This window comes from Stenella coeruleoalba, assembly GCF_951394435.1.
Source record: "Stenella coeruleoalba genome assembly, chromosome: 1".
NCBI classification, from domain to species: domain Eukaryota; kingdom Metazoa; phylum Chordata; class Mammalia; order Artiodactyla; family Delphinidae; genus Stenella; species Stenella coeruleoalba.
In genome coordinates, this window is record NC_137169.1 from 161,490,977 (window position 1) to 161,628,466 (window position 137,490).

The 137,490-nt window shown below is 47.6% G+C and overlaps 4 protein-coding genes across 7 annotated transcripts; 3 read left to right on the forward strand and 1 right to left on the reverse strand.

The window, feature by feature from the left end:
* The first annotated feature begins 945 nt into the window (after positions 1-945).
* CDK18 (cyclin dependent kinase 18) lies at positions 946-26,887 on the forward strand. 2 transcript variants are annotated; one of them, XM_079900116.1, is made up of 16 exons: positions 946-1,142; positions 17,612-17,762; positions 17,952-18,091; positions 18,655-18,780; positions 19,613-19,669; positions 20,508-20,622; positions 20,810-20,904; positions 21,130-21,192; positions 21,664-21,787; positions 21,905-22,025; positions 23,004-23,101; positions 23,346-23,451; positions 23,581-23,623; positions 24,276-24,366; positions 24,699-24,776; positions 25,458-26,887. In XM_079900116.1, the coding sequence occupies exons 2-16, from the start codon at positions 17,639-17,641 to the stop codon at positions 25,490-25,492; spliced, it is 1,416 nt and encodes a 471-aa protein (XP_079756242.1). In that variant the 5' UTR covers positions 946-1,142; positions 17,612-17,638; the 3' UTR covers positions 25,493-26,887. The 2 variants fall into 2 exon arrangements, with proteins under 2 accessions (XP_079756242.1, XP_079756243.1); XM_079900117.1 differs by lacking the exons at positions 946-1,142; positions 17,952-18,091 and having other exon boundaries at positions 17,663-17,762.
* A 21,406-nt stretch (positions 26,888-48,293) lies between these two features.
* LOC307193567 (large ribosomal subunit protein eL21-like) lies at positions 48,294-48,776 on the forward strand (the record flags this gene model as incomplete). The annotated part of the gene is made up of 1 exon (XM_079935736.1): positions 48,294-48,776. One exon carries the CDS (start codon positions 48,294-48,296, stop codon positions 48,774-48,776), a length of 483 nt encoding a protein of 160 aa, XP_079791862.1.
* A 14,126-nt stretch (positions 48,777-62,902) lies between these two features.
* MFSD4A (major facilitator superfamily domain containing 4A) lies at positions 62,903-89,023 on the forward strand. 2 transcript variants are annotated; one of them, XM_079924199.1, is made up of 10 exons: positions 62,903-63,150; positions 71,253-71,451; positions 72,116-72,367; positions 75,395-75,557; positions 76,003-76,118; positions 77,189-77,362; positions 80,320-80,467; positions 83,866-83,936; positions 85,247-85,367; positions 86,498-89,023. In XM_079924199.1, the coding sequence occupies exons 1-10, from the start codon at positions 62,921-62,923 to the stop codon at positions 86,551-86,553; spliced, it is 1,530 nt and encodes a 509-aa protein (XP_079780325.1). In that variant the 5' UTR covers positions 62,903-62,920; the 3' UTR covers positions 86,554-89,023. The 2 variants fall into 2 exon arrangements, 1 of the variants encoding a protein (XP_079780325.1); XR_013828695.1 differs by lacking the exon at positions 83,866-83,936.
* A 1,742-nt stretch (positions 89,024-90,765) lies between these two features.
* On the reverse strand, positions 90,766-110,887 carry ELK4 (ETS transcription factor ELK4). 2 transcript variants are annotated; one of them, XR_013830583.1, is made up of 6 exons: positions 110,624-110,756; positions 104,628-104,843; positions 102,605-103,480; positions 101,722-101,838; positions 99,807-99,975; positions 90,766-95,631 (listed from the first exon to the last, which is right to left on the reverse strand). XR_013830583.1 is itself a non-coding variant. In XM_079937789.1 (5 exons), the coding sequence occupies exons 2-5, from the start codon at positions 104,832-104,834 to the stop codon at positions 99,877-99,879; spliced, it is 1,299 nt and encodes a 432-aa protein (XP_079793915.1). In that variant the 5' UTR covers positions 104,835-104,843; positions 110,624-110,887; the 3' UTR covers positions 90,766-99,876. The 2 variants fall into 2 exon arrangements, 1 of the variants encoding a protein (XP_079793915.1); XM_079937789.1 differs by having other exon boundaries at positions 90,766-99,975; positions 110,624-110,887.
* Positions 110,888-137,490: the final 26,603 nt, after the last annotated feature.

Sequence of the window (137,490 nt, forward strand, 5' to 3'; positions counted from 1 at the left end):
AGACTGCGGAGGCCACGTCCACCGGCAGGGCAGAGGCCACAGACGCCCCTGATTTGGTGCCCAACTCTTCTTCAGGAGGAAGCAGGGCTGGGAGGGGCCCAGATGGGGCCGCTTCATTCCATCCCAGTTTCCTTCGATCCCTGAAGTCTGATGGTGGAGGGAGAGGAGGAGAGGCCACTGGCCTGGATCCTAATCATGGCTTGCCACTAACCTTGTGGGGCTTTGGGCCAATCCAATATCCTTTCTGGGTCTCAGTTTCTCCTTCTCTAAAATGAAATCTGGACTAGAACTAGCTATTCTGTAAGGCTTCTTAGATGATTCTCAGTTGGCCTGCGGGGTTTAATTCCAAAAGGACAAGCTGCATTCCTCATCAGGGGAGGAAGTGGGAGTGATGATTACCTTTACTTACCTAAAGGTAAGTGACAAGTTCCACTGGACAGGACAGAGGGACAGCCCTGCCAGGAATACTGTTGTCAAGAACTCTAAGGGCGAAAATGACCAACAGGACCTGGCCATGTACATTAGCTCCTGCGGTGCCAGGTGCTGGGATCCAGGTTCAGACTCAGAAGGTTGGAAGGGCTACACCTAGGGGTGGACACTCAGCAAATCACCCCGTGCCCTGGCCCCAGTCCTGGGTGAGTCCGGAGGGCCTCATCCCCTAGTGTAGGCTCTCAGGGCCAGTCCCACAGGGCTGGTAGAAGCCAGGCCTAGGAACGAAACCGGAAGAGGCACTTGGACCCTGGTTCCCAGAGTGGGAGAAAGGGGTGGGCACCCGGGCAGAGGGAGCCCTGGGGATTGGCAGCGGCAGTGGGCAGGGCGGGAGGGACGGGGGAGGAGTCAACTTGTACGTGTGAAAAACTCTGGCGGGGGCCGGGCTCTTCCCTTCCTCTTCCTCCTCCCCCTCCCTCCTCTTCCCCACCTTCCTCCACCCCTTCCCTTCCCCTCCCCTTCTCCCTCCTCCTCCTCCTCTTCTAGCTCAGGTTGCAGCTTCTCTGGGGAGCCGCTCACCTTTCCGGAGCTGGGGAAGCCGCCCCGAGCCCGGGCAGGGACCCCAGCAGGGCGCAGGGCACGACGCCCAGACCCGCCGCACCCCGGCCGTCGCGGGCTGGAGCTGGCGCGCCGCGGACCCCAGGACACGCGCGGTGAGTCCCGCGGGCGGCGCGCTGTGTCCGGCCGGTTGGGCGGGCGGCGTGCCGGGGGAGGAAGGGGAGGTCGGAGGAGGGGGCACCGCGGCGCCGGGTGAACGAAGCAAAGGTAAGCGGAGCGGCTCTTAAAGGCGCCGTTCTGCTTTTGCCCTGGGGAGAGAGGTTGGAGGGAAATACCGGAGCGACATTGGAGAGGTCCGAGATCACGAGGCGAATGGACAAGACTGTTAGGGGGTGGGCGATGCCCTGCAAAGGCCAGTCCCCGGTTCCAGGTGCTTAGGAGGGAGGACTGTTTTGCCTTCTCAGATCCTCCGCCCACCCCACCCCACCCCCCCACTCCCGGGAGTCTCTGCCGGTACTCACTTTGGCCCCCAGGCTCCTAGGAAGCAAAGTTTTCCACCCCATCGGGAACCAGGCGCTTTCTCAGTTCCCTTCCTTGTGGGAAGGGCAAGCGTCAGGAGTCTCCGATAACGGGAGAATCCGCCAGTGTGGGACCACATCCCGCCTTGAAGGCCTTTCTGGGCTCCGGTGAACTTTCCAGAGAGGCAGGCTGTGGCTGGGTGGGAGGCCAGGGCCCTGGGGTGAAGGTGGAAGGACAGGACACGTGAAGCCCTGCAGGTTCCAGCGCTGAGGGGTGTGTGGGGGGCTGAGTGGGGGCCTCTGGGGTTTACTGTGCCTCTTCTCTCCCTGCCCACCCGGGAGCCCAAAGGGGCAGTACCACCTCCCCACCCAGCAGCAGCGGGCAAAGGGTTAACGCAGCGGTGGGAAAGGGTGGGTGGCCTGTTGGGAGATGTGGCTTGAGGATTCTTCTGTCTCAGGGGAGATGATCAGGAATCAGAAATCTGAGGTCCGCCTTGCTGGAGGCCTCTGTTCTCTCCCTGTTAGGGGCAGGGGGTTTCTGGAGCTGTCTGCAGGCCTTGTGGTGGGAGTCCGGTTGTTGAGACAGTAACTGATCTTCTGTGCTTGGGGTGAACACCCTGCTAGGCACCAGTGACCTCTTTCTCATTCTCTCTGAGCCCCTTCCTGACAGCTAGGGTGGGAGAGTTGAGGCTGTGAGGAGTGGGGGTCAGCTTCCCAGAACCTCAGCCCCACCCCCAGCCCAGCCCTCAGCAGTTCCCCAACTGTGTCCTGGGCCCTGTGACTCACTGACACCACCAGCCTGCCCCTCCTGTGTCAGCGCCCGCTGAGATTCGGCATGTTCGTGTGACGTTTTCCACTGGGCATGGGCACACAGCACATTCCCGGACACTGGACTGAGGGAGTAGAATCCTCGAGGACGAGGATGCCTGGAATGTCTGGCTGACAGAAATGTCCTCGGAGATCCCCTACCTTTCCTCTGCCTTGGCCAGGGCGCTGGGACCACCTCGCTTAGGGTTGGGGGAAGGCGAAGATGGTCCCAGGCAACACTGGCTCCTGGGTTTGGGTCTGCATCTTGAAGGTGTTCTGGAGAGAGGGTCACCTTGCTACAGCAGAGCTACTGTCTCGGGTTACCCTGCCCCAGTCAACCTCCTGTGCAGCTGATGAGCCTGTGAGGCTGACCTCCCCCCAGCCCTGCAACCCCATTGCCCACTGGGACTCTCCCCGCTGGCTGCCCACGCCCCACCAGGAGCCTTCATTCTTCCCAAACTTACTGGGGTTTCCGGAGCCAGAGTAGACTTCAGTAAGTTGCATCCGATTTCTGAATGCCTCAGTGGCTACCAGTTTTTGATTTTAGTTTTGACTGGGCATTTATTATTGATTGGGTGCCAAGTAGTGTGCCACACAGCTTTATGAAGTAGGTATTATCATCTTCATTTTATGGTGAGGAAACAAAGACTCTGAGATACCAACCTTCCCGAAATCCACAAAGGTGGGATCCAGCCCACTTCATCTGACCTCAAGCCCCCTGGCTCTTAGTTCCTGCCCCGTCAAGGGAGATGCCAGCCTACTCTGGAGTTGTCTGATTCTATAGCAGTCCTTGGAGAAGCAAGGATGGGGCTGGTGCTGTGAGTAAGGAGGCTCCCCCTTATCCTGTGCCAGGCAGAACCCAGCTTCTCCATGGATCGCAGGAGAGAGGGTACCTGGTCTGAGGAGCAAGTGGGTTTTTGGTCTAAGATCTCATGGGACTGGTCGAGCTGCCTGCCTTGGAAGCCTTCCCATCGGGCCTTGAGGAGATGAAGCTGCCTTTATGGCTGCATTTGTTTTCTCGACAGACCCAGACTGTCCTCTGCCAAGCTGGCCTTCCTGTGCCCACGCAGACAAGCCCCATACTGTAGGCAGAGCCTCGCTTGGCTTCTCCCAGCTCCTACTCCAGCTGTGCCTCTACTTTCTGGGCTCACCCTGTTTTGAACTTTTGTCCAGCATCTCCATCCATCCCTCCGTGGATTTCTTCTTTCCTTCCCTGAGTTTGAGGCCTAAAGGAGAGGGCCAGCCCAGCTCCTGCAAGTATCAATACCAGCTGTGTGACTTCTCTCTCCCCAGCAAACTCTTGAGCTTCTCCCAGCCTCAGTTTCCTCATCTGTGAAATGGGGATCATAATAAGGAGGTTTGTTGCGTGAATTAAATGAAGTAATGCATTGGCACACGGCAAATGCTAAATAACCGGTAGCTGTATTTGTTATTTGGAAGGGAATTCCTAGTTATCACACTGTGCCTGGCTTTCGGTAGAGACGGAGGCAGGTTTTCTTAATCCCGTCAGGCCGGACCCTTAGAGAGTATCTTTCCTGTTCCTCCAGGTTGGGGAAGAGGGCTCTGTGTAAGAGAATGGCGGGTGGGGTGGGATACCAATTGGATGAGAACCTGCCAGGAGAGGACCAGGAGTCTGTGCTGTGGGACTGTACCTTACCCTCTATCCCAGTTTCTAGGATGAGTGAGGTAGGCACTGGGACCTGGAAACCCAACAGCTCCCTTCTCTGAGGGCCTCTGGCAGGGCCTCCTTTCCCTGGGGTAAGAAGACCCTCCCCCAGTACTTAATTAATTGCAGTCCCTGTTCTGCTCTGTTGTCTAGGAGGGAGTGGCTGGCCTGGATCCAGACTCACCTGATTAGCTTCACCCTGTAGGGTGTGAGTCACATTCCTCTTCCCCCGTCCACCCTGGACCCTTCGCCCTCCTGGCATTAGCTGCTGAGTAGGCATTTTCCCATCTCCAGGGGGTGGGAGCAAACCGAGGTCTTGTCCTGGTCCCCACAGCGCATATGTGCGCACACACGGAACCCAGCTCTGAGGCTGGACTCCTGGCAGCTCAGGCAGAGAGTCTGGGACCCAGGATCATGACAGAGCCAGTGGCTGGGCCTGGCAGGAGCTGGCCAGTGGCGCAGCAGCAGATCAGGAAGAGGGAAAGCTGTAGGCGCATCTCAGCCAGACCTCCTGTCTGAAGGAGAGCGCATCTGTTCCTGAAATCTCCACGGTTCTGTCTGCAGAGGAGGAGCAATGAGGAGGCGGGTGTGAGAATTGCCTTTGAACTGAAAAGGGTCTTGAGGCTTCCTGACAGCATGAATTACCCTGGTGAGACAGGACACCCTGGTCTTGGAGACATTGGCCCAAACTTTTGAAGGGACAGTGGTGAGACCCACTTTCTTGGAACTCTGGATAGTGGTTTTACCCTGTGTTCCCACCCCACCCTTCAAACATTATAAAGTCTTCCCTGGAAATAGAGGGGTCAGTATAGACAGCATGACCCGACAATGGCCAGCTGGTACGTTCATCAAGGTTTTTTTTTTTGTTTTTTTTTTTTTGCGGTACGCAGGCCTCTCACCGCTGTGGCCTCTCCCGTTGCGGAGCACAGGCTCCGGACGCGCAGGCTCAGCGGCCATGGCTCACGGGCCCAGCCGCTCCGCGGCATGTGGGATCTTCCCGGACCGGGGCACGAACCCGTGTCCCCTGCATCGGCAGGCGGACTCTCAACCACTGCGCCACCAGGGCAGCCCCTCATTCATCATTTTTGTGTGTGGAGTGTGTGTCTCCTGCTCACCGTGGGTGGGGGCAGTGTATGGACTCCAGGGTCAGTGCAGATCCTGCCGCTGTCGCTCAGTAAGTGGTTGCCTTAGGTGGAGGAACTTGCTCACCCAAGTTTCAGTTTCCTCATTTAGAAAATGGAGAGAGTAATAGTATTACCTCATATGGTTGTGAGATTCCAATGAGATAATGTCCACAATATTCCTTGAATTTTGCCCTGCCTGGTGTCATTATCCAGGGTGGTGGCAGATGGATTTAGTGGCCACATTTGGCAGTTCTCAGGACCCTGGCCTCTCCTTGATCCCTGTAGAAACCAGGGCTCAGGCCCTCAGTTGGGCAGGAAACTCTGTTCTTAAAGCATTTCTACCCTCCCTTACCCTGAGCGCCCTCTCCATTTTATCATTATTGTGGGAAGCTCTGGCAAAGTTCCAGAATGATTTTTGTCCTCACACCTTGCTCCCCTAAAGGAGCCTCCCCTTTCCTGCCTTTGGGGATCCCCTCAGGAACTGGGGCTCCTTCTCTCCTCTGGCCCTAGCCACCCAGCAAAGGAGATTCTTGCTGGGTGACCAGGCCCAGGAGGGGACATGGCTGTCCTTCCCCACATCCTGGCAGGATCCAGTGCCTGGAAGCAGGTAGATGGTAGGTCTTGCACTGGAGGGCATCACACTCATGACATCAGCGGTGCTGGGTCTCTAGACCCCCTCTGCTAGCAGGGCATAGGCTGAGGCCGGGAAAGGGGGCCCTGAGCCCCTCCCTGTTCCTGGCACGGAGCCCAGCTGGCAGCACCCCTTGCCACGGCTGGGCTGGGTGCCACATTCTGGGCTGACGCCAGACCTGCCTGGCTCCTTCCCTGTGCAAGGCAGCCCTCCAGTGGGCTGCTGATTTCCCTGATAATGGTGCCCGGTGCGGAGAACGCCGTCTCCGGCCAGGTCCTTGCCATCCTTTCCAACCCTGGGGGAGCAGAAGGGGCATGGAACTCAAAGTCACGAGCCCTCAGTTCTAGTCTCGGCTCTGCCCCATCAACCCAGTGGCCTTGGGCAGCTCGCTCCCCTTTCTGAGTCTTCCGTTCTTCACCCGAAAAACAAGGACACAGACTAGGGGATTTCTAGAGCTCCGTCCAGGATGGCTGGTTTGTGGTTCCAGCTTTTGCCAATCCTGCTGGCAAGGTGAGCTGTGCTCGGAGACCCCAGGAGGGACTCTGCCTCTGATCCCCCAAACTCTGCAGCACAGGGCCTTCCCCCAGCTGAGGCCAGGGCAGCTGGTCCTTGCCACAGCTTCAGTGGATGAGAAAGGCCTGGAAGACCTCCTCCTTGTCAGATAAGAGGAAAATAAGTACTTCCCAAAGGAGTGGGCACCGGATTCAAACGCCATCCAGGCACTGATGCCCAAGGGCAAGGCTTGGCGAACCATGCCTCTTGGCCAAATCCAGCCTATATTACTCGACCCGTGAGCTAAGAATGATTTTTATAGTTTTAAGTAGTGGGGAAAAATTCAAAAGTTGAAAGTAATATTTTGTGACACTTGAAAATTACATAAAATGTGAAGTTTCGTGTCCACAGTGAAGGTTTACTGGAACACAGCCACGCATTCATGTACATCTTGTCTGTGGGTCCCTTATGGGGATAGAGCTGTGTAATGGCAGAGACCATATGGCCACAAAGCCTAAAATACTGACAGTCTGGCCTTTTACAGAAAAGTTTGCCGACCCTGCTCAAGAAAACCATAGTTCTTCCAAGGTTTGCACTAAATAGTTCTGGAATCTACCTAAAAATATCTTTTTTCATTTAAAAAGAAGCGTTACTTCTTTTTTTTTTTTTTTTTGTGGTCTGCGGGCCTCTCACTGCTGTGGCCTCTCCCATTGTGGAGCACAGGCTCCGGACGTGCAGGCTCAGCGGCCATGGCTCACGGGCCCAGCAGCTCTGCGGCATGTGGGATCTTCCTCGACCGGGGCATGAACCCGCATCCCCTGCATCGGCAGGCGGACTCCCAACCACTGCGCCACCAGGGAAGCCCCGTTACTTCTTTTAACATTAGCAGTGAATGTTCATTATGGAAATATTAGAAGATGCAAATAAGCAAAAAGAAGGTATTAAAATCACGCATAATTCTGCCGCCCTATTATATAACCACTGTTAGCATTTAACTTAGATCCTTCTGGAATATATATATGTGTGTATGTGGGGGGGGTATATATACACACACACACATATTTCTATCCTTCTGGATTGTATACAGTGTATTTACATATATTTATATAGTGCACATGTATGACACATGTATATCTAGCACACATACAGCTTTTACAAGTTGTACACAAATGCCCTTTTCATTTAAATACACATCTCAGGGCTTCCCTGGTGGCGCAGTGGTTGAGAGTCCACCTGCCGATGCAGGGGACACGGGTTCGTGCCCCGGTCCGGGAAGATCCCACATGCCGCGGAGCGGCTGGGCCCGTGAGCCATGGCTGCTGAGCCTGCGCGTCCGGCGCCTGTGCTCCGCAACGGGAGAGGCCACAACAGTGAGAGGCCCGCGTACCACACACACACACAAAAAAAACAATAAATACACATCTCAAACTATTTGCTGTCTTGGGGACTGTCCTAGGCCCAGTGGGGTAATTCTAGGATCTCAGACCCTAGGGGAAGATCTAGACCGAAATGCCCAGCAGGCAGTTGGGCCTGTGTGTGTGAGGCTCAGGGGCTTGGTGGGGCCAGAGCTGTGGATCTGGGAGTCATCAGCACATGGGTGGTGGTTTCCACCGCAGGAGAGCATGAGGTCACCAGGATGAGTGTAGATGGGGAGGAACAAAGGGCCAAAGAGGGAACTCTCAGGAACACTGACATTCAGGGACAGGTAGAGGAAGTAAGTCCACCAGACAAGGGAGGGAGAAAGAAGCAGGAGAACCAGAAGGCTGGGGGAGGGGAAGACAAGCCAAGAGCCTGGGACAGTGCCTGGTTGAGTGGATACTTGTGAAGTGAGAGAGGGTCTAGGAGAAACCAGCGCCACCCCCGAGCTCTGGGCGGTGGGTGCCGCTGATGGGACGTTTAAAGAACAGGTGAGCAACTGCAGGATGTTCAGAGGCATCCCAGAGGGGGCCTTGGAGACAGAGAGGAGCAGGGAGGTGGTCCAGGCCGAGGTGGCCGCCTGGGCCCAGCCTGGTGAGAGGGCGGCCATGCTGAGTGTGAGGAAGCCCGCTTGTTGGCCAGGAGAATGTTGGCCAGGGTCCTCCAGAATGTGGGCCTGGCGTTGTTGGGCCAAACTGGTGGCGGTGGAGGCCTGGGAGTGCAGTATAAATAGAAATGTGGTCTGGAGGTGCTGGGAAACCCTTCCCTCCTGCCCTCCCTGTCATGTGACTGAGCAGTCCCCCGGGATGCCAGAGCTTGAAGGCCCCTGCCGTTCTGTTGCTAAAGTTGGGCATGGCGAGAAAACGAAGAGATGTTAACAAAGATCCCATGACAGGTTCTTCAGTCTGGACAAGGGAAGGCTGAAGGAGAGGTGACCTGGACGCTCTTTACTTCTCCCCCTACTGATTGTATAGAGGATGGCGGGCATCAGCATCTGTCCTTAAGCAAACAGAGAGGAAACGGTTGTGAGCTGCTTCCATTGGGATTTAGGAAGAAAGACCTAAGAAGAGGTTCCAGACTCTGGAATTTTAAAAACACTGGGTAGTAGGTGAGGGACCTTCCTTGAGGGTCTTTCATGGATGCTGCTAAGAGGAGTGGAAAAGGGTCTTCTCTGTCTGGGAGGTGAGGCAGGCCTGGTCTGGAAGCAGACATGGGAGACAGAGATCTTGCCTGCGCTGGCTCCTTGCTCCAGCCTCTGGTCTGGGATGTTATGCACGGCCAGGACCAGAGCTGACAGAAGGGCACCTTGTCCCATCATATCACTTAGAAATCCAGAGCCTCCACAAAGATTACAGGCCAGCCTTAGCTGGGTCTCCAGAAAAGGCTAAAAAGAAAATACCAGAAGATGATATATGTGGCTTCATTCCTTGAGCCTCAGGAAGCCAAAAAGAACAGAGTATCAGCGGGGCTGATGTGGGGCCCACACCAATGGGGCAGGGGGGTCAGGAGGGGTCATCTGTAGGGGTCGAGGCCAAGGTCTGAGCCTGGGTAGTGCACCTGACCTGTGAGGCCCTGGAAATCTGCCCCTAGGGGATGGGAGCCCATGAGGAGGGCCCCAAGGTCTGCCAAGCCCCTCTCCACAAGCCCTGGAGGCCCCAGCCCGGTGCGTGTTCAGTTGGTACCTCTCTTTAGGATCGTTTCCATCCCCTGTCCATCCCTCACTGTGCTGTGGCACCTGCCAACCCTGAGGCCTCCACAGACCTCACTGGGGGAGTTGCTGCTGGCCAGGAAGCTGCCCCCTCTGCCCCAGCCCACGCTCCCCCCACTACCATGGGGAAGAGTTGGCTGGAGAAGGAGGGCTAGGCTACAGATGAGGCTTGGAGTCCCGTGGGCAACTGACAGTCTCCTGGCAGCCCTCTTACCTCCAAACAGCTCCCAGAACCAGGAATTTTCAGCTTTATAGATTTGCTCACTGATCATTTGAGGGTTTGCTTGGTGCCAGGCCCCATGTCAGGCACATGGGGGTGTAATGATGAGTCAGACCCAATTTTTGCCCTTAACAAGCCCGCAGGCAAACTAGGGAAACAGACAAGCAAGCATTTACAGTACAGGGAGCCAAGGGTGCTACTTGGGGACGTCCAGAATGCCGTGGGAGCACAGATGAGGGGCCCCCACCTGGCTGGGCCAGCAGGGTTTCAGGCTAGAGAGGACATGAGGGGCATCGTAGAAGGCGTCCAGGAAGAGGTCATGCCTGACTGGAGCCTTGAAGATGGGAACACTTTGCTGGCTTTCCCCTTGTCCCTGGCCCACAGGTCCCTGGGTTCCAGTTCCCACTGAGAGCCAGGAGAACCGAGGAGGAAAGATGTCCCAGAGAGTCCAGGGCTGGTTGGCGGACCCCCGGGCTTGCTCTAGTGTGCCCAGAAAGAGGGCAGGACCAGGCCATCCCGGTGGGCTCAAGTCCCACCTGCTGAGAGTGAGGCTGGCCTGACAAGGAGAAGATAAACATAGAAACAGGTCCCTGGCCTGCCTGAGAGTGGAAGGGTCTGCAGACAGACAGACAGAGTGTTCTGGAGGTTCAAGGTGCCAGAAGGTCTTTGTCTTCAATGGCCCTAATGTTTAAATGTGTATAGAGGAAAGAGGCTTGAACGAGTCATTATGGTGCACTGGCTGCCGTCTAATTCAGCCATGTGTTCATTCATTCCACAAACACTGGCTGAGCACCTGGTAGGTTCCTTCCACCGTGAGGCGCTGGGGAAGCAGAGCTGCCTGAGACCATGCTCTTGCCATGAAGACATCACCATCTAGTTACGAATGTGCACAGGCCGCTCTGGAAGCATCTCATCTTACCTCGAGGGAGGAGGGGTGGCCGCGTGCGGCTTCCCAGGGGAAGCAACACTTGAGTTGCGCTTGGCAGTGGTTTTTACCTAGGGAAAAACGAGGAAGGGCATCCCAGGCCGAGTGAAGGTTCATGTGGGCCGTGAGTGTGGTTTACCCTGAAAACGCCAAGTACATTTCATAAAGCTGGACCCCCCAGGGAGGGGTGAGAGCTGAGACAGGAGGAGACAGGGGTCAAAACACAGGAGGCCTAGTCTTCTGGCCACTGGAGTTTGGACTTTTTCCTGAGGGTGGTGTTAATATTGAAGGATTTAAAATAGGGAAGTGACATCATCAGAAAGCAACTGAGAAAGTTAGGTCTCGCAGCCAGTGGCAATTGGATAGGAGGTTAGGCATTATCCCCATTTAGCAGAAAAGGAAACTGAGGCATGGGTGTCTTCCCAGGTCATAGTGCTAGTAGGTGGGAGAGCTGGGACTTCTGCCAGGACTCCACACTGCAGAGGATTTTGGAGAGCAGGGCTGGGCAGCACGTGGCCCTCACTGCGGGACTTTTGCATCAGGTAGGACGCCGTGGAGGCTAGTGGTGCATTTGTCCAGGGCAGGGGCCACCCTGAGCCCCAGACGCTTCGCCTCCTGACCGGCTTCTCGCAGGTTAGTCCTGCCTGCTCCTGGAAGGCCTTCCCCGCCTGCTTCCCGCATTCCAACAGGGGCTGTGAGAATCTTCTCTGAGCTCTGTCCCTGTGTCCAGAGCATCTGTTCGCTGGCAGAGTGACCACAGGCCTGTCTTTCCCCTTGATTCTGACCACTCAGAAGGCCCCAGGCTGACAGCCTCTCTCATCCAGGCAAGAGCTCGCGGAATGAGGTGAGTGATGAGGGCTCCAGGGCTTCTGCTTCTGCTTCTGCCACTGCCTCTCAGCTCCAGCCAGTCATGTGGTGACTGGCTTCTCCTGAGGTTTGTCGCAAACAAGGGAAACTAAAGCCTCAAGCTGTGCAAAGCAGGGTCAGCTAGAAGATGAAGGAAGAGATGGTATCTGCCGGCTCCCTGCAGGCACACTTCTCCTGCAAGGAGGGAGTGGCTCTGAAGTCTCAGCTCATGACGTCTGCAGACTTGGTCAGCCGTGGCCTCTAGTTGTTTTGAAACCTGCCCAAAGGCCCAGAGTGGCTGAGTGGCTGAGGTGGGGGCAGGAAATGGGCAGCAGAGAATGTCATAAGGATCCTAGCTGGTGGTCAGCCTTTGGGACCAAGGGTCAGACCTTCTGGGCTTCAGAAAGTAGGCAGTTGGAAGTTACATCCTTCCTCCCCTGTCCCTGAACTCACAGAGACTGAGCGCTAAAAGAAAAGAAAACACAGCCAAAAGAGGGACTTGGAAAAGTATCTGACATGTGCCTGGAATGCAGTAGGTGCTCTATGCGCTGGTGACACAGCCAGCCAGGCCTGCTGTGTGTGGCCAGCATTAGGCACTGGAATCAAAGCGCCCCCGGTGAGGGAGGCCCATCAGATGGGCTCCCTGCGGTCCTAGGGGCTCTGGGAAGCTTCTGAAGACCCAGGACCTGAACTGCATGCTGTGCTGGGGAGTGGGGAGAGCAGAGCCCGAGAGGAACGGGGGGGCAGGTCTTGAAGGACCTTGGGTTGCAGGCTTGTGAATGGGACTTTATTCAGGAGGAAGGCAAAGGGGCTTCTCATAAGGGTTCCCTGAGGAATCTCAGAGCCTGGCTCCCTGGAGGTTAGGAAGTGAAGCTGCCCTCCTCCCTCTGCACCAGTCTGCAGCCAAACTTCTGTGAGAGGGAGGCTGTGGCCCAGCTTCCCTGGATGCTCTGTCAATCTCCTTTTCTGCCTCCGTGGTCTCCCGGTCTGGGTCGCCCAGGTGTCCCAGCCTAGAGGCAGGTGTCAGTTCTGGGGCCTGGCAGAGGTCGTCCAGGGGGTGGAGAGCGGCAGGCCACCTCTGCACTACCTGGATGATGGGCCCGTGGGCCGGCCTGGCCTGCCCCGTGGATAAGAGCAGTCAGCTAGGAGGCCCAGGTCCCCTGCCCGGCGTGGCCTTGCCGAGTTGCGTCAATAATTGGGGGGACCCCTCCTACCTGGCCTTTCCGTCTCCATCTGGTGGCTCAGGCCTGCTGATTGCCAACCATGTTCCCTGTTCCCTGGTCCTCTTGCATCCCAAGGCTTCAAAGTGCCTTATGGGCTCTAAGAACGTCTGTGAGGGATGTGTTTGGTGAGCTTTATATGGGCCTCTTTTCTGGTACATTTTTACATCTGTGCAGGAAGTCGAGAGAAAAAGAAAAGGAGAAAAGAGAGCTAACATTTTCTGGGTGTCTTCCTTGTGTCAGCTCGCTCAGCATCCCCACTCAGACATCCACTGGACATGAAACACATGCCTAAAACCCAGACCTCCAGTCCTAGCATCCCTCATCCCCACTATGGCCACCCATCCTTCCAGTTGCTCAGGCCAAACCCTTCAGAGTCCTGCTTGACTCCTTGCTCACACACCATATACAATCTGTCCGCAAATCCCTCTGGCTCCACTTTCAAAATATACCCAGAATCCAGCCACTTCTCCCCACCTCCACTGCTCTACGCTTCGCCCAGCCATCACCTCCTGACCGAGCTCCCTGCTGCAGCCAGAGGGAGCCAATTAAAACCTAAATGGGATCAAATCACTCATCCCCGCAAACCCTCCCAAATCCCGAGGGGCCCCAACATGATCAGCTCTCTTCTCCAGCCACACTGCTGTTCCCAGACCGTACCAAACTCACTTCTGCCTCAGGACGTTTGCACCTACCGTTCCCTTGCTGACATGCTTCCCCCAGATTCTGTATGACTAGCTCCCTCCCCGGTGCCTACTCAGAATTTTTCCCAGAAGATGTCACCTTCTCAGGGAAGACTTCCTGAACACCCTATTTAAAACTGCAACATCCCACCTGTCACACCCCATCCCTCTTTCCTGTTTTATTTTTCTCTGTTGCGCTTGTCACCATCTAACATACCATATATTTTATTTACTTATTTTCTTTGTTGCCTCTCCCCACCCCTTTTAGAGGGTCAGGATTAATGAGGGCAGGATTAATGTCTGTTTTGTTCACAAGTGGATTCTCAGGGTCAACAACAGTGCGTGACACATAGTAGATGTTCAATAAATAATTGTTGAATGAAAAGCTACGAGCGATGGTGTCACTGAATCGCCGTCATCAGCCTGCTAGTGGTGGCACGGGATTGGAAGCTGGGGTTGTCTGACTTTAATTCAGGGTGGCGGTGGAGGAGACCTGGAAGGTAGAAAACCGCGCTTACAGCCTAGGTCGCAGGGAGGGGCAGGGTGGGAGAGTTCCAGTTAGGAGAAGAAAGGAGCAATGTGGTCACTTGAGTCTGTGTACTTGGCGACAGTCAGGAAATTGCTGCATGATTTTGAGCAAGTCAGTTCCCCTCTGGGAGCCGCGTTGTCCTCCACAGGCGAGCCAGGGAGGATTAGAATGGTGGCTCTGTGAGTGCCCGTTCCTGCTAACACTCCAGGAGTCCAGCCCTTTCTTGCGGGGCGCACGGTGGCCTCGGGGCAAGTGTCAGTTTCCTCTCGGTCTGGCTCCTCCTTCCTCCTGAGCTACCTGCTTCTCTGGCACCAGCAGGAATTGCTGGGCTGGCTGGTGTGTGCCCAGGAGGAGGTGATGGGAGGTAGGCCGAGAACTCTATGGACTCACCTGGGCAGGAGGGAAGGCCTGGTTGGGGGTCTGCCTGCCCACCCCTGCAGCTCCTGAGGGGGACTTCTCCTTCAGCATCCCCCCATCCCACCCGGCCAGGCCAGCGTCCTTGGGCGCCCGTCTCCCTCTTCCCCTGGCACCAGTTGCACGGGGACAGCCCCAGATGGCTCCCTGGCCCTGGGGACAAAGGCCACACTGTGCCCAGCCCTGGGCTGGCTTCAGGCCGGGTCACACTGAGCCCTTCTGTCCCCAGATGGGGGTGAGGGGCAGACGGCACGAAGGTAACAGGCCTTTTTCCTGTCGCCCTTCCCCCCTGACCCTCAAATCTGAGGAACTGACTCTCCCAAGAAAGAAGTCACAGAGGCATCTTGTGTCCTGAGGTGGGGAACAACAGACCATTCACTGCCCAGCCTGCCCTGTCACACCCGGACCCTGCCGGGTTCAAGGCCCCGATTGTCCCCGTCCGAGAGCAGCGTCCACTCTCTGCGTGGTCACCACCCTTGCCGCCTGCTCCCCTGCCACCATCAGGAAGCCCATCCCTACATCTGACCGCCATCGCTCCTGCTACAGTGACAGCCACTTCCTCTCGGTCTCTTCTCAGGCCGGGTGCAGAGCAGCTGGTTCCCATCGTCCGCGTTGCTTGGTCCCCCATTCCCGCTCAAGTGAGCCATCCCCAGTTTCACCGTCCACATGCTTGCTGGTCCCACTGGTGTCTCCTTGCTGCTAACAAGGAGGGCAGGTGCAGTTCAGGCTGCTTCTCCTTTGTCTTGTAGAGATTGGGGGCCTCCCTCCCAGAAGGCTTTTGATGAGCTCCCCTCTCCCTCCCCTACAGGCAAATGCAAGGGCATGAGATATATGGCCGCTACTGGTGGATTCCTGAGCCGCAAACCCTATGTGCCATCCCATAAATCCCAGATGGCTTTGTGGGGAGGCCTGTGTTTAGAAGAGGGCGTGACTGGCCCCTCTTGGCAGAGCCCAGACCTCAGGGAGCCAAGTGCCCAGTCGCCCCGCCCCCTAGAATGAGCATGACTGAGCTTGGGGCATTGGTTTGTGCAGGGCAGACATTGTCTCCCCTTCTGGTGGGTCTTCTGCTCCACTCAGCATTCCTCCACCTTCCTGTGCCTCCGCAGCTTCGAGGATTCCTCATCTCAGCACACGAGTGCAATCTGGAAACCTGGGCAGACCTAGACCTCAGATGCTTCCCAACCGTGGCTCTAGTGTTCAGATCATTGGGCATGGGTTTTTTTTTTTCATTTGTGTGTTTGGTTTTGGCCACCCCATGCAACTTGTGGGATGGGGGATGATTTTTAAAAGTGCATTTTCCCAGGCACCGTCCTCAGAGCCTCAGTTCCAGAATCTGAGGGCGAAGCCCAGGAATCTGAATGTTTCCCAGTACTCCCTGCTGATTCTCGTGTTCAGCCAACTTGTAAACAGTTCATCTGTACAATGGGGACATCTCCACTCTCCTGTCGTGTGGGAAATATGAGTCAGGCAGGGCGTGTCGAGGTCCTCCTGTCACTGGAGCCTACACGCTGCCACCGTCATGAAGCCCCCCTTATGCCCCCCCCCATCCCCGGCTGGCTGCACACAAGAGTGAGGTGGGTGGCAGCCTCTGGGAGCTTCCTGTCCATGAGAATCCTGCAGACGACAGGCCCGGACATCACACAGAGCCAGGAGGAGTGGCTGAGGTTGGCTGGCAGGAATGAGCTTGGAGATGGAGAAGTAAGAAAGTTCCAGGCTGGTGGGCTTTGCAAGGAAGCTGGAAGAAGAAGACCTTTCAGCTACCTTCTCATCAAAGGAGGCCTCACAGCCCCTGGGTTCCTTGAGAAGAGGGACCAGGCTTGACTCACCACTAACCCAGTGCCTAGTGTAATGCTTGGTACTTCATTTGTTGAGCCGGACGGAGGGAGACTTCACGGCCCACTGACAGAGACAGGCTCGGCTGGCAGTGCAGACCCAACGCCGGTACTCTGAGGGGTGCCGGCCTGAGGAAGGAGTGCCTGGCCATACCCAGTCTCTGGGCTCAGAGGAGCTGGAGGGCCACAACTTAGCGGCATTTGGGGGTAGCCAGGGAAAGGACCCTTTCCAGGCTGGCTGAGTACAGAAGGATGTGATCCTTAAGCAAAGTAAACATGCTACTGACCCATAATCCCTTAAACCAGGATTCAGGAGGGGCCTGGTCGCCTTGGCAACTGGTTACTGGCCGGTGACAGTGCTGAGAGCATCCTCTGGAAATGGGCTATGCTTGGTGCAGGCTGGCCCCCTCCCATCACAGGGCTAGCCCTGATGGCTTCACGGCAGGCGTGGGTGGGGGCCCTTGTGAGGCCTCTTGATCCCAGCCCCACTGTAGCTGAGGGAGAAGGAGGCAGAGTAGAAATGAGGGAGTGGCCACACTGGAAGCTTATGAAACCATGGAGGGGAGGGGAGGGGAAGGGGGGAAAGGGAAGGGAAAGCGTGACAGCCCCACTCTGAGTTTTCAGGGCAGAACAGAGAAGGGAGGGTCTATGGGAAGAAGCAGTTGCACAAGTCTCATTGGGAGGCCAGCGGGTGTCCCCTCACTCGGGGCAAGAGGAGCCGCAGGGAGGGAACCTCTTCTCGCTGGGGAGGGGGCCTGGAGTGAGCAGAGCAGCCCACCCCTCTCCTGCATCATGTTCTCTGCAGTAGGCACCCTGCCTGCTGGGGTTCTGGTGTGGGAGGGGCCAGCAGTGTTCAGCCTCTCCTCCCTGGGGGCCCTGTCTGTTCCCGGTAAATTTCTGTCTTTCCCTCGAGACATTCAACTGCTCCTGACCTCCCGTATTTCAGCAGGAGGGAATGGGGCTGGGCCAGCTCATTTCTACTCTGCCTCCTTCTCCCTCAGCTACAGTGGGGCTGGGATCAAGAGGCCTCAGCTTGTCCCTTTCCTCTCTTTTCCTGTCTCCTGGGGACCCAGGACAAGCCAGAGAGGGACTCCCAGGTGTCAATATTAGGATGAAATGGGGTTGGGACCAGACTGCGTTACAAGGGTGTAGGCTAAGCTATGTTCAGCTTATGGGCATGAGTCAGTAAGGCTTACTGGCTGTTGACATTCAGCCTCTTCCGTGCAAGTTGGTAAAGAGCTGCTGGCCCTAGGGCCACCCGGTTCTGGTGTCTTCCCTGCCACCCCTGGCCTCCTTCCAGAACTCTCTAGACCTCCAGCAGCTGAAAGGTTACCATCTGGCCCTGGGGAGGCCTTCAGGATCCTATTGGCACATCCAGCTGCTGTTATGAGCAGTACTTTGCTGTGCTTCTTATTCCCTGTGAATATCTCCCCAGGGACAGGGAATCCTGGGGGGATGAGATTCCCAAGGAGGAAGAGGGTTAGGAAGCTGCAACCCTGGCCCCTGAGTGCGGGGTGACAGAGCTTGATGGGAAGCTGGTGTCGACCGGACCCATTGCCGTGTTCTCACCTGCTCTTCTCACTTCTGTCCCAGGACCCTGCAGCCTGCTGCCTGCTGATCATGAACAAAATGAAGAACTTTAAGCGCCGCTTCTCCCTGTCAGTGCCCCGCACCGAGACCATCGAGGAGTCCTTGGTCGAGTTCACAGAGCAGTTCAACCAGCTCCACAGCCGGCACAATGAGGGTGAGGGGTCTGGGGCCCTTTCCCCCACCCCTCCCCACCCGGCATCCCCCCCGCCCCTCCCCACCCTCCCTGACACACCGTGACACACAGCACGGCTGGCCTTGGTCGGGGAAGGGCAGAGTGAAGTCTCCTCCCCACCCCCATGCCGGGGCAGAGGCAGGGAGGGTGGCTGATGTCTCTCCCTCTCAGGCCTGCAGCTCCATCCTCTGGGTAGAGACCCCCAGCCAGAGTCCAGCACCTTCTCCCCCGCAGACAGAGGGGAGGACCCCGGGCAGCTGTCCCCTGGCATGCAGTACCGGCGGCAGAACCAGCGCCGCTTCTCCATGGAGGTGAGGGGCTCCAGGCTCTACGACACATCCACAGATGTATGCCCGGGAAGGTGGTTGCCTTGGAGCCAGACTTCATGGGTTCAGATCCCGGCTCTGCCATTGATTAGCTCTGTGACCTTGAGCAGGCTACGCAACCTCTGTGTACCACAGTCTCCTTGTGTTAAAATGGTCATCGAGAAGATTAAATGAGAATATATGCCACGTGCTCTGAACATTCCTCGTACATAGCAAGGGCGAGACAATTTGACTGTTGGTCTTATGACCCACATACATGTGCCCAAGTGTATGAAAAATGTGCTTACAGAATCGCAGTGTCTGCAGGAATCTCATTCTACAGATGGTGACTCTGGTCCAGAGAGGGGACGCCACCTCCTAAGGTCACACAGCAACCCCTGGATGTTCATATATGTCTCAGCACATCTTTGAAGCCTCACAGCCCATGGTTCAGTCCTGCTGGGGTTGTTCACAGGGAAAGCCAGGCCCAGGGCCAGAGGCGAGGGTCCCACAGCCCTGGCTACCCTGGAGCAAACACTGGCGCCCCTGTCTCATCCTGGCCACTGCAGGACATCAGTAAGAGGCTCTCTCTGCCCATGGACATCCGTCTGCCCCAGGAATTCCTCCAGAAGCTGCAGCTGGAGAGCCCAGACCTGCCCAAACCGCTCACCCGAATGTCCCGCCGTGCCTCCCTGGTGAGTCCCAAGAGGGTCAGAGGTCGCCTGGGTGGAACACCCTCTCCCCTGCAAGACTTCAGTCCTGGTTTTGCCTGTCCCGGCTGAGGCCTGCAGCAGTTTCCAGGGAGGTTTCTGGGCCTCTGGCGCCACCTTCTGGCCGAGAGGATTCCCACAGCTGGTCCTCTTGGTCAACCTCCATTCCCTAGTTGAGTCCCACCCGTGCTGGAGCTGAGCTCCAAGCCCCCCCTGGGTTCCAGAGTCTTCACTGGCGTGAGGTCAATAAACCAGCTGGCCCGTGTTTCCAAGTCTTGGCTGCCTATCAGGTTTCCCTGGGAGTATCCTACAAAACACAGATTCTGGTCCCCAGTCCAGATACCTACAGAATCAAACTCTGGGTGGTGGGGCCCAGGAGTCCGTATTGTTAAGGGTTGGGTACTACTGAGCTGGAGCAAGTGTGCTGACGAGAGAGGCTGTAGCGAGGTGGGTTCTGAACTGGACCCCCAAGGTACAGTGGAGAAAAAGGCACAGTTCCTGCCCTTGAGGGGCTTCTGAGCAGGATGGAGACAGACAGGTGATAAAGGCCTGTGGTGATCCCAGGACTACAACCCTGGGCTCTGCACCCACCACTGCCACGGGAGAAAGAAACTCACACTTCCAAGGCCTCCCTCCTTTATCACAGGGACAGAGAGAAGTGGAGAGGGAGGATTTGGGGCTCCCCTCACCCTGCTAGCCTCAGACCCCCTGGGGGTCTCATTCCCTTTCCACCTGGAGGCTGGGGGTGAGGAGGTGTACTCTATGTGGGACTGCTGGGACCTTCAAGCTCACAGGACCCTATGTCTCTCCCTCTCAGTCAGATATCGGCTTTGGGAAACTGGAAACTTATGTGAAACTGGACAAACTGGGGGAGGTAAGAGGCTGGGTTGGGTTTTCTCCAGGCCCCCGGGCGGGATGGCTAGGAGGAGGGACAGGGGCTTCCCCAGCCTTCCCCAGTCTGCGGTCACACTACCCCCGTCCCACAGATCTTGCCATGCAGTCTGGCCCAGCCTTTGGCAGGTGTTAAGTTGGGCCCAGGTCCTGGAGGAGGGCATGGGGATGGGGTGGCTGATGGGCTCTGGGGCAGAATCCAGTCTTTTTTTTTCCTGCTAATATTTCTTGTCTGGGATCAAATCCCAACTCCTCCATTTACCAGCTCTGTGGCCTGGTGTGAGCTATGTGACCTCCCTCTGTGCCCTTGGTTTCTTCCTCTGTCAGATGGAGATCCTAATTGTTCTACCTCGTAGGGTGTTGTGAGGCCCGAGTAGGTCACTGTAAGCTTTTGCGCCGTGTAATTATTAGCTATTTCCGTAAACACTGTGCTGGGCTTTGTGTTCCAGGCGGGGGTGGGGGTGGGCCGTGGTTTACAGAGAGGAGGAGGATGTGGCCCTTTCCTTCCAGGAACCCAGAGGAGACCTACACGTAAACATCAACAGAACATAAGGAAGAACAAAACTGGTGTTATAATAGAGGGACACCTTGCCTACTGGGGGCTTACAGGAAAGACAGTTCCTTCTGACCAGGAAGGAGTTAGGGACAGCTTCACAGAGAAGTGGGCTTTGGAAGAAACAGAATTTCAGTGAAGGGGTGGGGGGGTAGGGAAGGGCGGTCCTGCCAAAGTCACGGCCCAAGCAGAGGCACAAAGAGGAGGACGTTGGACAGAGGAGAGCGGGGCCTGAATGTGGCTGGGCTGCTGGGGTTCTTGTTCCCAGGGAACCTATGCCACAGTCTTCAAAGGGCGCAGCAAACTGACAGAGAACCTCGTGGCCCTGAAGGAGATCCGGCTGGAACATGAAGAAGGCGCGCCCTGCACTGCCATCCGAGAGGGTACAGCATCCTAGGGTCCTGTAGTCTTGGGGCTCCTGAGAGGAGGGGTTCCTGGCCTGAGCCCTGGTGGCAGCCTGGGGGCCAAGAGCCATTGCTGGAATGGGGACTCCTGAGGCTGGTCCCAGGAGGAGAGGGTATGAGGGGCACATGGGGCCTAAGGGACACAGGCAGGCCTGTCTCCCCATAGTGTCTTTACTGAGGAACCTGAAACATGCCAATATTGTGACCCTGCATGACCTCATCCACACGGAGCGCTCCCTCACTCTGGTGTTTGAGTACCTGGTGAGTTGGGGTAGGGGTGTGGGGGGGAGAGGGTGGGGGTGGCCCAGGCCTTGTTCTGGAATCAGGTTCTCAGATGCTCCCATTCAGGAATGGCCCAAGGGCCCAGGCGTAGGGGCAGCTCAGAGCCAGGGACCCGTCCCACTCCTCGGCTTGGGCCCTGCCCAGGGAAGGGCGCCTGGCCAGGCGTCAGGTCAGGGTGAGGGCTGAGCCAGGCCTGTGTTCCAGGACAGTGACCTGAAGCAGTATCTGGACCACTGTGGAAACCTCATGAGCATGCACAACGTCAAGGTGAGAGCCTCTGTGTGGACCTCCCCGCTCTCACGCTGAGCGTCAGGTTCCCGCTCTGTCAGACGGGAGCGTGAGTTACCTGCCAGGATGAAGAGAGGCTTCGGGGGAATTCAGAGGGATGAATGAGCTCTTCTGTGTGCGTAGGACCCCACACAGGCAGGCTTCCTGGCCCAGTGTGGGGTCTCCCAGCTCCCCGGCTGGGGTACTCTCTCCTCCCCCACCCTCCTGCCTCCTCTGTACACCTGGTGCCCTGCCCTCTGGATGGCATTCCCTGGGGTGGTTGGGGCCCAGGATGTGGCTTCCACGCGGGCAGGAGAACCAGGTAGCTCTCCAAGTACCTCACCTCCACCCGGTCTTGTCCCCATCCCCGTCCCAGCCACGGGGAAGAGGCGCAGGGTTCCTCCCTTCCCCCCTCCCCTCCATGGGACGTGCTCCCACCTTGCACTGCTTCCTTTCTTTTCCCTCCCCCAGATTTTCATGTTCCAGCTGCTCCGGGGCCTTGCCTACTGCCACCGCCGCAAGATCCTGCACCGGGATCTGAAACCCCAGAACCTGCTCATCAACGAGAGAGGGGAGCTGAAGCTGGCTGACTTCGGTGAGGGCCAGAGCCCACAGGGCTGGGGCGGGGTAGTGGAGGAAGCTGACACAGTCTCCTCAGGATGTGGGCACTGTCGAGGGTGGGGGGGTGGTTCAGTGACGGGTCTGTCCCTAGGACTGGCCCGGGCCAAGTCAGTGCCCACGAAGACCTACTCCAATGAGGTGGTGACCCTGTGGTACAGGCCCCCCGACGTGCTGCTGGGGTCCACGGAGTACTCCACCCCCATCGATATGTGGTAAGCAAGCGCTGTGGGACTGGGCGTGGGGTTGGGGGCGTGGGGCAGGGGCTTCCGCACCTGCGACTCGCTTTTGCTGCCCCAAAGGCCTCTGCGAAGGACTGTCTAATCTCTTTTGAATAAAAGCCATGTGGCATCCTGCTGAACTGGATGTTAAAGAATTGAGGGCTTCCCTGGTGGTCCAGTGGTTAAGACTGTGCTTCCAATGCAGGGGATGCGGGTTCGATCCCTGGTGGGCAGACTAAGACCCCACATGCTACATTGTGTGGCCAAAAAATAAAGAGAAGCAAGTTTAGGGGGAAAATAAATAAAAGATGCATTTAAACAAAAAATAAAGTTAAGTCAGAGCTACATTGGGGTTTCCCTGGCTCTAAATAGACCCTCCTAGGCTGTGCTTCTGAAATATTCGCCCAGGGGTACATAGGGGGTTACCAGAGGGCACAGGAGGGCGCCCACAGTAAATATGATGAATCTTACCCAAGCATCAGTTCTACTGAAAAATTTAGAAGGGATACTTTTTTCCTTAAAATTAACACACATATGATTCAGTGTAGAAGGAAAAGATTGCCGAACTTTAAAGGTAAAACACAGTTTTCTGATGCATGACTGCTGCGCCCTACACCAGGGGTTTCCTTGGAGAGTGGATTTGTGGACTTCTGTCTTCCAGAGGGGCACATGATGGGAAGTTGGAGACAACACTGCTTGAAGAGCTGCCTCATGGGTGCTGGCTATGCAGACCCAAATCCTACAGAGTGAAAGGGGAGAGATCAAAGCGTCCTAGAGCCCTGAGAAGCCCCCAGAGGGAGGCTGTAGTGGGTGGCTGTGCTGTGCTAGGAGCCTCTGCAGCTCTGGGCCACCCACCCCGGTGCCATGACCCATTTGAGTCACCGTGGCAGGGCATCGTGGTGGAGCAGCGCTAGGAAGCGCGGGTGCAAGGAGGTCCAGCCTAACGCCGCCCCTGCCCATTGCTCCCTGCAGGGGCGTGGGCTGCATCCATTACGAGATGGCCACAGGGAGGCCCCTCTTCCCCGGCTCCACGGTCAAGGAGGAGCTGCACCTCATCTTCCGACTCCTCGGTCAGTGTCCTGCCGCTCCTCCCTCTCACCACTAGGGGGCGCCGGAACTCTGTCCAGCCCGGGCGCATATCCGGACTGGGAAGAGCAGCTCCCACCGGATCTCTACAGGGCGGGGGGGCCCGGGGGGGCCCCGGGGCCCCCGGTGGACTCAGTCATTCTATGACCCCACCTCCTACCTTGCACCCCTCCAAGTCGCCCTCGGTCCTGGCCTCTCACCCCTCGCCACCCCTTCTCATCTCCCCAGGGACCCCCACGGAAGAGACGTGGCCTGGTGTGATGGCCCTGTCCGAGTTCCGAGCGTACAACTTCCCCCAGTACCTGCCCCAGCCGCTCATCAGTCATGCTCCCAGGTAGCCCTTCCTCCCCACTCCTCCTCTCTGCCTGTGGGCCTGGCTGTCCCTCCCGGAGGTGGCTGTGAGCCCCACCCGTCCCACCCCGCCCCCATAGACCAGACTTGTGCCAGCTCCTTCCTCCCGCAGGTTGGACACTGATGGCATCAACCTCCTGACCGGCCTCCTCCTGGTGAGTGTGCTCCCACGCCGACGAGGGCCAGGCAGTCAGCGAGCTGAAGCCCCAAGATCCCTGCCCAGCCCTCCGTCCCACCTGCGTGCTGGCGTTCCCCATGTACCCTCCACCCACTGGGCCCGAGGGGAGTGCTGGCTTCCACAGACTTAAGAGTGGGTGCACTCCCGACTCAAACCCCAATTCAGACCCTAGCTGTGTAGCTGTGGGCAAGTTACAGAGCTTTTCTGTGCCTCAGTTTCCTCAACTGCAAAGTAGAATGAGTCATTCCCATTTTGTAAGATGGTCTTGAGGATAAATTGAGGTTGTGGAATACACTTAGAAGGGTGCCTGTCTTGAATAAGCACACGATAAAGGGTAGTTGTTAGCACTACATGTTAATATTACTATTAAAGTTGTGATCTTAGATGCTTCAGCATCTGTATTTCCATCCCAAGAGGAGATCATTCTCTGAAAGCCCCCCTTCTGGTTTTCTCCTGGTGGCTGGAGATCTGAGACCCTGAGTTCTGAGACTGCCTTGGCTTGAGTGGGCAGCTGACCCCAGGGGCTTCTCAGGTTAGACTCTGACCCTTCCCTTCCTCGTCATATAACTTAGCATGGGAATAGCATTGCCCAGAGGGGTCCCTGCAGTCCCCCACCCTCTGCTTTTCAGTACGAATCCAAGAGTCGCGTGTCAGCAGAGGCGGCCCTGAGGCACCCCTACTTCCGGTCTCTGGGGGAGCGTGTGCACCAGCTCGAAGACAGTGAGTGTGTAGGGGAGGTTGGGGGAAGGGGGCAGGGCCACCCCAGAACCAGAGAAAGGGAGCAGCTGGTGTGAGTGGAGGAGCCGGAACGAAGAGGCCAGAGGCCCTGGGTCTAGCTGAGCAACCTGGCTGCCCCTCCTTGGGTTTTCGTTTGCAACGAGGGGAGGAAACCCTGTGGATCCAAGGTGCTGCCCGAAAGGCCCAGTTAGGTGCTCCTGGGCCAGTCCTAACTAAGGGGGTGCTCGATGGGTGTGGGGGCCTTAGGCTGCAGGAGCAGGACCAGGACCAGCTCCACTCAGCTCTCTCCTGGCCTTTTCTCTCTCTCACCCCAGCTGCTTCCATCTTCTCCCTGAAGGAGATCCAGCTCCAGAAGGACCCAGGCTACCGGGGCCTGGCCTTTCAGCAGCCAGGTAGGGGCTCATGCCTCCCCCACCTCCTCCTCTTATTAGAGGAGGCCAGGACAGGCGGCTCCACCCTCTTGAGGAACAGAGATAGGGCCCAGCAGCCCCTCCTGCCGTGGGAATCAGCGTGGCCTCCCTGACATTGGCCTGTCTTCCGGGGGCCCGTGGGGAGCAGGGAAGGGACTGGTTTCCCTATCTCCTTGCCAGGCTTCCTCCTCCTGCGTTTCCCTCCTCAACCCCCACCCTAGACAGAACGCTGTCTCTGACAGTAGCCCTGAGGAAGGTGCACGTTTTTCCTGGTTCATTCTCTCTGCAAATTCTGAGCTCTCTGGCCTCCATCCTGGGAGAACTATACTTCGTTTCTAGACTAGCTGATGGCCTCAGACATTATAAGTGCTTTCTATGCAGTATCTCATTTAATCCTAAAATACCCCTTGAAATTGGTACTATTAGTTAATGCTCCCCATTTCACAGGCAGTGAGACTGAGGCTCTGGGAGGCTAAGGTGCAATTTCACATAGCTGATAAGTAGCAGGGATGGGATTTTAACCCAGGGCTGACCAGCTCCCAAGCACGTGCTCTTGATGGTTCTATCAGAGTAGCTCTGGAGGACGCCCGTCCCTCCTGATCTCAGGTGACCTTCGGCCCAGACTTCTCCCTGCAGTCCCACATCTTTCCTTCCATTCTCCAGGGCGAGGGAAGAGCCGGCGGCAGAGCATCTTCTGAGCTATGCCCACCCTGCTGTGGCCCAAGGGACGAGAGGTCACACTGAGCACAATTGCGGCAGGATGGGGCCCGTGTGGCCTCGGAGGACTGAGGAGTGAGGGCTAACGGCCGGTCCAGAAGACCTCTCGGCAGCCCTGCTGGCCACGGCTGTTTCCTCTCCCTTCTTCCCACATGCCTCCCCAGTGGCCTTGGCCTGGACACCAACCCCTCCATCACCTTCCCTGGGGCTGGGCATGAGCTGCTTCCCTGGGAGGAGGTGAGGGGACAGGGAGCGATCTCAGACACTTTCCCACCCTAAAGTGCTCAGACACCAGCATGGAGCCCACATGGACAGAAGAATCTAGAGGCCGGGCAGAGCGCTATGCCTTGAACATGGGCACCACCATGCCTCCCCACCCGGGGTACCTGCCTGCCTCACCAGTTTGGTCGAGTCCCTTTCAGGCCCCTTGGAGCCCACACGTCTTTACCCTTTTTCCCCCCCTGAGAGCAGGAAGCAACATGGCACCTTGTCTGGGACTCTGGAATCCTGGGTGCCAACATGTGTGCCAAAGCCCACCCCCACCTGAGGGGCGGGTGTCCCCAGAGCAACAGAGAGTTGTAGCCCCACCCCCTCTTCTCATCATCCCCCACTTGTTCCCATTCCCCACTCCTCGCCAGAGGCCCCGTATGCTGCTGGACACCCAGTTGAGTCCAGTGGTGGCCTGGTCCTGCCAGCTGCACTCCTGCCAGCTCAGCCGGGCCTGCCCGCCTCCCCAGTCCGAATGGGATTGCCTTAAATTGGCAGGTGGTAGAGCACGCACTGCCCTTGGAGCTCTGACCCAAGCTGCTACCTCCCCGCCCTTTCCCGAGAGTGGTTCCCGCTTATCATTCCTGAGCGCTGGTAAGCCAGCCCTGGGCCAGGGTCCCGAGGACAGTCCCCAGATATGCAGGGTCACCCTGACGCTGCCGCCAGCTCCCTGGGGCTGGCACAGCCTCCCTCATCCCCTCCTTCCCGGTCCCCGTGGCTCTGTCCTTGCTCCACCCTATCTGGGCACCAGCCTCCCCATGCCCCTGGCCTCCCCAGAGGGCGGTCACCAGAGAAAGGATCAGCACCGCAGCCTGAGGTACAGGAAGGTGGGACAGGACGGGATAGACTTTGATCCCGAGCCCTGAGCCCCAGGCCCCAGGGGACTGGGAGTGTTAGGGCCGTGGCCCCGAGAGAAGGCCCCGCCCCCACCCCTGTGGAGCACACCTGTCCTATTCCCAAAGTCTCCTCAGCACTTGGCTGAATCTCGGATGGCGAGGCCAAGGGGAGGCCAGGTCCCCTGCGCACCCCCCTCAGCCTGAGGAGCAGCCCTGGAGGGTCTTGGCTTCCCCACAAGTCCCTCCCCTCCTCCCCCACTGTACTGTGAATGTCCTGTGACTCAGCGCAAAGACAGATAATATATTTAATTCATGTTGTACAGAAAGGAGTGAGCAGTCTCATGCTGAAAAGCTGGTTTTGACAGATTGATGCCGAAGATGGAGGACAGAAGGCCCCCTCGGGGCCTCTTGAGTGCAAGTGGGACTTGCTTGTATGTGTACGTGAAGTGGAGAGAGAGTTCGGTTTGTGTGTGTCCCTGAACCCACCCTGGGCTACGGGCATGGTGCCCTGCACCCTCCCTGCTGTATTCCGGATGCTGCTGCATTCACAGCTGGATGTCAGCTCTGGGTGACCTGGGGTGGGAGCAGAAGAGGCCTGGGACTCTGCTTGGGGTCCCAGCCGTGGCCCAAGCTGGTGCCTGAGGGGTGGGGCCAGCCAGGAGTCCTGGGGAAGGGTCTGGGGTTCTGGCTACTGTCGCTGACCCTTGTGCTCCCCCAACCAAGTGGCTCTCTGACTTAGGGGGGCAAGGAGGAAAGTTCAAGAGAGGGTTGACATGGGGGATGGTCAAGGCCAGGGCAGCAGAACTAGGATACAAACCTCCCTATAACTCTGGCCCAGCAGTAACTGCACAGACCTGACTCTCCTTCCCGCTCCCCAGATGGCCTCTTACCTTGGGTCTGACCATACCTCTTTTCACACACATCTCCCAGAGTTCTCAGCATCCTGCTGCATTTTCCATTTCAGTGTCCAGGTTTGTTCTCCCCAAGACCACCCTGAGAACGTCAGGCCCCAAACCTCCTGGCCTTACCTGACCAGTGGCCTTATGTCTGGCCGTAAGAACCTTCCAGTTTGCCGGCACACTTGAGGAGGCTCGTGCTGAGAGGTTGGGTGATGTCCCCCAAGATCATGGAAGTAAAGAGTGATTCTCAGCATGGATTCTGCCAGCCGAGACCTCCTCACCTCTTAAAGGCAGCCAGTCGCTAAACTGGAGGACAGTAAGGGCAGGGGCCAGGAGACACATTGGTGGGCATCTGAGTCCGGCCTTTTAGCTGAATGTGGGAGGAGGCTAGCCAAGACCTAAGGTTTGCTAAGCTCCCTACTGTGTGCCAGGCACTATGCCTCTCATTGAATCCTCACAACAAGCCCCTTTCTCCCCACTTTGCAGGTGAGGACAGTAAGTTTCTCAGGGGTTAGAGGACTTGCCTGGGGTCATGTAGCAAATTAGAATCCCAGGTCTGTCTGCCACTCCAGCCCGTGGTCTTCAAAGAGGAGAAGGAGTGAGGAGGGGAGATGCAGACCAGGCAGAGCCCCAGGAGCCAGAGAAACACACAGCAGGGAAGGCCCCAGAGCAGACGCTGCTTTGCTGGAGTGCCTCTTGACACCAGAGACCACCGTTGTATCATAGCAGCACCCACCAGTTTACAGAGGCTTCTGCCCCTTTAAGAGCCCATCCCCCAGGGAGGCTCACCTGGGTGGGGGGACTTTGGAGGTCTCTGTGGAGACATTAAGGCACTCTGAGCTTCTGCCCTAGAAAGCTTGGGGGTGTTCAGCTGGACAGGCTCCTACCAGCCCTTGTATGTAGTTAGTGTTCAAGGAAAAATGATGTTTCTGGAGAAGGAAGCTGGAGGGGCGGAGTAACTAGTTATGAGCTGCTGGGGCAGAAGGGCTTCGAGGGTTGCCGTCGGGCTCTCCGGTGGCCAGACTGCCGCCACACAGGGCACGTGTCCTGGAACCCTCTGTTTCCTGGGCACCCCCAGCTTCCTTATGGCTGGCTCTCCCAGACAGCAGGCTGCCCCCTATGCTGGAGTCCCTGGGCAACCCCCCAGCCAGTCATTTCCCCCTCTGGCCTCACTTTTGCCGTGGGCTCCTGGGATGGGTCAGGAGTGCCTGGGGCCCCCGACTGGGCCCACTCGGCGGGGGTCGTTTGTGCTTTGCAGCAGCCCTGCAGCTACCGGACAAAAGGTCCTATTTGAGGGCGACAGCAGCTCTCATGCTGGGCTCTGCCCCAGTCCTCTTCCACCCTGGTGGGACCTGGGGCTGGCTCTCCCCTGCCCCACCCTTCCTGTGGGCTCTCAGTCACCCTGTCCCTCTGGTCTGGGCCCAGTGGTCAGGGCTGATGCCCCACAGGCCACCGCTCTCTTTGCCCTGCTAGGCTACGTGGGCCAGCCCGGTGTGGGACACTTGCCAGACCACCTTTCCTTCCTCCTCAAAGCAGCTCAGCTCCTTTTGGGCCACTTTCCACCTTCATCTTTGCTTAGACCCCTGCTTCCAGTCTTGACACTCCACAGCACCCCTCGAGCCCCTGTCTCCAGAGTAAATCATCAGCCCCGTGAATTGGTCCCAGCCTGGCCCTGTGCTGGGTGCCAGGACACCGGGGTGCAAGACTCCCCACCCTTGCTCTCCGGCAGTGGGAGCTCAGACCTCCTGGCGTTGACGGCCTTTCTCTCAGCAGATTTTTATCAAGCACCCACTGTGTGCCAGGCACTGTGCTGGGCACTGAGGATGAGGTAAGATCGCCACGTCCCTGCTCTCACAGAGCTTGCGTTCTAGTGAAGGAGGAAGCGTCACGCACATAAATGTGACACGTCAGGGGTCAAATGTGATGACGCAGAAGCAAGCAGAGTCAGAGGAGATGTGAGGGCACAGGGTGGGGGCCTGGCACACGGTATGGTCAGGGGCCTCACTGATAAGATTGGGGAGCAGTGACTTGTAAGGGGGGAGCCATGTGGACCCCCAAGGACAGAGTATTCCAGCAGAGGTCCTGAAAGGAGGGTGTTTGAGGATGAACAAGGAGGCAGCCAGGTTGGAGCACAGCACCTGGGCGGGGTGACAGGAAGGCTGGCTCACGTGGAGTGGAGCAGTGGTCCTGCGCGTTAGATCCACCAGGGAGCCTTTGAGAAGTACGGACGCCCGGCTCCAGCTCCAGTGATTCACACGGATTTTCCAGCGGTGAGGCTAGGCATCAGTAGTTTCTTAAAAGCTCCGCAGGTGACCCCAACGCGTAGCCAGGGTTGAGAAGCACTCACGTGAGGTGCTGTGGGGCATGGAAGGAACTCTGAATCTTGTTCTGAATGGCGAAGCCACTGACCTCTGTTTTTAAAGGCTCAGAGAGACGAATAGGAGAAGGCAGCCCCCAAGAGGAGGGTGCTATGGGCGGAGGAGGGAAGGACCCCCCCGCACACACACACACATACAGGCAGTAGGAGGAGGCTGCAGCTGAGGGGCGCAGGAGGGGAGGAGGAGCCTCTTCTCGGGGACGGTTCCCTGAGGTGGGGACTGTCCCCGCACTCACCGTGAGGCACCTGAAACTCTGGGCAAGGTAGCTTGCTGGGCCACACAGAGCAAGGGAGAGTGTCAGAGTTCAAACCCAAGTCTGCCTACCTGAGCAGTGCAGTGCTTGCACGATACCGTCTGCCTCCCAGGTGGCTGTGGGCGGGCACAGGAGTCGCCACCTTACTGTCTGCTGGGTTCCCGGGAACTGGGAACAGCAGCCTCCGCTCACCTACAGGCATGGCTGAGAGGTGACCAGTAGGTCCCAGTGAGTTAGCTGAAAGTCACTGTGCCCACCCCACCACATGTGCCCTGCCATCACCCAGCCCCTCCTCGGGACCCTCCGGACCTCCCCACCACTTCAAAAGGCAGTGTTGAGCACCAGGGGCCCCAGTTCCTGTGCCAGAGCTGTGACCGGCATCCTTTCTGATGGTCGGTGCCCAGCTCCGGAGAGCCAGCGCCAGCTCTCCTCAACGGGATGGACAGGGTGGGTGGGCGGCTCCAGAGGGACCGCAGATGCCACTTAGCCACTTCTCTCTCCTGTCCCCGCTTTCCCTCTGCTACCCCCTCTTTCTGCCCCTCACCTGTCCCTTTCTCTTGCTCGGGTTGCCCTGAGTAACACAAATGCAGAGATCGATCATCTGGCCGGGCCTCTTCCCGAGGGAAGCCTCTCCTAGCTGTGCACCCCAGCCCCAAATCCCTGAGAAGCTCTCTCGATGCCAAGCGGCATCTCTGTCCTCCTGCACGCTTGTCCGTCTCATCCTGGTGATGTCAACACGAGGCATGGCGGTGCTCTGGCCGCAGCTGTGTGAGCAAGCGGATGCAGCCAGAGTGGCGGATACAGGGCTCGGCCCTCTGGGACGCAGTCAGCGCTCCTCCCTGCTCCAAGCTTCTAGCCCAGCCCCTCATCTTCCCGTCTCCTTCTGAGTTCCTCCCTCCCACATTCATTCATTATTCACCTGAGACTTCCTGACTACATGCCAGGCTCTGTTTCCAGTATCTGGGATACAAACTTGACCCTTAGACCCCACTTGCAGGAGCTCAGAGCCTCAACGTCGGATAGGATGCGATCTTTGCTTCCCTCTCATGAGGTCTCAGTTTCTTGGGGGAAGGGGAGTTGTCCATTAGTCATTTTTTTCAAATTTACCAAGGATTTTTGTCTTTTACTTTTTTTTTTTTTTCAGACACAACAAAGACTTTTTATACCATCCATGTTTTCCCTGGAGGAGAGATCAGCTGGGTCCTGGGTCCCTGGGGAGGCATCTTGCACATCCAAGCCTCCAAAATCCATGAATCTGGATTCAAATCCTAGCTTTGCTGTTTGCAAGCTGTGTCACCTTGGGCATGTTTCTTAACCTCTCTGTGCCTCAGTTTCCTTCTCTGTAAAATGGAGTTGGTGACAACACCTTTTCCATGGGATTGTAAGGATTCATGAGAGAATTCCCGTGAGGGGCCTGACACGAGTGCTCAGTGAGCGGTAGCATGAATATCACTCTGCACATGCCCAGCCCCTTCTCCACCAGCAGAAATTCCATCGCCCTCCTTCCCCCAGGGATCCTAGTCCTGGCATTTAAATTAGATCATATTTTTTCTTGTCTTGCATTCTTCACCCTTGATAAGATCTCAATTAGCAAGAATGTATTAAGCATATTCTACCTAAAAGATTTTGCAAGACTTTAAGATTACCTCATCCCAGAGCTTTGTTTCCACAGAGTTTAAAATGTAGCTGGGGAAGTAAACATGGAAAGAGAGTTTAGGATAAAAGGCACTGGGTCACAGGTATCACTCAGTGGATCAGCTGCCTTCTGAAGCAGTGAGCTCTCTGTCCCTAGAAGCATCCAAGCAGAGGCTGGGAGACCACTTGTTGGGAATTCCAGGGGCATGCACTGTTTCTGGCAAGTCCTACCAGGTTGCAGAGGAAGGAGCCGTCTTGGGATAGGTCAGATCTGCCCCTGGTCTGACCATGTTCCTTGGGTCTCTACTTTGCCAAGCAGGGCGGCAAGATACAGCCCACAGGTAAGAGGCATTCCTCAGAGATGCCGAGAGGACTGTGGCCAACAGTGGTTGCAGGCTTGCAAACACCCTTCCACCTGGGTTGCAGGATGCCTGGAGCATCCGACTGGGCCATTTGCTTTGAGGCCAGACTGCCTTGGCCTTTCAAGACCTGGGGCTGACTCTCGGGTGTGGGAATTCCTAAAGCTGGAGCTGATGAGGACAGGAGGGAGGGCTGCCTTGGAGCAGGGGGATGGGCCCAGTACCATTTCATGCCTTGAGGTGATGACTTGAAGTTTACCCTCAACCACCTGTGATTCTACACCTCTGGCTGTAATGGAATTGACTGCCCAGCTTTAGGGTACCAGAGGAGGGGGAAAGGTTGGAATTTCCAAGCAATAGCGGCAGTGCCGTGTGGAGGTCAAGAGCAGAGCTCTAGTGCCTTGGCTCGAATCCTGGCTCCATCACTTCCTAATTGTGGGATCACATAAAATGGCTTCTCCGTGCCTCAGTTTCCGCATAGGTAGAATGGGATGATCATAGGATTAGTGTGAAGATTAGATGAGTTAATACGTGGAAAGCGCTCAGAATTTATTGGCCACGTAGAAAAGCACCGCCTAAGTGTTGGCTGTTGTTTTGTTGCCTGTCCTCTAGGGTGGAAGCAGGCATTGCTCTCTCAACGGGGGAAGGGTTGTAGGGGACACAACAGTGAACAAAACCCCTCTGTCCAGGGGAACCCACCCATCCTCCCAAACTGTCACCAAAGTTTCAGAATTCTGATGTCCCTTATCCTAACAGATGTATGTTAGCCAAGGTACTGTGAACTTAACAAACATTATTTAAATTTAAAAAAATTTTTTTTTAATTTAACAGACTTTTTTGTTTTAATGAACACATCATTTTACTCCAAATTACTTTAAAGAAATAGTAAGAGGTTTACAACAGTTGGGGACAGAGATTGTCACAGTGGCGCTGTTATACACAGTAAAAAGATGGAAGCAACATAAATATCTCACAAGAGAAGTATAAATACATGTTTTTCCACCCATTACATAGCTAGTATGGAAAATTTGTATCTCACTTTCTTCTCAAAGCCTATTTCAACTCATGGGAAACTGCTTATGACATTCTTATGAAAATTATGTACAACATAATTATGTTATGACATAGGTGAAATACACTGGCTGTAAAAATACACAGTATGTAAAATATATAGTCCTAATTTTGTATTTATACAAGTATTCATGACAAAACAACTAGAAGTATGTATACAGATCAGTGATTATCACCTTCTCCATCATGAATTTCTCCATTATCTCAATTTTTCACAATGAACGTGGGTTATCTTTATGGTCAATGAAAAGGACAACAAAAGCCATTATTATGATTATATTGTCTCTATCAGTTGGGTTTCCATGGCTCTAGAGTTTTTACTCCCATTTCCCCTGATGTACATGTCTGGAGAGATGCTCACAGAGAGGATGGCTCTGTGTTCCCATGACCAGGGCTGGTCCCTCCTGGTCACTGCCCACTGCGAGGAGGATCCATGGGGACCACATTGGCTCTGGGCTTGGAGGGGCCCCTAACAGACGTTTATTAAAAATCTCCTTGGTCCAAATCACTCTGTGAAGCACTAAAGATTCAGAATTAAGTAAACAGTTCTCTTTCCTCAAGGAACTCACCGGCTGGTCTGGGAGAGAGAAGCCGATTGCAGAAATGTTGACAGTAATGGGCTGTTATCTGCATCTGCGAGATGCAGCTAATCCCAGAGGGTGTGAGCGGCCTGCCCAGGGGGCTTGTCACTTGCCTGCCTCCCTGCCCCTTCCTCAACCTCTGCCTACCTATCAGTCTTGCAAGCCTCAGAAAGTGAGTTGGACCTCTAGGCTTCATAGTTCATATCAGTGAATGAAAATGAATTAACATAGAAATGAAACCTCTGATACGTTAGGAACCTGCTGGAACCCACCTCTGCAAGTCCTTCCCTTCCTTGCCTGCACCAGTGAGCACCCCCAGGTGACGCTCTACTTTTTAGACCTCTCTAGACACAGTGCCATTTAGTCACGTGGTAAAGCCGGTCTTGTTTCTAGGTGTTTCCATACTCCTCCAACCCCCATTCCGACCCCCCAAATATTCAAAACAATGTGGCCCTGGGCTGCAGAGGAGCTCCTAGAGGCCTCAAGACACCCTGTTGACTGTCCCACTGTCATCTCTCAGGGGCTGTGCCCATCTCCAGCAAGTGCCCCAGCCCTCTGTGTCCCAGCCCTGACCCTCCTCTCTCTCTGGTCCCGTACCTGATCACCCACTGCACACTCCTCGCTCCTGCTAGCAGACCCAGGACCACCTTTCCCCGAAGGTGCCTCTTCCTTCAAGCCTTCGTACCTCTGCCCGGACATCCCCTCCCACCTCCTGCAGCAGCTCAGTCAGACTCTGGGCCTCGGGCAGGTGGTGGGACTCAGTGCTCCTGTCCCTACAGTGATGGGGTTGGGGGGTGCAGATGCCCTCAGAGTGTCCTCCCTGCTCCTGATTTTACATCAACCTGTCTGTTCTCACTTTAGGCTTTTGTGGGAGCCATTTTCTTCTCTTCTCCTTTCAAGCATGTCTCAAACCCTCCTCCAGGAAGCCTTCCCTGATCAACTCCTTGAGCACTATGTGCTCAGTTCTGCTGGCACCAAATAGGCTGATGCAAGGCTTCATGGGGGCCTTAGCCCCTCATAACCTCCATTTCCCAAGAGGCTACCCAAATATACACAACCTAAGGAAAAACAGAGAGCCTGGTATGGAAGTGTGACCTCCAGGTAAGTTTTCCAATAACCGCCCCCCCACCGGCCGCACTTCACCCCATCCTAGCCACCACCACCACCCCCAGCCCGACTGCCTAGAAATTCTCACAGCCTGTGGTCTGCGCTCATGTATCCCGGTTTCCAACGTGTTAGGTCTCTTCTCTGGGTTCAGGTTGCAAGCTGCCTGGGTTGAAGAGGGCCGTGTCCTCTTGAGTGTGCCTCCCCTAGGCATGCCATCCCACTCCCCAATTGCTTTGTTAGGATAATGACACCAGTTGGTGACCAAGTAATGTATTTATAGTTATTGAGGTGCTTTCATGCATGGTAGCCCATTTTGCTCTGAAAACACCCTGTGTGGTAGACAGGGCATGTGGGATGACCCCATTCAATGGATGTGGAAACTGAGGCCCTGGGAGGTTTAACACCTTGCACATAGTTAATTAAGTGACAAAGCAAGGCCTCCCACCAGGTATGCCTGCCTGCCTCACTGCCCTGTGAACTGCTTTGCTTGCCAGCTCAGGTTTTAATCCGTTCCAGCGTCAGGGCTGTTGCGCAGGGACCCCCAGGGCCGACGGGGGAGCCAGAAGAAGCAGATTTGACTTCTAATCTGACTCACCCAGCTGGTTCAGAATGCAGCCAAAATGGGGGCATTTGGTCCTGCTTCCACTCCCCTTCCCCTCTTCCACAGCTGCTTTGGCATCCTCTTGCCGCCCTCTGCACCCCTCCCTCCCCACCCCCAACTTTGGGAGCCGTGGGGTGGGGTCCCAGGAGGATGTGAGCCTATGGACAGGCGGGATGTTTTTCCTACTCTGTATTGTTCTGCCCATGCCCATTGTGTGGGCTGAGAGCAGGACGTCACCAAGTCGCCTGGCAAACTTTCAGCAGAGCTGGGGAACATTTCCGGAGGGAACTGACCCATTATGAATGGCTGAAGCTTTTTACAAGCTTTGGTATTTCTTTGGATTGGCCGGACTGGGGGAGCCAGGGAAAGGAAAGACTTGAAGACTTCCGGTTCCTGGCAGCCAACTGCAAGGCTGAAGGTCCCAGGGACCTTGGCAAACCTGAGGTTTGCCAACACCTAACCCCAACTTGGCATGGCTCACACCTGAGGGTAGGAATGGACCCAGTCACCTTGAAAAGCTTCCCTGTGCTCACCCAAGGGGAAATGCAAGGTCAGAATTGTTTTAAAGCTGTTCGGTGTTTGCTGTGGGGTGAGTAATGCTCAGTGTTTTCAACTCACAGCTCTTCCTTCCCAGGGGAGGCATTTATTTATGCATCTCTCTTTACCACTAGACTGGCTGTGCCTTCAGAGCGGTTCCTGGATGCCAGGTGCTTTGCATCAGTGTTCTCATGGTTTGATTGAATCCTGGCAGCAAGAGGATTATAGGCAGGTGTAGTAGGCCGTTTCTTACAGATGCGGAAACTGAGTCTCACAAAGGTTAGGAATTAGTTCCAGCCCACACAGCTACTTCATGGCAGAGCTGGGATTTGAACTCAGGTCTGTGACAGTCCACGATCTGCAGCAGGATTTCTCAAACATTCACTTGCATAAGAGTTGACTGGAGTGCTAGCTAAGAATGCAGATTTTGGGGCCCTGCATTCTCCCCAGTTCTAATTCAATAAATCAGGGTGGGGCAGGAAATCTGCATTTTTGCCAAATAACAGGGGATTCTGAAGCACTTGAGCCACAGGTTGAGAAACACTGCCTTGGGGGTTGGTCTCCGTTTTATGATTTTAGCCAAGAGAGCAGCATCCTGGACTAAAAACAGAGGTGCAGCCTCAGGCCCTGCTGAGACCTCAGGAGGTGGCCCTGTCCCCTCACTTGTCCCTGCCTATGTGTGAAACCCAGGAGAAGCAGCCTGGAGCCTCAGAAGACAAAGGGAACCCGTCTGCAGCATAGAAAATTCTCCCATCACCCTTTATAATATTTGAAACACACAAGATAGGAAACTGAGCAACAAAGTCAGAATAAAGGGGTCCTCGTTCACCCCTCAGACTTTTATGGACCCCTGCTATGGGAAAGGGCTTGGGACAGATTCCTCTGAAGTTCTGAGGTGGCGAGTACAGCTGATGCATCAGGAACCTCCTGCTTCAGAGTTACCTGGGGGTTTGCTAAGATGCAGAGTCCTGGGGCCCATCCCAGACTTCCATAGCCAGAATCCCTGGGGGGTAAACTCTAGGTGAACTCATTTTGCTTTAAATGTGTTTCCCAGACAATTCTGAAGCAAATAGAGGTTTGAGAACTGGTGGCCAGAGGGCCTGGGAAGGAAAGGAATTCCCGAAGCTGAGGACCCCAGGAGGGCCCCAAAGCTACAGCCTGGGTGGGAATCCCTGGGGTGCAGCTGCGGACTAGTGAAAGAGGCGCCACACTTAGTGTGTGGAATTCTGGGTTTGAACCCTGGCTTGGCCACTCTGCACTCCTGGGCAAGTGACAACCTCCCTGAGCTCAACTCCTCACAGGTCAAATGAGGATAATCCGGTTCACCTCTGCGCCTGGCTATGAAGACCCAGTGAGCACACAGTGGGCGCTGAACGGACAGCAGCAGGTGAGCGGTGGAAGAAGCCGATTCTAAGTTTTCAGGCAATGCTGTCAGGGCTCCCAACAGCATCCAGCTGCCACAGACCCACTTCACTCTGTTGGAGAACCAAGGGCTGGGTTGGGCAATGGGGGTTAGAATTCAGAATCATGACTTGTGGACTCTGATGGAGTGGCCTGGGACACCCTCAGAGGGTCAGAAGCCCTGAAGCCCTGAAGCCCTGTGGTCTGAAGGACCCTGAAGCCCAGGTCGTGTCTGGAGGGCTGTTTCCACCACTCCACTCCCCTGTCCATCCACTTCCCAAACCCTCAACTTCACACCAAGAATCACACCATAAGCATGGGCTCCGAGAGGTCAGCCCAGGGGCCCTTCCCCGTATGGCCCTCACTGCTACTCAGTCTTGTTTCCCTGGAGTTCTCTCTGTTGAGCTGGGGGAACTAACTGTTCCTCTCCTCCTTCCCATCACCCTTGGGTGCCTTGAAGGACCCCTATCCCCTCTTCCTTGACCATTATGCCCTCTTTAGAGGCTCCTTTTCCCCCTTTCCCTCTCAGGAAGCCCAGGGGTCATCCTCAGGCCAACTGCTAACTTCCTCCGGGGAAAAGATCTGAGAAACCAGTTCATACCCCGTGGGTACACTAAGCAGGCCAGAGGCCCTCCCTTGGAATAGGTGCACTTTACAAGCAGCTGTAAGAAAGCAGTCCAGGGGGACCTGAAGAGGGCCTCTCCCCTGGCAGTACCGCCTTGAGGTTAAGAGTACAAGCTCCGGAGGCAGAGGGTTCATCCTGGCTAGACCATGCATTAGCTGAGTGACCTTGTGCCACCTGCTTCAGTTTCCTTATGTATCAAACAGAGAAATAGCAAACGTATCCACTTCTTTAATGCAGGCACATATTAAGACTCAACATGTCTGGCACTTATTAAGTACTCAATAAATGTTAGTCATTATTGCTCATTAGTGGAAGGATTTGGGACATTTACTAGTCTGGATTTCATAGATAAATGCCTGTGTCCATCCAGGGCTGTGTGCCCACCAAGCCCAAGCTTAGCCCTAGCTGTCATCTAAAGGGAATGCTGCACATGGGGCCAAGTGTCTGAGTTCTTGAGCTGGGATTCATCCTCTTGGTAAATCTCCTTGGGAATAAGGATAAGGATGAAGGCAACAGCGGCCTGATTAGGGGAGAGTCTCTATTAGTATCTCTTAAGCCAGGGCTTAAGGGAAAGCATAGGTGGATATGAAGGGAATTTGACATCTGCTTCTCTCTTAAGGTTCAGTTGCCTGTGAACTGGGGGTAGGGCTTGGTAAATCACTGGGTTTCTGCACTCTGAGATCCTGGGAAGGAGTGGGATTCTCTGACAGCTTTGTGCTTCTGTAACAGTCTGTGAGTCTGCGAAAAGGCAAGTAACAGGCTCAAATCCTCCAAGAAAGGGGATGGAGGGTGGGGCCTGTTCTTCCTGCTCCTATCATCTCCTTCCCTTCTGCCTAATTTCCCTCTCGATAGGAGCAGGCAAGAAGACTCAGAAGGCTTCTAGAAGAGATTGGAAGTCTTCAGGGCAAATGTCACCTCATCTCCCAGCCCCACTTTTTCCAACAGACATGAGAAAATACCTCCTCTCCCTTGGGCAGACCAGCCACCCTGGGGAGAGCCCTTTCTCCTCAAACTGGACCACTGGGGACTGATCCTTGCCCACCATTGGTTTGGAAGATGCAGTTCTCTGTGAAGAATGCCGCTAGGTAGAGGGCCCCACCAGGATGGGAGCAAAGACTGCGGCCAGGTCAGGCAGGACAGCAAGATCACGCCCCAGAAACCCACGAACAGAAAGGAGACACCAAAGCGAAGTGAGCACTGCAGCCAACAGTAACTCTCTTAGCACCTCCATCTCACAGAAGGTGGAGGAAACCACAAGAGAGCCGTTGGGCCCACACTCTCCCGACGTTCATCCTGAGTCAGCACCTGGGCTGCTCCCGGAGGCTCAGTGACTCATAAGACAAGGGCCACAAGCATGAGGAATCCAGTCCAGAGGGAGACAGCGTGTCACCTGGGCACAGAGGAGGGCGCCACTGATTCTCTCTAGGCGGGAGAACATTGAAGCTGGACGCTGAAGGCTAGGTTGCATTTCTACAGGACAGTGGGGAACAGCAAAGGGGACTTGTTCAGGGGTCACAAAGCCTCCTGTGGGGGGCAGGGGGAGGGGTGATAGGAGAGGATGGAAATGTAGGCAGGGCCTCGAAAGACATATTGAAGACACTGACCTTTACCCTGTGGACTGAGGGGAGTGGAAACACACATAATTTTTTCCCTGATTATTAGGAGCAATATACCTTTGGCATAAAAACCAGAGAAACAGGGCTTCCCTGGTGGCGCAGTGGTTGAGAGTCCGCCTGCCGATGCAGGGGACATGGGTTAGTGCCCCGGTCCGGGAAGATCCCACATGCCGCGGAGCAGCTGGGCCCGTGAGCCATGGCCGCTGAGCCTGCGCGTCCGGAGCCTGTGCTCCACAGCGGGAGAGGCCACAACAGTGAGAGGCCCGCGTACCGCAAAAAAAAAAAAAAGAAAGAAAAAAACACAAAACACAAAAAACCAGAGAAACAGAAAAAGTATAAAGAAGAAAATTAAAATCACTCATATGTCAACTACCCAGAAATAACCACTGAGGTTTTCCTTTCAGACTCTTTCTTATAAATAAGAGACCTTTAAAAAGGGCATATGTAGGATAGATACAACATGTAATATATAGTCATATTAATATAGCAAAATGCATATTTCATATTAAAAGATTATGTTATGTTAGAACATAATCTGAATTCAGAGAATATATCAATTAACATACAAGTTATTATATAATAACTTAGTATAATATAGTTCATTTTAAAGAAAACTAAATTGAGATGTTATAAAGAGGGAGTTTTCATTTTTATTTATTTTTAATAGACAACACATTCGTGTGCTCCATAATTCAGAAGGCACAAGAGGTTATATAGTGAAAATGTCCCTATTGCTCCATCCCCTACCATCTAGCTCTCCTCCTTGGACTCAATAAATGTTGTTGTAACCTTCCAGGGGTTTTATGCATAGACAAGAAGATAAACATATTATTTTCTCCCCCTTTACACAAATGTTACACAATTGTTAGCCACTTATTCTGCATCCTTCAGTTTTTACTTAGTATATCTTGGATACCATTTCCTATGAATGTATAAAAACTCCTCATTTTTTATGGCTACATACTTTTCCATCATACGAATGTATTCTAATTTATTCAGCGAGTCTCTACTAATAGTCATTTGGGTTTTCGCTAATCTTTTGCATTTATAAACAGTGCGGCCATAAATAACTCTACATATGTCGTCTTGCACAAGTAAAACTCCATATGCAGCATAGCATATGCTATGCAGTTACAGGTCAAGGGTCAGGTGCAGTTACAGGTGCAGGGTTACAGGTCAAGGGTCAGGTGCAGTTATAATTTTGATGCATATTTCTTAACAGCCCTCTGTAGAGGTGATACTAATTGCTTTAAAATGTCCCTCTTTTGGTGTAAATGAGGGATAAAATCAGGTCTGAACTTAGAGTATAAGGAGGCTGGATTAGAAGTGGGCAGGCAGGAACCAGTTTGGAGGCCACTGCAATAGTGCAGGAGAAACCTGCCTAGAACTGAACTATGGGTCAGGACCATTGGACAGAGGAGCCGGAGCCCTGAATTCAAGAAACATTCTGGACTTAGAACTGATAGAATAGAGACACAAACTGGCATTTGGATGTGAGGGTGCAAAGGTCTCTAACAGAGTGACTGGGTGGGTCTGGAAATGGCGTCTGAAGTAAAAAGGTGAAACAAAAGCTGCAAACAGAGAAGGAAGGAGCCCCCTGGAGCCTCATTTCTCAAAGTGTAGAGACATTTATTATAATGATAATGCTCTTACTTTGTTTCTCCTACATCAAGGAAAATGACCTTCACTCTGGAAAAGGTAAAACAGACACATTAAGAGGGAACTGAAGATTCCCCTTTAAAAAGACATTATTGGGGGCTTCCCTGGTGGCGCAGTGGTTGAGAATCTGCCTGCTAATGCAGGGGACACGGGTTCGAGCCCTGGTCTGGGAGGATCCCACATGCCGCGGAGCAACTGGGCCCGTGAGCCACAACTACTGAGCCTGCGCGTCTGGAGCCTGTGCTCCGCAACAAGAGAGGCCACCACAGTGAGAGGCCCGCGCGCCGCGATGAAGAGTGGCCCCCGCTCACCACAACTAGAGAAAGCCCTTGCACAGAAACGAAGACCCAACACAGCCAAAAATAAATAAATAAATTAATAAACTCCTACCCCCAACATCTTAAAAAAAAAAAAAAAAAAAGACATTATTGGTCACATGTGTTCGACACTTCTCCTTCCTGACCCCACGAAAATGATTATAAAGCAATGAGCAAATGTTACCCTCCCAGTGATGAAGAGAACAGGAGGGATGCCACTGCGGATAAACGTTCTCAGCAAATATATAGGAGCTGAGAAATGGAGAAGAGAGTGGTCATTGATGAAGTGGGTGGAGGACAGTGAACCCAGAGGAGCAGGCAGCGAGAGAGAGAGACGGCTGCACGTTACCGCAGCAGAACCACAGTGGAGCTCAGGCCTCTGAGATGCTATGAGGGTGGACGGTGTAGAGGAAGCAGGAGACATAGCCACCACTGAAGTGAGGAGGACTGGCCAACGGTACATGGAACAGTCAATTCCCAAGCAACACACAGGGCAGCCAGGGATCCATCTCCAGTCGGAGGCTTCAGTTCAATGGTCCCAAAGCAGGGGCTTCCACCTCTAATACTGGAGTCCTCGTGTGATGCAGGCTCACTGCCGAAATGAAATGAAATCTGCCACCTGACCAGCCCAGCCTCACTCTTAAATATGAAAAGACAAAGATCATCAGACATTTGAAAAAAAGCCTCTGGCATGAAAAAAAATAAAGATAAATGGTGTGGGGGGGGTAACATAATGTCCATAATGGACATATTCCATTATTTCTCTTTAGAGAAATAATTTAGGAAACAGAAGACTAAAGAAATTTTCAGTAACTAATAGGTAATCAGGGCGATTTGAGGAGGTGTTGCATCCCTAAACAAGTATAGGATGCTATGAAAGGAAGACAAGAAAATAAATGTGAGCTCCTGGAAATAAAAGATAGGATTATGGAAATTGAAATTTCAATAGAAAGTATTGGGATGTAAGAGAATTAGAGAAGTAGTTTCATGTCTGGATAAGAGAAACATCCAGAAAAAAAGTAAAGAGAAAAGCAGAAGAGAAGAAATTCTCAGATAAGAAAATAAAATAATTCCCCAAAGCTGAAGGACAACTTGTAAAGGGGACACCAAGAATACAGCGCAATGAGTGAATAAGGGACCCACATATGAGCACCGTCATGGTGAAATTTTAGAATAACGGTGATAAAGACAGGATCCTAAAATTTCCCTAGAGGAGAAGAAAATTTACCTCTAAAAGTATAAGAATCAGACTGGTCTCAGGGCTCTCATTAGCAAAGGCTACACTGATGCCTTCAACATTCTGTGAAAAAAGCCATTTTCAACAAAGAAGTCTATATCCATCCAAATTATCATTCAAGTGTGAGGGTGGAGCTGTAACACTTTGAGAAGCTAGGGACTCAGAAAATCTATGACATACCGCCCACTCCTTTTTTTCTTTCTTTCTATTTTAATAACAATTTTTTAAATTGAAGTATAGTAAATTTACAATGTTGTGTTAGCTTCAGGTGTACTGCAAATTGATTCAGTTACATATATATATATATATATATATATATATATATATATATATTCTTTTTCAAATTCTTTTCCATTATAGGTTATTACAAGACACTGAGTATAGTTCCCTGTGCTATATGATAGGTCTTTGTTGTTTATTTTATACATAGTAGTATATATACATTAATTCCAAACTCCTAATTTATCTCTCCCCACACACATACACTCCTTTTTAAGAAATTACCTGAGATGTGGTGCAGCAAAATGATAGCCTAAACAAAAACAAAAACCAAGGGAGGGAGGGAGGAAGAGAAGAAGGAAGGAAGGAAGGAAGGAAGGAAGGAAGGAAGGAAGGAGGGAAGGAAGGAAGGGAGGGAGGGAGGGAGGGAGGGAGGGGAGAGAAAACAGTGGGACCCGTCAAGGGCATCAGTGAAAAGAAGTCCCCGACCAACAGCTATGTAAGAGAAAAGCAACACGCCCAAATTAGAGCATATAATGGAGAGGGCCCCGTGTGTGGTCCCTGGGAAAAAGAGGAACCTCGGAAATAGAATACTCGATAAGCTGAAAAGTAGGAAACAAACATGAAGAAATAATCATGGCAAGTAAAGAGAAGAAGAGGAGAGGTAAGGGGAAGGAGAAGAAAGGCAATCTGAAACTATGAAAAACTAAAACAAATAAAAGAAAGAAACATAATTATAGGACATTGCTGGCTCTGCAATAAACAATATTTACATTGTTACAAACGTAAACATTATTTATTGGTTTTAAACTTTTAGAACCAACTAATAGGCAAACACAGAAGACTTAATTATGGTTAGAAAATTATATATACAAGTAATCAACTTTGAGCATTTAAAGTAAATGTTCAGAAGACAGAAGCTGGGAAGGGGAGCTAAAAGGGAAAGGTAGGAGTGATATCCTTATCCTTCAAAATAGTGAGTCAAAACTACTATCCATAGCTGATGGTATGAGAAATAAAGATATAAATATGTTACTTAAAGCAACATACGTAATCAACAGATTTATTTTTATTTTATTTAGAGGAATTAAATAAAAACAGTTATACAACCATGTTGTGAGTAGGGTGGGGGAGAGTTATTTGGATGATATATATATGAACTAAATCCTTATTTTTCATAGTTATAAATAAAGAAAGGATGTTTTAAACTGAGAAATCCAGAAACGGCCACATAAGCGCATTATTTAGAGATATAGAGTCATTCCCAGAATAAAGAGCTAAAAGATTTAGAAGCAGTTGCCTCTGGGAGCAGGACTAGAGGGGGAAGGAATGAGGTGGGACTGTTCCTTGCAGGCTCTTCTGTTCTACTTTATTTTTAACCATGTACATGAATTACTTGGATATAAAAATTTAAGTACATCACAAGATAGATGAGAGCTTATGTGGCTGCAGATGAATTCTGGGGGCCAGATTCAGATGAATTAGACACAGGGCCATGAAATACCTTGCAGGTAGGACTGAAAAACAACCTGGGTAAATGATGAGGACATTGGAGATAAGAAAATGTTCATTTTCACAAAGAGACAGAAGGTATTTCTGGAAACTATATACCAAATGGCTCAATATAGAATCCTGGCAAAATTCTAGCACAGATTATTAAACAGATGGCTTGGGAGTGCTTTGTGATTTATTTATTTATTTATTTATTTATACTCTGCCTCCTTCCAAAAAGAAGGATTTGTAGTGGCTTATAGAGAGACGTACAATACAATAAGATTAAAAAAAATTTTTAATGAGAAAAGAGTCTCAAAAAGTTAAACTTAAAAGTACTATATGATCCAACAAACCCACCTGTAGGTATATACCCAAAAGAACTGAAACATGTTCACATAAGAACTTGTAAATGAACGTTTGTAGCAACATTATTCATGATAGCCAAAAAGTGGAAACCCAAATGTCCATGGAAAAACAAAATGTGGTACATCCATTTTGAACAATGGAATATTATTAGGCTATGAAAAGGACTAAAGTATTGATACATGCTACCATGTGAGTGAACCTTGAAAACATTATGCTAAATTAATGAAGCCAGACATAAAGGGCCACATAATTATAGGACTCCGTTTATACAAAATGTCCAGAATACACAAATCCATAGACAGAAAGTAGATCATTGATTGCCAAAGGTTGAGGGGAAGAGGGATTGAGCATGGGTAATGGGGTGATGAAAAGGTTTTGGAATTAGGCAGTGGTGATGTGAATATACTAAAATCCACGAACTGTACACTTTAAAAGAGTGGATTTTATAGTATGTGAATTATATCTCAGTTAAAAAGCATTATTATGGGGAAGATTGAGGAAAGGAGGATGAAGAGAAAAGGACAGAAAATAAAGAGGAATCAAGTCAGTATACAACACATATACCGTAAAATTCCATATAGGTGATAAAGGTGGATCATGACTTTGACCGTGAGCTTCCCAGCAGCTACTACAAGCTTGGAAAGTAGTGATAATTAAATGATTCCCAGCATCATCTTATAAACATGAAATGGTTGCTCAGGAGAATCACAGCTTTTCCTGGTGCAGATGCCCAATAGGAATTTCTGTGCGTCTTTGTATAATGGTCCATTGGCAACAACATCCCTACCATAACTCCAGTCACATATCTTCAAGTTGCTCAAACTAGGCATAAAGTCCAAGGATAATTCAGTAAAGGCACTTTAATGAGGGGCCTAAATGGTGCAGGATATGCGAGCGGCTCCTGTTGATAAAATGTGGATCCTCTGGAGCAGTGGTTTCCAACCTTGGCTGTGCGTTAGAAAGCCCTGGGGAGCTTTTGCAAACTACCAACCCACGACTCCATCAACCAGAAAGTCTGACTTTTCTGAGATTCCAACATACATACTGTCCCCAACTTATGATGGTTCGACTCCTGATATTTTGACTTTACAATGATGTGAAAGTGATAGGCACTCAGTAGGACCCGTACCTGGAGTTTCAAATTTTGATTTCTGGGCTGTCGATCTGCAGTACAATATTCTCTCATGATCCTGGGCAGTGGCAGTGAGCCAGAGCTCCCAGTCAGCCAGGGGCCATAGAAGTAAACAACCAATACAGTTACAACCATGCCTTACCTGTAAGACCTTTTTGTTTTTCACTTTCAGTACAACTTGCGATCAATTACATGAGATATTCAACACTTAATTATCAAATAGGCTTTCTGTTAGATGATTTTGCCTAATGGCTAATGTAAGTGTTCTGAACACGTTTATGGTAGGCTAACCTAAGCTATGATGTTTGGTAAGTTAAGTGTATTAAATATGTTATTGGGGGGGGCGGGGGGGCTTGCAGGATATCAGTTCCCCGACCAGGGATTGAACCTGGGCCATGGCAGTGAAAACCCGGAATCCTAACCGCTAGGCCTCCAGGGATCTCCCTATTAAATGCATTTTTGACTTAATGATATTTTCAACTTACAATGGGCTTATGGGGACGTAACTCCATGGTAAGACAAGAAGCCAAGTCTGAGAACTACCGACTAAATACAATAGATGAGTTGTACATCCCTCATGGAATCCTCTATGAATATTATTTCTTCCTCAGTTTTTCATAAGTTCAAGGTTATGACAGTTAAACATATATTCGCATGGCTAATATTTTCTGAATGCCTGCTAAGTGCCAGGAAGGTGCTGTATAGTGCCCCTGAGCATTAACGTGTGACTCAACTTCCGTCCTCGAGGAGCTGACGTTTGATCCACACTATGAACACCCCAGCTGGTGACCACAAGAAAGGGAGGTAAGTGAGGAGACGGGGGGAACACAAGGCAGGCAAAACAGGCAGCCCTGAGTTGGTGCGGAGCTCCCGGTAGAACGTATAGCTCATCTGAGCCCTGAGGAAAGGTTCATCAGGAAAGAGGAGGGTGGAGAATGGTGCAGTGCGTTCAATACTTTTCTCAGTGATTTGGGTGAGTACGGTCATCCCGTGGTATCGCAGAGGACTGGTTCCAGTACCCACCATGGATACCCAAATTTGTGGATGCGCAAGTCCCATAGTCAGCCCTCCATATCCCAGGTTCTGCACCTGAGGATTCAACCAACCTCAATACTGTATTTACTGAAAAAGGGCTGCCTATAAGTGTACCCGCGCAATTCAAACCCATGTTGCTCAAGGGTCAATTGTATTAGTAAATATACATTATGCATGTGAGGTATCATCCTTCTCTGGAACAGCTGGAGGAGTCGCCCTTCTGCTGCATGGCTGAATTGGAACCTGAAGCATGCTGGCAGGGAAGAGGAACCCAAAGAAAAACTAAATGAGACACGGGAGCAGGGGAAGGCAACGGAGAAGTGTGAACAGCACCGAAGAGTGTCTACCAGCGGCTTTGCATATGCTCTAATTTCATCCCACCATAACACTGTAAGAATTTGACATTTTACAATTGAAGAAAATTAGGTTTATCATGTCAAGCCCTGAGTTGTCATGGCCAAGTGTGGGCCCAGAACATAGTCCAGGCCTGACCCACTCCCAGGTCCAGATTCTTTCCATTATTCAACGTACACCACGGCTTATACTTGGATTCAATACATTGACTGCTCATAAATGAGATGGGAAGACTTGGTTCAACAGCAGCTCTTGTGGGGGAAAATGTTAATAGCTATAAGCTCAAGCACAAGTCTTAGGTGTGTAAGTAGGAGTGTGAGAGGCAGATGGTGTCATGGGAAGGATCCAGTGTTTGGAATCGGGATACCTGGGCTCAAAATTCAGCTTCAATACTTACTAGGTGTGAGATTTTGGGCAAGATACTGTGCATTCCTGAGTCTCAGTTTCCTAATCTATAAAAAGGGGATAATAAGGCCTATATCACAGGATCATTGTGAAGATTACAGATAATGTAGGTACAGACAAGAAGCAGATATTTACATTACTCAGTTATTACACATAACTGAGACAAGACATATCCGGAATATATCAAAAACTCCTAAATAAGTTTTTAAAAGACAGACAATCCAATTTTTAAAGTAGTCAGAAGACTTGAAGGGGCATTTCACAAAAGATGATAGGCAAGTGGCCAATAAGCACACGATAAGATACTGAGCAGTATTTATTGTGAGGGAAATGCAAATTAAAACCACTGAGGTAGCTTCTTTTCGGCTGGAACCGCCATCTTCCAGTAATTTGCCAAAATGACCAACACAAAGACAAAGAGGAGGGGCACCTGCTACATGTTCTCTAGGCCTTTTAGGAAACACAGAGTTGTTCTTTTGGCCACATACATGCGAATCTACAAGAAAGGTGATATTGTAGATATCAAGGGAACGGGCACTGTTCATAAAGGAATGCCCCACAAATGTTACCATGGCAAAACTGGGAGTGTCTACAATGTTACCCAGCATGCTGTTGGCATCCTTGTAAACAAACAAGTTAAGGGCAAGATTCTTGCCAAGAGAATTAATGTGCATATCAAGCATATTAAGCACTCTGAGAGTCGAGATAGCTTCCTGAAACAGGTGAAGGAAAATGATCAGAAAAAGAAGGAAGCCAAAGAGAAAGGTACTTGGGTTCAACTGAAGCTCCAGCCTGCTCCACCCAAAGAAGCACACTTCATGAGAACCAATGGAAAAGAGCCTAAACTGTTGGAGCCCATTCCCTATGAATTCATGGCATGATGGGTGTAAAGAAAATAAAAGACCTGGACTGTAAAAACAAACAAACAAACAAAAAACCACTGAGATACTGGTATACTACAAACACAATGATTAAATGAACATGGCTGCCAATGCCAAGTGTTGGCAAGGAAGTGGAGCAACTGGAACTCTAGTAAGTTTGTACTCTGATACAATCACTTTGGGTAACTGGTAGCATCTACTAAAGTTAAACCAACCCCACAACCTAGCAATTTCACTTCTGGGCACTATCTCAATAGTACATGAATGTCCACAGCAGCTTTATTTATAATAGCTCCAAACTGGACACAACCTGAATGTCCATCGATAGTAGACAGGATAAATAAATTGTGGTGTATGCATATAATGTTCTCCTATATAGCAATGAAAAATAATGAACTACTACTCTCATAGACATAACATTGAGCAAGTACGGTACTCTTTCTGGGGTGGGTGCTGGAAGTGTTCTATATTTTGATCTGGGTGGGAGTCACCTGGCTATGTAAATACATATGTAAAAATTCAGCGTGTTCACTTAAGGCTCATGCACGTTAATGTATGTAAGTTTAACCTCGATTAAAAAAAGTAAACAAAAAGTTATTGTATGTCATGTGCTTGGCACACAGTGGGCACTCAATAAATAGCTGTCAAAACTCTCCTTTTCTAGAGAAGAGGAGGCAGCAAACTCATTGCACTGTGTGCCGATTAGGCCACTTGGGAGCCTCCCTTTTTAAGAGGGTCACTGACAATCAGAGCATGATATGATGGGGAGATAAGGATGGCAAGGGGTCTGGAACACATAGTAAATGAGGAATGGCTGAAGGAAGTGGAGAGAATGTTGGGGACAATAAAACTTAGGAAGAACATGAAGAATGTCTTCAAGTAGTCAATGGCACTCTGTAGAATGGGAATTAGACATTTCCTTTGTGGTTCTAGGGCAGTGATTCTCAAACTGAAGCTGCCACTGAATCCCCTGGAGGACTTATTAAAACAGATTACTGAGCTGCATCCCCAGAATTTCTGATTCAGCAGGACCAAGAATCTGCTTTTCTAGCAAGTTCCCAGGCCAAGCTGCTGCTGGTCCAGGGACACACTTTGCTAGTGGAACTGAGCAGGGCAGAACTCTCACAGCAAGTGTTTGCAGCAAAGTAAGGGGTCGTTGCAGGGCACCAAGCAAGCAAGTGGAAGACAAGCCTAAGATCCACTCCCACTTAGTCCTTGAGTTAGGGGTTTTTAAAAGGGAAAGACAAAGAAGCTGGGGTTAATCACCATCTTGTGACAGTTCTGGGAGTCAGGATGCCTAAGGCTTATGAATCTCTTGTCCGGTGGTCCATGACCCAGGGGCCTTTTAGCTCATCTTGCCCAGGAGAAACAACCTGAGTCTGTACATTAATGATGTTATAGACAACAGCAATTTTAGTCATCTGACTCTGGGTGATAAGTGTTTAGTTTGCACAGGATAGAGGCCAGAGGGGATAAGATGGGGAATAAAGTTTTGGATAGAGAGGTTAATCATAAACTCAGCAGGGGAACTTGGTTTGAGGGGACTCAGTTTCAATCCCTACTCCTGTTTTGACTTTCTCCAAATCTTTGAGGGAATGGGGCAATGACTGCTCTGGCTACTTTCTGCTGAAAAGGGGCATAGTCCTGCCTCAGTTTGGGGAATGGAAATATTGTACACCGAGTTGGAAATATTCCCACATTCCAGGTTTTGGATCTAAATCTTGCACAATTAAATTCTTAGTGCCTTGGTCTACCCATTTTGGTGCAATAGTTTATAGCACATTTTATGCTCAGGTACCCAATTAGGGGTAGGAGGAAGAGTGACAACCTGAACTTTTTTTCCCTTTTTGTAACTTGAACTTTAAGAAATCTTGGAAAATAGATCTCCTTCCCTGAGAAATTCAAGAAAATAAGCCTGAAAACCAGTCTGAACCTGGCACTTCTGGAGAGACTTATAGTAAAGAGTTGCCTAATTTTATCTAAGTAGGTTTTAACTTCAGTTGCAGTATTAATATACAAATAACAGGAGCTATTGGCCACTACACATATGACTCCCTTTTCTACTAAAATCTAATCTAAAGCAATTTTATTGTCTAGTACTATTCTGGCTAAAGAATCTAGTGCCTTCTGCTGGGAGGCTATGACTTGAGCTGTTTCATTTGTTACTATTCTCAAAGATATAAGAGGAGATTTTGAGACCATAAGATTGCAGTTGCAGTTGCTAGAAGATATTGTTTTTGAGAATAGCTGATGATGTCCTTGAGTCTGATACAGTTCAGAAAATTCAAGTTTCAATAATACAGGAAAGTGTCTAAAACCATATCCACAATGGCCATCCAGCTCTACTTTGGATGCCTGAACCAATGTTAGTCTATTTTTTTTTTTTTTTTTTGCAGTACACGGGCCTCTCACTGTTGTGGCCTCTCCCGTTGTGGAGCACAGGCTCCGGACGCGCAGGCTCAGCGGCCATGGCTCACGGGCCCAGCCACTCCGCGGCATGTGGGATCTTCCCGGATCGGGTCACGAACCCGTGTCCCGTGCATCGGCAGGCGGACTCTCAATCACTGCGCCACCAGGGAAGCCCTGTTAGTCTATTTTTTATTTCAAAATGCATTCTTTTCCTTAATGGTTAAAGCAGATGTACAATGCATGTTTGATAGGCCACAACACAGGTGGTTCTAATTAGCATAAAGTTTAAGTTAAATCATGTATAAGCCAGAATGACTTCCCAATTCTTCAATATGTGAAAATTTCTTCTATCATTTCCCCTGTGTTTGCAAATCTTTCAATAGAAAGCATTGATGATCAAAAATACTTGTCCCCCAATGCCAGGGTGGTTGTTGCCTGCCCTAGGTTCACCATGTCCCTTGGTGCCTCCTTTTGTTTGTATATATTTGCCTAGTTATCACGTTGAGAGAAAACTAATCAGACACAGTGAACAAGCTCAGAGGTATGCTAGTGGGGAAACATTTTATAGACTATACATTTTTACCAATTATACCAAATTGTCGCACAAATATCGTACATGTGCTTCTAGCAGTAGACTTAAAGCAAGCAGTGATATATGTCATGGGTAGTTATACTCTGTGACAACTTCACTAGAGAATTTTCTTTCTATCCTGAACAGGGGTCTCCAAACCACAGGCCGTGGACTGGTACCGGTCGGTGGCCTGTTAGAGACTGGGCCGCACAGCAGGAGGTGAGCAGTGGGCGAGCGAGCGAGCAAAGCTTCATCTGCCACGCCCCATCTTTCCCCATCATTCACATTACTGCCTGAACCATCCCCCACCCATCCATGGAAAAATTGTCTTCCACGAAACTGGTCCCTGGTGCCAAAATGTTTGGGGACCACTGATCCTGAACATTGGAGGCAATACTATGGTTCCAAGTAAAATAATAGCTTCCACTTTTGATAAGGAGACATACCTTTGGTAAAAAGTTCAACTGAACTAGTAGGATGCGTCTTACAGGTCTGGTCTGGATTCTTGGGTCAGCTGTCTACTACTGCTGTCATCATCATTTTTTTTTTTTAAAGATGTTGGGGGTAGGAGTTTATTAATTAATTTATTTATTTTTGCTGTGTTGGGTCTTCGTTTTTGTGCGAGGGCTTTCTCTAGTTGTGGCAAGCTGGGGCCACTCTTCATCGCGGTGCGCGGGCCTCTCACTATCGCGGCCTCTCTTGTTGCAGAGCACACGCTCCAGACGCGCAGGCTCAGTAGTTGTGGCTCACGGGCCTAGTTGCTCCGCGGCATGTGGGATCCTCCCAGACCAGGGCTTGAACCCGTGTCCCCTGCATTAGCAGGCAGATTCTCAACCACTGCGCCATCAGGGAAGCCCTGTCATCATCATTTTATGCTGATGTCACTTGGGGTTATCAGCCCTTTCTATAGACCTGATCAGGGCAGAGGCCCTTCTTAAAGGAAATATGAAGTCAAAAGTCAATTCCCTTCAGTTTTACTGAGATTGAGCTACTTAGGACGACCTATTACGGGGCCTTTCTTCTAAGTTGGAGCAGTCCTTTCCCATATGCATAATCTCTTGTTTGCAAGTTCTGGGGTATCTGATCTTCATCCAAAGATAGATTGCTGTGATAAGCTTCAGAAACAAACAGAGTATCCTTTTAATAATTCAATTAAACTTTACAATAATGTAACATACCAAGAAGGAGCTGTCTGGGAAGTGAGTCTTAAGCAGTAAACACAGACCTCAATGAACAAAACTAGAATTTAATATCCACTGAAACATAATCTTTTTTTCTAAAATTATCCTAATTTCTACCAAATACAGCCAAATTAAGACCAATTTTTTTTGCAACATAAGTCTGGTTTCAAGCTTGGCCTGATTATTTACATACATGTAATTGATCACAAAGGCTATTTTATTTTATTTTTTTGGTCACACCACACAGCTTGCGGGATCTTAGTTCCCCGACCAGGGATCGAACCCGGGTCCCTGCAGTGAAAGCACCGAGTTCTTACCACTGGACTGCCAGGGAATTCACAAAGGCTATTTTAAATTAGCTGTGTTGGAATTTTTCATAAGATACCTCAGATTGAACTTTTAAGAAGCCTCTCAAGACTGGGAAAGCTATGCCAAGGACTTGCCGTCAGATTCTGCCTGTGATATCTACAGATTTGGGTGAATTCCTCTCTTCTCAGTTTCCCTAACATATCTTGAGATTCCTGCACCAGTAAGGAGGTGGCCTTTCTTGTTCAACTGTTAAGGCTATTGGGAACTTAAGAGTGTCCAATTTCTAGAGGGATCAGGTAGAGAGAAAAGGTAAATGTTCCGATTCTGCTTACAAATGTATAATTTACCAAATTGCTGTTAAGTCATGATTAGCTTAAGGGGAATGTTTTCCTTACATTTGGAAAACATAGATTAAAAGCCAGCAGTATTTCAGACCAACAAAACATTAAAAATTATAACCATATTAATCAGATCACTCAGTCCTATGTAACTAATCCTTTTTGTTAACAGTTTTATGAAGCCATCGGGTTTTCCATTAGAATTCTTTAATTTCTTACTCAGTTCAGCAGTATGATCTGAAAGTTATCAGAAATCTGGACTTGTCAGAAAGTCCTTTCTATGAATCTTCTTGAAGATGAAGCATTTTTGCAAAAGCACTAGTGTAAAACAATAACTGTCCATAAATGACAAAAGACTTAAAAAGGCACAAAGATCTGATTACATTGCAATGACAAAGAAATCTGATTATTTTTGTGACATACAATATTAAAGGAATATAACATTATATCAGGACATATTTAAACCTTAGAAATTTCATATAATTTCTAGAAAATTTATATTAATGCCATTTTACCTATGAAATATAACCTAAGGATGATTATTACCACTCATTTGACAATGTTTCTCATGTAATTTAACATTCCAAGTAATCCTAAATTAGTTTAATATCTCTCTCTCAGATGCCTCAGAGGTCCTTGGAAACATCCCAAAGTTAGCTGGAGGTCAAAGGAACTTCAATTAGAATTTGATATTTGGGAAGTTGGTCAAAAATATTTTTTAAAAAATTTAAAACACTGGGTGAAATAGAATCATGGGTCACTGTGAAACAACACTTATTCACTTAACCAAAGTGATAGTAAATGATTTCAAAGGCAAATACAGAAAGTTACAACGGGTCACTTAAAAGGTGAAGAAACTTACAGTCTGTTATCAAAAGCAGCTCAATATTCCAAGAAAACTTTGTACTCTTAACACAGGGGAAACAAATTCTAGTTGTGCGCCATTTTATCTTTAATATTAAAATTTACTTAATCAATTAAATGTACTCTAATTTTAGTCAGTCCTGACCACACATGGAATTCCCTTCTAAAGACTCTTTTTTTCTTATAAACCTTGTACACTTCCTATATTCATATTAATTTGTCCCTTATTTTCTTTCCCATTTAGAAATAATGAGGGACTTCCCTGGTAGCCCAGTGGTTAAGACTCCATGCTTCCACCACAGGGGGCACAGTTTTGATCCCTGGTCAGGGAACTAAGATCCCACATGCTGCATGACGTGGCCAAAAAAACAAAGTAAAATAAATATTAAAAATTAAAGAAAAAAGAAATAATCACCTTTAGGACAAAATTATTCTCTTTTCCCTTAATAAAATGCATTTCCATTCCTAATACCTTCTTTTCCCTCACATACAAAGATGTTTTCCTTATTAATTTTTAGTAGTTTTAATTACATATATTAATTAGAATTCTTAACCTTTAAAAACCTTAGTTTCTAGTGAAAACTTAAAAGGAAACAGTTATGAACTGTCTTTTACATTAGCATTCTATCCATACTCATGTTTCTCTTCAGGTCATATAAATCTTTTGCCTTTTACATTGGCATTCTGTAGACTGGCAAACATAAATAGTACTTATTGTTTCAAAAAACACATGCTTTCTGATAGAAAATATCTTGGTGTGGCACCAAAAATATTTATTAATAATCCTAAATATCTTTAGCTTTCTGTAAAAAGAAGCCTACATTCAGTAATTAATGTTCCAGTATCTTATTTTATTTGGAAGTGACCTAGATATTTAATAAACTTCCATCATTTAACTTAATTTAGCAAAACTCTAAAGCTTCAAGCTACCAAAAATCTGGAGAGACTTTTCTTTTTTTTTTTTTAACAAACACTGGTGAAGAAGGATAATATGTCAAGTCAGAAATATTTTCTCAATGACATTTTATATAGAGATTTTTTTTCCTCTTAAGTTTTTATTTTCTCTTAGATAATTCTATCATTTCAAGACTTACCACTTATTCTTTTTTTTAAATTTAATTTAATTTATTTTTTCTACAGCAGGTTATTAGTTATCTATTTTGGAGAAATTATTTTTAAGTAGACATTCCTAAAACATAATTATTCCTAAAGAGTTTACCTAAAAACTCTCATTTCATTTACATTTAATTTACTTATAAAAATTTCATTATATCAAGTTATTTTTCTTGATGAGAAATTTTTGTAACAGAAATAATAAGATCCCTCACAGATACAGAGAACAAACTAGTGGTTACCAACGGAGAGGGGGAAGGGGGAGGGGCAAGATAGGGGTAGAGGGTTAAGAAGTAAAAACTACTATGTACAAAATAAATAAGCTACAAGGATATATTGCACAGCACAGGGAATATAGTAAATATTTTATAATAACTATAAATGGAGTATATCCTTTAAAACTTGTGATTCACTATATTGTACACCTGAAATTTACATTATATTATAAATCAACAATACCTCAATAAAAAAAGAAAAAACAGAAAGGAAGAAATAAGATCTTTTTTGACTTTCAGTAAACCTAGGTATAATAAAAGTATTAATGTTGATGCCTCTAAAGACATGTCTATGTTAATTAAACCAACAAGCTTAAACTAACTTTTTAAATTTTTTTAAATATAAATTTATTTATTTATTTTTGGCTGCGTTGGGTCTTCGTTGCTACGCGCGGGCTTTCTCTAGTTGCAGTGAGCAGGGGTTACTCTTCATTGCGGTGCGCGGGCTTCTCATTGCGGTAGCTTCTCTTGTTGCCGGGTGCGGGCCCTAGGTGCGCAGACTTCAGTAGTTGTGGCACGTGGGCTCAGTAGCTGTGGCTCACGGGCTCTAGAGCACAGGCTCAGTAGTTGTGGTGCATGGGCTTAGTTGCTCCTTGGCATGTGGGATCTTCCTGGACCAGGGATCAAACTCGTGTACCCTGCGTTGGCAGGCAGATTCTTAACTACTGCACCACCAGGGAAGTTCCTTAAACTAAATTTAATACCAGATAATAATTTAATACTGAATATTTTGCAGATCACATGAACCTGAAATTAATTTGGGTTAGTTTCTTTTCTATTTCTTTCTTTCTTTTTTTTTTTTGGATTTTTTTCACATTAGTTTTTAATTGAATCATATTAATGACAAAATAAATATGTGCTTGTTTTTTTATTAGTTTATTTTATATCTTTTCTATTTCTGAGAATTTAAATAAGTGCTTAATTTCCTTTCAGCCAATTAAACAGAGTTCCCTTACAAATTAATTTTGATAATACCATCCAAAGGAAAAGACATATATTTGTAATGCACACATAGACATATAGACAGACACAATCTCATAGCTTCATTTTAAAGCTTAGTCATGAATCAGGTCTTATAATATAAAACTCACTAGTTTATAAATAACAGTTGGAATAAGTTAAGTTTAAAATGGTCTCTTTTCTCTTTTTTTCCCTCAGTCTGAGGAATTGGAAATGGTGTAGATAAGAGGAAGATAAAATTTCCTGAGAGCCGTGGTAGAATATTTACATCTCAGAGGCACAGGTAGAGAAAAGCAAGTTTTTTCTAGACGCACGTGTTCCCTTAGGGTCAGAATTCTGAAAAGATGTTTTATCAAGTCAGCAACCCAGTTTTGGGGAACTATAACTAAAGGTGGTCTAAATTTGTAGTATCCTACAAGGCTATTTTTAGGAACTGAACTTTTGTTTGTCATGCCGGCCAATTAAAATACTGCATCTTCTTTGACAGAAATATACACTCTCTCTCTCTCTCTCTCTCTCTCTCACACACACACACACACACACACACACACACACACACACACACGACAGATGTCAAACCGATTCCAAAAGGTTTAAAGCCAAACCAATTCCAAAAGCAACCTTAGGCTCATACTTTTATCAAACCCAATCCCTCCCCCAATACCCAGCAATGGGCCTAGGAGGGCATCAATATACAAACCTAAAAGTTTTTGGCCTACACCATTGTGCTGGTTGTTTACCGGTAGATGTCTTCTAATCCAAAAACCATTCCTTCACCGCAAGCCTGGAATATTGCCTACGCTGATGCTTGGTCAAAAAAGGAATTCCCCAGTTGGATCTCCTGGCCAAAACAGCCTCAGCTGCCGGATCTGCTAAGGGAAGACTGCACTGGCAGAGGGCCACAGACCACAGGCACTAACTTCAGAGGAACCTGAGAGGTCCCTTCATGGTCGCCAAATGATAACCTAGCAAAAGGGCTCATGAGCCCACCATGTAGAAAGCCAAACTCTGAAAGCAGGTGTTGCAGCAAAATAAGAGTTTATTGCAGGGCACCAAGCAAGGGAGTGGGAGACAAGCCTCAGATCCACTCCCACTTGGTCTTTGAGTTAGGGGTTATTAAAGGGGAAGGAAAAGAAGCTGGGATTAGTCATTTTATGATATTTCTTAATCATAATTTTGGGAGTCAGGATGCCAAAGGTTTATGTGTCTCTGGTCTGGTGGTCCATGACCCAGGGGTCTGTTAGCTCATCTTGCCTTGAAGAAACAACCTGAGTCTGTACATTAATGATATTATCGACAACAGCAATTTTAGTCATCTGACTCTGGGTGATAAGTGTTTAGTTTGCACAGGATAGAGGCCAGAGGGGATAAGATGGGGAATAGTTTTGGACAGAGAGGTTAATCATAAACTCAGAAGGGGGACTCAGTTTTAGGGGGATTCAGTTTCATTAGCCACTGTTCTAGCGTACAAGACCAGGAGATCATTTTGAGTTGTTGTTGATGATAATAAATATAATAGTAATAATATTAACAATAATCTATTGAGAACCTAGGGTACTAGCTCCTGTGTTATACACTCTGTCTACATTTTCTCTCAGTAAGGGAGGAATTATTCTCCCCATTTTAGAGAGGAGAAAACTGAGGCTCAGTTTTTCACAGGTCTTATAGATTCTTCTCACTAGATTCTTCTGACTTCAAGCCTGAGCGTGCTGAAGCTGTGGCTACCTGCAGGGATGCTATAAATGGAATTCCGTTTCTGAGTGGGAGGTTGCACTAGATAATTTCAGAGAGTCCTTCCAACTCTCAAATTTAGACTAGCTTCAACTAGCACTTTTAAGCACCAACTAAATGCCAGGTGCTATGCAACATTCTCTCCAGGATGCGTGTGGTCACTGGTCTAACTCTTAAGGTGCTTCTGGGCCATTTCACCTGCTCCTAATCCCCCTTGGCATCTGCAGCGACCACCCCACTCACCCTCCATGCAGATAAGAACTCAGTTCACCTGGATATTTGTACACACACCCATCTCTGCTGTTTGAGTTCATGTGTGGTAGGGTGGCTGGGTCATCTGGGTGCAGTCCTTGGCACCAAGCTGTCTGCAACCTACCCCATGCCACCCCCAGACAGAGCCTGCCAATTCACTCTCCAAGTCTGGCCAGCCAGGCAATGATGTGGAGAACACAAAATCCGGAAGTAGGGGAGGGGCAGCCTCATGCCCTAGAGAGGCCAGAGGAACTGCAGGATATGCTTAATGATCTTGAACTGCAGACTTCACTCTACTGCTCCTGCCTGGCCTCCTGAGAGTCTGGGAAGCAGAAATCAGAGGGCCCTGGGGACGAGGGCAGGTCCATGGTCACTTAGAGGATCCTGCCAAGCATGAAATCAGGCCCAAGTCCAAGTGACTCCCCTCTAGGCTCCTATAATCAGACCTTTTCTTTTTGTACATTTTCCTAACATTTAAGGTTTTCAATCCTAACAGCAACAGTAACAAAAACAAAATGCACAGCATGTGCATTTCTACACTCAGGAATCCGGGCAGCCGTGTTGCATGTAGAAGAATCACGGTGAGGGTACCTGGTTCTTATTTCACTTTGTGTTACATTATCTTGTTTGCTTTCTCCTTGAGTATTTCCAGGATGTCGATCACCTATCCATAGTCCAAGACATGCAGTTGATTTATTGCTTGTAAACTTCCAGGTGTTAGCAGGAGTCAGTGTAGTGCAAACATCTCTCACCAAGGAGTCAATCCCCACACCCAGTGAAGAACAAACGCCATGGCCCCTGCCTTGAAAAAGCAGCAGTAAACAGGTAATTAGCAATGATTTACGTTGGGAGCCGCAAGGAGGGACTCTAGGAAGGTCAGGGAAAGCTTCCTGGAGGAGATGATGCTTGAAGCAAAAGAACAGATTTCAGGAAAGAGCGTGAGAACACTTCACTCCTTCAGATTCTTTCTGCCAGTCTATTCAGTCTTCCATATTTTGGGGTCTCAAACTGCTTTCCAGAGCTTGTGAGAGGGAAGGGTAATTTCCTTCCAATTTAGAAGGAGGTAAATCAGAGAATGGCTAAGGGACTACCCAATTTCTTTCAAATTTAAGAATGACCAAAGGGTGCCCAGCTAGGGCTAAACGTTTGAATACACAGCACAAAGGCAATATAGGATAGACCCTGCCCTTGGGAAACTTGTTATTACTGGGAGATATGGTATGTAAATGAAAATCAAAAATAATTGCAAAGGTGTTATATAAATAATTCAGTTCCCAGCTACTTATCCAGGACTTGCTATCTGCAAGGTGTTCTGTGAGGCACAGGGTAAAGGAAGGGAGTTAGAAATATAGGTAAATATAGTCCCAGCCCTTTCTTAAGGAAGAACCCACAGTTTAATTGGCTGCAGGAGAGGCAGGGTGGCAGGAACAGGAAGCTAACACTTGGTTAAATGTAATAGCTGACACTATGAAGACTGGAGGGTGAAAGGAGTGGAGGGGGCTTGCTGGAATTTGGGGGCTGGATAGAATTTTGCTGAGAAAGCTTCCTGGAGGAGGTGGACAATGTGATTCTGGAAAACAGAGGAGATAGAGAAAGAGAAGAAAGAGCACATAAGCAAAACCTTTTCACATACTTGCCTTTCCTGATTCAGTAATCACCTCTTCCATGAAGCCTTCCCAGGCATAATTAGACACTGCCCACCCCCCCTCCAGGCTCTCAAAGCATGCCTATTACAAAATGTACCTTACTGCTTGTTTCCTTATCTGTTTTTCTCCGATCAAGGGCCCCACACCACCAAAGGAAGGAAGGAAGGAAGGAAGGAAGGAAGGAAGGAAGGAAGGGAGGGAGGGAGGGAGGGAGAGAGGAAGGAAGGGAGGGAGGAAGGAAGGAAGGGAGGGAGGGAGGGAAGAAGGGAAGGCCTTTCACTATAAGGTGGCTGGGTGCTGCATTCACAGGGGGGTGTCTCACTTTGTTTTTGTTTACTTATTTTTACTTTTTACTATTTTATTGAAGTATAACTCACATACAGTGAAAGGCACAAATCATAAGCATACAGCCCAATGAATATTTACATGTTTACAGCTGTGTAACCACCACCCAGATCAAGTTATAGAATGCTTTTAGCATTCCAGACATGGTAGGCTTCCTCACTGACCTGAGTCACTGCCACTGGGGCCCGAGGATCTGAACCAGTAGGGTGATGTAACTGGGAAGCACCATCCAAGAAAATTATGAAAGAATTTCAGGAATTTGGGCTGGAAAAGCCAAGTGTGGCAGGGGTGGAGTGGTGGTGGGTGAGATCACTATGTGTGTGAAGGGCTAACACGCACAAAGCAATAGTCTTGTCCTGTGGGTGGCAGTGGGGAGCCACAGGGAGAAGCATTTCAGTTCCACATAAAACCTTTCCTACAACCAGAGCTGAACCACATTGGAGGCAGCCCCCCAGGAAATGATAAGTAAGGTCTCCATCAGTAAGAGGTGTCAGTCAAGAACAATACTGACAAGCATTTATCAGCAATGATGGGGTGGGGATACGGGACTGAACTGGAGACGGCTCCTTCCAACTCTGAAGCTTCTATGGTTCTGGAATTCTTTGAGTGGCAGAGAGGACTCAAACATTTGCAGTTATTACTTAGTTTTGCTTTTTCCCCCCAGAGGATAACTTTTTACTTAATTGCAAGTACTGTGCAGGCCCATCATTATCACCACTGAATAAGTAACTGTTGTCACCTATAGACCAACTGAGCCAGAGGGACACTGGGGCTCTCCTCCCTGGTGTTCACAACCTAGGGGAATGGAGCAGATGCTAGGGTGCCACTGTGAGGGGGGAGGGTACCTGCAAGAGAAGCTGGTTGCCCCACCACATGCCAAGCTGTCATGGGGACACCCACCTACCTATCTCCTCAGCCCTTTCAGCCCTGGTCCCCTTGGTGGGCAAGTGGTCATGATGTCATGGCTCCTGCTACTACTAGGACACTTGGGCAGAGTGACCCTGAAGGACCTTTCTGCTCTGCTTCCAGGTGTCAGCACAGGAAAGGTGTCTGGCAGCCTCATGAGCAGGACTACACGGGACCCAACAGCCCCGTGGCCATTTGGGGGGAGTAACAGCCTGTGTCAGCTGCAGGATCCTGGAAGGACTCCCAGTCTGGAATATAACACCCTCCCACTCCACCCTCCATCCAGCTTTTTCCAGCAACAAAAAAACAAACAAACAAAAAAAAGCAATTTTCTTCAGAACTCTTTTTTTTTTTCTTTTCCTAGAGGGTTATTTCAGAATTCCTTCAAGTCACTGCCCTGCTCTTCCCGCCCTCTCCTCACCCCTCCCCCAACTAGGAAGAAGGGAGAGAGATGGAGTCTGGAAGAACGTCTACATCTTCCTCCATCCCGCACCTGTACAGGGCGCCAATGTGATGCGGCAGGTGAAGACCGGCTCTCAGGCCCTTCTGTGGAGCTGAGAGTGATTACCTTTCTGGTGAAAGCCATGAATACTCTACCAAGAAAAAAACGTATGTATGAAATTTTGCCTTCTATTCCAGGGTAAGATGGGATGCTGTCAGACCTAAAGTCCATCAGTGAAGCCCCTAGGTTTAAGGGGGGAGGGCTCGGTGTTTCCTTTACCGCCAAACCACAGGCCAGATCGGTGTCTGGGGAGGGTTTGCAGCTGCCCCGAAGGAGAAGCGCTGGAAGATCCTGCTCCCAAGCCTCTCGGTGTACTTACAGGACGTCTCAGGCTCTCAGTTTGCCCAGCTCTAAAATGGGCGTCCAGGCCCTCCAACCCTGGGGGGCTGGATAAAAAGGCTGGAGAGACGTGGAGCTGGGTGGGAGCGGGGGTGGCGGTGAAGAGCGGCTCCCGGTTGGTCTCCCGAGGCCGGGGGAGGGTGGAAACGTGAGTTCAGGAAGGAGGGGAGGCCGGCGCCTGGCACCGCACGAGGAAGGCGCTGGCCCGGACGCGGTGCCCACGGGCGGCCCAGGCGCCCCCGGTGCTCCCTGGGCCCGAGGGCGGGGCCCCTCGCCGGGCGGCCCCTCCCCGCCCCTCCCGCCCCTCCCCCGGCCCTGGCCTCCCCAGCCCTGCTGGCTCTCCCGCGGGCGAAGCGGCACTCGGCACCGCGCGCGCCCTGACCGGCAGCCGCCAGCCGGGACCATGGGCTGCGACGTCCGCGTGTCAGGGCTGCTCCGCCGCAACCTGCAGCCCACGCTCACCTACTGGAGCGTCTTCTTCAGCTTCGGCCTGTGCATCGCCTTCCTGGGGCCCACGCTGCTGGACCTGCGCTGCCAGACGCACAGCTCGCTGCCCCAGATCTCCTGGGTCTTCTTCTCGCAGCAGCTCTGCCTCCTGCTGGGCAGCGCCCTCGGGGGCGTCTTCAAGAGGACGTGAGTGCCCGGTCCGCGCGCCCGAGGGCCGCAGCCCCCCGACCCTTCCGACCCTTCCCACCACGCTCGTCTCTGCCCCCGCGGGGCTCGGGCCGCCGGTTGTCCCTGCCTTCTGGAAGGCAGCGACCACCCCTCCCCGCTACGCTAGCCATGCGCAGCCTTAGCTGGAGGGCTGCCTCCCTCCCCCACCCCAGCTCTCCCCGCAAAACTCTCTCTGGAGACTGAAGGTGACTTCTGGATTGTTTATTCGCCTTCGCTCGCCCCTGTGAGGGCATAGACTCAGCTCTCACCCCTCTTCTCCCGCCCACACCCCGAGGGAGAGGAGTGAGGCAGCTTGCAGAGGTGGGAGGGTCGCCCTCTTGCACGGCAGACCTGAGGTTTGTCTGCAGCCCCTGCTGCCGGGGGTGGGCGACGGAATTGGAAGTGAGGTGGCAGGAGAGGGAGTGTCACCTCAGGGGCCGTGCCCAGTGCCAGAGCTGGCTGCGGCTGGACAGAGTGCCCTGGGGTGTGCTCCACTCAGATCCTCAGCTCCAAATCAGCTGACACAGGGGGTCCCTTCCCCTGGGCGGCCACGGGGCAGGTGGGTCCTGTGTGGTCCTGCTCCTGAGGGAGCCAGGGTTCCTGCATGGGCCCCTGGAGGTGGCCCCCTTCTGCCTCTGAGACAAACAGGACCTTAGCACTTGGGTTCACGTAGGGGAGGCACAGGGTGACTCACCCATAGCTTAGTGAGGTGACACTCCAGCTCTGGTGCCAGGATCCCCCTCCGCTTTCGCCCACCCCATGTTACTCCTCCCTGGCCTCTGCCTGGCATGGCCCCCAGAGATGCCCCTTTGGATACCGTTGCAGAGCCTCAGTCTCCCGGCTCAAATTCGACAGGGCCACCTCCACAGAGCCCTTTGGAAAGGCAGTAGGATTCACTCTCCTAGTGCAACTGGGAGAGCAGACCCAAAGCAGGGGCTAGATGACTTGCAAGTCAGAGGCTGCTGGAGGTTTCCCTAGTCCTGGCTTCTGGCTGGGTGGTTTCCTGGACTGCATGGACTCAAGCGAGCAGACGCCTGGGAACAAAACCACAGTTGAAGCCTCTAGGGAGCCATTCTGCACCAAGGGCTCTGCCCTTTGGCTCACTGCTAGAGGTATCTGTGAGGTGGGTTTCCCCCTCCACCTCACTTCTGGAGCTGATGGAGAGGAGCATAGGTGTCTATACATATAGACCCCACATTAAGCCACCCAACTGACAAAGCATCAGTTAGGGAGTGATTATCCCCACTACCAAAATCCTCGTGGAAACCCAAGTGTCCTCTTGAGAAGCAAGTCTCCTTGTGTACGATAGTGTTTCTGTGGGTTTTGTACAGGATTGCATGCATAGGGGACTCCGAAAATCTTAAGAAAAAGCTCCAGATCCTTTCTAATTCTGCCTAGAGGTTTAATTAGAAATCAGTCAGGGTATTTTTCTGGTTTTGTTTTCAAGTATTTTGACTTACAAAAGCTCCCTTACCTGGAACTTTTTAGGAGCCTGTGTAGTGCAAAGAACAGGAAAGGGAATGAGGATCATTCTAAATGGCAGGTTGGCACATCAGGCTTTGTGAAAACAGCAGAGATACACAACAAGCTGGACCAGCTCTTCCTTACTTGCTTTGTGCCTCCCTCAGGGCTCCTTACTCAACGAGGGGCTCTGAACAGGCAGTGGAAAGGGTCTTGCCTCAGGAAACTGGCTCACAGAAAAGAATGATCACGGTAGCAATAATAACTAGCTTTATTGAGTGTTTAGGCGATGCCAGGCACTGCTCTTACTTAGTACCTCACTTGTATCAATTCATTTAACCTTCACAGCAACCCTGCAGAGTAGTGCTATTGTCTCCATTTTGTGCATAGGGAAGCTGAAGCACAAGGAGGTTGAGAAACTTGCCCCAGGTCACACAGCTATTAAGCTAGTGAGGATATGAACCCGCACATTTGTGTCTAGAACAAGATACTTTGGAAATCCCTCTTGCTTTTTCATAGTAGTCAGCTTCAGCTCTGAAGTGTACAAGTTATAACCCATACTCACCAGGCAAAGGCATGGCACGAGTATCCCTGTGTGTACTCATGGGCTGAGTATTCCTGAGCTGACACTCCTGGGAAGGAAACTATGGGCCTCTGGGGCTTCCGGCTGGGATCTGAGGGGTGGGGGTAGGGTGGAGTAGGGGGAGTAGTCCCATCAGTGGTTCAGGTTTCAATTCTGAACCTCAGTCCTCCCACCGAAAGACAAAATGTCTTAAAGAACCTCTTCCCTTGGTTAAGAGCAAAGTAGCCTTCAGTGGAAATAGAGGGACATCACGGGGGTGGCCTGTGTGTGGACAGGAGTCGTCACCCAGCTAGGGCTGGACAGCTTATCGCAATCCTCCATCCGCCAAAGCAAACAGAACCTCCACCAGCCCTGAAACCAGCCTCTAAAGCTTGATTCCTCGGGGCTTCACAAGTTAAAATGCTAATACCACTGCTAGTGCTTTCAGCTTCCGTGATTACTGCTGGTGCAGCTAGTCTGGTACTGCGGGAGGAGGGTTGGTTTAACAAATAGGGACGGGAGGGCCAGCTGTTGCGCGGGAGTGGGGAGAATTGCAGGATGACACACACCAGGCAGAGGAGAGTCAGGGGAGCATTCTTTCTCTAGGGTTCCTGCTCAAGTCCTGCCTACTCCTTGGCCCAGACTGAGTTCCAGGGCTGAGCAGAGTTTCTGGATGCCTCCAAAGGGACACGCATTAGAGGGACTGGGTGTAGAGAGCCTTGATGTTAGAGTGGGTGCAGAGGAGGGCAGGAGCCCTCCACTCAGGATGGGACCAGCTCTCTCTCTCTCTTCTGACATTGACAGAGATCTTGAAGGAGGCCACCACATGCAGGCCAAGAGGGAGCAGGGTGCAATTAGGGCCAGAAAAACGTGGACTAGACCTTCCTTAGAAAAACCTTGCTTATCGAGAGCAGGAAGCCTTTCAGAGAAGAGACAAACCCAAAGCCACCTGGTTGGCAGGGTGTATAGATATGTGGTTTGTCAGATAGGAAAGAGGAGGGGTATTTAGACAAAAGGTTAGGGTTTTGTTCCTGGTTTCATGGGGACCTGTTTAACCACCCTGGGCAGGTTGGGAGACCCCTTTATCTCAAAGGCATCAGGGCAGATAAATGGCTTTCAGAGTTTCCCCAGCCTTTTCCCAGCCTCACCTGGGCCTCTCCTCTGCACACATGCTCTTAAAGGAAGGCTTGAGTTATTCTCTTTGCTATATTAACTGTGTCTTTCTCTACCTTTCTTTTTTTCTCAATTTCCTGCAGCCCTGCCTTCCCAATGCCCACCTCTGACTCTCTCCTGCCCACTGCATGAAACCCAATCTCCATGCAGTGTTCCCCAGGCCACTATCTGACCTACTTCCCCAGGATGCTGGCCCCCTGTGGTTCTGGGATCACAATACAAAAGCCAGTTCCCTTCTCTGAGCCAGACCCGGGTTAGTCTCCCGTCTAGAAAGCGTCTGCCTCTCCCTCCAGCAGCTTTTCCACCTTTCAGCATGTAGCAAACGTGGGCTGAAGGTCTCCCAGGGGTCTAACACCAGACATGGTTCTTGCTTAAAAATCCATCTCTTCATGGGAGGTAGCATCTGACCCAGCAATTTCACTCCTAGGTATATTCCTCAAAGAACCGAAAACATGTCCACACAAAAACTTATACAGGGGCTTCCCTGGTGGCGCAGTGGTTGAGAGTCCGCCTGCTGATGCAGGGGACACGGGATCGTGCCCCGGTCCGGGAAGATCCCACATGCCGCGGAGCGGCTGGACCCGTGAGCCATGGCCGCTGAGCCTGCGCGTCCGGAGCCTGTGCTCCACGACGGGAGAGGCCCGCGTACCACAAAAACAAACATAAAAAACCTTATACATAAATGTTCATAGCAGCATTATTCATAATAGCCAAAAAGTGGAAACAAACCAAATGTTCATCAACGGATGGATGGACAAACAAAATGTGGTCTCTCCACACAATGGAATATTATTCAGCCATAAAAACGAATGAAGTACTGACTCATGCTATAACATGGGTAAACCTTGACAATGTTATGCTAAGTGAAAGAAGCCATTCACAAAAGACCACATACTGTTATGGTGTCATTTACGTGAAAGGTCAGAGTAGGAAAATCTATAGAGGTAGAAAGTAGATGAGTAGTTTCCTAGGGCTGAGGGTAGGGTGCAGAGAGGAATGGGGAGTGACTGCTAATGGGGAAAGGATTTCTTTTGGGGGTGATGTAAATGCTCTAAATTTAGATTGTGGTGATGGGTTCATAACTCTGAATACACTAAAAAAAAACCCATTGAGTTGTACACTTTGAATAGATTAATTTTATGGTATATAAATTCTATTTCACTTTTTTTAATTAAAAAAATCTCAAAACTCATCCTATCCTTTAATTCACTCATTTAACAATCATCTCTTGAGCCAGACCCTGTTTTGGGGGTGAATATGACACAGGTCCCTACTCTAATGGAGCCTACATTCTGAAGGATCATTTTAGTGAAATGAAGGAAATAAGGCGGGGTAAGGATAGAGAGTTACAGAGTTGGGGGTTACTTTAGCTCAGTGGTCAGGGAAGGCCTCTCTGAGCTGACACCTGAATGACAGGAGAGAGCCATGCAAGCAAAGAACGTGGGGAGAGGTGTTCCAGGCAGACACTGGAACTGCAAGTTTAACCAGTGTGTAAGGAGCACTCCCTGTGGGTCCAGCACCCATTGAGCCAGGGAACGTCGTCATGCAAGGGTGCTCCCCTGATCTGAGTCTAACAGGGATCCCCCCAAAGACAGGCTTCCTTGCTCCTCCTTCTGGGTCCCCCCAGCCTTAACAAAGGGTGTCAAACAAGCTGGGGTGTCAGTGTGGGGGGACCCAGTTAGAGGGGGACCTTTCCGCCTGCCCCTCCCTCAGTCTGTCACCCCTTCCCTCTCGCCCTGGCTTGCGCTGCAGTCTCCAGCCTGCCCTCACTCCCAGGGGGTGTCCTGTCCCCTGGTTCCTGTCCCGGGCCCCGCTCCTCTCTTGGGAGACTGCCGGACCCTTTTGGGGTGGAGGGGAGCTGGGGATGCCTCTGACCCCTCCTGGTTCTGCATTCTGCCCCTTTCCCTGGTCCTTCAGGGAAGGAGATTATCCAGGGTGGACAGGGGGAATCCCTTGAGGTAAAAATGTGAGGAGCATGTGAGTGCTGCCCTGGGGTCGCTCACCCCGGTGGCACGGGGCTGGCCCTCAGCAGCATTATTCCCCACCCCTGGGCAGCAGAGGGCTGGACAGCTGGCTGACATCTTACTGTTTTGCTCAAGGCCTTCCCCTGCTTTGGAGCCTAGCAGCCCCTCCTATTATCACAGAACCAGGAAAGCCAGAGCAGGCACCCATGGCAGGACAAGGTGATCACGTGTGCCCTCTGGGTAAGGCAGAGCACCGGGGCTGACAGGTCCGCAGTGTGCTCAAGGTCACACAGCCTGCTGGTGGGGCAGGCACCTGGCTCCCTGCTCTCCCTTGCCCGTTTGCACCTTCCGTGTGGAGCCGTTAATAATAACTAACACACCATTGTAAAGCAATTATACTCCAATAAAGATGAAAAAAAAAAAAGTAACCTGGACGTTTCTCAGGCTTCCTGAGGAAGGGTTCCCTAGACTGTCTTGGGGGAGTGGGGCCCTTCCTCTCATTGGCCTGAATTAACGTCAGAACCCAGGGCCAGGGGAGGGACGTTCCACGACACCGCGCTGGCCTTTTCCTGGATTGGGAGTCAGAAACTGGGTCCCCACTCAGCATTACTCGCTCTCTTCCCTGTCTGGGCCGGCTTCCTGATCTCTTCCTGATCCACTGGGGGGGGCTCATGTTCTAGTGGCTACAGCTGTTTGCCATTGCTTCCTAAGACCAAGGCTCTGAAGAATCTGGCCTCGTGCTCCCTGGCTGCTCCCCTCTCCAGCTTGGCTGGGTCCGTGGCCCAGCATCAGCCTTTTTACACACACACGCACATGCACACTCCTCCATGGGAAAGCAGCATGGCATAGGGAACAGCAAGTCAGAAGCCCTGGGTTTGGGTCAAGGATCTGTCTGCTACTTTCTTAGCCCTTCTCAGCCTCAGTTTACTCGTGGGTCACACGAGGCACAATTGCAAGGTCTACCTCACAGCGTTGTCACGTACACCAAATGTCTTGGACCCTGTAAACAAGTGTTCGTTGTTTTCGTGTACCCTGTAATGTTAGTTCTCCTTTCTTTTCCCACACCTTCCCACAGCTCTTGCCTATCTCAGTTCACTGACCCCAGGTCCCGTGCCCTCAGGACTGTGCTACAGGACTGGTTAACCACTGTCATCCAGGTTTTTCAGGGCAATAATGATAATGTATTAATTCTTCAAGAGAGCATTTTTGTACCTGGGGTGTCGGTGCTTTACCGCCAAGTGGTGAGTGAGGTTGTGGCAGTGTCAGGCCCATGTAGCAGCTCAGTGGGGGGAACACTTGAGGGAGATGGGGACCCTCTTGCTATCCCTGAAGTCAGGCCACCCAGGAGGCTGCCTAGTCGATCTTGTGCAGGGAAAGGAAGGGGAAAGAGAGAGCTATTCTGAGAGGCCTGTCGATTGTATCAGCCTGCAGAGGTGTGGGCATCACCTCTGTGCCAGCACCAATGAGACAGGCCACCAGGTAGCAGGAAGCAGAAGCGCCATGAAGCTCGGTGAGCAGTCCAGGCTGTCGGTGCTGGAGGCCGGCAGAGCAGGGACGCTTGGGGAGCGGGAAGGGGGTGCTGGGAGGGACCTGAACAGCCCTCTCCACAACACGAGCCTCTTGTTCTCCTTCCAGTGGCCGGGGTGAAGTGAGTCTCCCCTGCCCCCTCACACACAGCTCTGAGCTGGGAACAGACAGGGGTCATGATTGGTAATCTCCAATCAGCAGATCAGCCTGGAAACAAGAAAATGAGAAAATAAAGAACTGCTGCTACCAGCAGAGCCCTTCTCATAAAGGATTTCATCAAAGATGGGGCGAGATGAAAAGCTGAGAGCCAACAGGGTCAGAGGCAAGAACCTCTGGGAAAAGACAGACTGGGGGGTCTCTTGGGGCCTCTCCCTTTTCCTCGGTGAGCTGGAAACTCAGGTCTTCTTGTCACAGAAATACCAACACTCCCACCTCCACAGCTCCAGGTCCGGCAGCCAGACGGAGGCACCTGGGGCTGTCTACCTTCTCATAATCTGAGACACTTTCCTCTACAACCTCTCCCTTCCAGAAGCTGCCTGCTGCCCACTCTCCTTCCCCCCACGTTAGCCTTTCAGACTGGCCCCGGAAAATACGAGGCTTCCTTCCTTTCTCCGAGAGTCTGCTTACTGGGCGGAGTGGACCCGAGAGACCGGACAGAGCCTTAGGCCTCCACCCATGTGTTCACTCATCCATTCACTCCCTCAGCCTGCTGCTGTGGGCTCCTCTGGGGAAGGTCACCACTCAGACACCTCTCAGTGGGGCCTCCCTTCTGGACACTTGCCAGGCACAGAGTCCAACAGCTCTGCCCATAGAGGGGTCACCAGTTACCCCAAATACCTCGGCTGTGGGCTTCGGTTCGGGCAGCTCAGGCCTGGTGCCTGCAGAGGGCCTTGGCGTGTTCCGTTCCTGTGTGGGGAGGGCAGTGCAGCCCGGCTCAGCAGCTCTCCCCGGCCCCCCTCCAGGCTCACGCATGTGGCACGGCTCCCTGGAGGCGCTCAAAGCCATTCCCCTCACACCTTCCATGAGAGAGATGGATATAGCTTTGCATATAATTGTTTATAAGCAAACAATCTAAAGTTTAAGTAAATGATACAAATTCACTTCTGAGTCCAAAATTAGCAGTTACGCTTTGTGAAGTGTCCATTAACACAGTTCTCACAGGCACCCCGTGTGGTAGGGATTGTTATCTGGGCAGACTCAAGACATCTTGCCCACGACCCGTAGCTAACAAGTGACAGAGCTTCTGCCACAGCTCCCTTTGCCCTTGGACCAGAGGCGGGGGGAAGCGTCTCAGCTTCCCCGGGGGCCACCCAGTGAGTGGAGGATGGGGTGGGGGGGTCTTCCTTCGAAGGGCTCCGGCCCCCCTCCACTGACCACACCCTCCGCTACTGCAGCCTGGCCCAGTCGTTATGGGCCCTCTTCACCTCTTCTCTGGCCATCTCCCTGGTGTTCGCCGCCATCCCCTTCTGCCGAGACGTGAAGGTGCTGGCCTCAGTCATGGCGCTGGCGGGCCTGGCCATGGGCTGCATCGACACCGTGGCCAACATGCAGCTGGTGAGGATCTACCAGAAGGACTCGGCGGTCTTCCTCCAGGTGAGCCCCCAGCAGGCGTGGGGCTGGGGGCGGGCAGGGCACAGGGGAGCTCCCTCAGCCCTCTCCCTCGGGCCAGGCATCTCCTCCCCGAGACCAGGACGGTGACCCAGAGAGAGTAGCAGGGTCGAGTTCAGTGTGACCGCTTCCAGCTGGACCATACTGGGCCGTTATCTCTGGACTGAGGTCTCTTCATCTCTAAAATGGAGTGATGATCCTGGCCTGCAGGTGGTCAGAGGAATCTAAGTGCTAATGAGAAAAGGTTCTTTGTAAGTTGGAAAGGGCGTGATGGAAGGACTTGGTGTTTTCTCTCATCTCCTCCTCTCCCTGTGTTTCTTCTTCCTTCCTTCTCCCAGTTACCCAGGATTCCAGTCCAGCCCTTCCCTTTATTAAGCCCCCTTCCCTTTGGGGTGTTAACTGGTGGATGCTAACTTGGGAACAGCCCCCAGCTGGTGGTTAAGCTTTGGGAAAGAAGAGAGAGGGAGGGCTTGGCCACTGTCACCAAGTTATCCCAGGCAGGAAGGTGGTGACAGGAGCTTCACTCCTCACCTCTCTTGCCTCCCACCCGACTGCTCCCAGACAGGGGCTCCCCAGATGGGACACAAGGTGGGGGGCAGGCAAAGCCTGAGCCATGCCTCCACCCACCCCGATTCTCTTCCCTTCCCAGGTTCTCCATTTCTTTGTGGGCTTTGGTGCACTGCTGAGCCCCCTTATCGCTGACCCCTTTCTGTCTGAGGCCAACTGCTTGCCTACCAATAGAACAGCCAACGCCACCTCCGGCAGCCACCTGCTCCATGCCTCCAGGGTCCTGGCCCACCACCATACTGGGGCCCAGCCTTGGTCCAACCAGACGCTGACCCCACAGGACGGGGCAGGGGCCCGCGTGTCCTACGCCTTCTGGATCATGGCCCTGATCAATGTGAGTGCCACTGGGGCAGGACTGGGTGGGGACTAGTGGACAGTCACCCATACCAGTCCATACCAGCTCCCAGTACAGATTCTTCTGTTTCTGAGAAACATACTAGGGCTGAGATATGCCTTCAGGAAGGCAAGAAGAGGGGAGGACTGACCCCCGGGGATTCATCTGAACACAGGGGGTTGCAGGAGATCACCTCTAAGGTCCTTCAGTTGTGACATCCTGGGATTGCGATTCTCAAGGGAGATGAAACAGTGAGCAGGTTTAGTGCAATGAGACCAGGGTCAACTTCCAAGTCACCAGAGGTTCCCTGGGGAACCAGCTCTTTTCCTCCAAGGCCAGATGATGTAGACCCTGGGACAGAGCGCTGCAGGACATACCAGGCTCTTCTCCAGGGTCCTCAGTCACTGGTGGGATTCTCCTGTGCCTGCTGTGAGGTGGGCCCCCGTGGAGGCTGGAGGATAGACAAGATGACCTCCAAGGGACCCTGCCTGCCAAGGCTGCCCTGGTGGGAGCAGGACAGGGAGACCACGTCACTGTGTCTGGGTCAGATACCAAGGCCCTCTGCACCCCAGCTCTCATCCTCCCCTGCTAAGTCAGGACTGACTCTGGTCTCTGGCTGGAAACCTCCTCTGCTGCCCTGCGGCCCAAGTTAGCCCAGGCTGGGGCCAGAGGGAGAGGTGGGACATGCTGCCCGCCAGCTCCTCCCCAGCTTGGGAAGAATGGTCGTGAACACCAGGGGTGCGCACTGGGGTGAGGCGTATTGCAGGTGGCCATCCACCTGGCTACGGGATGGAGGTGTCACATGGCTTGTCACCCCAACTTGGAGTCTGTCTTCGCTCTAGGCAGACTTGTTACCTAGCCCTCCTGAGGCAGGCAGGCTGGGCCTCAGAGTGATGCTCTACACGTAGCATCGAAAGAGGCCGTGGAGGGCACCCAGTCCCACTTAAACAGCAGGGCAGGGGTGTCCCACCATCACTGGCTCAAGGGTCTGATGAGGGGCTAGTAAGAGGCTTGGCCAGGCTGGAACCCTGACCCCCAGCACAAGCCCCTAACAGCTGCCCTATAGTCACTGCTCATGTTCCCTTCTCTTTTGTAACTTTCCCTGTACGAGATTCTTCACTGGGGGCTCTGAAAGACATACCCCTCTCCCTCTGCTCCTTTTCCTTTCTGCCCATGCCCATCATTGTTTTGGAAACAATGCGGCTTTGGGCCTGTGCCCTCCACAGGGGACCTACGAAGGCAAAGAGCACTGTCCGTACAATGTCAAGGCTGAGACTCTGGGACCAGGAAGCCGGAAGGTCCAGGCAGCTTAAGCGTGAGGTCTGCCTTCTCTTGCCCCATGGGGTGCAGAGTGGAGGCACTTTGTTTGCTGCAGGATTTCCTGACTTTTTCCATTGGTTTGTGTCTGAAGATAAACAGCCCACCCCAGAAGAGAATGGGCTGTGCATGCACGTGGGCAAACACATTCACACAGGCCAGCCCACCTGGCATTCTCTGACTTTTAAGGTAGAGCCCACCTTCCCCGAATGGGCTTCTTATAAAGATCCGGTGTGTTCCTGCCAGCAACGTCAGCCCATCCTCTGTGAAGTCCTTCCTGCCACCCACCTCCCTGGAGAGCCCAACCTGCGTGAGCACACCTCTTTTACAGCTGTTTCCCCTTGGCCTTCCCCCAGGCATTCTGCTACCACAGGCCTCTTCATGTGGGTTTCCTGTTTCTCCCATCAGACTGGAGGGAGGGCTTCACCTCCCTCATCAGACCCAGGACTCCTGAGGGCAGGGGCTGTCCTGTCCATTCAGACCAGATTTATGGCTCTAATGCTGCTGGGGTGTGTCTGACTTATTTATAAGTGGAGGGAGGCTCCCAAGGTGCCCCCAGGGAGGTGTCAGAACAGGGGTGGCATTCAGGTGACTTGGGAAAATGTCTATGCGAGCCAGCCTTCCTCCGGGCGATGCGGAGGCTTCCCCAGGGCAGCACTAGGCAGGGGCTGGCAGCCCCCTGATGTCCGTCTACCAGGCCAGCTTCGCCTGCGAGCCCAGAGGAGCCCATTAGCCCCTGGGACACTTCCACAGTTCCCTGGGCTTCCCCTCTTTTTGAAGCAAAAGGAGCTGGGATGAAGTTGCAGCAGGAAGGGCAGAGGTTAGAGTTGATGAAGAGCTCCCTGGCAGCGAGGTGGTTAGACACAGGCAAGGCACCTGAGGGAGGTGGTGAAGGCTTCTCCGGGCAACCTCAGGAACAGGAGACATTTCCCATTACTCTGGGGAGTTCATAAAACTGAAGCGGCTTAACATAAATATCAGTGAACATGACACTGGGCTCTGCACGTGAGTTGCTCACAGCATGCATTTTTCAATCCAAAGGAGTCCCTGTCTCTGTTTTCCCTGAGGATAGCCTCTGTACCTTCCTAAGGTATAACATCACCCAGAACAGCCCCTGACATGGAGATGGCACTGGTCAGAATCAGGTTGCCCGGGCGCCAGTCTAGCGCTGCCTCAAGTCAGCTGTGTGACCGTCTCTTCCAGTTGTAACAGTTTTGACTAAGTAATAACTTTAAGCCTCAGTTGCCCCACCTGGAAAATGGGGTTAATGATTTTCCCCCAGCACGTTTTACAGAACTGTGATGAACAAAAGCCAAACTTCTTTGTAAAGCATCACACGCTCTACCAGCATGAATGAGTGTGAGGGGCCCTGCTCCAGCCCTGCTCAGGACAAGGGTGTTAGAAAGGAGTTTAGCACCTCCTGTGCCAGCAGAGGCCCGGTGTGAGTCCAAGCTTTGCATGTGACAAGTACCTGTCTTTTCAGGGAAATGACTGTGGTTAAAGTCGGGCAGCAATTACACCAAGCCTGCCCAGGTGTAATTGCACCTGGCTGCATTTCCCAGGTGGGCACCCTGGGAAAAGAGCTGTCTTCTCCCAGGACTGTGCAGACATTCGCCACACAGCCACGTGGAGGTGTATGCAGCAGGCCAGGCACGGGAAATGGGGACCCTCACGGGAACAGGGCTCTCCTGACCCTCTGCCCACCCCCAGCTCCCGGTGCCCATGGCTGTGCTGTATCTGCTGTCCAAAGAGCGGCTGCTGACCTGCTGCCCTCAGAGGAGGCCCCTACTCCTGTCTGCAGATGAGCTCACCCTGGAGACGCAGCCTCCTGAGAAGGAAGACACTTCCTCGCTGCCCCCTAAGTTTCACCCAGGTGGGGGCTCTAATGAACTCTCAGGCTCATGGCCCCATACCGAGGCTTCCCTGGTAAGCCCTCCCACCCAGAGGGAGGATGTAGATCACAGGTGAGAATGGTTGGGGAAGAACCCTTGGCACTGCTGGTCTCGGGAGGCAGGAGATGGAACAAACTGGCCAAGAGGATGAGGAAGGCAGACTTCTGGCTCCAGCCTGCATTCTACCTAACCCCTCCTGTGTGACCCTGGGCGAGTTACCTGACCTCTCTGAGCCTTGCTTCCAACAGCACTGTGAGATGGACAGGGGCTGTTCCTAATAGACAGTTGGAAGCTGGAGAAGGTGGGAGGCAGTAAGTGGTCTCCCCTCTGCCAGGGCTCTCCTGACCGCCGGCCACCGTCCCTGGGTGCGCAGAGGAAGGGAGCAGGAGCTGAGACCTGTCCCTGCTCTTCTCGTATGTCATCCAGGGCACGAGGACCTGTTCCGCTGCTGCCAGAGGAAGAACTTCAAAGGAGTCCCTTCTTCTTTCTTCGCCATCCACATCACAGCCGCCCTGGTCCTGTTCATGACCGACGGCTTGACGGTGAGCCTGCCCTCAGACGGTGTCCCTTATTGGGCACCCCCTTGCGCCCCCTGAGCCTCAAGTCTGGGGATGGTAAGAGAAAGGAGGAACGTCAAGGTTTCCTAGAGACCTCACCTGTACTACAGTGGGCCCCAAAATTTAAACCAAGCACAAGTCCCAGGGGAGAGTCTCTCCAGAATTGAATACAGCCCCTTGGAACTGTGGTCTCCTGTCTCAGTCAGTTGTTTTTATTTTCATGAACTCTGTGGATAGGGGCCTCTGGTTTGTTACTGAGTGTAGGCTCCCCACATTTTTTAAAGGGGCAGTGCCCTCTTTCCCCAGGTAGAGGTCATGCCATATAAACTCTAGGGCACTCTGCTTCCTGGAATACATTCGAAGCCTGGGCTTCTCAAGCCACGTGGTAAACAAACTACAGGTGGGATCTGGGCCCAGCTATTCGGTCCACTCGTGACCTCTGTTACTCTGTTCAGTGCCTTTCTCCAGGAATCTCTAAGGATTAGGACAGTTTTGAATGGCTGATTGATTAACTGGTTGCCATATGAGGGACTCTCCAAAGAAAAGGCCCTAAAAACCTAGATGACCTGGTGGAAAGTACTCGTGACGGTACTGGTTGACTTCCAACTCTCAGTGTGACCTTGGGCAATTCACTTCCCTCTGCCCTCTCATCTGTAAAATGAGATGCCTAGACACACCTTTTTTTCAGCTGTAGCACCCTTCCTTCAACAAAAAACCTTCTGTGGAATCCTCATAAATAAGGCATGTAGTGGAACTCTGCTCTGGTTGAAGGGGGGAGCAGAGCCTGCATGACCAGACCCTTCGGGACTCCCGTGGGGACCCAGAGACACCTTCCTGGATCCCCTAGCTCCTGCAGGCACCGTCCGTAAGCTGTGGTGCCCAGGTTCCACTCTCAGCTCAGGCCTGTGTGTGCCGCGTGGTCTCGGCTCCAAGCCCACCCCTAAGCCTCTGGCAGCAGGACCAGTCCCTGCCGGCCCACACCACACCTGCCCCAGCTAGGCCTCCTCTGCGGGGGTATGCTGCAGGTGTGCTCAGCAGGACCTGTCTCCCCACAGGGGGCATACTCCGCCTTTGTGTACAGCTATGCAGTAGAGAAACCGCTGTCTGTGGGACACAAGGTGGCCGGTTACCTCCCCAGCCTCTTCTGGGGCTTCATCACTCTGGGTCGGCTCATCTCCATTCCCATCTCCTCAAGAGTGAAGCCAGCTACCATGGTTTTCGTCAATGTGGTAAGTGGCCTCCTTTCACTTTTTGGAGACCCAGAAGAACCATTCACTCCTGGCCCTAGCACTGCCCCAGGACATTTGTTCGGAACTGGACTCTGACAGCAGGTGAGAAATGTAGAAGTAGAGGGAGGAGAGGAGAGGAGAGAGATGCTGGTGGGGAAGGGATGGAAATCCAAGGGGTGGAGCCTATTCGTGCGATCTTGGAAAAGTCCTTTGCTCTCTGTGGGCCTCTGATTTTGCACCCATGGAAGAAAGGGGCTGTAGGAGACGATCAGTGCTGTGTCTGGAGCAGATCCCAGCTGACAGCCTGCAAGGAGTAGAGAGAAGCAGGTGCTGGCCTTGATCCTCCCTTGTTCACCTTGGTGCCCAGCTGGTCAGAGCCCTATGGCCAGTGGAGGGCAGGGATCCCTTGGCCTTCAGAATCACCAACTCTGGGCTGGGGCCTGGGAATTTACATCTTGCAGCTCTCCCAGATGATTCTTTTTTTTTTTTTTTTTTTTGGTGGTACGTGGGCCTCTCACTGCTGTGGCCTCTCCCGTTGCGGAGCACAGGCTCCGGACGTGCAGGCTCAGCGGCCATGGCTCACGGGCCCAGCCGCTCCGCGGCATGTGGGATCTTCCTGGATCGGGTCACGAACCCGTGTCCCCTGCATCGGCAGGCAGACTCTCAACCACTGCGCCACCAGGGAAGCCCTCCCAGATGATTCTTAAGTAGCCAGACTGGCATATAGGATGGCCTTCAAGGAACTGGTCTTCTCCGGAGGCAGGAGGTCTGGGCCTGAGAAGTGGGTTAAGACTTTTACCCTCATGTGTGTCCATGCCACCATCTATGACAAAGAGGTCCAGATTACAGATTCCTGTAAGGTTGCCTAGCCCAACCTCCGACCAGGGATTGAATCACCTCTGTAATATCCCTTCCAAAGGGTCCACAGTCTGTCTAAACACCCCCGAGTGACTGGAAACTCGCCACCTTTCCAGGAAGTCCAATCCACTGTCGGAAAGTACTTCCTTGAATTGAGTTTCTAGTGGAGAGAAGGTTGGGAACTATGTAGAGGCCACAGAGGTCAAAGATCATGAGCCCCAAGAAAGGCCCTTGGATTTGGCCTTGTGCTCGTTGATGACTTTCAAGAAAGAAATTCCTGTTCAGTGTAGATGGGAGGTGGGGGGAGGGGGTAGAAGCCAAACTCAGGAGGTTGAGGGTGGGAATCCCCTGGCAGTGCAGTGGTTCTGCTGCAGGGGGCACGGGTTTGATCCCTGGTGGGTTCGATCCCTGGTGGCCTGGGAACTCGGATCCCGCAAGCCGCACAGGGGAAGCCAAAAAAAAAAAAAAAAAGAGGTTGAGGGTAAGAAGGAAGTGGAGGTGTGAGAATTGCAAATACGTCTGTGAAGGGAGTCTTGCTTGACAGGAGTCAGGTGGTATGAGCGTGTTTGTAGGCAGAGGAGAAAGGCAGGAAGCCTGTAAGGCGGAGGCCTGTGAGGTTAGCACATCAGAGAGTAAGTGAATGAAGAAGACCAGGGGAGAGGGGACGGGGTCGAAGGACAGAGGCGAAGGAAGGGCTAAGCTTAGTAAGAAGAGGGCCCCTGTTCTGTGGAGCTGGGGTGATGGTGACGTGATGCGGGCAGAAAGACTCCTGAGGTCCGTGAGGTGGAGAAGAGTGAGGGTACAGGGGCTGCTGGTGGCCAGACTCTCTAGCACACGAGGCCAGCTGCTTAGAGAGAAGACAGTGGGCATGACTCTGGGTTGGTGAGAAAAGGAAGTCTGAAGCCTCCACATGAGTTAGGCACTGATGATAAACTCACCCGGGGTGCTGGTTTCTAAAAAGGAAAATCAGATTTCTGGGTCCAGCTCAGACTTGGTGAATCAGAATGTCCAGGGGAGGGGGCTAGCAATCTCTATATTCAACAAACACTCTAGGGGGTTCGTGTCATCAAGCAAGTTTGGGAAAACATTATCCTAGAGCAAGTGATTCCCACATACATGAGACCCACTGGAGGTGCTTTTGGAATATACAGATTCCTGGGCCCCTACCCCAGAGATTCTGATTCGGGGAGCAGGGGGAAGTGTGGAGGGGAACCTGGGTGCCTGAATTGTTTTAAAGCTTTTCAGGTACTTTTCGTGGGCAGCCTGTTGGGACCACAGCTGAACAGCCCTGAGCAAGCTCCCAGATGCTGCAGCTGCCATGTCTCGAATTCACTGCAACTTCTTCCCAGATTCCGCTCATTTTAAAATTAAGGGTCACTCTGCTCTTGATGTTCTCCTGGATCTCAACAACCACTTACTGGTTAATGAGTACACACGTGGGTGGGGGGGCCCTGCGGGGAACGGCTGGGGTGCTGAGTTCTATAGGATGAGGTCTCTGCCTTTAAGGAGCTTACAGTTGGCTAGGGAAGAAGATGGGCAGGGGAGAGGGAACGTGTGTGTCCCGGTGCAGAGGTGAGGATGAGGGTCTGGTAGGGAGGTGAGAAGCAGGCTGACAGCCAGTCTGCGCCACCGACTGAGGAGGGGGCCACGCCGAGTGGGAGCAGAGTTGGTTGGCAGAGTTGCTAATTCGCCCTTGGCATCCTCAGTCTTCTGTCATGCAGGCTAACATAAAAGAGTTAGGTGTTTTTAAAACTTCCCAAGTCTAGAGATTTTCCGGGCGACGCTTCAAACCTTTGTTTGTAAGGTCGGACCGGAGTAGGAGCTAAGCGTTTCTAAGGCATGCGCGGTAGGCTGTTTGCGAGATGTCTGGCTGGGCTCCCCTCCCCCCTTTCTCCTATTCTCAGGGTTTCCTTGGCCGCCACCAACTGGGGAAGGTGCAGTTCCCACATATTCCACAGGGGAGCGCACGGGTCACACAGCGCTGCCCCTGCGGCTGGAGAGGAACTTTTCAAGTCTGCAGACAGACTGCTGGTTTTCCTTTCTCCTTGACCAGCCAGCTTTTCCCTAATTTCTCATCGCCTTCGTCTCCGCCATGACAGGTCGGCGTGGTGGTGACGTTCCTGGTGCTTCTTGTTTTCTCCTACAATGTCGTCTTCCTGTTCGTGGGAACAGCCAGTCTGGGCCTGTTCCTCAGCAGCACCTTTCCCAGCATGCTGGCCTACACTGAGGACATCCTGCAGTACAAAGGTGAGCCGGCGCGCCCAAGAGCGAAGAGGCACTCCCTCGGGCCGGGCGCTGCTTCCTCCCCGCAAGCCCCTCTTCCTGGGGTCTTCCAGCTACAAGGTCCCTGCCCCACCTCCTCACAGAAGTGAAGGCTCCCCTCCTGACTCTGGGGGCAACAGGCTTGTTCTGGCCCACGTGCCCCCCCCCCCCCCCATTCAACGTTATACCGGATCATGTGATTTCAGACCACAGAGAAACAGTAAGCATCTCTTTCCCATTCTCTTTTTCCCGGTAGCGGTGTCTACAGACCCACAGCTGGCATCTTGTGTAACACCCATGTGCTGGAAATAACAAGTTCAAAGAAAAGCAGAGTTGCACAGGAAAAATTATAGCATAGGAAAGGGGTTTTATAACTTAGCAGTAAAGGACCTCTGTGTTTTGTTGTTGTTGTGGGTTTTGTTCGAAACAGAGGAGTAGAACAATGACTCCACACCTGATTGAGGGTTGTGCCTGATGTCGGAAACCTCTGATTCCCTCAACTAGTCTCCTTCCCTTTCCGTAGCCTCCCAAGGGCGTATAGCAAAGATCTTTTTTTAAAATAAGTTAATTAAAAATAATTGTTTTGAACATTTAACGTTACCCTCAGAAGTAATCAGAGGTGCCCTAGAGTGTTGGAAAACCAGCACTAAAGATGAGTGATTTCTCTAGAGCAGAAGTGGGGGCTGTTGGTGTAGGGGGTTGCGGGGGGCGCCAGGCAGGGTCAGAGCAATGAGAGCTATATCCCGCTCATCTGCTGAGTTGATCCTGAGACCTGGGTCCTTGAAATCAAAGGATAATCCCCAAACTTCAAACGAGTAAAGGAAGTAATGAAGTAATGTTGGTATCACCTGTCACATAGTATATCCCACAGAGGTTGAAGTGATTCACAAATGTTAGAGTTTAATAAGAAGAAGAATGTTATGTTGGTTGGTTCTGCTGCAAATGATCACTCAAATCCGTCCTCTTCTTTTCTCACCATCCCGGCCTTAGTTCAACCACTTAACCTGTTTGGATTAGTTAAGGGTGCCCAGCTTTTCGTAATTTCTAATCACTCCCATCCCTGCCTTGGCAGGTCTTGGCTTGTCTCCTGGCCTTCAGATTTGCCTCCATCAGTGGTTCTCACTGCTGGTTCCACATTAAAATCACCTGGAGCCTTTGTAACAAAGCCCAGTGCCTGGGCTTCATCTCCACGAAGTCTGATGTAACTGGTCCAGAGCTGCTGAGTGATGGTAACGTGTAGCCAGGGTGAGGAACATTTACTGGGCCGCCCTCTACACGGCTCCAGAGGGATTGCTTGGAAACACAGAGCTGCTCACAGCCTTCACATCTTCTGTGGAGCGCTTTTCCTTTCTCCAGCCTTCTCCCTCCCTGCTTCCCCTGAGAGCCCGCATTCTAGCCATGTTGAATTACTTGCTATTCCCTGATAGCACAAAACCCATTCTGTATCTCCACACTTTGGCACAAAGCGAACCCTCTTGCCTGGAATGCCCTCTCTCTTCTGTCCCACCTTCTCATCTGCCTGTTCAAGTCCCTCCCCTTCCACCCCCTCTGGGAAGCTTCTCTGACCCCACTGGGAAGGTGTGCCCCGCTCCTTTGTACCTGCCTCTCGTGTTTGTCCCACCTCAAGGCTTTTCTACCTATGTTATCTGCGTCCTCTCCTTGACAACACGCTCCCTGAATGCACCAGCAAGGGACAAGGGCAAGAGCATGGGCTTTGAGGTCATCAGCAGATCTGAAGGTCAGTCCTGTCTCCACACCTTCTGGCTTTGTGACCTTGTGCAGGTCAATTTCCTTCCCCTTTCTGAGCCTCAGTTTTCTTATGTGCAAAATTGGGATGCAAATACCTTCCTGTGAGGATGGTTTTGTGCACTAGAGGAAATGTAAAGCTCTTGACTTAGCAGTGTAACTGGCTCACAGGTGCTCAGTATATACGTTAACTCTTATTATTCATCTGAGTACCCTCAGTGTTTAGCACAGTACCTGATGCACAGTAGGTACTGAAAGGTTTTTGAACGTATGAGTGGAATAGACAGTGGGTACTGCTGACCAGTGTTGAATCTAGAGATAGCTTCATGGAGGGGAGGGAACATGAACTGCCCCAGGGTTTGGAAAGTCAGAGGAAAAAGGAAAGGCATTCTGGGGAAGGATGGGGTGGGGGGCAGTGAACAGGGTGAGAGCAAAGGCACAGAGACAGGTATAAATGTAAGTGAGGAACTTGAAGGACAGAGGAGACAATGGCGATCTCTGATTCAAACAACACTAAATGTCTACCGTACGTTGGCCACTGTGCTAATATTAAGCAGTGGTATATGCCACTGAACTAAAATTCAAGGCACATCCTCTCTCGTGGGCTTCCAGCCTGTAGAGGGAGGCTGCCTGGTAAACAGGTGGGAGGTGGGTGAGGCACGTGAGAGTAGAGTGCAGGGGGCTGAGGGAGCACAGAGGAGGAGCTAATCCAGGTTCAAGGATGGGGGCTGGGGGGAGAAGATGATGATGGAAAGCTCAACTTAAAAGATGAACAGGAGTTTTCCAGACAAAGAGGAAGAGGGGGAATGTTCAGGAGGGGGTGAAGGCATGTATGAGAAGCTGGCGGTGAGAGTGTGTGCAGGGTCAGGAAACGGAAGAGAGTTTCTCCTGACTGGAGGGTAGATTGTGAGCAGATACTGTGACAGTCTGAGCTCTCAACGGGGGCAGATTATAGAGGGCCCTGCAAACCACATTAAAGCATTTGGACCTGATCCTGATGGCAGCGCTGAAGGGTTTAAGCGGAGAACTGGCCAGCGCTCTCCTGAGCGCTCACGTGTGTCTTGCGTCAGAGTTATCCACACAGCAACCCTGCGAAAGAGGTGTTGTCATGCCCATTTTACCGAAGGAAACCAGGGCCTAGAGAATGGGAAGGACTTGCCTAAGGTCCCATGCTAGTAGGTGATGTAGCGGGCTTGGAACCCAAGTCTGACTCTGAAGCTCGGGCTCCGAAGGTCTGTGCCATGTTGCCGGATTGACCAGAGGTGTGGCTGGTCAGCACGATGCCAGGGCAGTGAGGACACTAGCCTGCCTGGCAGAGGAGGTCAGGAAATCTTTCTGGAAAGGTAATTGGCATTCCGATTGGGAAGGGCCCTGAATGCCAGGCTAAGCAACTTGGAGTTTACGCTGGAGACAATCGTGAGCAATTGAAGGTTTCAGAACAAGGAAGGGATATAATGACAAGCGGGACCTAAGCAAAGTTCAGAGCTAAAGTCTGAGAGATCTCAGGGATCCAAAGTAGTCCTCTTAGGCAGCTGTACCGCTTTCCAGAGGCTTCCCGGAAACAACCTGGATTATGCCAGCTGACTTCTGTCTCCTTAACTTGCTGTTACTAAGCCAGATCCTTCTCTTTTGGTTAGGCTGTGCGACCACAGTGCTGGTAACAGGGGCAGGCGTTGGTGAGATGGCCCTCCAGATGCTGGTTGGCTCGGTATGTGGGGAAACCCGGGGTGGGGGGAGTAATCAGGGAGCGCCCCTCCAGGCAGGTGAGAAGATGTGGCCAGCCCCCGTCTGAACCTAGGCTGTCCCTTCCCTGAGCCTCCCACACAGCAAGCGGGAGCCCCACTCTGTCTCCGTCACCTGTTTCCGTTTCCGAGCCACCCTTGGAAGCTGAGCCTCCAAATGTGGGACCTGGAGATGTAAAGGGATGCTAGGGATTGTCCAAAGCAAACACAGGCCACGTCTGGGAGCAGGGCCAGAGGGCCCCGTGGGAATGTTTAGCTCTCAGAGCCTGGGATGGGTTTGGGCTGCAGGCAGAGTTCCTTTCCATCCCTCTCAATCCACCACTCCCTGCCCCACCTCTCCTCGCCTCTGGCCACCCTACAAAGGGCCCAGCTTTCCTGCCTGACTCCTGCCCTGATCAAGGGCCCAACTCACCCAGTTCTCTTCAAACATACCCACGTTTCATTTGTTCATCAGGAAAAAAAAAATCCACCTACTTTTTATGGAAGACAGTAATGAAGATATTGTTATGCTTCCTTTTACAAAGGAGGATACTGAAACTCAGAGATTAAGCAACTTGCCTTCAGTCACACCTGTAATAACCAACAGAGATGACGTCCATACTTATGTCTTTCAGTCTCCAAAATCCCTCTAATCACTACTCAATTCTCCTTCCCTTTTGTCCTGCTGGACAGGAGGAAGAGCTACATCTTACACTACCCTCTGCATTGAAATGACGTGATGTCATTTGCTTCAGTGTAATCTAGTGCAGGGAAGAAGAGGTACAGAGGGGTACAGAGGAAACATACTAATTACTAAAGTTGGTGATGGGTCCATGGGAATTCCATATGCCACTTGAGTATATGTTTTAAATTTTCATAATAAAAGGATGTATACACACACACACACACACACACATATATCATAATAAAAGGATATGTAGATATATCTCTCTCCTCTGCAGAGTTCTGATCAGGGCTTGGGGGTATAGAAACAGCTAATATGATTGGAGTTTTAAGGAAGATACAGAGATTTTCAAAGGTTCCAGGACACAGAGCTGAAAGGGACTGCAGGGGTCACTGGGTCCAACCTCTGCCATACAGCAGGATTTCTGCCACCTCCAGAAACATAACCTTGAAACAAGGCCAAGATGTCCCTCCTACCAGTGTTTCTGTCTGTTAGCATGCTGGGCCAGAACTTGACTGAAAAACCTGCTGAGGCCCGAGAAGGCTGCTTCCTCCAATACATCTTTCTGTGAGGTTTTGATGGCCTGTTTCTCTGTGTTTTCCCCTTTGGCAGGTATTCCAGGCTCGGGGCAGCTATAGTTTCCTGGTCTGTGGCGTGATCTTTGGTGGCTTGGCTTTTACCTTCTATATCTTGCTCCTGTTTTTCCACAGGATGCACCCTGGACTCTCATCAGGTAAGGAAAGAATCTGTTTCTACACAAGAGGAGGAAAACAGAGCAGGGGGGCACGTGAGAGACGCTGTGGATCTTAGCACACCACAAATGCTGTTCTGTTCCAAGTAAAATGCAAGGAAATGTTTATTTTTCTACAGCTTCCTTTTCCCCTCTTCCTGCTTTGCCCTGCGATTGTCTGTGCTGGGCTCTCAGGGCAAGAGGGAACGGGATAGGCTGACTCATGGTTTCTCCATCAGGAGAGGGGCATGGTCTGTGAACTGGCTTCCTGCATCCCACCAGACCAGGGGACCGTGGGCCAAGAATCGCATTCCAGCCTGTGCTGAGCACGGAGAGGCAGAGCCTGCCTCCTTGGCTGGAACTCGGCCCAGCAGCCTAATTGGCCATTTCTTTGCAGTTTGGGACTTGACTCGAGTCCAAATCTCTTTTTTCAAAAAGAAGTCCTTCAGGCCAAGTGGCAAAGAAAAGCTCCTTCAGGGCAGAGACACCTCCTAAGAATAGCCTCGCTCCTGGAGACCCCAGGCAGGGGGAGTCCCAAAGCTGTTTTCATAACCCTGAGCCCTCACCTGCCTTTCCGCCCAGAGCTCTCAAAGTCCCAGCAACTGAACCAGCTGTCCACACAGCCAGTTCTTAAGGCAGAAACCTTCTCCTCTTCATAGAAAGTAAAATACCAATCACAAAAAGACTGCAGGGTCAGGCATCCATGGTCCTGTCTCGCAGTAGGTGATCATACACTCCCTTTAAACATCAGCGTGGGCCCCCCAGTCAGCACACACTACATCCTTGTGCCTGAGGTGGCAGGTACCAGAGTTGTTCAGTCCAGCACTCGGCACAGGGCCTTCAGTTAGGCCACCGTTCAAGAAAGCTCTGATGAATACCCAATGAGTAACACTTCATGAGTTCCCTGTTCACGGGAGACAAAAAAAACCCCACCATATTCCCCAAGCCCTAGACACTAGTCTCAGCAAACTGTCTCCACCGACTAGTCTGCCAGAACTAGTAGGTCTGACTTTCCACTCGGCCTCCTAATGTGAACCGTTGAATGGCAGAGAAACAAAGAGTAAGCTGTCGGGATGAATAAGGGCTAGTTAATCAGAACTGCTCAAACATGCTACCTGTTTTTTCTCTTGTAGTTCCTACCCAGGACAAAGCACTTGGAATGGAAAGCCTGGAGTGCTACCAGAGGTAAAACTGAGATGAAGGAGGCTGGCGAAGACTTCCGGCCTCTTGCGCACCAGCTCAGGTCAAAGGGCTGAAGAAAGCTGGGGTGGCAGCGGAGGCAACCTCTCGACGCCTTGGTTCCGATCTTCTCTAATACTCGGTTGGGTAGAAGAAATTAAATTGAGTTCTGGTACCTGGGTCCTCCCTGGGCAAATCATTAGATGTTTACCTGGCTATTCAAGTTACTCTCCTCTTCCCTGGCTCAGACTTTTGGTAAGAGCGGGCTAGGATACCCAGCTGGGAAGGAAGAAAACAGCTAGATGCTTCACTCCACTGGCCGCCTCCTTCATGGACCACACCCTGGGTTTGAAGATGACTCTTGGTTGAAGTTTGAAAAAATAAGTTGAAATTATAAAGAGCGATGATCATTGCTATATGTAGATAGACTTTAAATTAATCAAAACAAATCCCAAGTTATTCCCTGGCATGCTCAAAGGATTTATGTGCTTTTCCTTATTATAGTCCGAAGGCCCTCCAACTCCTGCTGCTGCTGTCAGTAGTTTGTCTGTCATCTAAAACATCGAAAGGAAAAGTTGAATCTTGCTACCTTTGGGGCACTTCAGTGGTATGCTGGGCTAGCTCATACCAGCTTATAAAAGCCAATTGTTAAGTATTCATTTTGAGAGCTGGTTGTTAAACCCAGCCATTATTTAAAATTAAATTAGAGAAACTTATTACCTTCGTTTTTAATGTAATTTAACTATACTCAAAACTCATCACTTCCTAACTTTTTTATACCTATGCTCTTGAAGTTATTTATTGTGCCTGCAGGGTAGAAATATTATATAAAGGTATGCTTCCGTGTATGTCTTTCCAACTCCACTTTCAGTGATAATATGTTAGCGGCTTGAGATCAGCCATGGTGGGAGTATTTACACCACAGAAATTGGCAAAAGCTAGAAATCATGGCTTTATTGTCCCCTTGGAGAGCCATCTGATAAACATTTACCAGCATACCACTGCTAATCATCAATGCTAATTGGTCCAGAAGTTGTCTGGGAGAATGGGATAGAGTTTCTGCTTTTACTGACATTGAATGGCTTATAAAAGGTATAGAAACAGCATGAAGAATTTCTCAAAAATAGCTAATTTAAACTTTACGTCTTCTATAGGGAAAAAAACTCTTTATATCACGTCAGAATTTTCTTTAACATAAAGCTGGACGACTGACCAATTCGAGCTGTGCAGTATACTGAAAGCAGTGTCTGTCAGGGAGTATCAGCTCCTGTCCAGATCAAATCCTGTAGTAATACAGAGACAGGATGCAAACTCAGCCAACTTGGAGCAGTTAAGAGTGCTGAGACTTCTGTAAGTAGTGAAATGGCTGTTACAGTGGCTGTTTGTGTGTTAGTTTACCAGCACTTTCTCTGTGTAAATACAAATGTACATGTATAAATATAAAATAAGTGGATCGTGGTTCTCAATAACCTGTCCAAGTGGAGCAGTTCACATGCCCCACACCAAAGGCTTATCCTGGAACCATCGGCATTGTCATGTTAGCCAGCTCCATCTGCCATCAGCATGGTGTCACAGTGAGAATCTGGCTATAGAGAGAGACCTGGTTCAAGCCCTGGCCTCACCTTGTAGCTATGTGGCCCTGGGCAGATCACTGAGACTCTTCCAGCCTTGCTTTTTTTTGTATCTTTAAAGTGATATTTCTATAAGAACCTTACCCTACCTCAAAGGAATTCTGAAAGAATTAAGTGAATTTGTGTAAAGCAATTATCATATGCCTGACATAGAAATTTGCTTAATAACTGTTAGCAATTTTTATCTTTAAAACCTCCTCGTTAGCAGCTTAGAAACTGTTCATATGTTTGGTACATATTTATTGTAAATCAAACAGATCCAAATTCTTTTGAAAGCTGGTGGTCTAGGGGTATAGTTTTAACTATGCCTGTAAATACTTAAAAGTATTAGACGGCAGCCAGAGTTACTTGTGCAATCTAACCAGAGTGAGTGACTGACCCGGGGAAAAAGAAAGCAGCTATATTTTTCTTGTGGTTTTTTCAAGAAAACGTCCTTTTTATACAGATTTAGAAAGAAGAATCAATAGCTGTATCTAAGGTGATCATGATTAATCTGTGAATATAGAAAACAAGATTGAAACAAATCTAAGAGTACCTTTCCTAAAATAAAATATTTTAAATTTAATAAGCATGTTGTCCATTATGAAGGACAGTCGATCCTTTTATAAAAGCTCAGAAACAAATGACCAAATGTTCCCCCAAGACAGGTCTCTCTCATACTGTAGGTTCCCATGGCTGATACTGTAGAAGAAACAAGACTCTGAGGGAGGACTGAGAACCACTGTTCCCTCTTACATATGATCAGAATAAGGGGAAGCAGGTAGGTTTTATACCACACTTCAATATCAGTTACAGAGAAAGTAGGCTTTTTTCCTGATCTTCTTTGAAGGGTGTTGACATCTCAGAGTGCTGTGGAATCACCCTGTTCCCAGATTTCCTTCTGCCACTTGGATGTGGGAATCTAACCCATCAGTATACCAGAATCTGGAAGTATACCAGATTCACAGTGACATAAAAAGTCTTTTAGAGAATTCATGTATTCATTTAAAAAAGATTTATTGATCACCTGCTAGGTTTAAAGCACTGATCCAGGTGCAGATACAGCAGAGAATGGGACAGAAGTCCCTGCCTCACAAAGACAGTAAACAAGTAACATGCCACAGGGTGAGTGATAATTGAGTGCATAAAGAAAGATAAAGCAGGGAAGGTGGATGGGAAGAGGGAATGTCAAGAGATGCTCCGATGGCCTCTCTAAAGAGGTGTCATTTATGCAGAAACCGAAATGAGAGGCAGGAGCAGCCATCCAAAGACCTGAGGTATTTCCTGTCAGGCTGGGGACACAGCAAGTGCAAGGGCCTTAGACGGAATATGCTTATAGTGTCTGAGGAACAGCAAGCAGGCCAGTGTGGCCGAGTGCGGTGAGGAAGCGGGAAGAGTGGCAAATAAGTTGGGGTGGTAGCTGGGGGCTCAGATCATATAAGCCATGGTAGGAATGTAGTTTTTTGTTTTTTTGTTTTTTTTTTTAGTTAGGTGAGGTTATTGGGAGAGTTGTGGGCAGCAAGGGACATGATCTGATTTACATGTTTACAAGTAATACTCTGGTTGTCGTGTGAAGAAGAGAGAGGCTGTGGAACAAGGATGAAACTGGGGACACCAGAAAGGGTATAATTGCAGTAAACTATGTAAGAGATGGTGGTAGCTTGGACAATGTTGGTAGCATCAGTAGTCAGAGTGATTGGGTTAAAGTATATTTTGAAAGTCAAACTGACAATTTGCTGATAAATCAGGTGTGGGGCATGAGAGAAAGATGGGAATCAAGGATAACCCCAAAGGCGTTTGACTTGTGTTATGGGCATGTGATAAGGCCATTTAAGGAAGACCTTAAATGATCTTCCTTAAGGAAGACAACGGGAGCGCTCAAGAGTTGTTTCAGGACATGTTCATTTTATGATGCTATCTTGGATGTCAAGAAGGCTGATAGATATAAAATCTAGAGGTTAAAAGAAAAGTCAAGCCTGAAGATACAAACTTCGTGGTCACCTACATATAAAGAATGTTTAAAGCCACGGGACTGAATGAGGTCATCTAGGGAGTAAATGTAGAGAGAGATCGAAGATTGAGCCTTGGGATTCTGCAACACCGAGAGGTTTGAAAAAAAGAACAGGATCCAGCAGAGTAAATGAGAGAAGCAACCAGAGAAGCAGGAGGAAGTTCAGGAGAGAATGTGGTTTCCTGGAAGGCATGCGAAGAATATCTTAAGAAGGAGGAAGTAATCAGTGCTGCTATAAGGTCCCATGTGGACTGAACATCGGCCACTGGATTTGGCAATACGGAAGGCGACCTTGACTAGAGAGGGGTTTCTATCAAATGATGTGTATTCAAAACATACGAGAATCATAAAATCAACTCTGTTCCAGCAACCTCCTTGCCACCAATGCTTGCCACCTAACTTGCACAGCTATTAGAAATTATTGTCCCTGTTTCATTTTTCATTATATAATGCCCTCTTATTGGAAAATTATTCCACATGAAGTCAACTTCATGGACTCCCTTCAGTTACAGGGTGTATTCCAGTAAGTGCAGTGCTTTGTAGTGACAATCAATGTGAAATCTTACAACTGTTAATGATTATCTCCTACCTAATAATGCCAGTTACCCAATATTAGGATATTCGTTTTATCATTAGATGCATCTGTGAAACACAGAAAGTATTGATAATTGCAAAATAGACATTATGCCTCTCAAAAGAGGACGTGTCACCAGTCAGAAAGGTTAGAAAATGGTGGATTAAACAGGTTGGTTTTTCTTTTTTGCGGTACGCGGGCCTCTCACTGTTGTGGCCTCTCCCGTTGCGGAGCACAGGCTCCGGACGCGCAGGCTCAGCGGCCATGGCTCACGGGCCCAGCCGCTCCGCGGCATGTGGGATCTTCCCGGACCGGGGCACAAACCCATCGACAGGCGGACTCTCAACCACTGCGCCGCCAGGGAAGCCCTAAACAGGTTTTTTTTTACTAAAAGATTTCTTAGAGCTTTTAATATTCTGATACGCACTTCAACTCTCCAAGCGGTGAAGACCCCATTTCCCAAACTTATTCGCCCTCGTGGGACTACCGTTCTAGGCAATGCATTTTGGGAACATTGGTTTAGGGGAATCCAGCAGTCCTCACAAGTGGTTACCACCCACCGTGCTGAGCGAACACTGCCCCATCATCTGAAGGGACATCTCACCAGGGCTAGTGAACTGTCGTCCCCTGCGGAACGGTTTGTTCCTCTTATTTTCATCTAGAGATATGAAACAGAGCTCTGATGTGATTCTGCCACCTATTAACCCCACTTTCCCCCATGTATATTTTATCAGACCAGTTCTAAAAAGGCCTAACTTCATTTGCTGAACAAACTGAAGTCTCTAGTTTCTAATCTCAAAAACTACGTGAAGAAACAGTGCCTAGAGCGGAAATAAGCAAGAGCTGCTTCTTACAAAGGACTGAAACAAAAGAACCTGATTAAAATTTAAATACTTTTAAAAAATGTAAATAAATTTTAAAAGTAAAATAAAAAGATTTCATAAGGAAAGTAATTTTTCTAGCCAGTCAGTACTCTTTTAATTCCTTTTTGTATCAACAGTCATTTTACAGTTTCCCCTTTTCACTACCTATCTCAACACAGGCTTTAAATATTTTAATGTAGATACACATCAAATAGTTGAAGGCCAGGTTTTAATGATAACCTTTGGAACTTTCCTTACCCACATTTAGCACAGACGGGAATATAATACACAAAGACTACCTCAATAGATGTGAGAGGAGGGAAATAATTCAGAAAGTCATTTTGTTAAAAATATTTATTTAAAAAAATACAATTGTCCATATCAAGTTGCACATACATCTATTAACATATCTATATAATTTTGGACTTTAGTAAATTTGATACAGTGCTTTCTTAAAGCCAGCTTGCCATTATACAAAGCAGATTCCTCTGACAATTCTTATATAAAATAGTTTTTAAAAATGTATCATCTTTCTAAAAAGATGCATATCATCATTACAGAATTTAACAATATTTTTGCATAAAACTTGAAGCCGTAGAAAAAAAAGATCACCTGATTGGTTATTCAGAGCAACCCCTTACTATGTCTGGAGGTGCACTGAGTATCAACTACACTTTTCCCTCCTAAAAGCAGCATATTATAAAGCCCTCAAAGTGCCAGCGCATATTCTTCCTCGCCAACCTAAACTCTGTAAAGTTTTTCTGCCACACGCATGTAGAGCTGAAGGCTCCAGCTACAGCCATACTAATTACCCTAAAACAACATCCCTTAGTTTCCCAACACGTTAAGTCAGACTGCTTAGCTAGAAGATGTGGCAGTTTCTCTCCAGCTGCATCAGCAATTAATGTGATTTTAATAAATGTTAGCAGTTACCATCATTTGAATTGCTTTTTTAGGAAAAAGAAAAGAAAGTGATTTTAATACTTCAAAGGTCTCCCTCATGTAAATTAAACAGATTAATCAAGACAAGTTGTTAATGACACTTTAACAATAATGCAGTCTTTTGGGTAGGTGTGCACTGGCATTATATGTAAGTATTCTGTTTATACAAAAGTAGTGGATACTAGATATTATGAGAGATAGATTTCAATAAAATAAACAAGGGGAAAAATAAACAATGAAGTAACTGTCTTCTCAGCTGAATGAATCGGAGTTTAAGAAAAGCACCCTGACAAGTTCTTATTACAGAGGCCAAACTAAGACGCTGAGGTAAAAGAATACATCTCTCTGTGTTAACACCACAGCAGACATATGCTCTCTTTCTGACTTACACATTGGGTGGGCGAAAATCAAAAGTTTAACGGTATTTAATTTTCAAGTGTTATCCGTACTTGAAGATCCAATAGGGCTCACAGAAAATTATTAGTTTGTTCTTCAAAGGACAAAATTGTACACTTTTTTAAAGCCAACTTGATTATCTAGTGTAAAGGGCAGAATTCTAAAAAACTAAGTCAAAACTTTTATTTGCCTCAAACCAAAGCCAACCAGTAGCAAAATGACTGGACTGAGTTTCATATTTAATCTTCCCTACCCACAAAGATAAATGAAACTGCTAGAAGGTAAAAGTGAAGAAATACATATGATTGTGACTAGAAAAGGTCGAATGGCCAAACCAAATAAATAGGCCTCAAGTAATCAAAAATTAATTGCATTCATTTCTATCTTTACATATATGCATCTCAGTTCACTTCACTAATACTGAACAGGGAAGCTCATACAATATGCTACTTTATCACATAAGCAATGAATGTAATGTACACTTAAAGGCCCTTGGTAATACTGCCATCAAAAACAAAAAGCATGAAATGTCTTAGAAAGGACTGTGTCCCCTACCTGACAGACAATAAGCAACAATGATTAAACAGAAAAGAAACTTAAATTTGGCGAATTCACAAAGTTGAGTATAATCCACCAACTGCAAACCATTAAAAGTCATACATTTCTACAAAGCAGAATATTAAAAGCTTGTAAATTATTTTAAAGCATCCTAGCCAAAACAGCATACCTTACAGAGCCTAGAATGGCTCATTGGGTAATCCACTTATCCCTTCTCCAAACAGTCAAGTTCCAGAAAACATGAGCAAGCAATAAACCTTAACTTCCCTGACCCTCAATATCCTCAAGGTGAAATTAAACAAAATAATCATTAAGTGCTTCCAGTTATTAAAAACAGAACAGTGCTAATAATGGTGTCCCAAAAAGTGCCAAGTGATTTCATACCAGTATATGGCATTCCCACCCCTGAACTCTAGGCAAGCTTGAATGATGGACTGGCTAGAACTCAGGCCCAGCCACAGGGCACCTCCCCACCCCCAACCCGTCCAGAAGATCCCAGGCCTGTCCTCGCAGGGCTCATAATCCTTGGAGGGGACAAGAACAAGAACGGGCCCTTATGAGATGGGAAACAAGGCAAAGTTGAGAAGACCATTCAGCCCAAGATACTCTTGAGTTCTCTGCTAATGCTTTTTATGTACAGTTCAAAAGGATGAATAAGCTACAATGCCAGAATTCCTCCACCACTTTATCAATCATGGTTAAATCTGTATTTTAGAAATACCACGTCTAGTATAAACCTCCTCTCTGAGAAACGTAGAACCCAACGTAACAAGGATTTTACACAAAAATGTAGAAGTTTTTAGAAAGAACATTCTTATTTGCTCAATAATACATGAATATAAGAAAACAGTTTAAGATGACTTTGCTTAGAGTATGTCACATGTGGCACTGTACAGTATTTCTAAAGAGTAGACAAGCAATTAGTCTTTAAGGCCTATGATTCTATGCATTTAGAAAAACAAATGTGCAAGGCATTAATTTTTAAAAAGTGACAACTGCAAAGTGCAGCCAATTTTTGTTTTTAAGTTTTAGTATAAAATAGCCTAGGAACCATCCTAGACTAGGATGACCATATGTTCCCTCTGAAAAATAGATTTATTTATACACGTACACACAAACATATACTCAGTCAATACATCAGTATATATACACACACATGTATGCACTCAGCCAATCAGAATGACTTGGAAAGAAATGCTCTAGTTTCCCAAAATATTTTAAAATAAAAACTTAAGCCTCATAAAACTTCTTGATCTATATTATACTCAAAAGATTAGAGTTCAAGAGACTATGTTTGATTGTATCCCTCATAAATTTTCTTGTTAAAGGTTTCATTTAAAACGTTAACAGCCTGAATTTCCTGGTTTCTATAGAAAGCTTAGAGCCAACCTTTCCCCTCTCACGCAAACCACTCTGATTTCCATCTTCACAACAACTAAGTGTGGATGGCAGCACCCTAGAAATTGCTATTTCTGGCAGGCTGTCAATCTACCACAATTTTTTTTTCAGAAAAGTAGCTTGAAGAAACTGGCAGCTTCAAATGGAACATTTATACTACATCAATAACTCACCTTTTCAGTTCTGCTCTGTTTACAGGTAAAAACATGACTTTCATCCTAACAGGTTCCACCAAGTACGAGAAATGAAATCAAACCGCCTTCTTTTCTTGCTTAACACACCACCACCCACAAGAATTCTAGATTCTAAGATTAAAACTTCAACTTCAGTAAGCAGAATTCTGATGACACAGAGAAATAACAGGGCACCTTGTTTCAGGCAACACCAGCAGCATTAAAAACAGTAACAACTGTTTATTTAATTGTTGATTAATTGTTGACCCCAAACCAAGAAGATAATTAACCAAACACTTTCCATCGAACTAATTCTCTGGTCAGAGTACCTGCTCAAGATAATTATGGCTGGCCTCCACTTCACTATTATGAATTGAACAATTAACTTCTCAATTCCATCCTGTCACACCCTCAGATCACAGACTACGTACTTCATGAAGAGTCTAGTTTTCCTGTTGCTGTGATCCTTCACTCAGAGCTCCAGGCTTCTGCACAGAGACCTGCACTTGTCGCCATACTTGTTTACACACCTAAGAACGGCACCTCAGCACAATTCTAGATTTCTGGCATGGGTAAATAAAATACATACAATAAATGAAGTGATAGATAGAACAGACCCATCAAGAAAATATTTATTTGTTCAGATGCCAAAATGTTACCAAAAAAAATAATAATAATAATAATAAACTTACCAATGCAGCAAGAAACTGGAGGTTGTTATGTATTTTAACATAAAGCAACTTGAAATAATTCTGAAATTGTTGGTAAAATACAACATTAATAAGGCCAAAAGAAGTTTGAGAGCAGCTAGTAAAATAAAAGTAAATTATAAAGTCACACCTAATATGAAAAGGAAAGAGACAACAGGCTGTCAAAAATAATAAGCATGAAGCTCTGGGAAACATTTGGTAATGGGCTATTTGGCAATGTATGAAAAAGAAATTTCTCATGAAAAAGAAATAGGAAATTTCAGAAAGTTGATGACAAGCTCTGCTGAAAAATTCCTAATCTCTACTGGAGATTTTACATGAAAATCAAATCAAATATGTAAAGGATTTCCCCATATATCACAACCAAAGCTTCCACATTGTATTTTTCAAGATTAGACTGACAAACAAACCCTGAGTCAGGGGGCTTTAAAGTAGAGTACATGCCTCCAGGAGAGTGCACGAGACAATCTACTGGATGCAGGAAAAAAATATTAGAATTTCTACTCAAGATTTATTTTTATGCCATCCTTAATTTCTGTTTTGTGTTATGTCTTATAGTGTATATAGGACTCTAGTATAGCAGTATATAACTTAACATATATACATATAAATCTGCAATAGGGTATTTGTGTTCAAAGCCTTTTATTGATCAAGGTGTGTGCTCAAAAAGGTTGGAGACTGCTTTTCTGAAATGCCAGTGAATGGCTCTAATGTACATAAATTCACTAGAAACATACAAAACTGCCTTTGAGAACTTTAGAATCATAACACAAGTTCTGAGATCAGGATGAAACGATGTCATTAGACTAGACATCACACAATGCCAAGTGTGAATGGCACTGAAGTGATAATATCAACAGCCTGCAGTTACAGTTCCAGAATTCCAAGCCTCTGATTTACTGTCTCCTCCAAGCCTAAGTGACACACAGTATGGAGAAAACTAAAAATGTGCCATGTAAATAGATTCAACAGTCAGTGCTGCCTTCTTTGATCTCTACTATAGTATGTAAATCTTCAAGGAATTGTAAAAAAAATCCAGTGTAAAAAAAAAATCTAGTACCCTTTTACTATAGGCTCATGGGCTTATTTTCCCCATCAAAATCTAAAGAAAAAAATTACTGTTACCTGTATTTTAACCACCAAAATGTAGAAAAATTAAACCTGTATTTTAACTCAAAGAAGCATAAGGCTGACCTTTTGAGGGTTTCTGGATTCTTCCATCATGTATAAATTTTAAAAAAATCAATGGAAGTTTCCACCTCTGAACACATAAAATATGCCATGAGGAATATTATATCACAAAAGCACTGTGACAAGCCAAAAAGAAAAAAATTATTTTAGAAATTATGTGAAAATCCACCCTAGGGTGAAATAAATGCAGTGGTTCACTGGCTGAGTGTGTGGCTCTGAGCCAACTGTGTGCCCCCCTTCTCAACTCCAAGGTGGGGGCTTAAAATCAACCACAGAGGGAGTAACTTACATGATGGGAATCAGCAAATGCTACAATTTAAGGGCCTTTTTTTCCCCTTCAGAGAGCCTGGTGGTTAAACATCTCACAGCATACAACTGACTAGATATCGGCCAGAGCAAATGAAAAGTTAAGCTAATCACAGCAGAAGTCGCAAAAACTCACTAAACCTGCTCCCCTATCTTAACTTGGGCTCCTTTGGCCAACGAGCATTCATCCTGGCAAAGTGACTAGTGATGGATACCAGCTACTGCTACCAAATATAAGTCTCTCCAGTGAATACTGATCTTAAGTGGTATGTCACCTTTTGATGCTAAGAAGAACTCTGTGGATGTTCAAAAAAATAACAAAACAGAGACTTTTCCAGGAAGGAGGTAGTTTACAAATAGAACGATCTGCCTCATACACACTTGCACTATAGTTGCAGTTTCATTTCACTTAAAAAAGTGAACACATACATACACACAAACACACACACCAACTTCCCCAAAACAGTTGATCTCAAAGAGAAAGCAGATCATCATCAACCTCCTAAGGCCCACACCTCTCAGAGACTTCTGGGAGAGGTTTATAGGCAGAGGACTCACTAAAACTGGTTCCTAGGAAGTTGCTTTGACCGAGTTTTCATGGTGCCCTTGGTTCCAGGCACCCCTGTGCTGAGACGGTTAATTATCAAAGATACTATCTATGAAAACAAACCAATGGCTTTTCTCCTTTGACTCAAAATAAGATACTTTTGTGCTTTCAAAATTTTAAATATCTAGTTAAATCAAGCCATCAATATTTACTTATCTAATGTACAAAATGTGAATTAACCTAATAAAAACTAGTCCAAAGTGCTGCTGAGCAGTCTAATTTCAAAGAGGCATGCAAACGAAATGATTCAATGTGGGAAGAAAATCCAGTATGTCTGTTCCCCATCACTACTGAACACTGCCTTTCAACACTGCTATTGCACATCTCAGGAACAGAACTTTTCAGCTGATAACCACAAATGAACCAGTAACAGTCTCCAACACTACAAATATAAAGGCAGCTCCCTGAATACTGTCCTTCTGCTACTAATGAACTAGCATAGACATCTTATGCTAGAGTTTCTCCATACTGTATAAAACAAAGTGAACTTTATGTATCTGGAAGATGCTGGTTTATAGCAGTGTCACTTTGAGCCCTCAAGTCCTTACTACTCCCTTATTCCATTTACTTCAGGTGGTTAATTATAGGAACTATTTCGAGGGTTAAAAGACTAGTTTAATGGGCAGGGTGGTGGTGGTGGTAGCAGCATATCATCTGATCCTGGACTTTAAAGCCAAGTTTTTCAAAAGACTCAACTGTGACGTTGGTATCAAATCAGTTTAGGGGATCAACAAATCTGTCTGCACCTGGCACTGATTACTATATGGTAATATTTTATAAATTTGGTAGAGATGAAGGCCTCAGTTTTTCACTACTAATATGAATAATCCAATCCCTATGTATGAGCATTGCCAAATGAACTCTGCTCCTTTCTTATTAAAAAAAAAAAAACTCAAAGAAATAAGCATATCTTTACTTCACTACAGATTTGGAGGCTTCACTTTGCTTTTCATCTTCCTAATTACATTGTTAAAACTATCACAACCTCTAACAACCTTAAATTTAAAAGACAAATATACGGTAGAAAATGGGATAAAATGAACAGAGAAAAGGGTCCTTCATGCCCGTACCTTCCAACTGAGAAAAGCCCTACATGTTGTTTCAAGTTATTCAATTGAATCTTCGACTCAGAGATGCCTCAACATTTCAAACCCCAGGTTCATCTCCCTAAAAGCCATCATTTACCATACTGTATTCCGTGGGTGTGTAATCATACCACCTAGAGAGCAGATGACATTTCTGTGCCAGATATGGGGTCCCATGTTCTCACTGGTTGTTCCAAATACTGTTTTAAGTCCCCGGTTTAAAAATCTCCCTAAGTGGGAATAAACTAGCTCCATGCTCTGTTGACAGGTTCAGACAAGATCACACATATGGCTAAGAGATCCACCCCGAATAAATGTAAATAAGATGCCTTTTTGTGGAGTTGCTTACATATGTTATAGTTCATAGCAAAACAGAATCTACCCAATAGTCCTGCTCCAATCTTACTTGGTGTGAATAGGAATGATTCTTTTTCCTCTACTGCTTATGCACAACTCAGTATTCAACAGAGCACATTAAAGTCCTAAAGATATGGCCAATTTCATTTAACTAATATTTCTTTATATAACATGCTCAAAGCATAATTTTTTTCCTGGCCAAAGGGTCCCAATAAGGCAGGAGGAGTAACTTTGTTCTTAATTCTCTTGCAAAGCATAGCTAGCTGCTAAACCCCACCAAAAATTTCTTTAACACAAAGTTCAAAATATTTTTTAAAAAGAAAGAAAAAGAGGGAGGTGGAGTCTGGACTCCAATTAAGGCATTTTTATACACAGTCTAACTTGAGTCCTATTCAAAGGGAATCCTAAAAAAGCATTTTTAATGGAGAATGGCAGAAATCACAATAGTCTATTATCAGCATTGTGATGTATCAATTGCTCACTTTAAATGTAATCATGTTGGGTGTCTCTTGGGTGTTATTCCTTGGTTCTCTCATCCCACAAGTGCATAGGTTATGTTTTCTGTAGATCTGGGGAAAATGGGCCAGGGGTGGAAGGTCCATCCAGGCCAGACAGAGTGAACGGCCCATGACTGTTCAGCACAGAAGGAAACTGAGAAAGAAAATAAAACACATTATCATCCTATTATGCAACCCTAAATTTCACTTTCTGTCCCTATTATATTCCCTGAGGCAGAACATGACATCCACCTGCAGTGGCTCACAGGACAAAGGCAGTAATTGTTTATCATGGAAGAATATGATGTCACAGAAACTTTTAAAAAATTGTTTGTCTTATATGTTAAATATTAACACCCTCCAGCGTACCTTGATGGAATGGAAAGAACAAACCTATACTTTCCCTCAGATGCTAAGGTACACAGCTTCACACTTGACTTCAAATGAAGGTTTTAGAAAGCTCAGTAAATGACAGTATGCACTACAGAGTATAATTCAATTGTATAGCAAATCACAGACTATCAAAAAGAGGTCCAGAGGAGATGCCCATCTCTTAACTGCTGCAAATAGTTGTAGGGTGCTCATCCTACAAAAGGGCTCCCCCTCATGTGTTCTGAGACCAAATGTATATGGAGATTCCAGGCTGGAGCTACATGAGCACTATGACTTTCTCTCTATAATTCAATTATCTGTTTGTGAGAGGCAAAGAAAAATGTAAAATGAAATATGGAAAATTCTCAACACTCTATTCAATAATTTATAAGTTTTTGCAAAAAACAAATTGCAGAAGTAGTAAGATTTTTAATTTTCTTTCTTTTTTTCCCCCTCACCATTCCATTTCCAAAAGAACAAATGAAAATTTAAATTACAAAATCTAAGAAAATCTCCCAGGGAGTCACCCTTGAATAAGTGAATGAATCAACTACAAGAAAGCCTACAAGTTATAAAGTCTAGATGTTCTGGGCAAAAAAATGGTTTAAAGCTGTGAGACCGGGACTTCCCTGGTGGTCCAGTGGTTAAAAATCCACCTTCCAGTGCAGGGCACGAGGGTTCGATCCCTGGTCGGGGAAACTAAGATCCCACATTCTGCGGAGCAACTAAGCCCGTGCGCCACAACTAGAGAGCCCAACTCGAGAGAAGCCCATGCGCTGCAACTACTGAGCCCGTGCACTCTAGAGACCACGCGCCACAACCAGAGAAGCCCGCACGCCACAACAAAGAGCCCACGTACTGTAACGAAGACCCAGCGCAGACAAAATTAAATAAAAATAAATAAATAAATACCTTAAAAAAAAAAGATTAATAATACCTGCCTTGCAGGGTTTTAATAAATAAAGCAAGCTGTGAGACCTTTCCTAAGATCTTGGTTAAGAGGTAATACAATATTCATTTTTTAAAATATATATATTTAAAATGCTGATGAATATCAGTTCTGAATGAGGGGGGAAATGGGAGTATTTGATACACTATTCTCAAGAGTTTTCTCTATTTTTTTAAAGTCCTCAGTTAAAAGGGGAAACCCCTCTAAAAAGAAATATGTGTATATATATATATATATATATATATATACATTTTCTTTTTTTAGAAAAGAGGATTTCTAGTATTTAAAATGACCAAAAAAAAATTGGATAGGCTCAAAATCTACTACAGTTTTAAACAATTCTTGATCTAATTCAAATGTATGGGATAGTAAACAATGAAAAGGAAACTCTGCCGTGAATATTTATCTGAGTTGTCTGCTGGCCAGAAAATTAACACTTAGAAATTCAAAAATAAATCTAAGGAATACTTATTAAGTAGAAGTTTTACAATGATTAACTGAAGAGTGGATACTGCCTTTTTGCCTCTTTCTTCATTTACCACACCCCAATTACAGAAGACAAGCTTTTATGTAATTTACCTGGAAAAGTGTGTTAGCACCTTGTAGCCTGGCTGGACTTAGGGGAGCAACAGGGCTGAGAGTACTCCAAAAGTGGATACTGGAGAGCAAGGGGCTCGGAGTCAGTAAGATGGGTGTCTGCAATACACAAACCAAAAATATAACTAAATGGCTTATCAGGATTATGTTTACCCTTGTAATACACAAATAGCTCTGAATCCAAATACTGTCCTATTCTCCACTCCAAGTATCTCCAAGTCGGAAATCTTATCATGAAGAAAAACTCAGAAATTACTTTTACAACCCAAGTAAGATAAAGGTCAAAATATTTTCTAACCCGTTTTTGGTAGAATCTTTTTCAAATAGAAAAACAAAACCAATCTGAATTTTGGTATGGAGAAATTATGGGTAACTGAGTCACAAACATATTTTCCCCTTAATAATGTGTAGGTCTAGGAGTAATCTAACTATTTAAATGTTATATGAGATGAGCAAGTTAAGAAATAGCTAATGAAAATAACTGCACAAACTTGTAAGGACCTCAGGATCTGTTGTCTTCTAACTTGAGATTATCACTGTTGTTTTATATGACCCCCCCACCCCCCCAAAAAAAGAGCGAGAGAGAGAATATACTTATTTTCTTTAGGAGAAAGTGGAAACACCAAATACTTATTTACTTGTAGAACAATGAATTTTTTAACACAATACTCCAAACCTTTTATTTTGACAATTCTAATTGAGGTGAGGAATTGGGTTACTTTCACAGGGTCATATAACCTTCTGTAAGGCAAGCCTATGTGGCCAAATGAGAACTTGAGGTTATAAATTCTGGATTTGTTTTAAAAGGTGAGTAAAAACAAACAAAACAAAAAAAACGCAGCACTAATAAGAAAGAAAGTGTTACCTGCGAAAAAAGTGCTGGCGTAAGAGAAGCCGTAGGGAGAGATGGGCTTAATATTCCCAGTGGGCTTGGATCACTGCCCGTGATCACCAGGGTTGGTGCCAGCTCTAACCCCTTGGGTTTCTTGGACCTTGATGAATTATTTGTTTTGTCCTTTTCTGGCAAAGCCAAATCCTGGTCTTTAGGCTCCAGGGACAAGTCCTCCGGAAGTTCCATTGGCTGAGAAGCCACTGATTCCATGTCTGTGTCCATGTCTGGGTTGGAACTCAGTGGTGGTGAAGGTGTTCTAGAAGGCTCCTGCAGAGGGGACACAGATGAAATAGGTGGTGTGGTGGTAAAAGCGGCAGTTACACTAGATGCAGAAGTTGGTGCTTCCAGAGAAGGCAGTCTGGGGGAAGCCAAATTCTCCAACGCTTGCATAGTTTCTTCTGAAGATGGAGAAATACTTGGGCCAGTAGAAATGGCAGCAGCAAGAGGTTCAACTGGTGGCTTTTTGGCAGGTGTGGTTACAAATTTGATAACAGATGGTGTTGGCTCCTGAGGAGATTTTTTCTCTGCCAATTTCTCAGCTGGATTCTCAACCTTTATAGATTTGAAAAGCTTCCTGTTGGAGGAGTTCAAAGAGTTGAGAGTAAATGAAGAATATAAGCCAGAGTGTATGTAGTCATTGCGGCTAGAGGTCTTGGCACCAGGCTGTGCTGGCTTCTCTTTCCCGCCATTCTCCACATCTTTGGAACTGTTGCTGCTGAGTTCACTGACGCTTAAAGCTTCGCAGTCTCCCTCAACCCTGCCCACTGTCATCGGATCCATGTTCAGAATCTCTGGGTACGAGACAAACTTGTACACAAACTTCTGACCATTCACTTTTTTAATGATATTCTGTAGATAAATAAAATAAACACTCTTAGACTTTCTTAAACTTTTCTTAAGCATTTCTTAAACTTTACCCACCCCCCATGAAAAAGCTGACCTAATGGGGTTCTCTATTTGACAGGTAGTTTACTTGAAAGCTTCAAAATCATCTAAATTTATCTAGCCATACCAAACACAGTTCCTACTATTATGGAGTACAAGTTAAAAACATTTAAATGTCTTATTAACAACTGAACTAATATGTTACATCAAAGCTGAAAGATTTTAATTGCTTAACACTGTCAGCTAAGTATCTGTATGAGGTCAAAAATTTCTGAACTGCAATCTCAAATAACTCCAAAGGTACAAGCCATTCACATGCTGAGGAAGCAAAAAGGAATTCAGAATATTACTTCTGCTAAGGTTCCTACTTCCTTCAGAAACTCCAGCTGCTTCTTACCTCATCTCTCCATACAGGAAAGCTGATAACATCAACCACTCAAAGGTGAAAGAAATTAAGATCCCAGCTTCTCACTTTAATTCTACCCATTTGAGCCATTTATTTCACTTCAGTGCCCAAGAATGTATTCAAAATAATAAGAAATTAAACAAAAAAGTTTTAACTAAGAAATCACATCGAGGTATTAACAGCTATTCTTTAAGGTATTAATTTGTGTTCCAGGTTAAACTAAAAAGTAAAAATTAAGTAGAGCTAAAAAAATGAGTAAATATGAGACAATTTTTAAAGTAAATTATGATATAAACGAGAGTATTTATTTATCCTCAAGAATCTCAAAGTTCCTTTTCCTTATTCCAACTCTATAATCATGTTTTCTTTAAAGACAACTGTAATGAGGAATAATATATGAGCAATGGGAGCTGGGTACTGAATAAGAATTTGCAGAAATACACCTGGAACATTTACATCTTTCATCCTAATTCCAAACTGCTGAAGCTGTAAAATAAATTGAATTAAACCAGAACAGTGATCATTTCACAATGTATACAAATATCGCATCATTATGTTGTACACCCAAAACCAATATAACTTTATGTCAATTATACCTCAGTTTAAAAAAATTTCTTTTAATAAATAAATAAACCAGGACATTAGTACCTCTAACCTCACCAGAAGAGAAGGATCAATTCTTGTTTTGAGGTGGATGTGTATTACCTTCACATAATAGTATCTGAGGGCTCGGCTGAGTTTGTCATAATTCATATTAGGCTTGTTCTTTCGAATCCCCCAGAGACGAGCCACCTCTTCGGCCTGCAAAAGCTTGAACTCCCCATTATTAGAGGTCCAGCAGATCATGTGATCGTTCTGAGGCTCCTTTAGGAGCTGAAGGAGGAACTGCCACAGGGTGATAGCACTGTCCATAGCAATGAGCTGAAAGAGGCATCGGGTAAGATACACAATTAACAGCCAACCGTATATGTCAGACACTGTTTTAAGTACTCTAACTGTATTAGACTAATTACTCATTTTATCCCCACAGCAATCCTATAAGACAGATACTACTGCAGCCTCATTTTACATGTGAAAAAACTGATTCATTAAAGAGTTAAGTAACTTGTCTAAGGTCACACACGTAAATGGTGGAGCTGAGATTTAAACGCAGGCAATCTGGATCCAGAGTCCAAACTCTTAAGCATGCCACGCTGCTTAAGAAAAGTCTTGCTGTGAGATAAAGCTAGTTTCATAAATTGCAGGAGCAGACTGACGAATGCCAACCAGTAGAGTATCACTGTTATTAAATTTTATCTTAAAAACTCATTGTCATATTCTCTGAGGAGACCACCATTTCAGCATCTATCTAAATTAGCCCAGCTGGTTTATTTGCCAGGATATGTTGTGTGTCTCAGGGCGGCCCAGAGGTATAGGGAATAATCTACTTTTGCTCCACTGGTATTTCTCCTCCAAATAGTTTCCATTATCATAAATGTAATTTACACACATTGGCAGCACTGAAAATTCAGCAAAATGTTCCCTAAGTTACACGTCCTGTCACCATTCTGTCCACAGGGATTCCACCTGCATAGATCCTCCTTTTATTTGATTAGCAACCTTTATTTGATTACCAAGACTGGAACTGAAATATCTTTCAGTATCTCAAGTTTTAGGATCTTCCTATTTAGGCCAGAGTTTCCTAAATTCAGCACTATTGATATTTGGGGCCAGATTATTTTTTTGTTCCAGGACGCTGTCCTGTGCATTGTAGTTTAACAACATCCCTGGCCTCTACCCACTAGATGCCAGTAGCACCTCCTGCCCAATTTGGCAATCAAAATGTCTGCAGACATTGCCAAATGTTCTCCTGGGGGGACCATATCATCTCAGTTAACAACCATTGGTTTAGGCAATGGAGCAGCAAGGAAATGTTCTCACAAAGTTATTTTCCTCACAAAAACTTCCAAACACCTTGTTTATAAGGAAGAATTTTTTTAAATATTTTTTAAACATCTTTATTGGAGTATAATTGCTTTTCAATGGTGTGTTAGTTTCTGCTTTATAACAAAGTGAATCAAGCTATACATATACATATATCCCCATATCTCCTCCCTCTTGCATCTCCCTCCCACCCTCCGAGGAAGAATTCTTTAGGGCAGAAACTCTGGCCATATATAAGCACATTCTAAAAAGTCTATAATTGAACTTGACACACACACACACACACACAAAACAAAAAACCTTCCTTTTTAAATCTATGAATTAGATCTCACTGGATCAGAACAGGACTTAAATGAAATCAATTCTGTTAAAATACTGTAAAAACAGGTAAACTGACTACATCAAAATTTAAAACTTTTGTGCTGCAAACAATACCATCAAGTGAGGAGACAATCCTTGGAATGGGTGAAAGTATTTTCAAATAATAAGGGACTTTCATCAAAAAGTATAAAGAATCCTTACAATTAAAAAACAAACTGAAAATAGGCCAAGGATTTGAAAAGACATTTCTCCAAAAAGTAATACCAATGCCCAAAAAGCACATGAAAAGATGCTCACTGTCATTAGTTACTAGGGAAATTAAAATCAAAACCACACAAGATACCACTTCACACCTATTAGGATGGCTACAATCAAAAAGACAGATGGGGCTTCCCTGGTGGCGCAGTGGTTGAGAGTCCACCTGCCGATGCAGGGGACACGGGTTCGTGCCCTGGTCCAGGAAGATCCCACATGCCGCAGAGCGGCTAGGCCCATAAGCCATGGCCGCTGAGCCAGCATGTCCGGAGCCTGTGCTCCGCAACGAGAGAGGCCACGACAGTGAGAGGCCCACATAACGCAAAAAAAAAAAAAAAAGACAGATGATTTAAGTGTTGACTAGAATGTGGAGAAAAGTGAAACCCTCATACATTGCTGATGGGAATGTAAAATGGTGCAGCCAGTTTGGAAAACAGTTTAGCATTTCCTCAAAATACTAAACACAGAGTTAACATATGACCCAGTAATTCCACTCGTAGGTATATGCCCAAGAGAAATGAAAATATATGTCCACACAGACACTTACACAGGAATGTTCACGGTGGTATTCATAATACCCAAAAAAGTAGAAACCACCCAAATGTCCTACAACTGACGAGTGGACAAGCAAAATGTAGTATAACCACAGAGTGGAATATTAGCCAGAAAAAGGAATGAAATACTGATATGGGCTACTTCAGTGGATGAACCTTGAAAACATTACCCTAAGTGAAAGAAGCCAGCCATTTATATGAAACGTCCAGAATAGGCAGAAAGTTGATCAGTGGTTGCTTAGGGCTGGGAATGGGGAATGGGTGGGGAGAAGAAAAGGGGAGTGACTGTTAATGGGGTGATGAAAATATTCTGAAGTTAGATCGTGGTGGTGGTTATACAACTCTGTGAATATACGAAAACCACTGAACTGTACTAAGTAGGTGAATTTTATGGTATGTGAATTATATCTCAATAAAGATGTTAAAAACAAACACTACAAACAATACAAAAGTTAGGCCTGAGAAACCTAACTCTAACTATGTACAACTCACAAAGGGTCAACAATGTCTGCTTCCAAAAAGGGCAAAGATGAGGAACTATACTAGAAAATATCTGAGTTTCTGTAACTTCTGAGACATTCAAAAAGTCCTCCAATTATCCTCTTATCACTTCGAAGCTGGTTATACAGAGATACTGTCATCCAAAAGTAGAGTTGGGAAAATGATAAAGAATAGAATAGGGGAGATGCCTCCCACATTTATAGAGTTAATGGAGAAACAGGCCATGAATCTAAGTCTCTTTCATCACAGTCATAATATTCTGTTCATTAGGGAAACCACTTCCCTAGATGGATAAAAGCATTCACATCACCAGTGGGTTGTAAAGAAGTATTACATTATTAGATACTAAGTGATAATAATGTACAAATATGAAATGCTACTTTAATGCTTTTATGCTCACTAGAAATCATAGTTTCCCATAGCCTCACTTAAGCTGGGTTAAAATAGAGGTTTTATATTATATCCATCAAGTATTGGGCGGGGAGGTGGGGGGGATGGTCCCTGCCATTTCTCTGACCTTACTGCAGAGGCTTTTCTTCTGATAATGCCTGTTCATGGCAAGTTACTTTTTAACTACATATGTTTCTCATTTAAACAATTATTTGTTAGTCTAAATCTGTTACAACTACTTCCCAGTAAATTTCAGCTTAACCAGAGAACTCAGTCTCCACATTTCCAAACATCATCTTCATTATCAACAATGCTTACAGCAGTGTGTGAATATGTGTGAGAGAATGGTAATGGTGATGATGTTGAAGCTAGAAAGGAGGGGAAGAGGAGAGAGGAGGAAAGAAGAAAGAGAACACGGCAGAGAACAGGAATCTCAAGACTATTACAGATTTGGTGCCTGTAATTCCATTTATTTTTGGAAAAATTCCCCAAACCAAATCCTAGAGTCTTAATGCCTATCATGCAGACAGTGCTTGAACCCTTCAGGTTTATAATGGCTGAGCAATACACGCAAAAAAAAGGAAATAACCATCAACATCTCCACAGTGAGTACACAAGTGCCATCCTGAGCAAATGGGAGGTGTTCCCAAGGTGGTGTCGGTTTACCTTCCACCTCTCCCTTTGGTTATTAGGAGAGAGTGTGTACTGAGCCAAACGCTGGTGGGGCTGTTGCATACTACAGGGCAGAACCCAACTGTGTGCAAAACGCTGCAGCTTCTCTAGTGTACTTCACAGTGCATCGGGGATGGGAAATGGCTGTGAAAGAAAATGGGCACTGTGGTTTTGGACTTACATACCGGAAAAAAAAATTTCTTTTGCGAAAAACTAACAAAGACATAAAATGGACATCCTCAGTGGGTACTTTAAAGGAATATTTTACTCATTCAATTTTGATAACAGTTTATTCTTTGGCTGAAAAGGTGGTGAACCACTGGGCATATAGTTAAGCTGAACCTCTTCATTTTAGTTCCTAAAAGTGTGCTATTAATATGAAATTCAACAATTTCTTCAGCCATAAAAGAGAATTAAAGGAAAAAAAGTTACAGAAGACAGTTATGTAAAATTACAAAGAGTGAAATAAAGTCAAAAATATTAAATACTTTTATTCTCAGTCAAAAAACCCCCAAACCCTTTATTTTTCTTCTCACGAAAATCTCAATGTTTCTACAATTACAGTTTTTTCCAGAAGTTACAGTTTTAAAAGAGATTTTTAGTAGAAGTATAATGAGGGAGGGAAATACTTAACTGATCCAAATGAAGGAATCTGATTTTTGAGGGATTAAATGTGGAAAACATAACTGATTCTAACTTAACACTTCAAAGATAGTAGATTAGTTCCTGTGCTAAAATGAAAGGAGCATGTTGAAGTAACTCATTAGGGAAAGGAAGCCTCTATTAAGTGAAAACTTTCCCACCCTAAACATGTTTATAATACACATAGTCCAGTTGCTGTGGTGACCCATGGCCCAACTATTTTTCAGAAACAGTAGCTAAGACCCCAAAAATAAATGTCTCCAAATTCAGAGTGCTGCTTAAGTAAAACAAAAGCAAATTATGAAATGTATCAAGCCTAGTTTTGACTTAAAATCATCGTAGTTGTCAAAAAGTAATCTGATGTATCTAACTGTACAGTATCCTATACTAACAGAATATTAAAAGTGTACTGTTACATTACCATAAAACTTAAAAACAACATTTCCCTAAATGGATTCCACTTAACGCAGTTTTAACATTTAAACAAAATTAAAGAGGGGAGGGTTCCTGAGGGGGAAAACTGAATCACAATACATTTTAATGAAAACACCACTGACAGTCTTAAATATTGAAGCATCAAGTTTTCCACGCAGTGGGGCGGTGAGTGGGAGACGGCAAAGAGGGAGGGAGGCTCTGATTCACCAACCAAAGAGATGGGTGAACCGTTCTGATGAGGAATAAAATTCCAGAGTCTTTCTTTAAATGCCCTAAACTTCAAATAGCAATAGCTTGGGAAAAAGCCAATTGTGTATCGTTTGACTCCTTCAGCCAACAATGCCCTTTATTTCCTGCCAAAGCCAGTTAATATTCAGCCCCCAAAAGATGTTTCCAATTGATCTTCTTAGGCATGAAGAAGCCACCAGCCTCGCGGCAGCTGTACATTAACCGGAAAGTAAAGAGGGGAGGGGGTTTGCGGGAGAGAAATAGAAAAAGAAATGAAACTTGACACCGGATGAATAGCGAGCTTGGGGACAGGAAGAGACACGGATGACCGTGTGCCCCCGAGGAGATCAAAGTCCAGGGGAAGAGCCGCAACCTCACCGGGCCTGGGTAAGCACTGAATTACTGTACTTTCACTTTCCAACTTCCTGTCACTACAGAAAGTCAGAATTGCTCCCCTCTTGCCCCCACCCCCCAAAAAAAACATCACTGCGACCTTTTGCCCCAGGGACCTCGCGGTACCAAATAAGGGGCGAAGAGAGCGGAGCGGGTCGCGCCGCATCTACCTGCGCGCCTCGGGGCTAGGGCCGCCTGAGCGGGCGGGGCGGGGCAGGGGCGGATCCCTAAGGGAGCGCGCGCCGCAGCCCCCACGCCCGCCCCCACGCGCTCGTTTCCTGTTGTGCAGCGAGCCCCTCGCCCCCGCCCGCGTTCCCCGCTGTTGGGGGGGCCTCAAGACCCCGACGGGGTGCGGGGTGGACGGGGCGTGCGGGGCTGGCCGCTCACCGAGGCCGCGCGCGGGGCTCCCTCTGGGTCTCCGCCTCGAACACGATGCTCCTCTCCGCCCGCCGCCTTCTCAAGCTGGGAGCTCGAGGATGGCGCGGCAGCCGCTGCGACCCCCGCGGCGGAGCCGGAGAAGGCACCGGCGGCCGAGCCAAGCCCGCCGGGTGCCCGCAGCCGCCCGCATCTCCCGCCGCCGCCGCACCAGCCGCGGCTCCTCGCGCCCCGCCCTCCCCGCCCCCACACGCGGCGGCGGCGGCGGCGGCGCGGGTCGTCGGGGCCGCTTCCCGCCGGGCGCGCGCTCGGGGCGTTCTTCGCCGCGGCCGAGCCTGCCAATCGCTCCGCGGCCGCCGCCACTCTCAAACCCCCCGGCTGCGTTGGGGCCCCTCCCCGACGCCGGAGCTGACGCGCGTCACTTCCGGGGGCGGGAAGGGAGGGGCCAATAGCACAGGGGCTCTGCCAGCCGCCGCCGTAGCAGATTCCGCCGCCGTCCCCATCCCCGTCCCGGTTTTGGGGGGCTAGGGGTGCGGGCGCGGCGAGGGTGCTGTTTGGGTTTCTCCGCTTTGCACTCTCCGCTGGATTACTAGCCAGTTGCTGTTTACTGAGGCCCACGACCCGAAACCGCACTCCGAAGCTGCCACATGGGGCCCCTCCGTGTCTCCCCCGCCCGAGGGAAGAGGTGGCGCTCGCCAAGCAGCCTCCAGGGGACCACTTCTGTTGTTGCAAAACTTAAATGTGAGGGCTTCTCCCTCCAGGCCTCCCGTCCTGCCTTCCTGGCTGGGTGTACAGAGAGGTCGGTATTGCCACAGCTTTCTCATCGAAGTGCCAGATCCCAGGGCACTATGAACACTTGACAAACATTAAATCAGCACTGTGGTTCTCTAGTGCCGGAACTGACAAATGGAAACACTGGTGTCCTGGGGAAAGCTCGTTCTGGCGTTGGAGTCGGAGACCTGGAATCCATCCGTGGCTCTGCCTCTCACTAACTCGTCAGTCTTAAGCAACTTTCTTTACCTCCCAAAACAGTTTCAATATACGTAAAATGGAGAGAACCCAATCTCTTAGAACTGTAATGATTAAAGGAGATAAGGTGCATAATCACCTCGCGGAGTGTCTAGCCCATAGGTTCTCATTAAATAACAATTTTTAAGGAACCAGGTCACACTTGGTACAAGAAACTGCTTGAACAATTTAGCAGCAGAAGGTATAACCTTATGCTGAACAAAACCTCCAAGAAATATACTGTGTATCCCATTTAACAGGAAACCAAGGACAGGCCAGTGTCTCACTAGCTGTGTGTCCTGCAATGAGTTGCTTCACCACTCTGAACCTAAGTCCCCTCATGTAAAATGAAGATAATAATGTGCAGCATTGCTGGGAAGATAAAATGTGATAAAGTCTGTAATGTGCTTAGTGCATTACCTGGCACATAGTAGACACCCAGTAAGTGGTGATGTCATTTATTTTTGCCTCCTCCTCGTCCCCACAGTTGAATTCATGGTTTAAAAAAAAAATTTTTTTTTTTTTTTTGGCCGCTGTAAGTAGCTTTCAGGATCTTAGTTCCCCGACCAGGGATTGAACACTGGCCACAGCAGTGAAAGAGCGAGTCCTAACCACTGGACCCCCAGGGAGTTCCCCATGGCAAAATTAATTGAACTCACTGAGTGAAATGGGATCATCTCAGGGAGCTCTAGTCAATACTCTGTAATGACCTATATGGGAAAAGAATAAAAAAGAGTGGATAGGGCTTCCCTGGTGGCTCAGTGGTTGAGAATCCGCCTGCTGATACAGAGGACACGGGTTCGTGTCCTGGTCCGGGAAAATCCCACATGCCGCGGAGCGGCTGAGCCCGTGAGCCATGGCCACTGAGCCTGCGCGTCCGGAGCCTGTGCTCCGCAACGGGAGAGGCCACAACAGTGAGAGGCCCGCGTACCGGGAAAAAAAAAAAAAAAAAGAGTGGATATATGTATGTGTATAACTGATTCACTTTGCTGTACAGCAGAAACTAACACAATATTTAAATCAACTATACTCCAATAAAAATTAATTTTAAAATATAACCGATATCATAAATGAAAAAGGAGACATCACCATCCATCCTATAGATATTTAAACATGATAACAAAATACTATGAATAATTTTATGAAGATACATATGAAAACTTAGTTGAAGGGAAAATTCCTAGAAAAATAATTTAATAAAATGGACAAAAAAGAAATGTGATCCTATCATCCCTTTGAAGGCTTTGGGAAGAGAATCATCACTTTAATTTCCAACCTCCTCCATCATAGTACAGAGTAATTATAACACATAGAGGTATTCGTGGAAAAGCAATGCCAGCTAAAGATGTTAGCTTTTCGAAAATAATTTTATGACATATTTTCATTAAGAAATATGTGTTTTATGAGACTGACATGCTGCCTACTGCGCTAAGGAGGCAACTAAGAAATAGGTGTTTTAAAAGGAACGTGCAACATCTGAAAAGCAATAGTGCTCTTGGCCCCCACTACAAGTTTTTTCCTTGAAAAACTTCCATCTTAGAAACCAAGAGGGGGACTTCCCTGGTGGCGCAGTGGTTAAGAATCCGCCTGCAAGGGACACGAGTTCGAGCCCTGGTCCGGGAAGATCTCACATGCCGCAGAGCAACTAAGCCCGTGCGCCACGACTACTGAGCCCGCGTGCCTAGAGCCCGTGAGCCACAACTACTGAGCCCGCGTGCCTAGAGCCCGTGCTCCGCAACAAAGAGAAGCCACCGCAATGAGAAGCCTGCACACCACAACAAAGAGTAGCCCTCGCTCGCTGCAACTAGAGAAAGCCCGCACACAGCAACGAAGACCTAACACAGCCAAAAAATTAATTAATTAAAAAAAAAAAGAAATCAAGAGGAAAAAATAAGAATTATTAAGGTAGGCTGCTTAAGGTACACGCATTGGAAACATTTGTTTATGGGAAGATTTCATTTTAAAGCCCCATACCAGGAACAGTTAAGGGTTGTAGAGTTCCTCTGCAAACTACCCTGCTGTGCCCAAACTAGCAGTAAACATCTGATTCAGCCTCAGGGTCTATAGTTGTATCATAACCCCGAAGACTGAGCTGCCAGTATTGTCAATTGCTATGTATTTTTGGAAAAGAGCCTACTTTGGGAGTTCTTAAATTAGTCATAGCAAGTCTGTCTGCTTTTAAATTGACTGGGTTTTTGTTTGTTTGTTTGTTTGTTTTTAAACACGGTATATGTTGACAGCAGAGAAACCAGAAGAAAAGTGGATTTCAGATTAGTGAATTGAAAAAAAAAGTTTATTAATGTGCCTGTTTTTCCCGCTCGGGATTCTATAAATACAGAATCTCTCTCCATGGGTCCTTACACAACAGATGGTTCTGTTTTTGCAAACTCCATGGTGGTTATATTGGTCAACCAAAAAGATTATGCTTTTTTGTTATCTTGTTTGTCATTTTCCCATCAGATAGATGGATTCTCATGCTTAGCCTTAGCTACTCAGGGCTATCTCACATATAATTTGCAGATTTTTTGAGTGTTTAAACACATGTCTCCTTCCTGATCTGCCCTAGATTGTATGTTTTAATCTTTACAGTTATCCCAGCCCTGCCACCCCAGTTCCCCCAATTTAATTACATTTCTAAGAAACAATAACAATAAGTTATGATCATTTCTTCTTAAGGCAACTTCCCCTTCCCTCTCTTCTATTTCACTGCCTCATCATTACACCAAGTTAGCACAGTCAGTCCTCTGTATCCAGGGGTTCCACATTCACGGATTCAACTAGCCTTCTGAAAAAAAATTCCAGAAGGTTCCAGAAAGCAAAACTTGAATTTGCTGCATGCCAACTATTTACATAGCGTTTACATTGCATTAGTATTACAAGTAATCTAGAGATGATTTAAAAGTATATGGGAGGATGTGCTTTATATTCAAATACTGCTCCACTTTATATATGGGACTTGAGCATCCTCAGCTTTTGGTATCCTTGGGGGTCCTGGAACCAGCCCTCCACAGATACTGAGGGATGACTGTATCCCTTTTTCCTAAAGAAATATTTCATGCGCTCTGACTCATTGAGCAAGCATGGAGCCATCCAGTTGCCTGGTGTGTCTTTCAGGCATGTCTCGCAGCACACGAAATAAAGAAGAGATAACCTTTAAGTCAAAAGGAGCACCAACAACCCCTAGGGATAGATGTGAGACAAAATTCACCATGTCTGAGATGAAAGAAGAAAAATCAGGGATCTCTGGGTTCTAGCCTTTCAGTCTCCCAAAGCTTGATCCTCCTGAGGAAATCCTCTTGAGGAAATCCTAAGGAAATAATATCCTTATCTTTCCTGGGCCTCACTTTCAACATTTTTGAAGATAAAAGAAAGTCATACCTTTCGCTTCTAGTCTGTGGTGCATAGAGTAAAAGAAAAAGATGGTTGATCAGACTATGCCTGGACTCTTATTAAATGATCCTATAGTTACTGTATTTGTGAGAATTGAGATCTTGATAGAGGAAAAGTTATTTGAAAATAAAATACATGTTAGTTGTCTATAGAATTTGCCAGCATTTGCTAAGCCGCACTACCTGTCAAGGGCCTAAACTTCACCAAAGACAAACAGTGAAATGATGGTTAGAAATGTCTTTTCACCAAGACTGTTATTCTGGGCAAATACGTTTCATCCCCAATAATCAGAGAATATTCAAGGTCCAGAGAAAAATCCCTGAAAATGTCCTTGAACGAGGTACTCGTGGCCTCTAGACTATGAGGAAAGCTCATGGCAACATCTTTCAGCCCCAGCTGTAATCTTCACACAACACATTGTTTTCCCAGAGAGGGAAACATGACGAGACATGAGTTATTGCAGTTACGTGCCTGGGGCATAGCAACTATCTAATACATTTAATGACCTGTCACAAACACACCTTCATATAATTTTCATCTTTAGAGCCTACACCCGGGCTACTTCTTTCCTCCTCCACTAATATTTTCAACCTAAAATAATTTTATTGGTTTTGGGGGACTTCCCTGGTGGTCCAGTGGTTAAGAATCTGCCTTCCAATACAGGGGATGCGGGTTCAATCCCTGGTCAGGGAACTAAGATCCCACATGCCGTGGGGCAACTAAGCCCGTGTCGCACGCCACAACTAGAGAGCCCGCATGCGGCAGCTACTGAGCCTGTGCACTCTGGAGCCCTCATGCCACAAAAAGAGAGAAGACTGTGCCCCGCAACGAAGAGCCCGCACACCACAACAAAAGATCCCATGTGCCGCAACTAAGACCCAACACAGCCAAATAAATAAATAATAATAAATAAAATGTAAAAATAATAATTTTATTGGTCTTTGATAAATGTGCTTTTCTCTAGGCTCATGAAAATTGATATGGAGTATGTTCTAGAGAAAGAGGAGGGAACTTTATTCCTAATTGCCCTTTAGAAAAGATATAACTTAATTGACAAAAGCTCATGAAATCCACCTTGTGTGTAACTGTATGATTCTAGGTGGCTTATCCAACTCCTTGTAGGATACATATTGCTCTGAATTTTAAATTAGAAGTTTTGTTTCCTCTCGTATATATTGTGATAACTGGCTGGAAATTTTTTTTTCAATTACAGTTAATTCAGGAACCACAATACCATTATTCAGCATAATACTAAGCTGTTTACTGTAGAGGAAACTCAAAGAGGCTTTGTTCTTTTTCCTAGGAACTTTCAGTCTTGGACCAGTGACACTGACACCCTCAGAGACCATCGTTACTATCTACGACTTCCATTGTTTTTAGAGTTCTTTCACATTATCTATGTTGATCCTATTGACATAGACAAAGAATTCAGCAAAGGATCCAGAGATGATGGGAAAAGCAAAGTCAGGCCGACAAATGAAGGGGTAAGTGCATCTCTAAACAGGGTTTCTTGGGGTGAGGAGGCATTGGGAGAGGGAGTGAAATTACCACCTCCCATTGCATTAAGGAACATTTCCTGAAAGAGGTGGAGTTCGAAAGACATGGTGCCAATTCAAAAATCTGTAATGCCAGCTTTTTTCTTCCTTACTTTTTCCAGCTGCAAAACAAAATGAGTTTTGCTGTGCTACAGAACTTAGCTAGTGAGTTGTGTACCCAATTTAGAAGTGTGACACAGCCCCCAGCTTCCCTCTCTCAAGGGAAGGAAATTTGAATTCTGTCTTGGCTTACCCTGTGAAGTGGGAAAATTGTTGGGTCTGGAGGACTTTTTTTCCTCCCTTCTTTCTCTCAGCTTCTCCCCATTCCTGAGAAAATGCAGCTGTGTTGCATATAACTGATCAAATATGTCTAGAAGTCAGATTCCAGTGGGAGAACCCTAAAGTAGAGGGAGAATAGGGGGTTCTGCCTGTGACAGAAAAGAATCCAAAGGCAAGGTTCCGTGGAGCAGAGAGTTCTGGTTAGATTTTGTTTGGAATTGTATCCCTCGCCACCCTATGTACACTTGATCTTCGTTTCTTTGCTTTCTCCCCACCTCCCACCCCAGCCGTCTCTCTCAGCCTTATTCTTCTTCCTATGTCTACTTTTCCTTTCCCTTTATACCTCTATTTGTTAACCTTGCCAGGGGCCCCTTGAAAATGTATTAGCCACGATAGTGGTCCTTGGGCTTGAGAAGATTTCATGTAAAATTTTTTTTAAGCATTAGCCATGTGCTGAACACTGCACTAGATGCTTCAGGAGACACACAGACGAGGGGGTAAAAACCACTATGACACAGGAAAGCATGTTAAATAGGGGTAAAAACAGCAGGAGGCTCCTCGGGCATCCAGGGTGCCTAGGATTTACAGAAAATTGGGGACAGGATTTGCAGGAAAAACATTCTGCTTGGAATGCCTTTTCCCCTGCCCTGCCCTGCCCTGCCCCACCTGGCTATCTTCTACTTTAGGTCTCAGCTCAGATGTCAACTGCTCCAGGGAGCCCTCCCAAACCCCAGGCTGGGTTTGTGACCTCCAGTGTCTCCCATCGTGTCCCATACTGACCCTGTCTGTGGCACTCACCACACCGACCTGAAATTTCTTATTTGTCTCTTTAACCCTTTGGACTGGGTCCTTGAGAGGTCTTGTTCCTCATTGCAGCCCAGCACCCAACACAGTCCCTACCCTGAGAGCTGCTCAATATACTCACGGAATGACTAGATCATCTGGGCAAAGGGCATGAACATACCTGACGCAGAGAAGTGCACTGGGGTTCAAGCCACCCATCCTAAGGGAACTTCCCCCTTCAACTCTCAGCCTATTTTTTCCTCTCTTTCCTTCCCTTTAGTATCAAGCTTCAAAAAATAATGGTTTATATTTGCCACCTATGGTTTCTCACCTTGCACTCACTCTTCAATCCACTGAATATGTCTATTGGCCCCACCATTGACTCTTCCCTAGTGGAGGCTACAGGCATCCTAATTGCCAGATCTGACCTCCCCTTTCCAGGCATCATCCTGTTCTCCATCTTTAAGACTAATTCAGACATCACCTCCTTAGGTAAACATCCCCTGACTTCCAAAGCAGGCTTAGATGTCTCTTCCTGGCACCTTCCCTGAAACACAGTTCTCTCTTGGCTTCCATGATTCTCCTTCTATCTCTCTGGCCAGTTTTTGTCTCTTTGGGGGCTTCTGTTCCACCAGCTCTGGAGAATGGGCTGTATCCTTGCCTTAGAGTTCTGTCTTTGGGCTGTTGTGCCTCAAGACACTCCCCACAAGGGACCTCATTCTCTCCAACACTTTGTTCACTACCCAAAGGCTAATGACCCCTAAACTTTATCTCTGACCCTTACTTCTGCCCTGAACTCTGAATCCATGTTTCCTATTTCCTACAGGATTTTTTCACCTGATGTCCTCATGACCTGCCCTCCATCTCAGAATATACAACTTGAATTCATTACCAGCACCTGCCACACCTCCCCAAATCCTCCTTGCCAATTTCAGTTGAAAGCATTACCCAGACATTTCAGTCATCTCTAATGATTCCTTCTTCCTCACCCTCCACAACTGGTCACCGTGGTCTGTTGTATCTAATCTTTGGAATATCTCACATCTGTCCCCTCCTCATGCCTGTCCCAAAGGCTCTAACCATCTCTTGCTAGGACTATTGCAGTAGCCTTCTAACTTCTCTCCTAGTATCCAGGCATTCCAACCCATCCTCCACATTACCACAAGGAAATTTACTGAAACCCACATTCAATTATGTCACTCATCCATTTTAGAATGTCCAGTGATTGATTTCTCTGCTGCTTCCAGGATAAAGTCCTAACTCTGGCCTGACAGGCCTGTGAAGAGCAAGGTTGAAAGGCCACATCATCCTTCAATGTTTCCTATTTCGATTAGTGACCCTTTACAGTCTAGCCCTTTTTCAGCCTAATCTCCAGCCTCACACACTAAAGCCCCTCAAACACATCAGGCACTTCCAGGACTCTGTGTATGTAGCTCCTTCAGCCTGGAATGTCTCCTCCATAGCATGGAATTCCTTTAAAGCAAGTACTGTGTCAATCATCTCTATATACCCAGTGTCTCCTAACCTAGTGCCTGGTACATAATAGGGGCTTTAGTAAGTACTGAATGAGGAACTCGCACTTCAAGGAAGGCCCAGCTCTCAAATGTTACTTCTCTATTTCTCCTGACCACTGCCCACTTCCACCCCAATTAGATGTGATTGTTCCCTCCAGCCTTCATCACTTAACAAAAATTTCATGAATTCCTGCGAAGTACCAGGCCCTGAGCTAAGAGAGAGAGCCATAAGGAACCTCAGTCTAGGTAACAGATGGACCAGCAAATGATTAGAACACTGAGATAAGTGCTGCGATGGGGTCCTTCTGTCATACACCTTTCCTGTAGAGAAATTAACATGAAAAGCCAAATCATGACCATCATGCTAACTGGTGAGCATGGTGTCTGGGCAGAGGAGTGGGCTAAATGAGTCAAATGTTCCACGATGTCTTAGTCCGTTCAGGCTGCTATAACAAAATACCACAGACCGCGTGGCTTATAAACAACAGAAATTTATTTCTCATAGTTCTGAAGGCTGGGAAGCCCAAGATCAAGGCACCAGCATGGTTGCATTCTGGTGAGAGCCTGCTTCCTGGGTCAGAACCAACACCTCTCTGTGTCCTCACAAGGTGGAAGGGGCGAGGGAGCTCTGTGAACTTTCTTTTGTAAGAGCACTAATCCCACTCACAAAGGCCCCACCCTCATGACTTCAGCACATCCCAAAGCCCCCACCTCCTAATACCACCATCTTTGGGGATTAGGATTCTAATATACAAATTTTGAGAGGACACCAACATTCAGACCATAGCACATGGTAACTAGATATGCCAGCTGCACAACAGGGTACTGGCAAGGGAGCCCCTTCTGAACAGCATGGGACCGATCACCCCCAACACCTTCCTCATCCGGTCCCCCCTTCAGCCTCCACGTGGCCATCTCTCTTCTGCTGACACGTTCTCCTTAGCCATCTTAAAACAATCTCCTAGGTGCTAGCCTAACTCTGCCTGCTCATCCAGATTCAGATATCTAATAGAAGAGAAAGGGAAGTGTGTACCTCTTTACGGCCTATACAACATTCCACTTTGTCTTACAGCCATTTGTGCCCTTGGGACGGGGACTTTAGTTTCTCATGCTGAATAGAGTGCTTCATACACAACAGACCAATATGTTTGGTTGGATGAATGCTCATAACAAACTTCCTCAGACTCCTCTATCCGTTACAACTGACCATCATCCATAGCTTCATATCAGAATCTCAGGGTTAGAAAGTGCTTAAAGATAATGTAGACCAACCAACCCTTAATGCTTACCCTGCACCAAGCACTCATCCAGCCCATGCTCCAGTGCCTCCAGTGCAGGGAGCTCCCTACCTCCTGAAGCAGCCCGTTTACTCTTGACTGTCAAAATCTGTATTCCTGTAACCTTCCTCCAGCCCCCTGGCCTCAGAAGAACACAGAACAACTCCATTCCTTCCTCCACAGAACAGCTCTTTAAATAGCTGAAGACTGCTCTCAAGTCCCCTGAGGAGTCTCTTCCCCAAACTAAACACATCCCCATTTCCTTCACCTTCATTGTGTAATGGGATTTCAAGTATCCTCACCATCTTGCCTGCTGCCCTTGCTCTAAACAGGAAGGACAATTATGATACTGGCCAGATTGGCATAACACAGCTTTCTTTTTCAAGCTGTTGACCCAAAGAGAAAACTCAATCAGAAGCTTTATACAAGCAAAAAGCAGAGAAGTTACACATAAGGTTTGAAAATAGGCTTCTGGTCACCTCATGACTCCAAACAGCTTCTGCCCACTCTACCCACAACACATCCTAATGTAGCCAGGAAGGCAGACGCATGCACACAAAATGTTATTTTTTTTAATTAATTTATTTAATTAATTTATTTTTGGCTGTGTTGGGTCTTCGCTGCTGCGCGGGCTTTCTCTAACTGCAGCGAGTTGGGGCCACTCCTCACCGTGGCGCATGGGCCTCCCACCGTGGTGGCCTCTCCTGTTGCGGAGCACGGGCTCAAGGTGCATGGGCTTCAGCATTTGTGGCGCATGGGCTCAGTAGTTGTGGCTTCAAGGCTCAGTAGTTGTGGCATGCGGACTCAGTAGTTGTGGCTCATGGGCTCTAGAATGCAAGCTCAGTAGTTGTGGCACACAGGCTTAGTTGCTCCGCGGCATGCAGGATCTTCCCGGACCAGGGCTTGAACCCGTGTCCCCTGCACTGGCAGGCAGACTCCCAACCACTGCGCCACTAGGGAAGCCCCAAAATGTTATTTTTTTAAAAAGGCAAGCATTACTGCTAGAAGTCTGTATTTCCAGAAATTTCTTGTGAGCTCACTGAAATTAAGGATTGGGCCAGCTCCAGCCACTCATGCCCTCAGAAGTGTGAAGTCTCAGCTTCCCAGCACAACATAGACGACAGTGGTCTGGACCAGCTCTCAAGGTCATAAGGAGGTAAAGTCTGTGGGCCTGCCCTGCCCTTCATGGACCCCACCTCCCACTGTCCCAAATGCCTCCTCCTTTCACTTTTATTTATTTATTATTATTATTATTATTTTTGTGGTACGCGGGCCTCTCACTGTTGTGGCCTCTCCCATTGCAGAGCACAGGCTCCGGACGCGCAGGCCCAGCAGCCATGGTTCACGGTCCTAGCCACTCCACGGCATGTGGGATCTTCCCGGACCGGGGCATGAACCCGTGTCCCCTGCATCGGCAGGCAGACTCTCAACCACTGCGCCACCAGGGAAGCCCCTCCTTTCACTTTTAAAAACCAAACTATGCCCATCGTGCATGGCTTGCTTCTGTCCATCTCTGAAACTCTCATTCATCAAGGACCCCCTTTCTAAGAGGGTTGGAACTATGTCTATCTTTTCACCTTGTACTCTTGCCTTCCCCCACCAAAAATTGCTCTTCAGAAAACATTTCATCAAGTCACTTATATTCTCTTATGAATTCATATCAGTATATTATTCTCCCAGAGATATTTGCATTTTAAGTATTCTTTGTAAATATGGTTTCCAGTTAAGGAGAGTCCAAGCATCAGCTAAGTAGTGAACATGGTAGGTGGAGTACATGCCACAGGAAGACGCTTCCTTCTTGGGCTGCAGTTTCATCATCCATAAACTGAGGGAGGTGTTTGATGCCCAGCTCTGGCGTCTGTGAGTTGATGATTTACCTGGTGTTACTAAGACCTCATTCTGTTAGTCACAGTTCTCCAGAGAAACAGAACCAGTAGGATTCATATACAGAGAAAGATTCATTATAAAAAATTGGCTCACACAATTATGGAGACTGACAAGTCCTAAGATCTGCAGGGTGAGTTGGCAAGCTGGAGACCCAGGAGAGCCAGTGGTGCAGTTCCAGTCCAAGTCTGAAGGCCTGAGAACCAGGAGAACGGTGGTGTAGCTCCAATCTGAAGGCCAGCAGGCTCAAGTCCCAGGAAGAGCTGATGTTTCCATTTGAGTCCAAAGGCAGGAAAAAAAGTTGATGTCCCAATTTGAGAGCAGTCAGGAAGAAGGAACTCCGTTTAACTCAGAGGAAGGTCAGCCTTTTTGTGCTATGCAGGCCTTCTGCTGATTGGACGAGGCCCACCCACGTTTGCTTTACTCCACCTACCAATTTGTGTTAATCTCATCCCCAGACACCTTCACAAATACACCCATAATAATGTTTGACCAAATATCTGGGCACCCTGTGGCCAGCAAGTTGACACATAAAATTAACCATCACACTCGTAGAAGTAGAGTATGGTCACTCAAAAGGCCTGGCCCTGGTTGTGAACAAGAGAGAGATCGGATGGGAAATGGCTTTGAAATCCCGGACATAAAGGCAAGGTCATCCTTGGTATTTAACTCCACCCCTTCCCCCTACCACCTGCCCACTACCCCTACAATTTCCTTCCACTCCCACTTCACAACTTTAATTTTTCTTTTTCTATGTTAAGAAAATTTTACAAGCATTTTAAGAAAAATATTATCCATAAAATTTACAGACATTGATAAATTAAATTAACGACTTCCTTCTATAGCATACTGAAACAAAAGTCACAAACTCTCTCCAAAAAAAATGTGAAACCACTCACACAGTATTACTAAACTGAATCTAAAGGTCAAAAAAATGCAAAGGCAAAACACAGCCTTCATCTTCAGACGAACCACCTGATATTTGAAGCAGGGGTGTTAAACTGAGGTTTTCCACTTGCTTAAAAGTAAGATGGCTTTCATTTGCCCATCGATTTTGTTTGCTTAACAACTCATTGAATCAAGTGAGCAAATTTACTGAGGACCATTGACTACTATGTGTAGCTACAGACCTAGATATGGGGCAACACAACAATGAATAAGGTGCAGCTTTAGCCCTGGAAAAACTTGCTGGGGGAACAGATTGCAAATGCCTGCTTGGGCCCATCTCATTTACCATTGCTTCTCCTGGGAAGCCCTCTCTGACCTGCTACCACCAAGCCTTATCCCAGACCGGGCAAGGGCCCCTCTATGCACTCCCCTAGCCCTGTGCCCCTTGTCATAGCATTATCACACATTCTGTAATTGCTTCTGTGTATCTCCAAACTCCTCACTGGTTGGGGACCTCCAAGAGGGCAGGGATCGTTCCTATCTTTTCACCCTGCCACAACTCTGGCACATGGTAGCTACTTAAAAATTGTTTGTGAAACGAATTTTTAGATGAATAAGCCAAGTTTCTTTTTTTAATTTTTATTGGAATATAGTTGATTTACAGTGTTGTGTTAGTTTCTGCTGTACAGCAAAGTGAATCAGTTATACATATATCCACTCTTTTTTAGATTCTTTTCCCACATAGGTCATTACAGAGTATTGAGTAGAGTACCTACCCTGTGCTATACAGTAGTCCTTATTAGTTATCTATTTTATATATAGTAGTGTGTATATGTCAATCCCAATCTCCCAATTTATCCCTTCCCCCTTTCCGCCCCCGCCGGTAACCATAAGATTGTTTTCTACATCTGTGACTCTATTTCTGTTTTGTAAATAGGTTTATTTGTACTATTTTTTAAGATCCCACATATAAGTGATATCATACAATATTTGTCCTTCTCTCTCTGACTTACTTCACTCAATATGACGATCTCTAGGTCCAACCATGTTGCTGCAAATGGAATTATTTCGTTCTTTTTTATGGCTGAGTAATTTTCCATTGTATATATGTACCACATCTTCTTTATCCATTCCTCTGTCAATGGACATTTAGGTTGCTTCCATGTCCTGGTTATTGTAAAGAATGCCGCATTGAACATTGGGGTGCATGAATCTTTTCAAATTATGGTTTTCTCCAGGTGTACATGCCCAGGAGTGGGATTGCTAGATCATATGATAGCTCTATTTTTAGTTTTTTTAAGGAACCTCCATACTATTCTCCATGGTGGCTGTACCAATTTACATTCCCAGCAACAGTGCAGAAGGGTTCCCTTTTCTCCACACCCTCTCCAGCATTTATTATTTGTGGATTTTTTGATGATGGCCATTCTGACTGGTGTGAGGTGATACCTCATTATAGTTTTGATTTGCATTTTTCTAATAATTAGTGATGTTGAGCATCTTTCATGTGCTTTTCGGCCTTCTTTGGAGGTCAATGTATATCTTCTTTGGAGGAATGTCTACTAAGATCTTCCAGTCTTTTTTTTTTTTTTTAATTTTATTTTATTTATTTTTTTATACAGCAGGTTCTTATTAGTCATCAATTTTATACACATCGGTGTATACATGTCAATCCCAATCGCCCAATTCAGCACACCACCACCACCCCCACCCCACCGTGGCTTTCCCCCCTTGGTGTCCATATGTTTGTTCCCTACATCTGTGTGTCAATTTCTGCCCTGCAAACCGGTTCACCTGTACCATTTTTCTAGGTTCCACATATATGCGTTAATATACGATATTTGTTTTTCTCTTTCTGACTTACTTCACTCTGTATGACAGTCTCTAGATTCATCCACGTCTCTACAAATGACCCAATTTCATTCCATTTTATGGCTGAGTAATATTCCATTGTATATACGTACCACATCTTCTTTATCCATTCAACTGTCGATGGGCATTTAGGTTGCTTCCATGACCTGGCTATTGTAAATAGTGCAGCAATGAACATTGAGGTGCATGTGTCTTTTTGAATTATGGTTTTCGCTGGGTATTATGTCCAGATTGCTGGGTCATATGGTAATTCAATTTTTAGTTTTTTAAGGAACCTCCATACTGTTCCCCATAGTGGCTGTATCAGTTTACATTCCCACCAACAGTGCAAGAGGGTTCCCTTTTCTCCACACCCTCTCCGGCATTTGTTGTTTGTAGATTTTCTGATGATGCCCATTCTAACTGGTGTGAAGTGATACCTTATTGCAGTTTTGATTTGCATTCCTCTAATAATTAGTGATGTTGAGCAGGTTTTCACGTGCTTCTTGGCCATCTGTATGTCTTCTTTGGAGAAATGTCTAGTTAGGTCTTCTGCCCATTCTTGGATTGGGTTGTTTATTTTTTTAACATTGAGCTGCATGAGCTGTTTATATATTTTGGTGATTAATCCTCTGTCTGTTGATTTGTTTGCAAATATTTTCCCCCATTCTGAGGGTTGTCTTTTTGTCTTGTTTGTAGTTTCCTTTGCTTTGCAAAAGCTTTTAAATTTCATTAAACAATTTCATTGTTTATTTTTAATTCCATTACTCTAGGAGGTGGATCAAAAAAGATCTTGCTGTGATTTATGTCAAAGAGTGTTCTTCCTATGTTTTCCTTTAAGAGTTTTATAGTGTCTGGTCTTACCTTAGGGTCTCGCATCCATTTTGAGTTTATTTTTTTAATTATTATTTTTTTTTGTGGTACACGGGCCTCTCACTGTTGTGGCCTCTCCCGTTGCGGAGCACAGGCTCCGGACGCGCAGGCTCAGCGGCCATGGCTCACGGGCCCAGCCGCTCTGCGGCATGTGGGATCTTCCCGGACCGGGGCACGAACCCCTGTCCCCTGCATCAGCAGGCAGACTCTCAACCACTGCGCCACCAGGGAAGCCCTGAGTTTATTTTTGTGTATGGTGTTAGGGAGTGTTGTAATTTCATTCTTTTACATGTAGCTGTTCAGTTTTCCCAGCACCACTTATTGAAGAGACTGTCTTTTCTCCATTGTATATCCTTGCCTCCTTTGTCGTAGATTAGTTGACCATAGGTGCGTGGGTTTATCTCTGGGCTTTCTATCCTGTTCCATTGATCTATATTTCTGTTTTTGTGCCAGTACCATATTGTCTTGATTGCTGTAGCTTTGTAGTATAGTCTGAAGTCAGGGAGTCTGATTCCTCCAGCTCCATTTTTTTCCCTCAAGACTGCTTTGGCTATTCGGGGTCTTTTGTGTCTCCATACAAATTTTAAGATTTTTTGTTCTAGTTCCATAAAAAATGCCATTGGTAATTTGATAGGGATTGCATTGAATCTGTAGATTGCTTTGGGTAGTATAGTCATTTTCACAATATTGATTTTTCCAATCCAAGAACATGGTATACCTCTCCATCTGTTGGTATCATCTTTACTTTCTTTCATCAGAATCTTGTAGTTTTCTGCATACAGGTCTTTTGTCTCCCTAGATAGGCTTATTCCTAGGTATTTTATTCTTTTTGTTTTGGTGGTAAGTGGGAGTGTTTCCTTAATTTCTCTTTCAGATTTTTCATCATTAGTGTAGAGGAATGCAGGAGATTTCTGTGCATTAATTTTGTATCCTGCAACTTTACCAAATTCATTGATTAGCTCTAGTAGTTTTCTGGTGGCATCTTTAGGATTCTTTACGTATAGTATCATGTCATCTGCAAACAGTGACAGTTTTACTTCTTTTCCAATTTGTATTCCTTTTGTTTCTTTTTCTTCTCTGATTGCCTTGGCTAGGACTTCCAAAACTATGTTGAATAATAGTGGTGAGAGTGGACATCCTTGTCTTGTTCCTGATCCTAGAGGAAATGCTTTAAGTTTTTCACCATTGAGAATGATGTTTGCTGTGGGTTTGTCATATATGGCCTTTATTATGTTGAGGTAGCTTCCCTCTATGCCCACTTTCTGGAGAGTTTTTATCATAAATGGGTGTTGAATTTTGTCAAAAACTTTTTCTGCATCTATTGAGATGATCATATGGTTTTTATTCTTCAATTTGTTAATATGGTCTATCACATTGATTGATTTGCGTATATTGAAGAATCCTTGCATCCCTGGGATAAATCCCACTTAATCATAGTGTATGATCCTTTTAATGTGTTGTTGGATTCTGTTTGCTAGTATTTTGTTGAGGATTTTTGCGTCTATATTCATCAGTGATATTGGTCTATAATTTTCTTTTTTTGTACTATCTTTGTCTGGTTTTGGTGTCAGCATGATGGTGGCCTCATAGAATGAGTTTGGGAGTATTCCTTCCTCTGCAATTTTTGGGAAGAGTTTGAGAAGGATGGGTGTTAGCTCTTCTCTAAATGTTAGATAGAATTCACCTGTGAAGCCATCCGGTCCTGGACTTTTGTTTGTTGGGAAATTTTTAATCACAGTTTCAATTTCATTACTTGTGATTGGTCTGTTCATATTTTCTATTTCTTCCTGGTTCAGTCTTGGAAGCTTATACCTTTCTAAGAATTTGTCCATTTCTTCCAGGTTGTCCATTTTATTGGCATAGAGGTGCTTGTAGTAGTCTCTTAGGATGCTTTGTATTTCTGCGGTGACTGTTGTAACTTCTCCTTTTTCATTTCTAATTTTATCGATTTGAATCCTCTCCCTCTTTTTCTTGATGAGTCTGGCTAATGGTTTATCAATTTTGTTTATCTTCTCAAAGAACCAGCTTTTAGTTTTATTGATCTTTGCTATTGTTTTCTTTGTTTCTATTTCAATTATTTCTGCTCTGATCTTTATGATTTCTTTCCTTCTGCTTACTTTGGGTTTTGTTTGTTCTTCTTTCTCTAGTTCCTTTAGGTGTAAGGTTAGATTGTTTATTTGAGATGTTTCTTGTTTCTTGAGGTAGGCTTGTATTGCTACAAACTTCCCTCTTAGAACTGCTTTTGCTGCATCTCATAGGTTTTGGATCGTCGTGTTTTCATTGTCATTTGTCTCTAGGTATTTTTTGATTTCCTCTTTGATTTCTTCAGTGATCTCTTGGTTATTTAGTAACGTATTGTGTAGCCTCCATGTGTTTGTGTTTTTTACGATTTTTTTCCCTGTAATTGATTTCTAGTCTCATAGCTTTGTGGTCAGAAAAGATGCTTGATATGATTTCAATTTTCTTAAATTTACTGAGGCTTGATTTGTGACCCAAGATGTGATCTATCCTGGGGAATGTTCCGTGTGCGCTTGAGAAGAAAGTGTAATCTGCTGTTTTTGGATGGAATGTCCTATAAATACCAATTAAGTCTATCTGGTCTGGTCTATTGTGTCATTTAAGGCTTGTGTTTCCTTATTAATTTTCTGTTTGGATGATCTGTCCATTGGTGTAAATGAGGTGTTAAAGTCCCCCACTATTATTGTGTTACTGTTGATTTCCTATTTCAGAGCTGTTAGCAGTTGCCTTATGTATTGAGGTGCTCCTATGTTGGGTGCATATATATTTATAATTGTCATATCTTCTTCTTGGATTGATCCCTTGATCATTATGTAGTGTCCTTCCTTGTCTCTTGTAACATTCTTTATTTTAAAGTCTATTTTATCTAATGTATTGCTACTCCAGCTTTCTTTTTATTTTCATTTGCATGGAATATCTTTTTCCATCCCCTCACTTTCAGTCTGTATGTGTCCCTAGGTCTGAAGTGGGTCTCTTGTGGACAGCATATATATGGGTCTTGTTTTTGTATCCATTCAGCAAGCCTGTGTCTTTTGGTTGGAGCATTTAATCCATTCACGTTTAAGGTAATTATCAATATGTATGTTCCTATTACCATTTTCTTAATTTTGGGGGGTTTGTTTTTGTAGGTCCTTTTCTTCTCTTGTGTTTCCCACTTAGAGAAGTTCCTTTAGCATTTGTTGTAGAGTGGGTTTGGTGGTGCTGAATTCTCTTAGTTTTGCTTTTCTGTAAAGCTTTTGATTTCTCCATCAAATCTGAATGAGATCTTTGCCGGGTAGAGTAATCTTGGTTGTAGGTTCTTCCCTTTCATCACTTTAAGTATATCATGCCACTCCCTTCTGGCTTGTAGAGTTTCTGCTGAGAAATCAGCTGTTAACCTTATGGGAGTTCCCTTGTATGTTATTTTTCGTTTCTCCTTGCTGCTTTCAATAATTTTTCTTTGTCTTTAATTTTTGCCAGTTTGATTACTATGTGTCTTGGCATGTTTCTCCTTGGGTTTATCCTGTATGGGACTCACTGTGCTTCCTGGACTTGGGTGGCTATTTCCTTTCCCATGTTAGGGAATTTTTCAACTATAATGTCTTCAAATATTTTCTCGGGTCCTTTCTCTCTCTCTTCTCCTTCTGGGACCCCTATAATGTGAATGTTGTTGCATTTAATGTTGTCCCAGAGGTCTCTTAGGCTGTCTTCATTTCTTTTCATTCTTTTTTCTTTATTCTGTTCCACAGCAGTGAAGTCCACCATTCTGTCTTCCAGGTCACTTATCCATTCTTCTGCCTCAGTTATTCTGCTATTGATTCCTTCTAGTGTAGTTTTCATTTCAGTTATTGTATTGTTCATCTCTGTTTGTTCTTTAATTCTTCTAGGTCTTTGTTAAACATTTCTTGCATCTTCTCGATCTTTGCCTCCATTCTTTTTCCGAGGTCCTGGATCATCTTCACTATCATTATTCTAAATTCTTTTTCTGGAAGGTTGCCTATCTCCACTTCACTTAGTTGTTTTTCTGGGGTTTTATCTTGTTCCTTCATCTGGTACCTAGCCCTCTGCCTTTTCATCTTGTCTATCTTTCTGTGAATGTGGGTTTTGTTCCACAGGCTGCAGGATTGTAGTTCTTCTTACTTCTGCTGTCTGTCCTCTGGTCCCAGTCATTTTTTGATTAGGTTGTTTTTTAGTTACTGAGCTGTTTGTATATTTTGGAGATTAATCCCTTGCCAGTTGCTTCGTTTGCAAATATTTTCCCCCATCCTGTGGATAAGCCAAGTTTTTGTCCAACATACATGAGTTGCACAGTAGCAGTATGTTATGGGAAGACAGAGAAGGAAGTGATTAACTTCAGGGAACAAGAGAAGGGAATTTTTAAGCTGAGGGTTGGAGAATAACCACGATTCCCATAGGCACAGAAGAGGCAGAGGGCTTTCCACAAAGAGGGTGCAGCAATGGCAAAGGCACTGAGGCTCATAAGAGCAAAGTTTGGTTGAGCAGTGGGAAGAAACTCACTATGGCTGAAGCAGGGTTTGGGGGAACCCCAGCAGGGGCTGGGGGAATGGGGAGGTGGCAATGAAGGGGATAAAGAGGTGGACGGAGCCACATGTGAAGGAGTCATGTTCAGGTGAGTCTCCTGAGGTTCCCCTGCCACCCAAGCATGGGGCTGTCAGCTCAGTGCATGGGAAACTAACTCAGGCTGCAGTACAAGCATGGACCTAATGGCGGCGGGAGTCAGGGTGAGTGGAGATTAGACCAGATAAAGGGAGATGGCTATGGTTAATGAATTGGTCCAGGAGAGGGACAACATGACAGTGGCAGTGAGGTTAGCAGTGAGGCAATCAGTGTGAGGGATATTTAGGATGTAGAATCAATATGACTTGGTGGTTTTCTTTATAACTAATGCAGGAAACCTGAGAAAATGTATGTACTATCGATTGAAGTGCTCATGTATTTCAAAAGTGTTCATTAAGTCAAAAACACTGAACTTGGGGCTTCCCTGGTGGCGCAGTGCTTAAGAATCCACCTGCCAATGCAGGGGACATGGGTTCGAGCCCTGGTCTGGGAAGATCCCCCATGCCGTGGAGCAACTAAGCCCATGTGCCACAACTACTGAGCCCATGTGCCTAGAGCCCGTGGTCCACAACAAGAGAGGCCACTGCAATGAGAAGCCCACGCACCGCAACAAAGAGTAGCCCCCGCTTGCTGCAACTAGAGAAAGCCGGTGCACAGCAACGAAGACCCAACGCAATGAGAAATAAAAAAAAAAAAAAATTAAAAAAAAAAAAAAACACTGAACTTGTTTTGTAGAAGGAAATAATCTTTCTCCCTATTAAAAAAAACATCCTCCTAGCAGTGGTTTCTCTCCCCATCTCCCTTGTACTCCTATGTATTGTTGGCACTTATCAAACTGCCTTGTACCATTAGAAATAACTTCATTTGAACATGTCTTATTTTTCTATGGGGAAACCTGAGAACTCACAGAGAGCAAGGACCACGTTTGATACATATTCATTACCCCCTTGGTTATATGTACCATGGAGCCTTATACCTATCCGGTGTTCAGTGAACAGTAATGGTTGACTAACTGATTTTGTTGGTATATTTCAGAAGGTGGTGAGATGGGTCAAAAGATGAAAGAACCCTTTTATTTTGGAATAATATTAGATTTACAGAAGAGCTGCAAAGATAACACAGAGGCTTCCTACATACCCCTCACCTCCACCATTTAAAATTGGTGACGGTAGAACAAAAACAGCCCTGAGTCAGTGTGCCCTTGGACAAGTCACATCATCTTAGCAAGCCTCAGTTTTGTCACTGGTGAAAGAAGGATAACAGGGTCCCCTGCCTACCTGCTCTCTCCACGTCACTGGGAGAAATCGTGCCAGACGGTGAGGTGGTCTCAGGGTGCGGGCGGCTGCTCACTGGCGGACCCACATCTTGCTTCCCTGGAGCCCGCTTCCTCTCCAGGATGGAGGCCCCTCAGCGGGCAGGAGGCTGCTCCCAGTCTGCTTCCTCACAGCCCCATCTGAGCTGCCAGTGATCGAGTCTTCAGTGGCACAGCCCCAGGGCACACATAGAGTCCAGCATATAGGAAGATAGACAAATATTATTTGATGGAAGGAGGGAAGGGGAGAGCATTAACTGGGGACTGTAAAGTGCTAAACAGTGTCCTGGGGAGGGGAACACAGGGCAGGGAACTGTGGAGCATGGAAGTCTAGAGCTGTGTCTGTAGAGATGGTCCATTAACCCCCTCATTGTACACATAGTAGAATGACTTGTTTTTTTGTTTGTTTGTTTGTTTGTTTGTTTTAATTTATTTATTTTTGGCTGCGTTGGGTCTTCCTTGCTGCGTGCGGGCTTTCTCTAGTTGCGGTGAGCAGGGGCTACTCTTCATTGCGGTGCGTGGGCTTCTCATTGCGGTGGCTTCTCTTGTTGCGGAGCACGGGCTCTAGGCACGCGGGCTTCAGTAGTTGTGGCTCACACGCTCTAGAGCGCAGGCTCAGTAGTTGTGGCACACGGACTTCGTTGCTCCGCGGCATGTGGGATCTTCCCGGACCAGGGCTTGAACCCATGTCTCCTGCATTGGCAGGCGGATTCTTAACCACTGAGCCACCAGGGAAGCCCTAAAATGACTTGTTGAAGGTCAAGTGCTAGGAAGGGGCAGACTGAGGTCAAGTGACCTGGTCGCCAGGGCACACCAAGCAACCTCCTAACGTGTGTGGAGATCTAGTGACAGTGTTGGATGTCAGAAAGTTCCTACTCTGAACAGCCCTCCAGCCAACAGTGACAAAACTGCCAGGCTGCTGTAATCAAATCTGATTCTGGAAACCAAGGGCTTTTTCCGCAGCTGCACAAGAAGTAACCCGAGATCCAAGCTGCCCGCCATGGGATGTTTCCACCCCTACTCTTCCTGCTCTCCTTTCTCACTGTAACCGGCTCTGCAGGGAGAGGCCCCCGGGCCAGAAAGGAAGACCCATGAATGTACAAAGATGGAGCACTGCCCACCTAACCCCACTCCAACCCCTCTTTCTCCAATTCCTGGCCTCAGACCACAAGCCAGGACCCAGGGCTCCATCCCCCTCTGGGAGATGGGCAGGATCCAGCATGATGAGGCCAGAGAGCCTTCCTCTCTCCACCACAAAAAAATCATTTTACCTTCTCTAAACTCTGTTAGTATCTTTGGTTCATGTTCTGAATTTTCCACGTACATCCCACCTGATACATCTATGAACACTTGATTCATCCATGCTTATTCCTTTCCACCTAAATTAAATTTTCCTTAAGGGCACTGGCCAGGTTGCCCTCGTCTGAGACCCCACATGAAAAGGACTCTGTAAATGTTATTTGTGACGTCTTTGAGCTTACTTGCAGTTTCCTCCTCCTTTCCAGAGTCCCCTTTCTTCCTGCTTCTTTCCTCCCCTTCTGTACTTCTTAGCAAGTTGGTGTTTCTGTGAAGAATGTAGTTTAAAACTGAGGAACTACCATTGTAAATCAACTATACTCCAATATTAAAAAAAACAAAACTGAGGTGCTACCAACACAAGGCCTCACAGCCTGTGAGCTGGCTTAGCTGGTCCCCAATATTGAAAACTTGTGCTAGAAAAGGCCCTCTGAAGTTAACTGCATCAAAGAGAGTGAAATACTTAGGAACAAACCTAACCACAGAGGTAAACGACTTGTACTTGGAAAACTGTGACGAAAGAAACTGAAGACAACAAACAGATGAAAAGATATACTGTGATCAGGATTGGAAGAATTAACATTGTTAAAATGACCATACTGGGGCTTCCCTGGTGGCGCAGTGGTTGAGAGTCCGCCTGCCGATGCAGGGGACGCGGGTTCGTGCCCCGGTCCAGGAAGATCCCACATGCCGCGGAGCAACTAAGCCTGTGCGCCACAACTACTGAGCCTGCGCTCTAGAGCCCCTCCTCCACAACAAGAGAAGCCACTGCAACGAGATGCCCGTGTACCACAACAAAGAGTAGCCCCCGCTCGCCGCAACTAGAGAAAGACCACGTGCAGCAACGAAGACCCAATGCAGCCAAAAATTTTTAAAAGTATTTAATTAAAAAAAAAAAACACACAGTGAGATATCACCTCACACCAGTCAGAATGGCTATTATTAAAAAGACAACAAACAACAAGTATTGGTAAGGATGTGGAGAAAAGGGAATTCTAGTATATTGTTGGGGATGTAAATTGGTGCACCCACTATGGAAAACAGTATGGAGGTTCCTCAAAAAATTAAAAATAGAACTGTCATATGATCCAGCAATTTCACTTCTTGGTATTTACCTGAAGATGACAAAAACACTTGAATTACTGATTTTGAATTAAAAGATATATGCACTCCAAGGTGCATTGCAGCATTATTTATAGTAGCCAAGATATGGAAGCAACCTAAGTGTCCATCAATAGAGGAATGGATAAAGAAGATGTGGTGGGAATTCCCTGGCAGTCCAGTGGTTAGGACTCCACGCTTTCACTGCCAAGGGCCCGGGTTTGATCCCTGTTCAGGGAACTAAAATCCTACAAGCCATGCAGTACAGGTCCACACACACACACAAAAAGAAGATATGGTATACATGTACATATGTGCATGCACTCACACACACGCAGGCACACACACACACACCCCACTGGAGTGTTACTCAGCCATAAAAGAAAAAAGAAATCTTGCCATTTGTGACAACATGGATGGCTCTAGAGGGTATTATGCTAAGTGAAATATCAGACAGGGAAAGACAAACACTGCATGATCTCACTTATACGTGGAATCTAAAAACAAAACAAAACAAAACCAGACTCACAGACACAGAGAACGATGGATGGTTCCAAGAAGGGAAAGGGGGCCAGGGGACAGCCGAAACAGATGAAGGGGATTAAGAGGTACAAATCTCCAGTTATATAATAAATAAGTCATGAGTATGTAATATACAGCATAAGGAATATGGTCAATAATACTGTAATAGCTTTGTATGGGGACAGATGGTCACTAGACTTATTGGGGTGATCACTGCATAATGTATGCAAATATCAAAGCATTATGTAGTACACTGAAACTAACATAATATTGTATGTCAACTATGTTTCAATTTTAAAAAAAGAAAGAAAAGAAAAGCCTCTCTGAGCCCAAGTTTCCTGTTCCCTAATGATTCCCAGTCTCCTTTTGTGTATTCTGAAACAGTTTGCCCAAGTGTTCATTCTCTCTCCCTTGGATCAGGAGAAAGAATGAACATGGCTTCTGGGCCAGGTTCTACGTTCTGGTGGCACAGACAGGCTGACATTAATTACTGACTGGTGGTTCTTCTTGCTTCTTCTCACACATACACACATACATGCTGAAAGCCTTGGGCCAGGCCTTCAGCTCTGTTTCAGTGTGGTAGAAATTAGATACAGAAGTAAAATACATATGTATGTAGATATATAAACATATATAATCTATAATCCTGAACTTGAATTGGAAATATCAGCCGAAACTCACCATGTATTTACATTAAAAGATTTTTTTCCTAGCTTTGTCCACTGAAAAGACCTACAACCAATGATCAACCTAGTACAAGTACTCCCAATGCCGATATTACGGTCTCCATGGGAAAAAACCTTTTTCCATAAAAAGCAATCAGAGACCCTTAGAGAAAATAGCTCATTCCAGGTCTATGGCAAGAAATATACAAGATGAGCCAGGGCATCTAGTCATGCCAGAAAGCAAAGCAGCGTTCAAAGACCACTTAGAAGTTTGTCAAAAGGACTCAAAGAAATCAACTTGAAGAGGCTCCCACTGGCCAAAGATGGGAAAAATTTGAACGTGAATAGCAAATGCAAAGGATTGAAACATATCACATATGTTTAAACACATGAATACATAATGACATTAAGGGGAAAAACCTCTGTCATCACTAGGAGTTAACCAATTCATTATTTTGAAAACTGGTAAATGTAAGGAAAGAGTCCAGCATTTGTTTAGGAAATAAAAGAATATCATAATTTTCCAATGCCTATGAAAAAAATGGATCTAAGATATCAATGTTACTAACATCAAAAAAGGAAGACAAGCAGACAATACATATTCCCTTCTATGGAGGTACACAAACCTATTAAGTATTCTTGCAAAAACAAAAAAAAAACAAATCTGAATAGGTCTCTGACTATAATTACCAAAATAGAAGAGCAATTACAGAAAATAGAAGGGCAATAAAAACATGTGAAATATCACTACAGGGATGCAATCAGCAAAATCCAGATGATCTATAGGACAAACAATCTAGTTCCCTTAACAAATGAATTGCAAAGAAAAAGATTAAAATTGAGGAGGTACCTGTGGATTACAAGAGATTTAAGAGACACATCAACCAACTGCAACATAAGGAACTTATTTCAGTTTGAACAAAAACTATACAAAAAAATTTATGAGACAGGGAAATGTGAACACTGGATATTTGATTATACTAAGGAATTTTTTTTTTTTGGTCTGATAATAGCAAAGTGACTATGTGTGTTTTTTTTTAAATAAGTGCTTATATTTTTGAAATACATCCTGAAATATTTAGGGATGGAATATGATACCTGAAATTTCTTCAAAATTATGTAGGAGTGTACAGAGGTATTCAGTTAAACATTTAAAGGCCTGTGTCCCTCTGATGGGACAATCAAGTCTGAATCTAACCAAGCCTCTAGATCTTATTACCAGATTATGGGGGGAAAGGGGGGAAGAAGGAACATTTTAAATAACACTGAGGATACAGTCAGCCAAACATAGAATGTAGACAATTTTGAAGGAAAAATGGCTGTTTCTTCACCAATGAATGGCATTTAAAAAAAAAAGAGGGAAACTGTTAGAGATTAAGAGAAACCTAAGAAGCATAACCACTAAATGCAAATTAATAGTTGTTTTTCTTCGATCTTGATTTGAACAAACCAGCTGTAAAAAGACATTTTCAAGGCAATTGGGGAAAAATGTACATGGGCTGGGTAATTGATGATAAGGAATTACTGTTTGTTAAATATATTCATGGTATTGTGATCAAGTTGTTTAAAAGTCCTATTTCTTAAAGATACATTCTGAAGTATTTTCAGGTGAAGTGAAATTGTATCTGCCATATGCTTTAAAAATAGCCCCCGGGGGAGGGGGTGGGTAAGGGTGGGGGAGGGAAAATAGAGGAAATAAAAATGGCAGAATGTTAATAAATGTTGAAGTTGGGTTCATTATCACCAGGCTCATTTCTTGTGTATGTTTGAAAACTAATAGAAAGTTAAACAAAACAGAACATTTTAAAAATAAAGCTAGTCCTTGCCTAGGGTGTTAACTATACTGACCACTTGAATTTAAGGGACAGGAAGGCCGGTGAAGTTTGGAGGGATGAGGAAATGGCAAGGCTGAGAAGACTGAACTTGACCTGAGCCTGGCAGGAAGGGTGAAGGAGGTGGGAAAGGGTGGGAACCGAGGCACAGTGGTGTCGAATCCTCACCCATACATGCCAGGGACTTCCTATTGCTGTGGTTGATAATGGGTGCTTGCTCCATCTCCTTGGCCACACCGCGAGCCATTTGAGAAGGAAAATGCCCCCACTCTCTATACTTCTTACTCTCCCGCC

Excerpts from the sequence above, each read along its gene's own strand:
- CDK18 (XM_079900116.1), top strand. The coding sequence starts at position 17,639 with ATGAACAAAATGAAGAACTTTAAGCGCCGCTTCTCCCTGTCAGTGCCC. Across the intron at positions 17,763-17,951 it reads CCACAGCCGGCACAATGAGG|GCCTGCAGCTCCATCCTCTG; the intron begins GTGAGGGGTCTG and ends TCTCCCTCTCAG. Across the intron at positions 22,026-23,003 it reads TCCACCCCCATCGATATGTG|GGGCGTGGGCTGCATCCATT; the intron begins GTAAGCAAGCGC and ends TGCTCCCTGCAG.
- ELK4 (XM_079937789.1), bottom strand. The coding sequence starts at position 104,834 with ATGGACAGTGCTATCACCCTGTGGCAGTTCCTCCTTCAGCTCCTAAAG. Across the intron at positions 103,481-104,627 it reads TCAGATACTATTATGTGAAG|AATATCATTAAAAAAGTGAA; the intron begins GTAATACACATC and ends ATTTATCTACAG. Across the intron at positions 101,839-102,604 it reads CGCCAGCACTTTTTTCGCAG|ACACCCATCTTACTGACTCC; the intron begins GTAACACTTTCT and ends TGTGTATTGCAG.
- MFSD4A (XM_079924199.1), top strand. The coding sequence starts at position 62,921 with ATGGGCTGCGACGTCCGCGTGTCAGGGCTGCTCCGCCGCAACCTGCAG. Across the intron at positions 63,151-71,252 it reads GGGGGCGTCTTCAAGAGGAC|CCTGGCCCAGTCGTTATGGG; the intron begins GTGAGTGCCCGG and ends CCGCTACTGCAG. Across the intron at positions 85,368-86,497 it reads GCACCCTGGACTCTCATCAG|TTCCTACCCAGGACAAAGCA; the intron begins GTAAGGAAAGAA and ends TTTCTCTTGTAG.